Source organism: Ylistrum balloti, unplaced genomic scaffold (assembly GCF_031769215.1).
Source record: "Ylistrum balloti isolate Yb309-2 unplaced genomic scaffold, AGI_CSIRO_Ybal_v1 Utg369800, whole genome shotgun sequence".
NCBI lineage: Eukaryota > Metazoa > Mollusca > Bivalvia > Pectinida > Pectinidae > Ylistrum > Ylistrum balloti.
The window spans coordinates 796,269-913,532 of NW_026781978.1; the positions used below are offsets into that span (position 1 = coordinate 796,269).

A 117,264-nucleotide genomic window follows, 5' to 3' on the forward strand; every position below is an offset into this window, starting at 1 on the left:
CATAACTCAATGTACCATCAATCTTATACCAATAACATACATAGGACACAATGACATCAGTGTCTCCAAGTACATCTTACAACAAAAACTGAAATATTTTCATTTTTAGGGTGAATGTTTCTATAAAGCCTTAAAATCAAGTTGCAACCACTTCAGAAATGCCACCAATATAAGTGAATGTACAACGAATGGACAAAGTCAGTTATGTAGTAATTGATTCTTTCCATTGTTGAAAGTTTGTTGGTTCTATCCCTTGTTGGAAATTATATAATTTGGTCAAAGCATTAGGATATTAACAACTTTAACCTGGATGCAATATCATAAGGATATACACAGAAACTGGAAAAGAAGTCAGATACAAAGTACTGAAGGTGATTCGAGGGCTGGATCATATTATACAAAAGAGGTACTGAGACTGGATTAAATGTAGAAGGTATAAGGGCACACATTTAGGTAACATGTATGTCATGGGTAAGTGGACGTTAACAAAATGAGCTAGACTATAACGATGTAGACACAGTGATCCTGCATAATGAGAGTATATCATGGATGATAAAAAATTTCCAACTCCCTTATCAAAGTGAATCTTTTACATTAAAGCACTGAACCAGATAATTTACTGTAACACTAGGCAAAGACACAGACACATACCAAGTCAGGATCACAATGGCTGCATTGTGTTTTATGTATATCATTGTACCACAAATATTTCAAAGCAAAAGCAGAGGTATTTTCTGAGGATTGTTTTTATGATGTTAGGAACCTTGATGTTATTATGTTTCTCTGGCTTTCCTTTTTTTAAGCAAGTTGCACATGGGTCCTTTGTTGTTTGTCTGGATATTTCAGCTTTCACTTCAGCACATTTTCATTTATACAGTTATAATGTTATATTTTCCGCTTAAGATAAGGAATTTCAAATCTTCAAACTAAATTTAGACACCAAACCTTCATCCATTTTGAAAGAGAGTGATTTAAAACTCTTCTGTCCCCATATTGAATACTGTACATCTACAGAACGTCAATTTACATTAAATTAAGTCCCTACCACCGAAGATAATTGGTCAAAATACTTTCATAGCAACAACAGAAGACGGATCTCACAGATCACATTTTATCAACTCTATTCAGCCATACCCTCAGACAACACACCATGGCATAAGCTCACCTGTTCTGCAGGTGAACTAAACCTTACATAAACTATGAGGAAATTTCTATGCGTGATGGGATTGTGATCAGATAATTGCTAATCTATCTAGTAATTGTTTTATAAATGTGTGGAAATTGACTGTAATTTTTCATTATTAATTTTCTTTAACTTATTGTTTATCTGTGTGTACTTTTGCAAAAATAATTTATATCAATCTATATAAATTGCCAATTAATTCCTTTCTTATGCCAACATGTTTCATCAAAGTATCATGTTGGGCCTCAAAATTAAATTCCATGTAGAGGTTGGACTATTGAAAGCAATGAAATAGTTTTTTGTTAGCCTTATTACTGAACAGTAATAAACATGATGGCCTTATTACCAGACATAGGCTTAATGCCAGAAAGATAAGTAAATGTAGCATTTTGATATATGAATACTACAAATATAAAATGTGACAGCAGTGGGAATTCAATAATATGTATTCCCTACAAAATTTCAACACATGGTCAGCTGTTCTTCTAATCTCCTAACTGCAACAGATATTCTGATTCAATTACACAAAATACATGCATACCAAAACATTATACATTTTGTAACAAAGGCACCCAGGTGGTTTATATGTTTTGACCTGATCTTCAAAGCCACCTCTTAAACTAAGCAATTTTTAATCCATAAATTTGTCAGTATACTGTAACCTGGTATACAAACACACCTGCAAGTAATCAATTAATTTGTCAGTATATTGTAACCTAGTGTACAAAGACACCTCATATGAATCCAATAATTTGTCAGTATACTGTACCCTAGTGTACAAAGACATCTCTGCAGAATCAATTAATTCATCAGTATATTGTAACCTAGTGTACAAAGACACCTCGTATGAATCCAAAAATTTGTCAGTATACTGTACCCTAGTGTACAAAGACACCTCTGATCAATCTAATACATTATATGTAATTTGTCAGTATACAGTAACCTAGTGTACAGACACCTCGTATGAATCTATTATTTTGTCAGTATACTGTAACCTAGTGTACAGACACCTCGTATGAATCTATTATTTTGTCAGTATACTGTAACCTAGTGTACAGACACCTCGTATGAATCTATTATTTTGTCAGTATACTGTAACCTAGTGTACAGACACCTCGTATGAATCTATTATTTTGTCAGTATACTGTAACCTAGTGTACAGACACCTCTAATGAATCTATTATTTTGTCAGTATACTGTAACCTAGTGTACAGACACCTCGTATGAATCTATTATTTTGTCAGTATACAGTAACCTAGTGTACAGACACCTCGTATGAATCTATTAATTTGTCAGTATACTGTAACCTAGTGTACAGACACCTCGTATGAATCTATTAATTTGTCAGTATACTGTAACCTAGTGTACAGACACCTCGTATGAATCTATTATTTTGTCAGTATACAGTAACCTAGTGTACAGACACCTCGTATGAATCTATTAATTTGTCAGTATACTGTAACCTAGTGTACAGACACCTCGTATGAATCTATTATTTTGTCAGTATACAGTAACCTAGTGTACAGACACCTCGTATGAATCTATTAATTTGTCAGTATACTGTAACCTAGTGTACAGACATCTCGTATGAATCTACTAATTTGTCAATATACTGTAACCTAGTGTACAGACACCTCGTATGAATCTATTAATTTGTCAGTATACTGTAACCTAGTGTACAGACACCTTGTATGAATCTGTGACGATTTTATTCAGTTAGAGTTATCTCCCTTCATGTAACGTTTTGTATACGTCCTGTTTTGTATCATTCCCCACCTACCTAATTATTTTAATTATCGATGATTGACTTATGTTTTCATGAAACTAGTGTTTACTAAATGTGTAATCATACCTGTATAAATAAATAAAAACATTTGTCTTGCGTATTTGTGGGTTTTGGTGCTGTATTAATTGAGAAGGAAAATACTGGAGACACCCAGAATAATACATAAGATTTTATGTAAATACTGGTTGAAACCAGTAAACAAAAAAGAAGATTTTGACAGACGGAAGAAGGTCGGCTATATCACAGGTAATAAAGTATTATAGCACACAGTTCAATTATACTGTTACCAGAAGCTCCTGAGTAAGGGGTTGCCTGAATAAGGCAGCTCTGGTAACAGTTATTGTTACGTGTGGTCGGTGCCAGTACGTTGACGTGTCAGGTACGCCAGAATCTCCTGAAAAGGGGTTGCCTGCAAAGGCTACTCTGGTACGCCTGACTACTGATACAGTACTTGGCACAACACTTTGTACTGTGATAATAACAGGACACTGGCAGGCGACGTCGGAGCTGTACGGTGGTCGGCTCAGTAATAAGGGACGTGCTTGCAGTGTTGTAGTGCTGACAGTCTGTTAGTGTTGCGGTGTGTGGTAGCCTTGTTGGGCAACATACGCCTAGGCGACGTGATACGTACCGCGGACACATTGTTGGCTCGTGTATGGTGACATGGTGGACAGAGGTACTGTCCTTCTCTGTTGTAGTGTATAGATATATTGTTTATTAAATTGAGTAATTGTTCAACTGCTCAGCCAGGTAGCTGAGGAATTCCAATCGCTTCCGGAGCAGGTAGCTCTGTCTAAATTGAGAGACCCGGCGTGCACGCGCGCTACCATAGGGTGCACGTTACATTTTAATGGTGGCAGCGGTGGGATCATAGTTGAACATAGCTATTGTTATTTTTTTTGTATTAACTTGCAATGGAGGATATCAACAAGACCATAGAGGAGCTGGAGGCCCGCATCGCATCATATGGTGTAGGACAGAAACCAGGAGATGGTCCAGCCAGGCACTCGACTCCGAGGAGTACTACCACGGTGGTATTAGACGAGAAAAACACAGCTGACTCCGGGATAGTGACTGTGCGCAGTTCAGATGTTGATTCTGGTGGTGGTCTGGGGCAGAGTTCGAAGGATGCTGCTGACCTACATACTAAGCTTGTACAGTTTAGCCCGCAGACACCAGACATGGACAGATACGGAAATAATACTGGCGACGGGTTGTCACAGGAGCGACAAGGTCCCTTGTCCGATCACTACTGGCAAGAATCTGTATCTAGTAAACCACTGAGTCGACCAAAGTATTGGTATGATGACGGGACATACCAACCGCGCAGCAAGTGTTCAGACACAAACGAAGCAAAGACCAGGCGAACACCATCATTTAATATCAAGCCTGCAACCTACGACGGCAGTGGGTCATGGTTGGACTACAAGGCCCATTTTGAATCGTGTGCTGCATTGGCAAATTGGACCGAGGAGGAGAAGGGGTTGTACTTAGCTGTTTCCCTCAGGGGCCAGGCACAAGGAGTACTCGGTAACCTCCCAGGTGGACCATTGAAGAAATATAGGGACCTGGTATATGTTCTCAGTGAACGGTTTGCTCCACCAAACCAGACTGAACTCTATCGTGCGCAGCTACGAGAAAAGCGGCAAAAGGCGACCGAGTCATTACCGGAGCTGGGACAAAGTATACGGAGGCTAGCGAATCAAGCATACCCGACCGCACCATCCGATGTCATTGAGGTACTAGCAAAAGAACAGTTCATTGACGCCTTGATAGACTCGGACATGAGATTGCGGATTAAACAAGCCAGACCAGCTAGTCTCAATGAAGCTATACGCCATGCCGTTGAATTGGAGGCCTTCATCAAGTCAGACCAGAAACACAGGGAGTCGCAAGGGTTCTTAAGGCCCATAGCTCAGAAGGAGGCTAATGACCAAGAAACTGATCAGGGAATGAAAGCATTGACTGCAGTTATGACTGAGATACAAGAATCCCTGGCAGGCCTAAAGACCCAAGTAGCAGACTTGGAGTCTAAACAGCGCAATTGGCGACCAGCACCTAAATTCCGTAACAAAGGTACTGACGGTAAATGTTTCAATTGTGGTGAAAAAGGCCATTTTCAAAGGAATTGCCCGGAGACGAGAAAGGATAACCAGCAAGGTAATAAGAAAGGAAAAGCCAATGGTGCGAAAAAGAAAGAGCAAGCTGGTGTGAATAGACAAGCTGGGGAGCCAGGAATTTATGTTAATGTGGAGATCCATGGAGTAAAAGGAAAATTTCTAGTGGACACGGGGTCGACTTTGTCGCTGGTATCTGAATGTTTGTTCACGGCAATATGCAGTCGAGATAGGTATCAGCATCCCTTGACAAAGGTGCCCCGCGACATTTTGTCTGCGAATGGAGAACCACTGATAGTAAGCGGTCATACAGTGTTACCAGTATTAATTGATAACCACTTGTACAAGAAGGGACTGGTGGTAGCCAGACTATCAGTAGACGGAGTCCTTGGGTTGGACTTCATGAACGAGGAAAAATGCGTTGTCGATGTGGTGAAACGGAAACTCGCAATTGGACAGCAGGAGGTTGAGTTGCTCAGTGAGGGAAGAATAGGTTGTTATCGTGTGGCTGTTGCTGATACTCTTAACATCCCCCCAGAATCTGAGATGGTTACCTATGGACAGGTCATTCTTCCTCCTGGTACCGCTGTGCCCAAGGGTGTTAGCATTATCGAACCTGCACCAAAATTCCTGGATACTGATCGAGCTTTGGTAGGAAAGACTTTGGTCAGCAATAGTGAAACAGTCCCATTGCGAATTATGAATGTATCTCCAGATGTGAAAGTGGTGCATGCAGGGACGGTTGTGGGGTCTCTCACACCGATAGACAGTGTTATGTCTTGTGAAACAACCAGCAAAGAAAAAGAGGCTCTAACTCCGGTACTTCAAGATCTGTTAGACAGGACCAGTGAAGGGCTAACTAGAAATCAAGTGAAGCAGGTACGCGCATTGTTAGTTCGACATTCCAATGCCTTTGCAAAGGATAATCAAGACATTGGAAAAACCGGTGTCGTGAAACATTCAATCAGCGTTGGTGATCATCCACCGGTAAAACAACCCCTTCGGAGGCTTCCGGTTCATGCAAAACAAGCCGTAGACGAGCATATTGATGATATGTTGGACAGGGGGATAATCGAACCTTCAACTAGTCCTTGGTCGTCTGGTGTCGTCCTCGTAAAGAAGAAGGATGGGAGTACCAGATTTTGTGTGGACTACCGGCGCCTTAATGACGCAACCATCAAAGACGCTTACCCTTTACCAAGGATTGATGAATCCCTTGACCAGCTGTCTGGAGCATGCTGGTTCTCTACCCTCGATTTGTGCTCCGGATATTGGCAAGTCGAGCTGGAGGAGGGAGATAAACCAAAAACTGCTTTTTCGACCAAACGTGGCCTTTATCAATTCAAGGTAATGCCGTTCGGGCTGTGCAACGCCCCGGCTACGTTTGAAAGGCTGATGGAAACCGTGTTGCGGGGACTGCAGTGGGACATCTGCCTCATATACCTTGACGATGTGATTGTCACTGGGAGAACTTTTGGAGAAATGTTAAGCAATCTGGAGAAGGTACTTCAGCGTTTGTCAGCTGCCGGTTTAAAACTAAAAGCGAAAAAGTGTACGCTGTGTGCTAGAAATGTTGAGTTCCTTGGACATATTATTTCGCCTGAAGGAGTTTCCACAGACCCTGGCAAGATACAACTAGTGAAGGATTGGCCAGAACCAACAACTGTAACTGAGGTCCGATCATTTCTTGGACTGTGCGGCTATTACAGGCGGTTCGTCAAGGACTTCTCTGCCATCGCCAAACCATTACATCGGCTTACAGAAAAACACAAACGTTTCATATGGACTAAAGAGTGCCAAGAAGCCTTTGATTGCCTCAAAGCAAAGCTGTGCCAGTCCCCGATATTGGCATACCCAGACTTCACTAAACCATTTGTGCTCGACACAGATGCAAGTGACCTTGCTATAGGAGGTGTACTTGCCCAAGTCCAGGATGGACACGAGAGAGTTATTGCATACGCAGGTCGAACACTGTCAAAGTCAGAGAGGAAATACTGTGTTACAAGGAAAGAGTTGCTCGCCGTTGTCTTCTTTGTCAAGTATTTCCGCCATTACTTGTATGGAAAACATTTTCTCCTTCGTACAGATCACAGTTCCCTGCGTTGGCTCCTAAATTTCAAGAACCCAGAGGGCCAACTTGCAAGATGGTTGGAAGTTCTGAGCATGTATGACATGAAAATCGAACATCGACCAGGATCCCAACACTCAAATGCAGACGCACTTAGTAGGCGACCTTGTCGGAAGTGTAAGTTCAATCCTGAATGGGACAAGGTAACAAAACTGTCTGTTGGTGGCTTGACAGAGACTGGGTCTAGCAAACAAGAAGAGTCCGACAGGCAACAAATTGAAACCGGGGGAAAATCCTTGTCAATGCTCCAGAAAGAGGATCCAGATATTATGTTAGTTAAGAAGTGGGTAGAAGACACTACCAAACCAAACACCAAAGACGTGCACATGGGTGGTGTAATGGTGAAGTCCCTTTGGTCACAACGGGATATGTTGATAGTCGCGAATGACATACTGTACCGCAAATGGCAAGACTCTAAAGGCAAAACGTTGCAAGCGGTTGTACCAATGACTGAGCGAAGGAGCATATTGAAGATGTGTCATGATCATCGGACCTCTGGTCATCTGGGAGTAAAGAAGACCTTGAGCAAGGTAAGACAAAGCTTCTTCTGGCCTGGTCTACAGAGAGATGTGAGACAATATATAGCAGGCTGTGAAGTGTGCTCAAGAAAAAAAGGGCCGATGAAAACTCCGAAAGCACCTATGCAAGTAGTTGGTGCCGGTATGCCCATGGAAAGGATAGCAACCGACATACTTGGAGATTTGCCATTGACTAGCAAAGGGAATCGTTATGTATTAGTAGTGTCTGACTATTTTACGAAATGGACTGAGGCATTTCCAATGCCAGACATGACTGCAGGGACCGTGGCTGATATCATTGTTAGAGAGGTTGTCACTAGGTTTGGCGTACCAACGGTGATACACTCGGATCAGGGAAAACAGTTTGAGGGACAACTCTTCTCACAAATGTGCGAGGTATTGCACATCAAAAAGACTCGAACCACTCCCTACCATCCGGAGGGAGATGGTATGGTTGAGCGGTTCAATCGTACGCTGATTTCCATGCTGGCTTCCTACGTCAATGACCACCACACGGACTGGGATGACCATCTGCCTTTTGTTACTATGGCATATAGATCTGCAGTTCACGAAACTACTGGCAGTAGCCCTAACGCCCTTATGCTTGGTAGGGAAGTATCAACGCCACTGGACATTATGTATGAGCTACCCCAAAACGCAAAGAAAATTCCAACAAACCAATGGGCTTGGGACCTAAAGGAAAAAATGGAGACAGCTCATGCTCATGTCAGAAAGCATACAAATGCAGAAATGCTACGACAAAAGATCTGGCACGACCAAAAGCTCAGCTGGCAAACCTTCTCGGCTGGAGACCAGGTCTATGTTTACTTCCCGAGGTATCTACCAGGCCGTTCTTCAAAACTTACAAGTTATTGGAGAGGACCATTTGAGGTAGTAAGCAGATGTTCAGATGTCACCTACAAGGTACTGTGTGGGACTCGCGGTGCACCACAAATAGTTCATGTAGATCGCATGCAACTGAAGAAAAGACAAGAGCTAACAGGCGAGCAAACATCGGACACAGGACCGATGAAAGGTACCTCAGAACCTAAGGAGGGGGAGGTCAAAGACACAGGACAAGGTCCCCAAACTGTTAGGGATGATATCATACCCCGTACCTCTGGGGATGATTGTGAAATCGTCGAGGCGAGTGAGGGCGAATGGGGAAACCCATTCACGTCCCGACGTACGAGACGGCCACCCCGCTGGCTGGCCGAATATGTTACTAATTTTGATTAGTTAGAGTACCAATAGTATTCTTGTATTCCTGATTTTGTAAGTTGTGAACCATTTTCATACATCATCTGAATCCTTTCTTCCCTTTTTTGTATGTTGTAGAGATGGTGAAGACAAAGACCACTCACAGGAAGGAACAGAAATGTCCCATGTGTGCATTCACTAGTGTAGATATTGAAAGGATGAAGGAGCATATTCTCATGTGTGGTCTGAAGGAAATGGAGAAGAAATCCTTCGTATGTGAAGAATGCCCATTTGCTACCACCTCGGCAAGCAATCTTCTCCGGCACACGAAGAGAAGACACAGTGTAGAACAGACGGCACAGCCGGGACCCTCACGTGAAGGAGGTAGCTATTCTACAGTGAGAGAGGAGGAAGACTCGTGGAAAGACAATGACCCTGGTGATCTTGCTAGCATCCTAGGTGATGTGTCGGACTCTGACAATGGGGAAGACCATGATGAGTCTGCTGCTGGCGAGGAACCTGATGTAGAGGCCATCCCTGATCCAACGGTGAGGAAGCATACACGGCCAGATCAAGTGTTCACCCCTAAACGGGCGCCAGAGAAATTGAGTCCCAAGGATCCCAGGAATTGTATCCCACAGAAAGTCCCAAGGGTAGAGAGGCCTCCTACCAATCTCCATCAGGTTCCTAGGGTGTCAAAGGCGATGGCGAGTGTGTCTACTCAGACAAAGCCAGTTATAGAGAGGCATGTGGTCTGGAAAACGACAAGGTACACAGAAGGAGATAGGGAAATCGAGCTGGTTGAGATGCATGAGACGGAGACCTCCTGTGGTGTATGCGGACTGTTAGATGATTGAAGAAATGTGGACGGAAGTGTTTGTGTCCTTCAGACCTACTGAAAGTTGTACTTTTATTACATATTGGAGACTGTTAGTGTGATCATCGGTGTTTTAGATAGTCTTTAAATGTTCTATTTGTCATGCGGGACGCATCGACTTAAGGAGGGGGAAGTGTGACGATTTTATTCAGTTAGAGTTATCTCCCTTCATGTAACGTTTTGTATACGTCCTGTTTTGTATCATTCCCCACCTACCTAATTATTTTAATTATCGATGATTGACTTATGTTTTCATGAAACTAGTGTTTACTAAATGTGTAATCATACCTGTATAAATAAATAAAAACATTTGTCTTGCGTATTTGTGGGTTTTGGTGCTGTATTAATTGAGAAGGAAAATACTGGAGACACCCAGAATAATACATAAGATTTTATGTAAATACTGGTTGAAACCAGTAAACAAAAAAGAAGATTTTGACAGACGGAAGAAGGTCGGCTATATCACAGGTAATAAAGTATTATAGCACACAGTTCAATTATACTGTTACCAGAAGCTCCTGAGTAAGGGGTTGCCTGAATAAGGCAGCTCTGGTAACAGTTATTGTTACGTGTGGTCGGTGCCAGTACGTTGACGTGTCAGGTACGCCAGAATCTCCTGAAAAGGGGTTGCCTGCAAAGGCTACTCTGGTACGCCTGACTACTGATACAGTACTTGGCACAACACTTTGTACTGTGATAATAACAGGACACTGGCAGGCGACGTCGGAGCTGTACGGTGGTCGGCTCAGTAATAAGGGACGTGCTTGCAGTGTTGTAGTGCTGACAGTCTGTTAGTGTTGCGGTGTGTGGTAGCCTTGTTGGGCAACATACGCCTAGGCGACGTGATACGTACCGCGGACACATTGTTGGCTCGTGTATGGTGACATGGTGGACAGAGGTACTGTCCTTCTCTGTTGTAGTGTATAGATATATTGTTTATTAAATTGAGTAATTGTTCAACTGCTCAGCCAGGTAGCTGAGGAATTCCAATCGCTTCCGGAGCAGGTAGCTCTGTCTAAATTGAGAGACCCGGCGTGCACGCGCGCTACCATAGGGTGCACGTTACAAATCTATTATTTTGTCAGTATATTGTACCCAAATGTACAAAGACACCTCTGCAGAATCAATTAATTTGTCAGTATATTGTAACCAAGTGTAATGCAATTATACTTGCCAATCAATGTCAAGTATCAATTTCAAACCTTTCCTTTTCATTAACTTCAATTCCAAAATCTGTTTCATATAGCAGTATGCCCAAACAAACATTTATCATAACCCTCCGTTCCCACATACACACACAACAGCACAATCATTATTGTGTTTGGATGAAAAATTAACTTCAATGTATGCCACTTATTCGTCTTGAGTTTGGCAAGCTGTGAGAGTTAAAACAAGTTAGTACAGAGACATACAAATTTAAGGCATATTAGTTCCACATTCACTTGATTTTGTTAAATCTGACTTCATAAATACCATAATAATTTATTATCACACGTGACAGCTTTCAACTGAAATCCAGGTGAGGATGAACTAGGGCTAGTATTGTACTAAGCTCTGCCAATGTTGACGACTGGATGTTTTGATAGAATTTCTGTCCATTTTATGCCACGTTCCACGTTCCCTACCCTAATCCTTCTATTGTTAGTAAATCATTATGTCCATAAGAAGGAAACTGCGGAGATAGAACCAAACAGGCTGGGAATGTGGAATTGTTACAGTGAGACAAAATATAAAGATTTCGATAATTGGACGGGGTACTTCTAATTCTAATCAATTCCATTATTTCCTTGTTAAACAAAAAATACAATTTCAATTTCACAGAATAGAGAGCAAGACACAAGCAATGCCTATATTTAGAACTATTGAAACGATAGTAAAAGGACAATCATTCAACAATTCAGCTTTTTCAGTCAACCGTGAATAGTGTACATGAGAGTCACTACCGGCAGTTGTCGACATGTAAACATTCCTTTACAAAATAAACTTGTATGTTTGTGTTTGTCCTAAGCCTTTCCACTTACCTTAACATTGCGTGAAATAGATAAATTGATTCAACATCACGTGAAACGTTTTCTGTATTTGAAGATATATTGTTAAAGACCAAGTTGACAGCTGTTTTATCGGGTAGATGACAGGAGCGATGTACCACTCAACCTTCCGTCGGCCATGTTTTGCGCTGTCTGCTATCCCGTTGGAAGAGAGGCTGTCCCTGGAGAATAATTTACATAACAATAAGATCGATCGGTCTGCTGCCTCATCAACAAATATGGCGCAGGAATGGTTCTCACTAGCCCAGGCTTTACTTTCCCGTTAACCTTATCCAGTAGCCTGGTTAATTAGAGATTTGATTTCGAACTGTTAAAACTTGATATTTTACTACGATTCTGCTGATTGTTTTTCAGGAAAAAACGAGAGCTCTGGGAAACACATTCAGCTTCATGTACCCTCATCCCTGTTTACAATTTTTTTTAAATCTAATTGAATCTGCTGTGTAGTTGTTTCCTCTGTAGAATAAATTAACGTCATTAGCATTATGCAACTTAAGTATAGCACTACGTCTATTTACGTTTTGACTTGTAGATCTAAATTGAATTTGTTTAACACTTTATATGGTAACGTGTGAACATGACGTCATCAGTAAGATGGTAAGTCAATAGCGCAAGATAGAAGGTGCATTGCTCTAAGAAGTCTTTCGTGTATGATCGTACACGGTTTAACACTCCTTTTTTGTTATTCCTATATGAACTGACGGGTTTAGACGATCAACGTAACATTACTAAGATACAAATACCCTCGCGGTTCCATAATGACACCTGACTCAATGAAAGAGTAAAAAAGACGGCTAACTGACATTCATTCAAAACCAGTGTTGAATGACCTTGTCCCTGCACTCTTGTTACTCAGATCCGTTGATATGATATTACGTGTATTACCTTTTCTGCTTGTATCTTCGAGGAATGGCGTATGCAATCAGAACGCTGACAAATATTTCATATAAAATAGTGAAGATGACCTTGACCTTGGCACACAAACTTGAAACCCATACTTGTCTGTGATATATTTTATAAATTTGATCAAAATCGACCGAGGAATGAAGCTGCTTGCGCGCTGACAATACTTTTCTACAAATAAGAACAGTGACCTTGACTGTAACTCTGAACACTGATGGAATTCGAACACATCCAAGATAAAATTGTCCTTTATGAACCCGTTAAACTTGATCGATATCACTCAAAGAGTAAAGCCGCTACAGTATCTATAATGTTTTTATCAAAATAGTAACGATGACCTTTTGATCCCAGAACCCTCATATGTGATGTTTGATCGTGGTATGAAATGCTGACAAAGATGAGAGTTTCGCACGTACATACGGGGACATTTTCCCTCAGACATTCGTCTCGATGAGATAATTACATATGTGATGTCAAAATGAATTTCTTAATATGCATTTTGAGTTAAATATCACTGAGTTGCGTGCCTATGCTTTCCGGACACGAGAAGAATAAATAGCATTTCTAAGTACAGCATCGCACATCTAGGCTAAGAGTCTTCTGCTTCATCGAAAGGAAATTTTGAAACAGGAATCTGTCGTTTCCTTGATTTCTAGTTCTGATAGACTTATGCCATTGGCATTGTCAATAAATGTCTTGTTATTTAGAAACATCATCAATATTGCAAGGTCTTTGTGACGTGTCTCGGTAAGCTCTTCGATTAACTGAGCATCGTATGAAAACAAGTCAGCCAACAGAGGGGCACGGCTAATTCCCACAGGTATGTCAATAGTCTGCTGGAAGATCATACCACCAAACTCAACGAGGATATTGTCACTCAGAAACTCTATCATTATAATTTCGTCCTCCGTATATTTCCTGATTTTTTTAAAATTGGAGGTTTTTTTTTTTTTTTTTACCAAAGATGTTTCAGTATAGTTCACAACCATATATTTCTACCATCGTTCGTTTTTTTCTGAAAGAACTCTCATAGCAAAAAACGAATGCGTTCTTTCACTCATTTAAATGTATTTTGATCTTGCCTTTGTACTGCTGTTAATATATGCCTTAAGCTTTCGAAGCCGTATTTCGATGTAAATGTAAAATTTCTCCTATTTAGACCAATGGTCACGTGGATCATACTATATGTAGTAGTCACACAAGTTAATAATGGTCGCATCTTTGGATAAAGTGTTAGAATTAATTAGTTTTGATAACATTTTCAAAGTGATGTTGTAGACAAACTAGAATTAAGATATATCACTGTCTTTAGTAGAAGTTGGATTTTAAAGCGGAACATTTGTCAATAAAGAACATACCGTTTTTAACATAAGGATTAGTGTAATCCATTGTGAAGAGGCTGTCAAACGTTTGGGAGTTACCATATAGATAGATACCTGGTGTACTTGGGTGCCTCGGAATGTATCTTACCTTAGAGGGGTTACACTGACTTTAATCATACCTTCATCCTTATTTCAATTTCTGTCCTTTGGTATGACTTTTTATCCCCGAAACCAAACTCACTGAAGATTGCAAAATTTTAGAGCGTTAAAATTTGTACGTCAAGAATTAACCTTAAGCTAAGAAACACTTCTTGAAGGTTTTTTTTTTTATCCCTCCATATCCATAGATCTATATTAGTAACCAAAGAAACTTTTAAGGTTTTAAATGTAAGCAGTCCATAATTAAATAAGGAACATTTTTGACTAAGCTGCTAGTACTACATGGGGTGCGTTGTCTGACCGTAAATACGGTAGTGTTGACTAAGCTGCTAGTACTACATGGGGTGCGTGGCCTGACTGTAAATACGGTAGTGTTGACTAAGCTGCTAGTACTAATACGGTAGTGTTGACTAAGCTGCTAGTACTACATGGGGTGCGTTGCCTGACTGTAAATACGGTAGTGTTGACTAAGCTGCTAGTACTACATGGGGTGCGTTGTCTGACCGTAAATACGGAACAGTTTTGACTAAGCTGCTAGTACTACATGCGGTGCGTTGTTTGACCGTAAATACGGAACAGTATTGACTAAGCTGCTAGTGCTACATGGGGTGCGCTGCCTGACTGTAAATACGGAACAGTTTTGACTAAGCTGCTAGTACTACATGGGGTGCGTTGTCTGACCGTAAATACGGAACAGTATTGACTAAGCTGCTAGTACTACATGGGGTGCGTTATCTGACCATGGACAGCTACCTCTTTTAATATTAAACAAGAGGCCCAAGGGGCCTTAACGGTCACCTGAGGATTATATGTCAATAATCTGGGGATTTTAAAATGTTGCAAAAATGTAACAAAACTTGTGCAGGACCATGTGTAAAACATCTATACCAAGTTTGAACATGACCCACCCAATGGTTCTTGAGAGGAAGTCCATAATGTCTTAGCCAAACAGAGGCCAGGGTGGCCATCTTGGATTTTGAATCGCCCAAAAAAGTTAAAACACTTGCCAGGACCTTGTGTAGAACATTCGTATCAGGTTTCCCCTTTTCCTCCTCCTGGGGCCCCTATTGGGGCCGCGCCCTTTTTCTTCGCAAACTTGAAGCGGCTTCCCATGGGGATAATTTCATATGTCCTTCACTAAGGGATGCTTTCTACCAAATTTGGTTGAAATCGGCCAAAGTTGAATTTTTGACCCTTTTGAGCGCCCCCTAGTGGGGCCGTTTTGACCCGATTTTTTTTCATTCGCAAACTTTGTAGACCTTGCCATAAGGACCCTAAATATCAAATATGAATTTAATCTGACTGTTGGTTCATGAGAAGAAGATTTTTAAAGATTTACCTATTTTACCCCCTTTTTCCCCCTCCTGGGATCACGCCTTTTTTCATCGCAAACTTGAAGCGGCTTCCCATGGGGTTGCTTTGTGCCAAGTTTGGTCAAAATCCATTCAGTGGTTCTTGAGAAGAAGTCGAATATGTGAAAAGTTAACGACGCACAACGCACGACGACAGACAACTCATGATGGCAATAAGTCACCATGACCCTTCGGCTCAGGCGACCTGAAAACATACTCGTATCATATTGGTAACAAATGTAGATGTTCTATGTGCCAATAGAACATTTGTTTTTGGTCATTACACCTCAAGTTGTTTAATCTGACGTGTATCTTAAGTACTATGGCTTTTCAATTAAATGTAACGACAGGGTCACATCATGGGGCTTCTGTAAATCCGAGATATGATACTGGTGTGATTATTCATCATATCTCTGATGCCATGCTCTGTTATGGTATGCAAATGCTCATTTAATACAGTTTAACCATATGACTGTGATATTATTATAAACTGCATTGTAATTCTGTTAAATAGTTCTGAATTTATTCATTGGATTTAACATACATGTACATTTATTGGTGTGATTCGATTCTGTAAATTGTTTTTACTAATTTCATTTGTTATACAGTCGGTTGTAAAGGCCTTATAAGGATTGTGTTGACATGTTTATAAAATGTACAGACTATAGATGAAAATTACTTTATTTGACTTGACTATTGTAAAATTTCTCCTACTGAATCATCTTGTTAATTAAAAAAAATATTGTGTTTTTCTTTTATTTCTTCGATACGATAAACCATTTAAGTAAATGCAATGCTAAAAAATGTCCACAAAACAGTGAAATGAGTAACATGCTACTTTTTTCTAAATTTTATTTTGCTGCACGTGTCAATTAAAGCAAAGTATCTTTTTGTATTGCGAACGACATCTTTTCGCCTTCTGAATTATCGATTTTAAAACCTGTGTAATTTTTCAATATTGATTTAATTTTACTACCTAACGTGACAAATTGAAAAAATTACACAGGTTTTTAATAATAGTACTTTTAATTTTTTTTTCTTTTTGCATTTTTAACTCGCCCTATCGATTTCCATAGTCAGGCCGCTAGAACCGAGCTAACAAGTCCCAGAGGAAAATACAGCTGCATGATATAGTCTAATTATATATACATATAATGTACGTGTGCGTGTTTGTGTCTAGCACAAAATCTTTTCAGAGACAAAATAAAAAGTGTGTGTGCTCATAAAAACAATGGCACAAGTAACAACTTGCGGAGTAGTCATAGTCCTCTCTCTTAGTCATTAAAAGATGACGGCTCGACATTGCTATATCAAAAATATTTATATAGTGCACAAACCATTCCTAGTATACATCGGATTTCACGGTAAATGACGTTTTTCTACCGTTTCTCTTTACAACCCAATGGACGTTTTCCCGCAAATTACAGAGGCAGGTGTTGAGTAGTTATGACATTGACTAGTGAAAATCTACATTATATATATACAAAATAATTTTCACCTTTAGATAAGACGTGGTTATCACCTTGACAACAGAAAAGCAATATTCAGTAAACCCTTTTCATGAAGTTTTGTCTCATTATTGTTAAAGCATTGTTTAAAGTGCGAAATTTAATTTTCATTTATACCAAGCCTTGCCTTTGCAAATAATTACTTAGAATAAATCTGGTTAAAAAATATTATTTCTTTAGTTTACAAGTCTGGTAAGAAATAAAGAAAAAACTGAAGCCTAAATTGCTAATTTAGCTATTCAGTCATTTAACAAAAGAATTTCAAATTTCCCTGTTTGGTTCCGGCTTTGTTGTCTAACACAAGTCAGATTCAGTATTCATAAAAATTGCTCCAGACTAAACTTGGACACTATCCTTGATTGGAGCAAGGGATTTTTATGAACTTACATTTCCCCAATTGGTTCACTCCTCCAGCCATAAGGGGTCAGGATCCACGGTTCATACAGAATTAATTATGAGTTTAGATTTTAAATAATCTTCATGTCATCTTGGCCAACATACAGCTGTATAAGGGGAGATAATTCAGATCCAAATGTTTCAGGACTGGTCTTTACCACAATGCTTTAAACAGAAAAGTTATTCTGACAATGTTGTTTATCAATGTATGCATGTTTTGACATATTTCACCATATGACCTTGAAAGTGGATCAAGGTTATACCTTTAAGTTTACAGCAATTGACTACAGCCACTAATGGCAAAGTATGAGGTTTCCTAGTTAATAATTGAAGTTTATTAAAAGAAATAAATTTCATATGTTAATTATTGCCCTAACATTTTTTCTCTCTCTCTCTTTCTTCATCATGAAGTCAGTCAGGGGTATAATTACTGTGACTCGTTTTGTATAAATTCTACTTTCAGTCTTTCACCTGATTGCCATCATATGTTTCTGATTAATAATAATCAGGAAATTACACAGGTCAATTCACCATCCTGTCACATGTCAGTAATTTTGTATCTGAAATGAAGTAGAGGTCAAAATGACAGCTAGACCCCTTAAGTAGGAAGTGCTGATGGATTAAAGAAAAACAAAATTTGCTGTTGCTTTATATGTAGTATATTTACTCCAGTAGAATGAAGGGTAATGATACTGGACAACATGTGATGACAAACGTCATGGTAACAAACATACAACAGTCAATGTTATAACCCTCTAAGACTGTAAAAAGCAATATAGTACATCAGGATGATAAGTGTGTACAGTTTGTGTACACATAAAGCCACATTATTAACAGAACACAGCCACCCCAGTGTGTGTGTGGCAACACAGGAGGCCCAAGAACTTGGGTCATAATATATGCGACTAAGGCATTCTGGTTACAACATGTGACCCCAGAAGTCTGTCACAACCCATGTGACCCATGAATTCAGATTCTACATGTAACCCGAAAATTCAACTTGGAAACATGTGACTACATAAATTTAGTTCATAACACATGAATTTTGGTAATACATGTGAACCGATTAAATTTTCATATCTCATGTGACCCCATGATTTCAGTTCACATCTGTCCAGTATTTCAGGCAGTTTACAGCACTGGAATCTTAAGGCTTAAAAATACAATCCAAACCTGTGTGACAAAGGGTTTCAAATAACAACATAGGTCATTTCTGTAAACTTACTACACCTTACATAAGTTGAAAGAACCCATACACCAGTGAAAAATGAAACCCTTTCAAAATTCAATTTATATTCATGGAAATCCAGAAAACACAACACACTTTTTGTTGTAATATACAGAATAACATCATCAGCTTTAAGATCTAATTGTAAAAACTTGACCAAACAACAACAATAAGCATTTAGCACCCTTCTCAAAATTCTAAGAAATGTGCTTAGCCTAGATTTATTAGAAACACATGTTTTAACACAATGGAATGTAACTGTGGGGAGTCATTCTTGCACCAATGTACGATTAGGCTATTTAAATAAAACAAGAAATACTGTTTCTCTCAATTTTAAGTATATCTGACATCTTTCCTATAATCTGTCTTGATAGTGTTGAAAGCTGTAAATTCCAGAGGTAAAATGTAATACTTTACATAAAGATAATTTCAGATCTGTATTAACCAAATACTGGAAATCAAAGTGGTTACATAGATAATACCTCATGTCAACAAAACCACTGGTTCCTGATTAAAAATTTCATTATGAATCAGATGAAAACAAAATCTTCAATAAAATTATTGTTAGTTTTTTTTCTATGCCTCTATGTATTTGATTTATATCTAGTTCTCTTACATATCATACGTAAGACGATGTTCAGAAGCATCATTAGATTAAAACCACTTGTCCGTCTAATCTCCAAATTATTTTACCTGTTTTATACAACATGATTGAATGTTACGTCCGTCTCACTTATACTTAGATATAATGTCTGAAGGATGGAATATATTAATCCTTAATCAACTTAATTAAAACTAACATGAACACATACTGCTTTTATTTTACCGAGTTGTAATACTGTATTCACAAAAGGTCAATTATTATCAATAATTCGTTTAGAAAATAGGATACCCTCAGTGACATTTGTGAAACAAGGGTCTGATCAATAAAACTCACAACAAACATTTAAGGACCGTTAGTATCTTACAAATCTATGCATCAAGCCTAGAACTGAGATAGTGATCACATAAACCTGAAGGGTGATTAACATCCAAGTAGTATTGAGGTTACCTTCATAACCCTGAAGGGAAAGTAACGCAATAATAATCAATTAAACCTGGTTGACAACCCCATGACCTTCATCCAGACCAGAAGGGGAACACAATGGTACTTAAAGCCACAGGTATTATACGATATGATCCAATGGCAACACATAGCTCATGGGTCACACCACGACACTGAAGTGTTGATTAAAAAGGCAACACCATGGCAACTTTTTGACTAAAGGGTCACACTACAACATATAAAAAGCAATACTAGGGTAATCTTTAACCAAAGGGCAACACCATGGCAACTTTACAACCAAAAGGGCAACACCATGGCAACTTCGATCAAGAGTCACACCATAACATTGTGATCCCAAGCTTACAATGTGGTAACCTTTTGGCCAAAGAGTAACACTATGGCAACCTTGTTGCCCCTAAAAAGTCATAATAACCTTGAAATTTGAGGATAACTGCGTGAAATTTGATTTCATCAGCTGAAAGGAAGCCATACAAACTTACAATACAAAGGTAGAATTGTGTAAAAACCTGTACCATGTGTTCATTTAACCTTGAGGGTTTTCCATAAAAGTACTGTCGTTAGAGAGTAAACGGGTCATTACCTTATATGACAAGCTAAGACCACATTAAGGATGTACACAGTGGCAAATACGCTGTTTATCAGTAAACACCCACAATTACTACAGCTACCATGCATACACAGGTTGACATTCTCTAACCATGTAAACATGTCAACACATTACCTGGAGTGTAATTACTGATCCTTAACAATTAAGAATAACATAATGATATAAAATCTGCTAGATCATATCTTATACAAACACACTTTGTTCATCCTTGAAAATACTGCAATATGTAGGAATAAAATCTCTTATGCAAAAATATCTATAACAAAAATGATGCAGTACAGATACAATGTGTAAACATGAAGCACAATCCAGATTGATACATTAAAGAAATTGTTCAATCTCCTGTTTGGCAATACCTTTACCACAAATAGGTTTACCTTAAGCACTTCAGTATTTAGCATTAAAAAGTGCTAACCCATTCTAGCACCAGAGACATCACCTGTGATTGAACACCTGCATCACTGTGACCATGACAACAAACCCACATCCTAACAGTGAGCTACCCAGATATCACCATGACAATACGTCCACATCCTTCCAGAGGGAACTACCAACATTCCACCAGAGGGAGCTACCCATGTATCACTGTGATATGGAGCACAAAACCTGCCAGAGTGAACTATCCATATATCACTGTGACAATAAGTGCACTTCCTGCCAGAGTGAACTACCCACATACCATGTGACAACAGGCCCCCACATCCTATCAGAAGGAGCTACCCATGTATCACTGTGACAATAAGCACACTTCCTGCCAGAGTGAACTATCCACATACCATGTGACAACAGGCCCCCACATCCTACCAGAAGGAGCTACCCATGTATCACTGTGACAATAAGCCCACATCCTGCCAGAGAGAACTACCCACATACCACTAAGACAACAGGTCCACAACCTGTCAAAGGGAGCTAACCACATATCTCTGTGACAATAAGCCCATATCCTGTTAAAGGGAAATTCTAATATATCACCGAGACAACAATGCCACATCCTGCTGGAGTAATCTACCTATATCTGCTGGTACAAATCTCTAGAGTGTGGCTCTTCATCATCAACAATTAAGGCAAATTGGAATCAAGTATATTAGTAAATGGTTACAGACCTACATTCCATTTATACAGAAATACTGATAAAATGAAAATACTTTGTATAGGCCACTCTGATCAGCATACTATTAAAAGAAGTAACAATAACACTCAGCAGGAAACATGCTGGTTGGGGAGGACAACCTGTGCTCCCTCCAACTATTTACATAAACATCTACTTACTGAGAGAACGCATTAAAATTCTTTTGTGAGCTAATCCTAATAGAAGTGCAAATGAAATATCTAAAAATTTTCTCTATGATATTTACACGCACCAAGGACTCGAGCAGAGTATTGGGCATGTACAAACTGGTGGCTGTGTTCATTTCTGTCCAGCTGACTAAACTGACTACTCAGGATTGAGATAGGTAATGGGATGAAACCATACAGAATACTGATGACATGCCAGTAATGAGGAGACATTGATGGATTATCAGAAATGAAGACATATCAAAATCAAGCACACAATTTGACATATATGAACAATATTTTTATGAATGCAAAAAATCAATGATATTGAAGACCGGGTACTTCTGTACGTACGAGTACTAAATGTCACTTCTTATAAGTACCCCCTAGTTACAACTTGTCAATCAACGACATTCTCTCTCACTCTCTATTCATACACCGATACATACGCTCAACTCTCTTTTTATAAAGTTTTTTGAAAGTTTTTATAAACAGTACAGGGTTATTTTATGACTAGACCATTGAATTTGTCAAAATGCCACTTACGGTCATTTGTAGATGATGTATTGACTACACAGGCAAAAAACATTGATAAGAAGTGGTTTAAAATATGAACATAGCTGCATCACAGCATTTAATGATGACACCAACAAACGTTTCTCTCTTTCCACCCAATAATAGCAAACTATACATATAAATAAATTCTGCAACAAATAATAAAGATAGATATTTTAAGGTTTGAAATGAGTAACAATAGCTCTTCACACATTGTATCACCATAGTCTCCTCTTAGGGATTATGGCCTCACTATCGTACTGAGTAGTAAACATGGAGTTTGCATCCTTTTGAATAGGATCATTTTTATTAGGTAAAACACAACCCTTTCACCTAGCAAGCAATGCAGATGAAAAGGCATGTTTTCCCTCACTGGAGTCTCCACAAAACTCCAGTTCATGCTGTTTGAGGACATTAGGTTTATTCTACTGATTGTCAAACCTAAAGGAGGACACATCAAAGTTACTGTAGATAATTTATATATCACTAGGTATTGATTTTAACATTTCTGGAAGTATTCATTACCAAATCAGTATCGCTTGAACACAAAAGTCCTTTATAATGCAGGAAATGCACCAAAATTGATTTACAATCACAGATAGAGATAAGGTCATTGACCAAACGTGTGATCGGAAAAGTTTGAATATTGGCGAAATGTAAATGATCTACAGTATACTAAACATTTAAAATCACAGACAATATAAATTTAAAATCTTCATATAAATCTTCAAAATATCAACTGTAAATTTGCTGCCAAACTAAAGTTCCAGTTGAGTAGCAGTAGACTATGGCTTCATCATTGTAGAGTTACTATTGCACCACAAAACCAATGCTCAACTTTTAACTTCAAACATTGGTTTGCTTGCAGATAACCAATAAAACATTTAAAATATTTTTCATGGGGAATTATACAGGTAATAAAATATACACGCTTGTTTACCTTACTCATTAGAAGAAAAAAAATACATCTCATGCCTTGAAGGGTATGTACTGTAAATTGGTATATTTCAAAGTTCATTATGTTTTGGTTTATATAGTGTCTAATTTGAAAGTAATGAAATTAAACACAACTTCTAACGAATCAGAGTGAAACCAATGAATATGCTGTACAGATTGTTTTTTCAACTAAAAATTGACATAAGTATGATTGAAAACCAAGATGTCCATGACTAAATAAAAAAGGTCAAATTATGCCAACACTGAAATATCCTTATTTAAAAGTTTGAATCAACTGAAAATTCTGTTTAAAAACCAAAAGGACCTGTGATTACATCAATAAACAATTGAACCTTAAAAATTGCATCTAATTAAAGTACAGGGGATCAAATGTTTCAATACGATTCTTGGGTACCTACTATTATTAAATTTAATTATATAATAATTGACAATATATTAATAATTGACAATTTTTCATAAGTGATCTATAAGTATATTTTGATTAGATCTCAAAAGTAAATCTATAACACTTTAATGTGGAGCAGTGGACAGAGCAGTGTGATTATATATAAATTCTCTCAGTAACAGTAAACAAACATTTTCTGTGATGAAAAATAAATAACAAGCACTTTTTTAATAACAATAGTCCCCGCATCTATCATTGACTTTTGATTACCCATTTGATGACCTGAACTCATCACTATGATGACAGATAATGCTATTTTGTTCTAGAAAGCAAACCTTTAAGCATTTTATATCTTCCAGTTAATCTACGAGCTTTGCTCTCAATATATCTATCATCTATGCATCTCATGAACACCTTGAAGTCTTGCAAAAAGTCTTTTGCTTATTCCAACATTTCAATAATGATCCTATCGTCTTTCAGGGTATTTAAACCAGTTTTTCCCCCTGGGTTTCTTGAGCCTAAATCAAATTTATTAAACAATTTCCTTCAACAGAGATTATTGTCAATTTTACAGAAATTTACATTGATATTGAAAACAAAACTCTGACTCCCTGTGAAACACATTGCAGCAGAAAACTTTAAACTCTCTTTAAATTACTTTTGTAGGATCTGTGAGTTCCTTTTTATGCATGCTACAGACTTGTGTCAGGACATTGAAACTTTGACATCAAAGGGAAAATAGGAGTAACTGTGCACAGCAAAACTTACTTCGCCTTAGTTTGATTTTTGTCCCTTTTGCTAATTTGCAATTAGGACAAACAAAATTGAAATAAACTTTTTATTATGTATTTTTTAGTAAATTTAACTATGGGAAAAAATTCTAATGTGAAGGTTGAAATAATCACTGGCAAATTTTTTCCTATATGCAGTAACCAGTATTGAATGTGTCAGCATACTGTAAACACAAAAAGTTAACTGCTCTGCAAGTGTCGGGGATAGTTCTTTTTTCTACAGGTATGTTTAAACAGCACACACAGAAATCACTGAGACAGTAACGGTACTACAAATTCTGATAGACTTCTCCTTATTTATGTCAAACATCTTTTTGTATGGCAGGAACAACACTAGTTTTAATACCAGTTAAATGTAGAAGGGGAATATCAAATAAATAGCAAAATTCTGGCATAGGAATAAAACAATATGTATATCTTTGTGTAAACCAACAGAAATGTGTGTAAAATAGGCTCTACAACAGCTATAGCAGACTTCTCGAAAATATAATTTCTACATATCACATTCTTGTGAGCGAACTCAATATTTTCCTCTCTCTCAATGACACATGTTCTTTATATTAAGTAATCAATTAAGGAATGCCAATGAATGCAAGGGGAACAGTTACATGATGTCACCAGTACAAAAATACTGTGTTTAAGAAGCAAAGTCACTACAAAATTCTTTTGAATGTTATACACTTAGTGAATCATTCTAAATCTTAGTTCCAGCTAAGTATTTAATACTATCATTTGGTTGCTTTATAGCAAGTAGGCATGGCCGCAAACATGACGGACAAGGGAAGGGGGTATTACACAAGTCCTGGGTAAGTGTAAATATGTTGATAGACATAACCAATACATTTTTTTTTTAAAGATTTGTAAGATGTTAAAAACAGAATAGACACAAATGTTAAGTGCAGGTAGAAGTGCTGGAGTGAGTCCTATAATCTGTCAAGTTTAAAGCTTTCCTCCGTGGCTGGGTCCGTCAACATGCTGGGGTCAGTCAACATCTGTAATCCATCCAAGTCCAAAGGATCAAGGCCTACTTTGAGAGCCTCGTCTGAAGTAAAGAATTCTGTATCAAAGCCATCTGGCATACCAGTGATGGCATTACCAAGCTCCTTAGCAAAGTCCTGTTTCGCCATCAAATTATCGTCAACACCTGCAGCAAAATCAAGCCTCATTAGAAACATACATTTTAATAAGCACTTGCATGTGGACAAATTCATTAAATGATTACTCAAAGCATGCAGGTAAAGAGGCAATATTTTCATTAACTCTATAAACATCTTTATTCCTTGCCGAAATGTTTTATAAGTAACTGCTACAGCTAATGTATTTAAAAAGTTATCACTAGCCATAACCATCTACGAAAACCTTAAAGTAGTATTCCTTTTTTTCCAATTTTATAAAAATCTTAATGTCAAAGGGATGTAATTTTTTCTGTTTATCAGGAAATTTTTTTTTTTTTGTAAATCAGAATTATATGCTTGGTGAGAAGGTATTCATTGTTGTGTCATTAATTTGTTTTCTCATGTTACTCTCATAAATAAATGATATCACTTTCAATACAAGCTCACAAGAGCAGATAACTATGCATTAGAAAGAAGATGGCATATGTTACTGGCTCTTGAGCAGAGTTACATCATACCAATACCATATTATAGTGTTCTTATTCAATCCTTGAAAATACCACAAAATATGTCAGTTCCAAAGTAAAGGCAAAGATTCATCAACGGGAAATACTGGATACCAGTAACATTTCACTGAATTCACTTCTTATGATACAAGTTAAGTTGATGTTTCAGGCTATAGCTAAATTAGGTACTGTATTTTCTAATTCAAATACCAAACAGTTGGTAATATTCACAGGGGACTTCATTTCATCTTTTACACCATCATTTAAATAGTGCAAACTTTTAAAACCTTTTGCATATTCATAGTGTGAAAAATAATATTTGTGTATTGATATAGTCAAAACATATAATGTGAAGGTCTACTACTATGCTTTTAATTGTTTAATATATTAAGGACAGTAACAACACAGTTACAAGTGCATTTACATATTTAGGATATCTGATCTGAGAAAAACTATCGACAATGTCAACAAACTGTGATTTTGAGACACAAGACAACAACCAAGCAATAATTCTTTTCCTAACTAGCCAATATTCCCTGTAGGTCCCTCATACTGTAAACAGACATTGAAATTATTGCTCTGAGATAGCACTGCATAAACCTCAGTTTCACCATGCTGTTTATATGGTATTTATTGCAGATGTGTTAATATATCAAAGTCGCTAATTTGCCAAAATGGAATAATGCTAAGATTTAATCTCATCAAATAAAGTTTATTTATAGCATTCTGTTAATGCCACCAGGTGACCACCAAAATTGGAAAAATAATCACTTATGGTTTTGACTCTTCGACTTAAAAGATAGGTGAGTAAGCAAGTTTAGTAAATAGAGAAATGTAATGGTAGGGAAACTTTAAGAATTTTAACTATGATGTCCCCAGAAACACTCGTAAAATTTCAAAATTATAATTGGAAGTCTAGAGCTTTTTTTGCCATCAATCTGGGCCTTTTTTAATATTTTGGGAAGAAATTGACAAATTAAGATGCAAATTATCAGGTATGAACTACAAACTTCAGGTTACTATGAATAATTGTATGCTAGCGGTAAGACGAGACCTTCATTTCTAATCATAATACATATTTATCTGATGATATGCGTGTCTGGTAATAAGCCTACCCACGTCTTTTGTAATTTTAAAGACATGATAGTAAATCTGATATTTTGTGATATCCCCCATGGCAGATCCATAGTTGGGGCTAGGCCTTCATTTTGAATTTAAATTGAACTTTCTCATCATTTTAATTTTTTCTCTTCTTTTTGATTGGGAATGGGAAAATCATTTGCAATCCCCGCCCTCCTAAATACTGCAACCACTACACTGGTATTAACCTTAAAATTTGATAATTGTATTAATTAAACTTTAATCAATTAAAAGGGAAATAATTACCATGCATGAAACTGACACCATCAAGGAAATAAAAAGAAAGAAGATTTATAATGAAATGTTGGTACCTGGAAACAAGTAAGAGTTGATACCTGTGAATATTATATCTGGTATTTTACCACTTGATGACACATGTTGCTGCTGCTGCTGTTGTGGTTGCTGTTGTAAAATATTTTGTTGTTGCTGTGCAGTCTGCTGCTGCTGAAGATTCTGGTATTGCACAGCAGGATTTACTGGATTAACTACACTTTTTTGAGAAATTCGTTCTGAGTCCAATTGGTGTGGAAAGTACTGTTGATGAAGATCCTGATTGCTGCCAGTCAAGCCATGGGTCATAGCCTGTGAAAAGTTTATTGAAGTGTTCTGAGGAGAAGTGTAGATAGCACTGCTCGTTGCTCCGTTGGTCAACAATGAGGAATCAGATGACGATGATATGAAGTGGTTGTCTTGTGACTGAAAATGAAAGAAACAAAATCAGTTAATACACACAATTTTACTAGTTTCTTGATTTTGTTTAAATGTTTTTCATAAAGAACAGTTTAAATCTAAACTATTTCATCTCTCAAATCAACCTGAGTATACCCTGAACAACCAGGTAGACCACTATATAGAAAGAAGGACAATCTACAGCACCAACAGAAATAGGACAATCCACACCACCAACAGAAGTAGGACAATCCACACCACCAACAGATGTAGGACAATCCATACCACCAACAGATGTAGGACAATCCACACCACCAACAGAAGTAGGACAATCCACACCACCAACAGATGTAGGACAATTCACACCACCAACAGAAGTAGGACAATCCACACCACCAACAGATGTATGACAATCCACACCACCAACAGAAGTAGGACAATCCACACCACCAACAGAAGTAGGACAATCCACACCACCAACAGATGTAGGACAATCCACACCACCAACAGATGTAGGACAATCCACACCACCAACAGAAAGACAAATTTATAGTAAGTAGGACAAACTCAAAATTTTCCGACGTGAACGTTGTCTCTCAATAGTAATATTACTTCAGATAGTATTGAGAATTGATATTGAATTGCTTGTACACACCGAATATCATAAATTCCATGCAAGATATCAGCTGCTATTGGACAAACTCACAATAATAACATTACTGGGATTAAGACTAGAAAAAGAAAACCACACACAAGTTTCATGGTTGCTATCAATCTTCATAACGGCAGATATATATTTCTAAATGTTTGTTGCTTCTATTCTACCAAAATTTCTTTCAGTCACTGTCAACATAAATGAAACATACAAAACAAAATGAGTTTTCTAAACCTATCACATTCAATTATCACATTTTACTTCACATTTGACACCATGTATCCACTTTCTTCCATCATAATATTCACATTTATATTCACCTCTCTTTATTCTATTTTACAGAATCATACTCATGTAAATGAGTTTTCAGCTTCCAACTAAGTATGCATTTTCAATATCATCTTTTAATTCTAACTTTCACCTTCACACACCATGACAAAATTTTGAAATCATCTATGAAATGACTTATTATTGGTTTCCGTCACAACTTCTAGAATTCAATATTTTCATAATTTTCCATTTTACTACTATATTAATGTCACCAACCATATACAATTTCTACACTAGTTTACAATTCAAAATAATTTTATTGTATTAATATTTCCCATTCGTAGAGGATATTGAAATTTCTTACCCTATCAATTTTTCTTCTGACCTACAATACTTGCATGTCTTAACATATAATTTTTCTTTTATTTACATTCTAGATCATCTTTAAACATTTCGTAAAATACTCAATTTTTTTCAAAGCTGAAATTATAGTTATACAGCATATTCCGATTTACCTGTGACAATGTGAAAGAAAAGTTAAATTTGATAAATATGTGATAAACTTTCCCTTCCACTTACCATATTGAATTGTTCAAACTGGTGCTGTAGTGCATTGGTCTGCTGCTGCTGTTGTTGATGCTGGTAGTTCTCTGCAAATGGTGAGTTGTTCCAGGAGGTGGGGGGCAGGCCAGGTGACTGTGCCGGAGAGTGAGATGTTTGCGACAAAGGAGATGTGGGTGACTGACAATTAGACTCCGATACATTATTCCTGTACTGTGTTAATGATGGCTGTAATAACAACAAGTACAATTTTATCATTTAAGAGAAGTTAATTTCTAAATGATGTAAATATAATTGTCAGGTATTCAAAACTGAAAGTATCACCCATAACCTTTCTTCCATAAGCACAAAAATCTTAAGCACACTGACCATAAAAAAGTTAAATAGGGCTTAAATAAATTGTTTGGCACATACACTATTAATCTTAGTGTGCAACATTCAGATGAAATACTCAAATGCAATATTTTGGCAATAATAGTTATTGCAAAAAGGAAATCTTTTGCAATGGCGGCAATCTTAGATATATCATTGGGTCAACTTTGTAGACAATGTGGCAGCATATAAAGATCTCAACATTAAGTTTTCATCACTTGTATCAGATCTAAGCAGGAAAAGATTCTGTATATGGAGATTTAAACCAGAAATCCCTGATTCAATGATTAAGTCATTTGCCCTCAACATTTAACAGCATATTGACGAGATTTTTTTTGTCTTTGGCACCGAAGATTCAATGAAGTTCATAAAATATGCCTTGGACAATATGCAACACTTTGAAACAATGTGAAGATATTATAATCTGCTTCTGTAAACAATATAAGTGTCCCGCTTACACATGCTAGGTAAAAGAGAGCTTTCTATTCATTTACAGAAAATAAAGACATCATACATTCAGCTTTTTAAAGAATTTGAAATGATGGGGCAGACAAGGGTAACACTCCCAAATGCTTGAAGGATATATTACAGAAAAGAAATGAATTAACATGGGAAAGAATTCATGATTAACATGACCATTTATGATTGTTCCCGAAGTTATCTGAATAGATAACATTTATAAACGCCTATATACTTTCAAGACAAATGAGATTCCAAACAACAATTATAATACAAGATGCCATTAAGGTTGACACCTAACTCATATATATAAACAAGCATACTGAGTATATCTAGAGCAATACTGGCCCCCACAAGCTAATACACTGTAATGATTTACACAGATAGTGCTGTCTGGTGTTAATTTTGAGAGAAAAAAAAAAGAAAAAGCATACAACTAGTTTGTAATGAAGTGTTGATAATGTTTTTCTTAAAATAGTAATGTTGACCTCGACTTTAAAAATCTGACACTCAAACTGGTTCCAGACATTTTAAAAGTGTATGAAGTTTTAGTGCTAGAGCACTGACAATGATTTTCTAAGAATAATAAGTGACCTTCCCCTTGTCCAAATAGCCCTGAAACTCGACCTTGTCCGACATATATATTTTGATGCTTTATAAGTGTGATAAGTTTTGAAAATTCTTCATGGAATGAAGCCACTAGAGTGATGACAAACTTTGGTGTTATGTACAGATGTACATATACAGACAGATGGACGTATGGATGGAAAAAAAATCTAGTAGTCAGCCTGGTTTCACAAGGAAACTCACAATTATGTATCTATAGTTTTGAAGTCTGAACTTCCAAGACATCTATACGTGTACCTCTTCCTTGTTTTATCAATATACATATTTAAGTAAATACATGGGACACAAGGAAAGAAATCAAACCAAAATTGCTACAGCTCTACACTCACAGGTAGAAAACGTTTACTACAAACAATACATAAATCACTACATTAAGAGAAAAACAAAGAGCATGCATGTTAGAAAAAATTTGTAAGAGAAGTAATCAAACAAGAAACTATTAGTACATTTTCTCAAAGACCCTGGAGATCGAGGATCATGTGTAATGTAATTCTGAAATTATTAGTCTCTTGCCATGAACTGTTCCTTTAAATTTTAATTACAACTGGTATAGGTGTTTCTAGAGAGTTGAAAATAACATTTGTTTACAGTGCATGATAAATGGAGGACGAAAACACAATGACATTCAAAACGCCATTCCAATAGGCCATCACATTCTTTGTCAGGTGGCTTCTCATGAAATCTAAGGGCCCTCATAATATTTGTCTTTGACTTTGGCATGGGAGGACATGACCTTTAACAAGTGTTAAAACATTTATCAATGCCAGGGTTTACTGAAAACCCCTGTTTTAAATATATAATCTATTCAACATCTTTGAAACTGAGCTGATCTCTCTTAATTGAGGCTAGTTAAAGAGTCTTATAATTTGAAGTTTTATTTCATGTAGAAACATTTCAGCCATGTGTAACATTGAAACTTGTTAAGGTCATTTACAAGAGTGAATTAGTAATACAGCCTTTCACCAATGCAAACTACAGAAAAATAAGAGAAATCTCAGGATTAATGCCTTACTACTTCATATTTGATATAGAGGTCAAGTCTAACTGGTTGTATATATGATTTGTCTAACTTCTGCAGGGATGTGGAATGATATGTCTTACCACTGTAGGGATGTGGAATGATATGTCTTACCACTGTAAGGATGTGGAATGATTTGTCTTACTTCTGTGAGGATGTGAAATGATATGTCTTACTTCTGTAATAATGTGGAACATTTGTCTTACTTCTGTAAGGATGTGGAATGATATGTCTTACCACTGTAAGGATGTGGAATGATATGTCCTTCTTCTGTAAGGATGTGGAATGATATGTCTTACTTCTGTAATGATGTGGAACATTTGTCTTACTTCTGTAAGGATGTGGAATGATATGTCTTACTTCTGTGAGGATGTGGAATGATATTTCTTACTTCTGTAAGGATGTGGAATGATATGTCTTACTTCTGTAGGGATGTGGAACATTTGTCTTACTTCTGTGAGGATGTGGAATGATATGTCTTACTTCTGTGAGGATGTGGAATGATATGTCTTACTTCTGTAGGGATGTGGAACATTTGTCTTACTTCTGTGAGGATGTGGAATGATATGTCTTACTTCTGTGAGGATGTGGAATGATATGTCTTACTTCTGTAAGGATGTGGAATGATATGTCTTACCACTGTAAGGATGTGGAATGATATGTCTTACCACTGTAAGGATGTGGAACGATTTGTCTTACTCTTGGAAGGATGTGGAATGATATGTCTTACTTCTGTAAGGATGTGGAACGATTTGTCTTACCACTGTAAGGATGTGGAACGTTTGTCTTACTCTTGGAAGGATAAAGAATGATTTGTCTTTTCCTTGGAAGGACATGGAATAATTTGTTTCATTCTTGTTAAAGTATCAACTGTTTAAGGTACATTGATACTTTGTTTTTAGTTCAGAATCAAATACTTCCATAGTAATGTCTATATACCTGTTCAAGCATCATAAAGGCTTAAACATTAGTTTTCTACATCCACATATCACTAACTAGTTGATACCTGAACCCAATTTCATTTTATCCACATGCACAGGTAAGTAAATGTAAGTGTACACCTTTGAATACCTTTATAGATCTTGTTAGTAGTTACCTGTACCTGAGAATTATTTTGGTCACATGCGGAAGTTATATGGACCTGAGGCACTTGTCGCAGGTTATTGTTGGAGGGGGCAGGGGGGCGGGTGTGCCCTCCTCGTTGCCGCTGCTGCTGCTGCTGGTGTAAGTATAACAGATACTGTTGTTTTAACCGAGGGTCCAAAGAGAGCTTACTTGGGTCGAGATTTGGAACCTAAACATCGTAAAAACAAAAAATAATACACACAACTATGCACAGAACAACAGAAAAGATGCTATGAACAACAATTATAAAGGAATTCATCTTTGCTACTCAACCAAAAATGACACACAGGCTACTGCAACAACACCTCTGCACACAGTCCACATTAGTGGTAATAAAACAGTTCTGTAGAGGAAAGTTGTAGTGGTTTTGGCAGCAGTAAAATTTGGCAGTCTTTAACTAAGATGTGTTACAGATTTACATGACTTGCGATATAACTGTGATTAATATTTCAGTTGTCTTTAAGAATTAAACAAGAGGCCCAAGGGCCTTAACGGTCACCTGAGTCACAATGCTTCTTGTAACATGTCATAGAAATAATTTCATTAAAAAAGTAAGATAACTTTCACTACATTTTACATATAACGCAGATGTAAATTGTGCAAAACAATAACTGCTGTTCCATGCTAAGGCTTCTAACCAAGTTTGAATTAGAAGAAATTACATTCAAAAATTTTCTTATATAAAATTCCTCATCCAGGAACAGTAAAGCATCTTTGAAATTTCAGTCAATTTGACTCATTTTTGGCATTGCCTATCAGTCCCTCAGGGTCAGCTGTGGTCAGTATGTGGTCAGCAAATCAAACTGTCAGTCTAAACTAATAATTCTAACAAAGTCTGAACTATAATAAAAAATAAACAAATTATGCTCAAAAATGTAATTTTCCTATCTAAACTATGGTAAACTTTACCCTTCCCTAGGGGAAAAATGTGAGACCCTGGGGTTATGAAATTTATAATTTTGGAAAAGCCCCATAAGACATTTCAATCCATGAAGAGTATTTGGTTCTACATTATCTGGGAATTGAGAAGACAATCTTTTAAATTTCTGTAAATTTGACTTATTTTTGGCCCCCATTTTTCTGTATAAACTATAGTTAACTTTTTACCCCCTCCCTAGGGGATAATGCAAGACTCACTGGTACATCATCTGAAGGCCTTTCCATTCATGAAGAGTAATTGATTCTACCCTACCAGGAATTTGAGAGGAAGATTTTTGAAGTTTAATCAATTTGATCATTTTGGCCCCATCCTTAGGCCACTTGGGGCCAGGGACTACATAATTTACAATTTTGGTTTGCCTTTAGCCATAGAAGGTTTTAGTAAAATTTCATTGAAGTCAGTTCAGGAGTTTTCTAGAAGTCAAAATGTTTAAAGTTTACTATGAACAAAGCCAGAAAAAAACGGGATCACAATAGGTCAAACAGGTGATCTAATAGCCTGATCAAACAATGCTGAAGAACCCCATTTCATACTGGAAAATCTTCATAAAATACCACATAAAAAGTGTGTTCATATAATTTTCACAACCTAGATAATATTATGGGAAACAATACTAGATATTAAGATTTATATCGCATATTATAACAGGAATATTTAAACTTTAGCATGTGCGTAGTTTTACAAGAAAGACCACCTGGTCCTGATCTTTCTCATTCTCTTCATTGACCTTGACCTGACTTTCCGTTTCAGTGAATTCACACCTTCCCTACTCTTTGTATTCTATGAATTTATAAAGCTGCCATTCCAATCACAATTCTCACCCATTCATGATGTAGTAACAAAAGTCAAGTAAAACTGGAACAAAATAGTACCTACACATAATAACAGCATAGCTGTGTAATACAGCCAAGTCATTCGGAATTAGTATCATACAAAATTTTTATTTCATAAATCTCTTATCACATGTATGTCTGCACAGAGTTCCTTTGACAAATGACCTTTAACAAGTAAAAATTTAAAAACTAGAAACTTTAAAGAAAAATGAAAATTTTAATATGAAATTAATACTGTGATTGATGTATCTGAATAATGCAGCTTGTAGTTTTTGATTGAGTATAAAGGACCAGCACTTCTGTACCAGGAGTTTGTACATCAGACAACATATAGAGCTATCAGTGGTAATTTCTGCAAACCAATCCTTCAAAAGTAACATATGTATCTTAAGGCTTGTTGTTTACAGCTACATGTCCTTGAGAAATGAGTATCTGATGACTGGATCCTTCAATTTGTATTATATTTCTACTCTTCCAATCAACCTTTAAAACTTCTAAAACAATTCAATCATCACACTGTACACTACCACTTATAGCCTCACAAAGGGTACAATAAAACTTAACAAGGGATGGGACATGCAGGGTTAAAAACAGCTTGACATCACTCTACATACAATTTTTTAAAATTTAGAAATATTATTACCATTACAGATAAAATCAAACATAAAGAAATTTCAATTCAATATATTCAAAATTTCTTAAAATTGAAATAATGTATTTAATTTTAAAATACTTTGAATTTTTCATATAATTTTCATTTTTCAAATTTAGTAAAAGCTTTCGTTCTTTGCTTCATCGAGCTGTTACTTAACAGTACAAAAAGCCATGCATTATAAAACAATAAAGGATTTATCACCTACTGATCAACATCTCAAGAACCAAAGCATCATTTCCTGTGAACTGTACTAGCATGTCTTTTCTGATACACAGAAAAAAGAGACTATTTAAATCAGATTATAATCCTCAATTTAACTGAACATATCAGACTCTTTAAATCTAAAGATTATAATCAATTCTAAACGAAAAACAAATTTACAGGAGGAGAGTCAAATTGATAATTTTTCAAACAAATATCATGGATGAAGAATCAAGGGAGGTTACTCTTGATTTTACAGAGATACTATACATGTCACCTGTTCCAGATCAATATTCAAACACACAGGATGTGATGCTTAAGTTTCCATGACAACAGAGATTTGGTTACCAGGGCAAAGTGTAGCCGAGGTGACTTACACTATCGGGCGTAGAATGAGACATCCTCATCTGCTGTGTTGGGGAACCACTGAGTACGAGGGGACTTGGGCCACCATGTTGTAGCCTGCGTCGCTGTACTGGACTCTGAGCCTGGGTACTGGGAGGGCCCATGCCCCCTAGCCTGTGAGCACTAGTGGGGGATAGATTTGCAGGGGCAGAACCTGGGGGTGGCTGCCCCCCAGGATATGACTGGTCCTCTGCATCTAGGGGTGTAGCCAGAGGGGGTGGAAAGTGAAGTACTGTCAGATCAGGCAGTGAGCCAGTGTTGTTGGTGATAGGAACGTGAATGCCAGCCCCTTGGTTTTCCTGCTCCGTTGATGGATATATGCTAGATCCGAAAATACATTTAAACTAAATTCAGAATATTCCTTAACATTAACAATCAATTTATAACAACAGAGGAAGAAAGATACAATTTTTTTAACTACAGTGAAACCTCACCTAACGACCACCTCAAAATTACGACCACCCCGCTATTACGGGCACTTTTTTTCAGTCCCGTTGTTTTTCCACTATATATCTTTGTATTGGTCACTTCAGTATTACGACCACCCCGCTATTCCGTATTACGACCACTTCCTACAGTCCCAAAGACCACTTATTAACGATAATTGACCTCACAATTACGACCACGGTCTGACCAGTGATTTAAGTTTACCTGTTGGGCAGTGAACCGCGAACATGTGTGTCATTCACGACCATTGTTTTCGTCACGGGTTACCGACCCTGTCACCAGGTGGCGTTAAACGAAGTAAACATTATCTGATTAACTTGGCCTACCCGTCCGAAACCGCGTGCTAGACACGTTTTAATAGCGATCTGTTGTTTGTTAATTATATATTGATAGATCGGTAGGTATGCTGTTAAACACCTTAGAAGCCCTGCATACCCAAAAGTGAATTATGAAATCGTTTCGGCCGATATCCCTTGGCTTGCACGCGCACATGTTGTCAAGGGTTTTTAACTGTTTTTGTAGCAATGTTGCAGTCTCGATATCGTTTGAACAATAAAAAAAAGCGTATTTATTCCATTTTTTTTACGACACATTTTCTCTGTCACAAAACTCCTATGAACTTTATCAAGCAAAGACGAAACCACAGAAACGAAACGAGGTATCACTATAAAAGGACGTATGAAAGAGGAGGCTGTCCAGATCCATAGCTCTTCGCAATATTGTGCACTGGACTTTTTTTTAAGTAAAAAGAAAAATGTGTTGTACTGAGTGATACACTGATAAAGATAATGTGTTTGCAAATTTAAGTGAAAAATGAAGCGTTGAAAGACTTTATAGTGACTTCATTAAAGTTGTTACAAATACTGAGTAAATGTGTTCGTAAATTTATGTGAAATAGTTGCAAAATTAACGTTAAATTCCAATTGAACTTAAAATGGATTGTTTGTTTCCTTTTATTCAATGTTTACAATAGTAAATATACATGTATATTATGATATAAACTAAGGAATATATACATCATTATTCTTCTGTCAATTCAGCAATTTTGTCTTTTTACATGCATTTCATAAAATTCAACATTTTAGTTTATTATTATTAGTTATTATTGTTGAATAATATACATGTACATTACTTAATGATATATATACTCTTTATTTTAAACAGAGTTACGGTTCTTTGTGGTCAATCTGATCCACCTCACTATTAAGACCACCTCGCTATTAAGACCACTTTTGTCCAGTCCCCAAAGTGGTCTTAATAGCGAGGTTTCACTGTAATTTCAATTTTATAAAATCAATTTTTTATCAAAATTTATAAATTTTCATTTAAAAACTGATGAACTTAAAAAGATCTTCCCACAAGACAACAGATTAATGGATATAAATACCAACAAGAAATAGATAAATTAATTCACAAACTGATTAATCACTCACTTGATATTTGGCACCTCGCAAGACTTAGGACGTGACTGTGCCACCAACTGTAAAAGTGTATACAGACAAATAACATTTGTTACAGAATCAGCAATAATGGTTCTTACTGAAATATTTAGTAAGATAACAGATGTATTGAATTCCACTATCCCTAAATTAACACACCAGTAGATTTATATGAAAAATTGTAATCAACTTGTTTGATGGCTCAGAAATCTTGTATATGGGACAATAGCTTGTGTCTGACATTGGACAATTTGCTTGTTTATTTCTGACATATCTAGAGCAAAGACTTCCTTAATATAACATTACATGTTTTTTATATTGATTAAGTGACATTGGACAACTTGCTTGTTTATTTCTGAGATATCTAATGCAAAGACTTTAATAGAAAATTACACGTGTTTTATATAAATTAAGAAACTATCAAAAACATAATCAGACTCTTAACTCTTTTTAACGCTTCATTCTGGTGTCTATAGATTACAAACCTTTTTTGGGTCCCAAAATTCTTTCATAAGTGCTCCCCCCTGCATTGCATTTTCTCCAGCTACTTCCATGACTAGACAGAAGAAATGAAAAATATACATCAGAACATTAGAACAATTTAGTCAGTTGTTGGTTAATGGGTGTTTAGTCATCACAGGTGTTGATTGACAGGATGTTTGAGGTCATGATAGCTGTTGGTTGACAGAGGATTTCAATAGTGGAAGTTGTTGGTTGTAATACGATATATGGGGGTGATGATAGTTGTTGTTTGGCAGGATTTAGGGGGTGGTGAGCTGATGATTGACTGGATGGTTGAGGTTATGACAACTGTTGGTTGAGAGAGTGTTATGGGTAGTGAGAGCTGTTGGTTGACATGGTGTTTGGGGTGGTCACAGTTGTTAGTTTACAAGGTGTTTTGGGTAATGAGAGTTGTTGGTTGAAAAGGTATTTGAGGTCTGTTGAGTTGTGATAGGTTCTACAGGTGTTTGTTGACACATCAAGCAATTACTTACGTCGTCTGTTTACAGGGGGCGTGGTGGCACCATGCATGTGATCACCCAAGTCACTTATTGGAGCCATGGCACTGGTATGGAGGGCAGAATCAGAGTTTGTTCTACAACAGCAAATTATCCAGTAAACCATCAATATCAACGGTTAAGTTACCAGTGAAAATAAAACTTGTACATTTTAGAACCTGAAACAGTAAGAAAATTGTAAACATGTTGATGTAATTATTAACAATTTATAAGAATAACTCTCATCTTAACCTTAGATTTTTTCATACTTTAGTTAGTACAGATAAAAATTTTCATACGTATGATCATTAGTCGATTAAGATGTCATTTGTAAGTTTAATTTTGATTACATTGACATATTTATAGTGATTTTTTTCATATAAAATTTTGAGTACTTTTTTGCCTACTTTACACAAACATTTTTATCATAGACAGTGAAGTATAGAGAAAGATCTAAGCAGTATTCCAGCACAAAGGATTTAATATTTTACAGAAAGAAGTATGTACATTTTTTTGTTCATGTATTTAGGTATTTGCTAGTTATAAGGACAACTGAAATGAATCGTTTCATTCAGGCATTCTCCAATAGAAATACAACTACCAAGTATTCATATAAAGGGTCTTCCCATTCACAACTCTATCAGGTCTACCTGCAAACTAGAATATATGAATAATATGGCTATTACCCAGGTCTATAGCAACTGTTATTACCAAGGACTACATAGGGGGTAGAGAAACCCTTATTATCCAGGTCAACATATGGGATAAGGCAACTGTTATTACCCAGGTCTACACATGACATAAGGCAACTGTTATTACCAAGGTCTACACATGACATAAGGCAACTGTTATTACCAAGGTCTACACATGACATAAGGCAACTGTTATTACCCAGGTCTACACATGACATAAGGCAACTGTTATTACCAAGGTCTACACATGACATAAGGCAACTGTTATTACCAAGGTCTACACATGACATAAGGCAACTGTTATTACCCAGGTCTACACATGACATAAGGCAACTGTTATTACCAAGGTCTACACATGACATAAGGCAACTGTTATTACCAAGGTCTACACATGACATAAGGCAACTGTTATTACCAAGGTCTACACATGACATAAGGCAACTGTTAATACCAAGGTCTACACATGACATAAGGCAACTGTTATTACCCAGGTCTACACATGACATAAGGCAACTGTTATTACCAAGGTCTACACATGACATAAGGCAACTGTTATTACCAAGGTCTACACATGACATAAGGCAACTGTTATAATCCAGGTCTACACATGACATAAGACAACTGTTATTACCAAGGTCTACACATGACATAAGTCAACTGTTATTACCAAGGTCTACACATGACATAAGGCAACTGTTATTACCCAGGTCTACACATGACATAAGGCAACTGTTATTACCCAGGTCTACACATGACATAAGGAAACTGTTATTACCAAGGTCTACACATGACATAAGGCAACTGTTATTACCCAGGTCTACACATGACATAAGGCAACTGTTATTACCCAGGTCTACACATGACATAAGGCAACTTATTATCCAGGTCTACACATGACATAAGGGAACTGTTATTACCCAGGTTTACACATGACATAAGGCAAGTGTTATTACCCAGGTCTACACATGACATAAGGCAACTGTTATAATCCAGGTCTATACATTACATAAGACAACTGTTATTACCAAGGTCTACACATGACATAAGGCAACTGTTATTACCAAGGTCTACACATGACATAAGGCAACTGTTATTACCCAGGTCTACACATGACATAAGGCAACTGTTATAATCCAGGTCTATACATGACATAAGGCAACTGTTATAATCCAGGTCTACACATGACATAAGGCAACTGTTATTACCAAGGTCTACACATGACATAAGGCAACTGTTATTACCAAGGTCTACACATGACATAGGGCAACTGTTATTACCAAGGTCTACATATGACATAAGGCAACTGTTATTACCAAGGTCTACACATGACATAAGGCAACTGTTATTACCAAGGTCTACACATGACATAAGGCAACTGTTATTACCAAGGTCTACACATGACATAAGGCAACTGTTATAATCCAGGTCTATACATGACATAAGGCAACTGTTATTACCAAGGTCTATACATGACATAAGACAACTGTTATAATCCAGGTCTACACATGACATAAGGCAACTGTTATTACCAAGGTCTACACATGACATAAGGCAACTGTTATAATCCAGGTCTATACATGACATAAGACAACTGTTATAATCCAGGTCTGCACATGACATAAGGCAACTTTTATTACCCAGGTCTACACATGACATAAGGCAACTGTTATTATCAAGGTCTTCACATGACATAAGGCAACTGTTATAACCCAGGTCTACACATGACATAAGGCAACTGTTATTACCAAGGTCTACACATGACATAAGGCAACTGTTATTACCAAGGTCTACACATGACATAAGGCAACTGTTATAATCCAGGTCTATACATGACATAAGGCAACTGTTATTACCAAGGTCTACACATGACATAAGGCAACTGTTATTACCAAGGTCTACACATGACATAAGGCAAGTGTTATAATCCAGGTCTATACATGACATAAGGCAACTGTTGTAATCCAGGTCTACACATGACATAAGGCAACTGTTATTAACAAGGTCTACACATGACATTAGGCAACTGTTATTACCAAGGTCTACACATGACATAAGGCAACTGTTATTACCAAGGTCTACACATGACATAAGGCAACTGTTATTACCAAGGTCTACACATGACATAAGGCAACTGTTATTACCAAGGTCTACACATGACATAAGGCAAGTGTTATTACCCAGGTCTACATATGACATAAGGCAACTGTTATAATCCAGGTCTATACATTACATAAGACAACTGTTATTACCAAGGTCTACACATGACATAAGGCAAGTGTTATTACCCAGGTCTACACATGACATAAGGCAACTGTTATAATCCAGGTCTATACATGACATAAGGCAACTGTTATAATCCAGGTCTACACATGACATAAGGCAACTGTTATTACCAAGGTCTACACATGACATAAGGCAACTGTTATTACCAAGGTCTACACATGACATAAGGCAACTGTTATTACCAAGGTCTACATATGACATAAGGCAACTGTTATTACCAAGGTCTACACATGACATAAGGCAACTGTTATTACCAAGATCTACACATGACATAAGGCAACTGTTATTACCAAGGTCAACACATGACATAAGGCAACTGTTATAATCCAGGTCTATACATGACATAAGGCAACTGTTATTACCAAGGTCTATACATGACATAAGACAACTGTTATAATCCAGGTCTACACATGACATAAGGCAACTGTTATTACCAAGGTCTACACATGACATAAGGCAACTGTTATAATCCAGGTCTATACATGACATAAGACAACTGTTATAATCCAGGTCTGCACATGACATAAGGCAACTGTTATTACCCAGGTCTACACATGACATAAGGCAACTGTTATTATCAAGGTCTTCACATGACATAAGGCAACTGTTATCACCCAGGTCTACACATGACATAAGGCAACTGTTATTACCCAGGTCTACACATGACATAAGGCAACTGTTATTATCAAGGTCTTCACATGACATAAGGCAACTGTTATCACCCAGGTCTACACATGACATAAGGCAACTGTTATTACCAAGGTCTACACATGACATAAGGCAACTGTTATTACCAAGGTCTACACATGACATAAGTCAACTGTTATTATCAAGGTCTTCACATGACATAAGTCAACTGTTATTACCCAGGTCTACACATGACATAAGACAACTGTTATTATCAAGGTCTTCACATGGCATAAGGCAACTGTTATAATCCAGGTCTATACATGACATAGGCAACTGTTATTACCAAGGTCTACACATGACATAAGACAACTGTTATTACCCAGGTCTATACATGACATAAGGCAACTGTTATAATCCAGGTCTACACATGACATAAGACAACTGTTATTACCAAGGTCTACACATGACATAAGGCAACTGTTATAATCCAGGTCTATACATTACATAAGGCAACTGTTATAATCCAGGTCTATACATGACATAGGCAACTGTTATTACCAAGGTCTACACATGACATAAGGCAACTGTTATTACCCAGGTCTATACATGACATAAGGCAACTGTTATAATCCAGGTCTATACATGACATAAGGCAACTGTTATAATCCAGGTCTACACATGACATAAGACAACTGTTATTACCAAGGTCTACACATGACATAAGGCAACTGTTACAATCCAGGTCTATACATGACATAAGGCAACTGTTATTACCAAGGTCTACACATAGGGGACTAAGTAAATATTATTAAGGTCCACACAAAGGCTAGTGTAAATATTATTATTTCTGTCTACAAAAGGGTAACAGTAAAGGTGATCTAGGTATACACAGTATGTTGAGTAAATATTATTTTGGTCTACAAAAGGGAAAGAGGTAATGCTGTCATCTAGATTAACATGAAGGTCATCTGACATTATTGGCAGTTTTTACAGCCAGAGCATCATAATTTCTATCCTATTAGACATAAGGATCATTTATATTGTTCTAAACATGATGACATTCACATTTTAGATATTGATCACGTTGTTAAAAAATGATGACACTGACATTTTATATATTTATCAGTTTGTTCTAGACACGATGACATTGACATTTAAGACATTTTTTTCAGAAATTATGAAAATAACATTTTAAATATTGATTGCTTTAAATTTGTGTAATTATGATATTGACATTTCTGATATTAGCAAATGATCTTAATGTACCTGGTAAAATTGTAAATTAACAATTTAACACAGCATAATTTATAACGTCTCATGGGCAAGTTGAGAAAACAATTGAAAAAGGAATTGTTAAAACTGTCTGTACTGTGCACACCATAATAGAGACACAATATTACACCGAACCCTCGCCTTTTATTCCTGCAGGCTCTATATAGATTAGCTTTGATGTTTTCGGCACCATCTTCTAACACTCACGTATTGATGTTTCTTTATATAGACATGGCTGCTGAGTGAATCAAATTACCTCCCACCCCTCAATAATCAATCTGGCTTTTGTGATTGCCTCCCTCCATTGCTGCCTCCAGCACCATCAGTGATGTAACATAACCATTGGATTTTATTTAGAACATAAGCAGGAAAAGTCGTCAATTATTAACAGCATGCCTGTTCTGAGGAAGGACACACAGACAAAACTGCACAGCACTGAACCTAGCAACTAACATCACAAACTAGATGAGACATTACCGATTGGCTTGGTCTTCCAGACTTTGCTATCTCTTCAATTCTAAGACCTCTTTTTTTATCAATATCAGTAGCTACATATAGTAACCCTTCAGCATACACAACACAGGTTCTTTTACAGCTAAGACTGTCTTGGTTTTGGAACCATAATCATTACAAATAAATTTCTTTGAAAATAGACAAGAGGCCTATCAGCCATGGCAGTCAAATGAGATAACCAACATTGAATATAAAGGTTAAAGGACAGTTATCAAGTGTAATGAAACAGAAATTGTGGCACTAAATATAGTAAGCACGTATCATTACATGCATACCATCAAAACTGTCATCCTATACTGATCATTCTTATAACTCTATGCTCAAAAATGCAATTTTTCTATGATAATTAAAGTAAAAAAAAACAAACCTCCCCAGGAAGAAATATGACTCATTTTGGTATTTAAAGCACCTTCCATTCATGAAAGGTGTTTGTATCTGCATCTTGAGAAGAAGATTTTTGAAATCAGTCAATTTGACCCCTATTGGACCCGTCCCTCAGGCCTCTGTAGGATGAAGATGTATAATTCATAACTTTCATTCATCTTACACCAGGGAAGGTTTATGCAAAATTTCATTGAAATTGGATAAGGGTTTTTTGAGAAGAAGTCGAAAGTTTAAATTGTTTACAGACACATAACACCAGATGAAGGGTATTAGCATAGGTCATCATGAGACTTTGGTGACCTAAGGTAACCTAAAAATACCCAGAAGTCATGAATGCCTTGTTAATATGCATATTATACTATCATTGTTATATGAATTTGTAGGAGGGTTAAAAGTGTGACCTTTGATCATTTTACATTGAGCAATAACCACCTTCTTAGATAGATGTAGAACTTAATGCTATAATATGGGATATATATGAATCAAATCTATTGAGAGGTTCTCAAGATATGATATTGATAAGGAAATTGATGGGAGGACAGACAAGGGTAATCATATATGCCCCCTCCCCATCCTCATAAAATGGTTAAAGCATGAAAAAGTAACAACTCCTGAGTGTCAATAAAAACATGAGGACTGATCTATTGCAAAAATCTAGAGCCCTTTTTATTTCTGTTTCAATTAATTGTGAATCTTTTTCAGAACAGGTAACAATGTTACAGTTTTAAAAAAAAGTATGGCTGTACTGTAACTGTACTACCACATAAATGTTGTTGAATCTGTATTAGTTAAAAGATTTATGCAAGGCAATAGTTACTGTTAAGATCATCATTTTCATGTAAGCATTTTTTTCAAGATTTTCAAGAATTTAGTAAAATTTTTAAAAACAGATATCTTGAGACTAGAATCAAGTGTACATAGACCATACACAGTTTCATAACTTGTGTGATGTTTTCTTTTTGCCTTCAGCTTTTGATAATCATAAAATGATTGTACATGGGACATACAAGTGAAAAACACATTTCAAGAAATAAGAAATAAGATACAGTACAGCCAAACAATAAATGATAACAGCACATACAGCTGTTTCATCCTTAGAGGAATTGTCCATGATGCTAAGGGTCTAAATTTTGAAGCCTAGGAGGTGAGTGAGGAAACCGAAATTGATTGAAAGAGATGTCTAAATCTCTATCGGGAGGTACATCAGACCCATAATTAAATACATTCAATACTTTCCATATATCATTTCAAAAGAACTTCAAATACATGTGTATATTCTGAAGTGTGCCACTAATTGAATGAAGCATTAGAGTTGTTGCACTACAAAAAGCCATTCCCTTACAGCAATAGAAAAATTTCTCATCCTCCTTCTATTCATACTATTAAATAGGTATATTTTCAGGAGTACAGTATATAGTCATTCAAAGTACAGAGTGAAAAATGATGTTTTCTGTACCATTCTGCATTATAAACAAGTTAAATCTGAGAAAATAAGAATGAACAGCTGTGCCGGAACTGAAAACAATGCACACATATAATAATGTATTTTAAAGCAGAATACAATATACTTGATAGTTAGTCACTTCACCGTGCAATCATGTTGAAACCTTCAATAGAAAACACTGTAATATGAATACATTTGGTATAGGATCCCCATCACATCTGTTTAACATGCAGTTTAGTCAAGAGCAAATGTCCATGCCTTTGTAATCATGAATGAGCTGCAAATCATGAATAGATCCATCTTCACCGCTTTCATGTATAATCTCAAAAGCAATAGCTAATTGGCCATTTTCCCTCCACAACAAATGCTGACACCTTGAACCTAACTTCATGCTCACTGACATTATCCTAGTGTTTTGTGGGACTCCACACCTGGTTTTACTATGGTCCTCTTAATTGTTATACCTATAACCATGTTATACTACAGCTAGTATCAATCTCATTCTAGGTAAACCAAAAACCAGCTTACTGACATGCTGTCTTCATTCACACACCTGCAGATGTGTCACAACTGTTCATCAAATATTTCAATAGGACCTGTTTATATTTATTACACACCTGTAGATATGTATATCTCACTTGTCACCTGCATATATATAGCTGTACATAAAATAGGTCAAACTTTCATGTACATGCCATATATAGATACAAGTCTTACTAAATTGCTTTTAGACATTTTACAATATACCTATTCAGCTATTTTAGATGTAATACATGTAATTCAATATCTTATGTAAGCCATACCTGTGTGTATAGCCAGTTATATGTAGAAGTCTACTATAACATACCTGTATATAATTAAACATACCTGTATATACATAGACATACCTATATATAACTAAACCTAACTGTATATAACTAAACATACCTGTATATAACTAGACATACCTGTATATAATTAAACATACCTGTATATAATTAAACATACCTGTATATACATAGACATACCTATATATAACTAAACATACCTGTATATAACTAAACATACCGGTATAAATAGACAGACCTGTATATAACTAAACATACCTGTATATAAATAGACATACCTGTATATTACTGAAAATTCCTGTGTGAGTGGGTTTCATACATGCTGATCACACTGTTGGTATATCTAATACATCTTATCAATGAAGCTACAATTTTATGCATAATTTGTAGCTAATATCATTTGAAACTTGCATATGTCACACCTGCATAAATAGCGATATCATACCTCTGTGGGTCACTCTTAGTACGTAATTAATAATACACACAGTACACATCATATCCTATATGTAGCTACACATCTGTACAGCTACATGTCTAAAGATAAAATTTCAAATATTCAACAACACACTGCCATTGACATATGATTATCAATAAGACACACCACACCCTTCCAATGCATCAAATCTCCCAGGAAGGATTCTGCCAATATAAGTTAAAAGCCTACGGAAATTCTGACCAGGAAGATTAGGACAAATATACTTTGTAACTGTCAAAACAATTCCCTCTTTCCTTACCAATATATGGATATCATTAATGTCAAAAACAAAGTACACTTTATAAATTAGAAGTAAACTTGAAAGCTTAATACTCCAAACCGACAATGGATGGGACATGAATATTTGGTCGGTTTAGGGAGGCTTTGGTTTGTAGAAGTGAAGCAAGTTGACCGATCTAGACTTGGATAGAGGTGATAACTTTTGATAAGGATCACTTTGGGGAATTTGCACTGTATTTATCCCTGAATACAGGCAAAATACAATTTCCAAGATTTTAATTCACTGTAAAAAAGTCTGCCAGTTATATAATTTTATAGCATATCACATGAATATAGCAAAATCAAATCACCCACGACCATTAACCTAACTGTAGAGTATGTTTAAAAGCAGACAATTGGAATAACTGATAATATTAATTATTTCTAAATAAACAGGCAGGTGAAAAGTTGTGTACTAAGTGAAAGCTAATAACTTATGTTGGCAGTATCCTATTGTCCACTACAGTTAGTATCCAGTACACGGTCGGACTACAAACACACCATTTCAATCAATCATGCTTTCAGACACAAGTACTGGTCAGCCAGCTTACAGACAGGACACTGATATCCATATCTAGTCAATATATATAATAAATACTGTTTGCATATCTCTGAATCAGTTCAAGCATACATTTTAGCAATGACATCTTCCTTCTATTTTGAAAAATTTTTAAAAAACAAAAGGCACAAGGGACCTGATTTGTTCATCTGTATTTCATTGTTCCTTTGTCAAAACAAAGGTTGAATACTCACTCTAATGTATACTTTCATTTCTTTTTTAGTTTGATAAGTCAATGACATGTCCCAATATCAGACTATACATCCTTTTACTGATTATGTGAACACGATATGAGAGTGCCAAATGATCAAATTTGATGCAGTACAATCATAAATGCCACACTACTGACATTACGAAGAAGATTCCACAGACGGACAGATTAATATCTAATTATATACTTATACACATATATACCTTATCCTAACACTAATCTGGACTCTGTATCACTGGTCAGAATATCACAGCATGTTAAATACTAGCTTTTGACAACACTTACAGCTATAAGGCTTTACAGTTAACATAATGTAATACTAACCTCTCACATCACCATATTAACAATTACCAGGCCTAGGTAGAGGTGATAATCTAAGCAGATATAGCAGATCTAAAGGTCACTATGCTGGGATGTTGCAGCATGTTCAAACATATATGCTGGTAGAAGGTTGACACAGAATATTGATATCAAGCTCAAGATCATAAAATTTCCAACATTTCTGCAAAATTTCTTATAAAGCTACTTAAAATGTGCCTTTTCAGTACTGAGAAGCTACACATGTTCATTTATAAGATTTGAAAATAAATGTCCAACCAATTTATCTTAAAACTGTGTTTTACATGATTCTTTCTGAGTGTATGCACAAATCAGACAAGGAACCAAACTGAACCTTCTGATTAAGACATTAATACTGTCTCAGATGAACAGGATTTGAATTTCATGGTGTTTTCATTATTTCTGAGGTTGGAAAAAATTGAAAAAAAAATGACAATTTTTCAAATTAAATTCAGTTTTCATTATAAGCCTGAATACTAATTAACTTTTTTTCTAAAAAAAATTCAGCCATCTACTTGCATTTAGTATTTCCATGTTCTGTAAACTTTTGGCAGGCTTCTCTTCAAATATAGGGAATGTTGCTGTAAGGGCCAGAAATTTTGGTCTTCAGCAGATTTCTCAACACAATGTGCACATCCTAATCTTTAAGCTTAGACTGAAACTGTTTTCTGCAGCAGATCTTGGTTAAATTTTGTTGGCACCTGATTGAGATTTCATGTATAAATCCTGCTCATGAAATCCACTTGTATATATTTAATCCATACCAATTATTAAATGTTTATCTTTCATCTGTAAATTTGTAGTTAAAGAGTAACCAACAACTTTGCAAAAATAAGACCCCTGAAAAATCATGTTTTTACAGTAAATGTTTTCATGGACTATATTAAAAAGTGATTATTGAACAGAAGATCTAAACACAATTATCAGCAAAGAAGTGTTAAGAATAACATGATATAACAGTAGTCGAGAATCCATACACATGTGTAGCTACTTCAGCTTGATGAAATGTGATATTTCAACTGCTGTATTTTTCCTGTAATAATCCTCCTTGCCGACATTTTTATTTATCATACTAGTTATGTGGTTGGCTTATTAACGAACAAAATATCAATGGTTATTAGTGAATGTGTTATTAAAGAGCAAGATATATTTGAGTAGAACGGTTCTATTATCTGATGGGCCCCAATAACTCATTCAGTTAAAGTGTTGGTCTCAGTAACTCAGGTGAACATCCAAGGTGCATAATTCCATGCTCCCTAACTGTAGCAGTTTCTGTTTCTGACAAAACTAAGAAATGGACCGGTCCATGCATCCATGATTGGCCTTCAAACAAGACAATTAACGCTAATTGCTATGGATGGCATGTGACAGGCTTCTCGTATGTTGCTCAGTGAGAAAGCCACCAACTGCTACAAGGAGACTACATCCCAAAATGACCCTGTCTGTTTACGGAGCAATAAAATCAGCAAAACCAATCATTACCAGACAAGGGATAGTTGTTGAATCATTATGGTATTACAATTATTCAACCTGATCTTCAAACTAATGACATCCTAGTACAAACTCTGTAAATTAACAGATGTTCTACATCTCAAAGTCATATTTATCCTCATCACTGCTCTTGGAAACAGTAACTACTTCTTTACGAAAAACACCTGCTTTATATAATGAAAGAAATTCAATAACATTTCTTTTACAAAATATTTATTGATTACTGTAGGCCATGATCGGAAATAAGTTTACAGATATTACTCAGTGCTGACATTTCTTTTAGACGGATTTCTGAAAAATCTATCAGAATTGCTATATATTTGTTACTTAAAAATCTGATTAAATTTCATCATATATCATAATCTCAAAGAACACATAGGGAAGTAACTGAAACAGGTCTATATTCTTACCATTGTCTTTTTGAATGTCCTGACAAGGAGAAGCTATTGCAAGGGTTACTATTTTTGAACAGACAAATCTATTTGCCAGAGGATTGACAATATACATAGAATGCTATCAGATGGACAGAAGACTGACAATGTGTCATGCATGCCTGCTGCATTCAAAGAGATATGCAAACAATATTTCCAGACAGTGGCTCAGACACCCCGAGCGTACTTTGGCTGATACAAGCAATACATAGGATTTTGGACGGGATTTTCACAGCGGCAGAAAATGCAGTAATGGAGAAAGAAAAACTCACCGAGATAGGTTAGGACCGTTAAGATGACGAAATAACCTGAAATGGGTACACTCCATAAAATGGATACCAAGTGATGAAAAACGTGCAAGGGCTCACACTGTTAACATGGAGGCAATGTGTGTACACAAACACATTTACAGACATTCATCATAAACATAAAAAGCTCAATGATTTTACTTTCATCTTCATCTTAACAGGACAATGGGATAGAGATTGAATTGCAAATCGCTTATTCTCTCTGAACTTGTTTTGTTCAATCAGAGATTTTCCCTAAAATCAGGATAATTATCGTTTTTCATCATTGCGAAGATTATATGTAATCACAGTCAGGAAAGTAAAATTGACCAATGGTCTTAGAACAGAGTATTGTAAAATCAGTGATGCTTTTTGTTCAGGGCATTTTTACTGTTCATAAAACGGATGATGAATCTTCACAACACAAACACTAACCAATCCAAGACACTCTACAAACCAAAAACTATATTCACTGCTCACTCCAGACACAATCCACAATACTCATTCTGACACAAGACACTCCCTCTCCACATCAATACTCAAAGCTAACACCAGACATTCTCTGTCTACAATACTCACTCTTACAAAAGACATTCCCTGTCTACATCAACACTCACTGCTCAAACAAAAAATTCACAATCTAGAAGTCTCTCTGCTCAAATGAAGCACTCTTCATCTTAAACACTGACTTTAATCACACAAAAAACTCCCCATCTCCAATGCTCATTATTCACACAAGAGACTCCCCATCTTCAACGCTCATTATTGACACAAGATACTCCCTATCGTCAACGCTCATTATTCACAAAAAGGAACTCCCCATCTTCAACATTCATTATTCACACCAAAAACTCCCCATCTTCAATGCACATTATTCACACAAAAAACTCCCCATCTTCAATGTTCATTATTCCCACAAGATACTCCCCATCTTCAATGCTCATTATTCACACAAAAAACTCCCCATCTTCAATGTTCATTATTCACACAAGGAATTCCCCATCTTCAATGCACACTATTCACACAAGAAACTCCCTGTCTACATTACTTGTCAACACTCGCTTCTCACACAAGACACATTTTCTGCAATCTCAAAAGTTTTCTAGGGACATTTTGCATTTGCCTTAATTCACAATGCTAATAAAAGATGCTCAATATTTAGACCAATGCTGTTTGTGTAGGTTATGCATTTACCGTATATCACAATGAATATATTTCACAATCTCATACATGATTGTCACTTCTTCTTACAGACAACACAAGCACAGACATTACACAACAAAACTGTAAACCAACAATTCTTACAGGAAATCAACTATATTTTTTGTTAGTTCTTGTAAGAAATATATTAAAAAGTATCTGTAGTAAGAAATAGTAAAATCCCTGATATCTTCGTATCTATAACTTCAATTTGTATTTTGCATTCATCCTCTATTATGTGTTCCCTCTATGATACATCCCCTCATAATAGTATCCACTTCTACAATATACCCACCCTTATAATATAACCCCATCCCCACCCATATAATATAACTTCATCCCCATCCCTATAATATAACCCCATCCCCACCCTTATAATAAAACCCCATCCCCACCCCTATAATATAACTTCATCCCCATCCCTTTAAAATAACCCCATCCCCACCCCTATAATATAACTTCATCCCCATCCCTATAATATAACCCCATCCCCACCCCTTTAATATAACCCCATCCCCACCCCTATAATATAACTTCATCCCCATCCCTTTAAAAAAACCCCATCCCACCCCTATAATATAACTTCATCCCCACCCCTATAATATAACCCCATCCCCACCCCTATAATATAACCCCATCCCCACCCCTATAATATAACCCCATCCCCACCCCTATAATATAACCCCATCCCCACCCCTCTATGATATACTCTCTCATATCATGTAACCCACTCCTACACTGTACCCACTCATTTCATGTACCCTGCTATGAGCTACTCTCTATACCATTCTCCCTCCAATAATTTCCCTTCTCCTATATTATCATCCCACCCCTATTAAAATGTACCCTCTATCTTTAAACCCTCTCCTTTATAATGATTTCCTGTATCATGAACCCTTACCTTCAAAGCACAATATACACCTTTCTCACATATGTACCAAACTATTATGTAACCCTCCATAATGTACCCATTGCCTACATCTATATCTAAACCTATATCTGTCTATAATGTACCCTTGCTTACATCTATATCTAACCTATATCTGCCTCTAATGTACCCTTGCTTACATCTATATCTAAACCTATATCTGCCTATAATATACCCTTGCTTACATCTATATCTAACATATATATGTCTCTAATGTACCCTTGCTTACATCTATATCTAAACCTATATCTGTCTATAATGTACCCTTGCTTACATCTATATCTAAACCTATATCTGCCTCTAATGTACCCTTGCTTACATCTATATCTAAACCTATATCTGCCTATAATATACCCTTGCTTACATCTATATCTAACATATATATGTCTCTAATGTACCCTTGCTTACATCTACATCTAAACCTATATCTGCCTCTAATGTACCCTTGCTTACATCTATATCTAAACCTATATCTGCCTATAATGTACCCTTGCTTACATCTATATCTAACATATATATGTCTCTAATGTACCCTTGCTTACATCTACATCTAAACCTATATCTGTCTATAATGTACCCTTGCTTACATCTATATCCAAACCTATATCTGCCTATAATGTACCCTTGCTTACATCTATATCTAAACCTATATCTGCCTCTAATGTACCCTTGCTTACATCTATATCTAACATATATATGTCTCTAATGTACCCTTGCTTACATCTATATCTAAACCTATATCTGCCTATAATGTACCCTTGCTTACATCTATATCTAACCTATATCTGCCTCTAATGTACCCTTGCTTACATCTATATCTAAACCTATATCTGCCTATAATGTACCCTTGCTTACATCTATATCTAAACCTATATCTGCCTCTAATGTACCCTTGCTTACATCTATATCTAAACTGTATCTGCCTATAATGTACATCTTTATAATGCTGTATATAATGCATATCTGTTTATGTTTCCTTTCTTTACTAAATGTTTACTTCCTGTTCATAACAGACATATGTATCAAATATGTGCAGATCTCTAAGCAACTTGTCTATTAATAATCTATTTTTTTGTCTGTCACAAGATGCAACAGCAGACAGGATCTGTCAAGATACTTTAGTATATCAAAAATCAGTGAATAAAAGACACACTCTGTTGCTGTTTTTTTTTTTTTTTTATCTCTTTAAGGATATGTCCTAACTTCTTTCATTAACATTATGTTGAAGATTTCTCAGTCAAATAGTTGGTTTACAGTCACAGGGTTTACAGTGCCCAGCAATTCTCCATGACAGGGTGAGCCCTGAGATCAAATCTCAACAACCAAATAAAATCAAGATAGCTTGAAAAAAAATACAATTGTAAACAACAAAACTTAAATTATAGAAGGAGCAGAGCAAGAATTCAGAGCTGAAAATAAAACAAAATTAATGTAAAACAACATGTGGATCGCCAACACAATCAGCTGATTGCAGATATTCTCAGGGTCAGTGAACTATTCATTACTTGCCACATTTTCAACCTCTTGTGTTTATTAACCTCAAGAATAACTAAACTAGATATCTTTATAACAACTTGACAACAAATTATCTAAAATTATCTCTATATATATACATTGTATATCAAAGATGATCTAATGATTGCTGCTGCAAAATCTTCTGATTAATTCAAATTCATTCACTTAATTTGGATCTTTGTGTCCTTGCATACATGCAGAGGTCATTACTTAATGAACACTTGGTAGCAATCAATACCAGCAATCAAGTCTTAACTTCTCATAATTTTCTGCTCTTCAGTTGATGATCTGAATATGAGATCTTATAAATTAAATCTAAGTTTAGTTTTGTTTGAAGAGGTATAAACTAAATCTATACACATGACAAACACTTTACTTCCAATATTCAGGCCAAGCCACAATAGAGCTAATTATGAATGCTAACAGAAATTTCATTTCAGACAATTCAGCTAATTTTTTTCCATCTATAAAATTTTCCAAATTAAGAATTCTTCCTACATCACTGGCGCTGATTCCCAACTGCAATTTTCATTCATGAAAAAAAAATCAAAATCTTACTGGTCTCAAGAAACCTGCAAAAATATTGAAAGCAGACAAAAGAAATTCACAACAATACAAAATAAAATGAACATGGGTAACACGAAGGCTGAGGCAACTTTAAAGGGGAACGTCTTCATGGAGAAATGATCATGATAGCACTGAGAATTATTAGATACACTACATGTCAGTCCAATTTCATTTCCTGAAAAGGACAGAAACTTACAACATACTAAAGTACAAATCATAAATAAAAAAAAAAAATTTTAAATCCCAATCTGACCAGATAAATTTAAAACACAAAAAAAGTATAAATGTTTCCTTTTTTACTTGTATACACAATTATGTATATTGACATTTTCCCACATTAAAGAATTTCACAATTCCACATGACCCTGGTCATGAGATGAAAAATCCTTCCAAATGTAAATATCCAAAATTTTCAATTTAAATATTTTGAACAGTGACAATGTCCCTATGATATTTTCTATTTCATTTGATTACCTAATACCTGAACTGAAATATTGCCAACTTAGTGACAAAAGTTGTTCGCCAATTGTAAATGGCCAAAAACAAATACTAAATTGATTCTGGAAATTAAATAGAGTCAGATTTACAATTATTTTACCTCAGTAGACGAGATCACAACAAAGCAATAGTAGCAATTTCCTTGGCAAAGTTGTCACCTAAAGCAACCATGTACATATGATGTTTTTACATGATTTTTTTTCTCATTTACTATGGTACATTTGAATTGATACTAGGACAAAAACAATTCAACTGATTCATGTGCAACTCATGTTCTCTCTCCTTTGAATGTGTTTTCTTAATTCTCAGGAAAAAACATGAATGATTGGTCCTGCCTTTTTCAAATATAATGTAAAAAAATCAAAATCAAATACAATTAGAAATTATGATAAAGAATAAAATCAGTCTTTAGCATAGGGAGTGAGGTCCACAATCTGTCCATTGCATGTTACTCTGAAAGGAATTTATAGGAGTCAAAATCCAGCCCAAAATGAATTTGATTCCAAACAAGTATCATATATAACATTTCCTAATGCAGAATAATCTAGAGTTATTTTATACCAGTAGTTTGATTACAATATAACATCTTTAATTTGAAATGAAGTAAGAAATTTTGGTAATTTGGATCAGCAACCGAAATGACTGCAGTCTCACCAAAGAAAGAGTAAATTCCATTTTGCAACAATATGTGTAAGACAGAAATTAAAAGCTACAATACATATGTAGATCTGGCCAACAAATGGAACTGAGGAACAAGAAACTGTCTATCCACTTGTCCTTATATGGAAACATGACTTGATTAATTGTTCACCTGCTCATGTAGTAGCTAGCAATGCAGCATCAGATGGAACAGTCTTACAATAATAAATATGGCTGACGGTCAAACAGGTTTAAAAGTTTTAAGTAATCTACTGGGGGAGTTGGCTTTCATTCTGCGATTTCTTGATTTCAGTTAGAGCAGCACCATAATTCCATTTCAATGTGACCAATTCATCTTTAAAGTTGTTGAAAAGAAATCTTACCTACTCTTTATAATATTCCATTTGACGATTCGGGATTTAAAGGACAATTTTGATGATTTATGACCATTCCATCCACCCATGCTATTGGTGTTCAACAGAACACAAAAAAGCTCTGTCTATATATATGTGCATTCCTTCACAACAGACACGAAAATAGTACCACTTTTTATCAATGATCACATACAATGACTCAAAAAAGGTAGTAGAAAACACTTAATTGTTTCAATTATAACCTACCTGGGTGACATGGTCATTTGATAAAACCTTTTTATTCTTTAATGTTTGGTGATAAGACTTTCAGTCAGTGATTTCAAAAGATTTTTTGTTCTAAACCATTTACTTTCAAGATTACAATTAACATGTAGAAATATTAGGGCTAACTGATTGAATATTTAATATTTCAATAAGCAGGTTGAGTAAAACATTTTAATCAATGGGTTCCCAATAATACAAATGGTATATCAAATATATTTTGATTGACATGAATTCATAAATTTATTCGTTTATAGAAGACATTCTTTGCTTAATAACTGTATGTATATACAGTTGAAGAATTCTGCACTGAACATGATGTAATGGTAACAGGCATCAATACTCAAGTCCCCACATGTATCCAACAAGCCTGTTATCAAACCTTAATTCATTGCAAGTGACCTCAAAGAAAATAAAAACACATGAGGAATGCTTGCAGATTCTGTAATACATTGCAATATTTTACTAGCAAAATGTCTGATAGGCCTGTTTACATAGAAAGTGTGAATTTTCAATCTTTAATTGGTATGATATTTAGATAAAGCTAACCTTTATATTAAGGCATTCATTTGTTCAAAGAGAAAATAGTAGGCTATAGTTGACTATTGACTATTAAAATATGTGTAAAACAGATACCACAAGACAAATTTTACATTCAAATATCAATCCTTAAAACGATGATCAGTCACACCTGAAATTAACATTTCATAGAGCCCAGCTATTATTTTTACCTGCGCCAGCTTGTATCCGGAGGAGGAGTGAGGAATGCTGAACCATATGGGGAACAGTCAGTCTGAAAGTACAAAGAAAACCAATATATCTATATAAAGCTTTAAAATTATTATGAATTGAAAATATATAGTTTTTCATTATGTTATGACTTACCTAAGCCCATATCATCCTTGTAAACCCTACAGATAAATTACTTATATAATTATCATCCTTGGAACAGAGAAGATATTTTTGACATAGCCTCTTTGAAGAAGCTTGTGGCTACCTAACTGAACAACTTGCATGACTGCGGAGGACTATCATATGCTTTGTTAAGTAATTATAACTTAGGTAAAGTGCTTCCTCAAAGAACACAGCCATGACAGTTAAAGATGACCTGGACAAGTTCCCTACAGAGTACTCTACGAACAATAGACTACTTGCAATTTACTGCAAAGCACAGAGAAGGAAAGAAAAGTAAAATAGATCATTAAAATATTTCAAATCAGCTTAAGATTAATGTTTGGATTACCATTCAAATTTTCATGTATTGTAACATTTAATCAAAAGTTAATTTGGAACAGATTTGGTTACATTTACTAGATATTTAATAGCTTAAAATGTCACCCCTTGTTAATGTATCCATAGAATAAGCATGCGAGATTGCCGCCATCATTTAAGTGGAACGACAAAGCTCCTTATATGTACTTGTCATTTCAGTCAGAGCTTATACTGACAACTACTTTTATTTGAATTTTAAAGAGGTCTGAATATGGAAAGGGCTATAAAACTGAACTATACCGATGTCAATGAAATTAGTGATTAAAAGTTGATGCATCAACAAGGATACCCATTAATCAAGTGAATAGTCATGCCGTCTCCGACTCATTACAAGAAACGTTCCTGTAAGAAATTTTGTGTTTAGTGTTTCCTTGTCACTTTTGTCCAATATCGAAGTTCTTACCTAAGCATGTTTTACAGGACAACATGACAGCAGAAATAAATTCAATGCTTAAATTGTTAAAACGCTTGTATCTATCTTGCAATAAACCTAAATAGCCAATCAAATACTTTCTACAATTAAAGTTTAGATGATAAGCCTATTATCTATTTATTTAGTAAGTTCCTAAACAGCTATATTTGTGGGCTTATTACCAAGAATAAGCTCATTTCTAGATAGAAATGCAGAAGTATCTGGGAACCAATAAGAAACCCTTGACTCTGACTAAAACATGATGAAAGAACATATTTCTAGTTAGTGTCTTAACGATAGGTCAACTTATTGATGTATTGGGATATCTTTCCTCTTGATAGCAACAGGTTGATAGTATATTTTCAAGTTGATAATTATTGCAATAGTTTGTTCAACTATTGATTGTTAAAGATAGTTTTACAACTAAACAAAAATGCTAATTGAAACCAAGACTTTTCATAGAGTTATTGCCAAACGACTGTAAACCTCTGTTTATTTATGACAGTGTCATTTGGCCCTCGATTGGGGAAGTGCTAAATACAAGAACAGCACAATCACCCACTTAGAACCAAAACAAAATTTAAGTAAGCATAAGCTGAGACAGTTTATAACTTGAATAAATGTTAAATCGTTATTGTTTCCAATATGATCTAATTAAATCTACACACCATAGGAGAGGAGGTGGTTACTTTGAACTCCTAGTCAATGTTTTAGACCTATCCTTGAAATTACCCATTTTGATAAACAACATGGAAGAGAGTAGTTGCATTTTCCAAATTATTCCCAATAAAAAGGCAAAAAACAGGTGTAGGGCAGCATTTTGATTTAATACATGAGAAATAATGACAGTGTCTCAAAACTGATCACAATTAAACTCTTCTTTGTGAAATGACAGGTACCTTCATTTGGTAAGTAGCTAAATAATCCTACCTTTACTATACCTATACTATATTTTATCGACACAACTCTGTCAATAATTTATGAAGTGTGTCAAAACCAAAACATCAAATCATTGTTGAATTAATTTATCACTTTAAAACATCAAACAAGTCGAAAATAATTGTACTAAATTTACTGTAAAGAGAGACTTATATCAAAATAATAGTTTTGAGTCCAGCTGTGTAAAAGATTCACAACAATATCACAGTAAATGCATGTTTGTGTTTGTGTTTGTGTATGAAATGAATAATCTGAAAATATAATTTAGTGTTAAAAATATTGTGCAACATACTTGATTGTATGTAAATTGTAAGTAACCTTTCCACTTTAGCATTTGCTAAATTGAGCATTCTGATTACTTAAATGGTAAATGACACTTTATTTCTAGATTAGAAAAAATATTTAAAAGGTAAAAATGTATCATGTTAGTATTGTAATAGTCACTTGACTATTGCAATAGTAGTTTCACAATCACGATACTATCATGATAGCGTTTTTAGCCTCAATAGTCACCCCTATTTTCTTGCAAACAACAATAGATGAAAGCCGAGGCTTTTGCCAGATAAGTGAGTAATTTGCATTATGACTGCATTATTAAACTTTCCAGTCAAGTTACACAGGAAAACTATATTTCAAAAGACAAATTCCATCACATGATCATGGCATCCTCAATTTGGGATGGAAGATAATTTTTCATTAATAAAGTATATCTGTTTTCGATAAGTTCAAATTTCTTTAATCAGAAGAAACCAAGTTCTAAATAATATTTTATGCGCCATTATGCAGGACTTTTTTATTCCTCAAATCTTCTTATTAGACTGCACTACTCTTGTTGAATTAATGTATCATCATGACGGCATCGTAAAGTGTTGGATGTTTTTAAGCCAAAATAAATAGCTTTCTGTTGAATCATTAAAATCATGTTAATGACCCTTCATAAAAGGGGTTTCTGACAAAACAGACATATTTCTTTCTTTCATTTAGAAACCTAATTCACCTCACTTTTTTCACAACTACATAACCTTTTCCCTATTCATAATCATTCTTTTGATAAGTACGAGCACCTCTCTGTTGAGACCATCCATGGTTCCTATATGGGGATATAAACATCTTTTATTAACATCCCTCAATACCAATGAACAGTTACCTTTATAATCAAGATGACTGCCCAGTGCTACCCTACTTTATAGGTATATCGGCAACATATTTTCCAATTTACATAGAAGTAGGTCAACAGGTCTACCAAGTACAGCAGCTGTGAACATGACCCAAATTTTGCCCGTGAGTATTTGTGAAATGTATTGGGAAAAGAGCATTTCTTGTCGACGGCATAAGATCCAGGTTTATAAAATTGCATTCAGTATGCAAATTATGGCATCTAGTGCTACTAACTTGAAAATGTATACCATACCCTTTGCTTGTCCATAGGGAAAGCACGTCTGTGTGGTCCGAGTTGTCTCCCCCTGTCCCGGTTGTGTAGTCTGTCAATTCCACGGTTGTGTATTAGCCCGCCTCGTATATCATCGAAGTGCTGAAGTGTCGTCTAAAAGAAGAGAACACATTTTCTCATCGATGGTTTTTCAAGCATTCAAAAATAGTTATATCTTGACAAAATGTCAATCAAAACAAGTCGAAATTGATGATGCACGACGCCATGTTATATTTCAGAGCGAGTCTACGTCGTAGCAGTCGACTTACCTGCAGGTCTACAGCCGAATTACCGGCCATCTGGTTAACGTTTGGCAGTGACCCTGCCCTGTATTGACCCATGATATTCTGCTGGGGCTGCAGGTGTTGATTTGGGGTAGCATAGCCGGGCGAACCCTGAAAGAGACGATATGTATGTCACCGTTTTGTACAAATTATCCCCAAACCTCGGTCTGCTATCCGCTAATTTCGACGGTTTACGATCAATCTTACAACAAAACTTACCCTAGTTGCAGCCGAGACATCCCTTATAATTGCCTCGAAAGCGGCGGTTTCCTCTGCTTGTTTTTGATTATGTAATGCTATCTTTTCACTGAACTTCCTTGGGTTAGCCATAATGGCAGAAAACGACAAGCTTGTTATGATTTTGGCATCGCAGGGGGTCCATCCCTCTCCTGACCAATCAAAATCGCCGCTCAAACACATGTGATCTGTTAATAGATGGCAGCACAAACAAGCACCTGCTCCAGGTTCACATCATATGAAATCGATAAATATGAATGTATCATTGTAAACGAACATTATGTTGAGGTACTGACATAATTGGAAATCTTGAAAAATAAGAAATAGAAACGAAAGCATCAGGATGTAAATATTCGACAACTTTAAGCAAACATTTCGCGGCTGTAGATCGGGTAATAAAATTAAAATGAGAGCTAACGACTTTTAAATGGCCCTTTTTACATGTTCTTCATGGTAACAGTCAGGGACGTATATGTAACACGCCCAAATGTCAATGAAGAAGTTATGGTACTCCTGTTTATATAGCATATTCAGCGACACACAACTGATACCGTCCAGTCGATTTTCTTACATATATCGAGTTTCCACGGGGATGTAACATTATATGAATGCGTATTATTTCCCCAGTTCCCCTGTAAGGGCAGCTTTGGCGAGCTCGTGGACATATGTTATTATTTTACGCCTCTGGGTAAGGTGCACTGAAAAAACAAGTTATGACTGATTTTTAAAAGTCTCTGAACATGAATTATCATGATAGATCTTTAAATTAAATTTCAACAGCTTGGATTTTGATATCTTAGACTATTTAAATTGCACAACGTTTTTAACACTTAAAAAATCTCGATTTCGATATTCGAAGTCCAATTCGACGATTAATTAGACTGACTGCGAGGACTTTGTTCATCAAGTTGTAGAAGATAAACTAGCACCGATTTTGGAGAGAAAACGGAAACATCAGAATGTAACTTGATCAATTATTGTAGAGACAATCGGTAAAATAATTTTGCAGGAGCCGAAAGGGAACAACAAAAGATAGCGGATATAGCAGAAAATGAACGACTTATCGGGTCATGAACCGTTCAATACTTATCGAGCATGAAGGCGGTGTTTAGAAACATTTGATTAGAACAGAGACGTATATATCATTATATCACGGACTTATATACAAGTCCGTGATTATATACGTCTCTAATTAGAAGTCGAATTTCCCTAAGTTTTCACCAGGAATGATTTAACAAAACATCAAAGGGCGAGCGAAAAGAAATTAAAAGATCGAGTATATATATGAATGAACCAGGAACGGTAAAACAGTTGACGGTTGCCTAGAATGTCCGCGGACCATCAAAGGAAAAACATTATCTGTGTAAAAACCAAATTACATCCCAGAATATCACTGTTGTCCGCTTATGGTCAAAATGGTCTTAGACGGAATTTTCCACAAAGCATTTGTCTACCAGAAATAATAATTACACAATGGACACTCGTAATGCATATCGGATATATTGCACTCGTCCGCACACGGATCCGTAAGGACGTGTTTGAAATGAGTATCAATCATCCTCCGCACAGGTTGCTTGATTACAAAGATTTAGAGGACGAGATGTACGACCGTTTTGATGCCTCTGTCACGGCAAGATTTGAAAAAGATACTTGATGGTTTTTTTTGAGGAGTGAATAATATTGGGATACATTTTCCCAATTGTCAGTATTGGAATAAGTTTATTTTGTTGCAATAATGAGGATTCATTTTCCCCGTTATACGTCTCCTCCGTTGTCAGTATTGTTACACATTTCCCCGTTGTCAGTATTGTTACACATTTCCTCTGTTGTCAGTATTGTTGCACATTTCCCCCGTTGTCAGTATTGTTACACATTTCCCCCGTTGTCAGTATTGTTACACATTTCCCCTGTTGTCAGTATTGTTACACATTTCCCCTGTTGTCAGTATTGTTACACATTTCATTCGTTGTCAGTATTGTTACACATTTCCCCTGTTGTCAGTATTGTTACACATTTCCCCTGTTGTCAGTATTGTTACACATTTCCCCTGTTGTCAGTATTGTTACACATTTCATTCGTTGTCAGTATTGTTACACATTTCCCCTGTTGTCAGTATTGTTACACATTTCATTCGTTGTCAGTATTGTTACACATTTCCCCTGTTGTCAGTATTGTTACACATTTCATTCGTTGTCAGTATTGTTACACATTTCCCCTGTTGTCAGTATTGTTACACATTTCATTCGTTGTCAGTATTGTTACACATTTCCCCTGTTGTCAGTATTGTTATACATTTCATTCGTTGTCAGTATTGTTACACATTTCCCCTGTTGTCAGTATTGTTACACATTTCATTCGTTGTCAGTATTGTTACACATTTCCCCTGTTGTCAGTATTGTTACACATTTCCCCTGTTGTCAGTATTGTTACACATTTCATTCGTTGTCAGTATTGTTACACATTTCCCCTGTTGTCAGTATTGTTACACATTTCATTCGTTGTCAGTATTGTTACACATTTCCCCTGTTGTCAGTATTGTTACACATTTCCCCCGTTGTCAGTATTGTTACACATTTCCCCTGTTGTCAGTATTGTTACACATTTCCCCCGTTGTCAGTATTGTTACACATTTTCCCCGTTGTCAGTATTGTTACACATTTCCCCCGTTGTCAGTATTGTTACACATTTCCTCCGTTGTCAGTATTGTTACACATTTCCCCTGTTGTCAGTATTGTTACACATTTCCCCCGTTGTCAGTATTGTTACACATTTCCCCTGTTGTCAGTATTGTTACACATTTCCCCTGTTGTCAGTATTGTTACACATTTCCCCCGTTGTCAGTATTGTTACACATTTCCCCCGTTGTCAGTATTGTTACACATTTTCCCCGTTGTCAGTATTGTTACACATTTCCCCTGTTGTCAGTACTGTTACACATTTCCACTGTTGTCAGTATTGTTACACATTTCCCCTGTTGTCAGTATTGTTACACATTCTCCCTATTGTCAGTGTTGTAACACATTTCCACTGTTGTCAATATTGTTTCAAATTCCCCTTGTTGTCAGTATTGTTACAAATTTCCCCTGTTGTCAGTATTGTTACACATTCTACTGTTGTCAGTATTGTTACACATTTCCCCTGTTGTCAGTATTGTTACACATTTCCCCTGTTGTCAGTATTGTTACACATTTCTCCTGTTGTCAGTATTGTTACACATTTCCCCTGTTGTCAGTATTGTTACACATTTCCCCCGTTGTCAGTATTTTTATACATTTCGCTTGTTGCAAGTATTATAAACGGAAAAGCATAAAGGCCTCGCAGAGAAAAAAAGGCTCTTTTTTCTCATGTCAATAACTCGAAATTTCGAGTAAGTATGTCGAACTATCGAGGGAGCAAGTTGAAAATTTCGAATTAGCATGTTGAAATTTCGAGTTGGTAAGTCGAAATGTCGAGTTATTTATTTTGTCTATTGTTTTCTCTCCTTGGCCCTAATGTTCTTTCGTAGCGAAGATTGGAAGACCTGTTAACTACATGAGTACAGTGGAAGAAGGACGAAACAGCCGTATGATGAAGTCAAATTCAGTATTTGACTATCTTATTCGAAATTTTGATAAAAGGTGTTATTCACCTGTGTGTCCTTTGTGCAGTTTTCGAGATTGTTGGTGATAGACACTGCTGATGGTTTGGAATACTCAAAGTTTGCCGTAACGGGTATGCCACTTTTTAATTCCTCAAACACTAAGTAGTGGTAATGTCCAGAATATATATATATAATTAACGTCCTTTAAAAATAATTCAATATTTAGATTTATGAAATTAATTGAATTTCGAGGTCAGTGCATCTGGTTTTGACATTTTTTTTGTCCAATTTGGATCCTGTTATAAGCCTCCCAAGTTTCAAAAATTAAGACCTTTAACATTGCTGGTGAGGTCTAGACTGACGACATGACAGCTGTATGATGAGGTTTAATCCATAACTTGGGTCCACTGTATCTAATTCCGATTTTGGAATTGGAATGTCCTATTCACTGGTTTGTCTGTTGTTTATTTCATCTCAAACTTCGCGGAATAACGATAGACAAACTGATAAGTTTCATTGCGAAATCTCAACCAAGTAACATTACATATAGTGACATCCTGGAACATTTTCTTCGGGTTGGTTATGTTTATAGGTTTTTATAACGCAAACAGTAGAAGAATGTGACGTTTTGATAACTACACGGTCACCTTCATCAGACAAATGACCAGTGTGGGTCGATTCCTACCGAACACCAGTACGCTCCACACTGGTCATTTGTCTAATGAAGGTGGTCGTGTAGTCATCGAAACGTCACTCTTACCTTCTACTGAATGTGTTATACAAAAACTTCTACTCTGTAGCGATATCTTGTATAGTTTTATGTAGAGCACCATTAAATAACAACTCGACTCGTCAGAAAAATGTTAAGAAAAGGTTTACACTAGAATTAGTGGTAAATAACGACAAAATTAACACGTGATTATATGTCTTACTGTATCATCACAATTAATTACATATGAACATAGAGAGAAATAAGACTTATCGTAGAGCTAAACATTTCACAATTAATATATAAAGTCCAATTAATAGTAAACTGTAAATTCAGAATCTGAAATGAGGGTTGGAATGGCCATACTTAGATATAAGTATGCTCCAGGTCTGAATATTACAACTTATGCATTTGGAAAGAAACAAATCTCATCACAAAGGTCAAACAGAAACCTCAATGGCCCAATTAACCGTAAACTTAAGGTGAGAATTAGAATACGAAATGTGCGTTGCAATGGTCGTTCATCTCCGTGAACGACTCAGAACTGCTTTTTTGACGACTAGAAGTATTCCTGGCCTCAGAAGAATTAGTCCCCGAACGGTACGCCATCGATAGCTTGAACGTGGCATACGTCCACGACGTCCAGCCATACGTTCTGTTCTCCAGCAACGTCATCGTGTAGCAACGACGTCCATTCGGCGGAGGTAGTGTCATGGTGGGGGTGGCATCTCACTCCATGGCGGAGCAGCTCTTGTGGTTTGTGCAGCAACGTAACACCACGCTGCAACAGGATAACGCTCGCCCGCACATTGCAAGGACCGTCACTGACATCTTGATCCAGAACAATGTGAATGTGCTGCCCTGGTCTGCAATGTCACTGGATAGTCGCCCATAGAATACGTGTGGGATAAGATGCAGCGTCGCATACGTCGCCTCCAAAATTAGCCGTTGACGTTACCTGGCCTGTCACGTGCGCTTGTGAGAATATGAAATGGCATGATATATAAAGAGGATAACTTGCTCTCTGAAGTAGAGAATAAATTAAAACTAAACACTGATCTCATTTATGAAGCAAACAAATGATGGATAGTAACAGAATCAGACTGCTGTTAATCTTTATACAAGGATTTAGATATGCCTATGTCTAGGTCCACATTGACTTAGGTATTGTATACTGTCAGTGGCCCATGTGACTTGAATAAAACTTGAAACCTGAAGGTTATATTTTGTATGATTCAGTGGAATACTATAAATTATGCAAACTTGATGACATTTTCTAAAGCTAATGGACAAAACAGGACAATAGTGTTTGGGAGAGCGAGCGCGTCTCTCATTTTGAAGATTTTGTTTTTATTGAATATGATTGTATAATCTATGATATTTTAATAGCTCTCCAGGCATGTGTAACATGTTATTGCTAAATGAAACAAGAGTATCGCAAAGCGGAACAAAATACGCCCGTGAATATCCAAAACAAAGAAGAAAATTCAAGAATTACAGTCCTCCACCTGGTGTACTTTGATGGAAGTCAAAAGTCGAAAAAAGTAGGAATCTATGAAACGATCCTAAGACGTTTTTATTTTACAGAGCCTTTGGCGAGGTAAAATGAAAAGTTTGACGCGAGTTTCATAAATCTCACATCAAATGGAAACGAATATAAGATCGTTTTCATCACATGATCAAATATTCACTCAAATTTATCGTAAAAATATTGAGTGATTGAATCCTTTTGGAATGGTTCTGTATATATCACCTAATTAACCTCCATTCAGAAAAATAAAACCTACAAAAGTGCATTAACATCGGTTAGAAGAAATATTCAGACAAGATTTTGATATTTCATATCATGGTGATTAAGCATACAAACTTTCATAAAGATCGGCTGAAAAATGTAGGAGATCTCCGGACAAGATTTCTATAGTGAAATAAACAAAGGGGCATAACTCTTATTCAAATCGTTTAATCCAAACCCCGTTCAGGAAAACACAATTTCATATCATGGTGATTAAGCCTACCAAGTTTCATAAAGATCGGCTGAAAAATGTGGGAGGAGATCTCCGGACAAGATTTCTATAGTGAAATAAACAAAGGGCCATAACTCTTGTTCAAATCACCAAATAAAAACCCCGTTCAGGAAAACACAACTTCATACCATGGTGATTAAGCCTACCAAGTTTCATAAAGATCGGCTGAAAAATGTAGGAGGAGATCTCCAGACAAATGAAAGTTTACGACGGACGCCGGACCATAATACCTCCGTCTTTCAATGGGCGTATAAAAAGTTGTAACACAACACAAAGTATTTGCTTAGCATTTCACACAATAAAATACAATCAAAATTGCATATAGAGAGGTGGGAGGCGAGGACTCCCGGCTACTTTACTAATCTTGTAACAGCGTAGATACAACAGAGTTCAACCATGTCCTGACCACACTTGGTGTTGCTTAACTTTGGTACATGGACACCTAACCACAAAAACTAGCAACTGACATGAACTTGTATTCACCACAGATTTGGACACAGACTTAGATATATTTCACACTATTGGTATTCATAGTTTTTTCCTGGATGCAACACAATTGACAGAATACATAAGTATATTTGGATCATTATTAATAAAATGCAAAGAAAACATAGTTATAATACTTGTATCTATCAACTGCACAAAAATCAGGAAAATACAGAATTGAAATCCTGTAATACTGGATGCATCTTCGCAAGCCAATGGTGTTCATTTCGATACTCTTCTGACAAATTACTGAGAGAGCATAAATGACCGTAGCCCCAGGTAGTTTCATGATGTTCTGGAACAGCGAGAGGTCTCCCCTACATTTTCATACACTTTCGGACAAACATTAGTATATTTTCATAGAAGAGGATGACAGGAAAGATGTAGTGCCGCATTATTTTTGAAAATTGAGACACACCAAAAAACAATTCCAGATAAGAAATAATAAAACTGTGACAGATAGCTATCGTAACCCTTTCCATTCACAACTTAATTACCTTAAATTCACGTAGGCCTACACTACAATTCTGTCGATTTCTTACTACGAGTTGTAATTTATTCATTTAGGACAGTTATTATGATTTCAGTGAAGGGGCTTTGCTCGCCACGCCCCTGTGAAAACAAATATAATTCATACATTGATTTTCATTTTAAAATTTTGGGACAACGAAAAGCCAGAAAAATATTGCACATCAGTGCACTTTTGGCATAAATAACAGCTCAGTTGAACCAAACAAACACATTTATGTTTGTAGTATATATATATATACAGATTTATAAACAGCAGCCATATTTCTACTTCCTTAATTATGATTACTGCCAAAATCTTGTTAAGGTCATGGATGACAAGGATCCTTCCACCAAGTGAATTCTTGTGTCATATATATAGAGTAATAATTATTTGAGTAAAAGAAAACGGTTATCTATCTAAACATGCTTGACTTAGTCTCACGGTCAACTACTACTCCACAGTATCAACAGTTATGGGATAAATGATCAACCTAACAAGTATAAAACAAGTCAAACTTTTAAGTCTTCACAGAAATCAGTCACTAGTAGAGGGTGGCAAGACAATGTTCAAGGACCTGCCTTGTTCTAAATCTTCATCAACAGTCTAATATGCAGTACTTTATGATATAAAATGTCAACAAAAAACTCAGTCTTTGAAAATTCTGTTACTTTTTATTTTGTATCAAGTTGATTAATTTTTCATTTCTGACAAACGATGGGAAACTATAATATACAAAAGAGTGTATTAAGACTATACTCGCATAGCAATTACAACTTACAGAATGTCAAAAAGGCCAAACTGCACTCCAAGGACATGAGCACTATTGTAACAATTCTGGATTATGAATATGGACAATTACATGTAAGTTTTAATGTAGTATGTAAAATAAGAGAAAACCCTGTAAAAGAGAGAAATAGCACTTAAAGTATATAATGTCTATATAATACTGGGATATATCTATGGTCTTTTCTCTTATCTTATACACTAAACATCAGATTCCTACAATTTCACTGACCAATGGCATCCTAACTCTCAAGAGTTGCCTTTTTGTTCAACTGTTTGCGATACATTATACAATCTATATGCACTATCATTGTAAACAGAAATTTGTCAAATGTAGTTGTAACCAGTACATTTAATCATGATAAAAACTGATACTAGTAACACAGAAAAAAAGACAAAAACATTACATTCCATATACAGAAATGATTCTCCTTGGAAAAAAACATGAATATCATCTTGAGTGAGTGAATGTGAACAACTTTATTGTGAATGACCACAGACCTATATAGATATATCTATGTCCGCTGATAAACTTATTCATCAATTCTATCTGCAGAAATAACACTAATTTATTCCACATTTTGGTGATTGGATAGAGAATGGTGTTACCTACTGCACTGTACAGTGAAGTATCTTTAGGAACTAAACTATATAAGTTATGAACATTGAATCAACTTATCTATGTCTATCGGAATCAACAATACTGAACATGTCCTGTACAACGCTGCTAACAGCAGCCAAGAAAACTGTGACAAATGATTTATTAGTTGTACAATAGATGCCTGTAATCCTAATCTATAACAACCACTATCACAGCTGTCAAAAACAAATCATCAACTTCCTATAATTTCTGGTCCTAGACTTAGAAACAAGAAATACCAAAATGATTATTTAGTAGATATAAACATTAACAAAGTACTTACTTATTTAGTAGTAAATTAGGAATGTTGTTTGGATATTGTGTCTGAACTGATCCACCTGAACATGTAAGTTACAGCACCATCAATTTCTAAAGTACCTTCAATTATGATCTGCTTTTAAAGGTATATTAAAAATAGTTACATCATATATCATGATCTTGTAACACAATGTTGTCATGATCATTATAAAACTCTTCATGATCCTGATGTATCTTACAAACACTTCCGTGATCCTGATATTTCAATATATCATTTCAGTGATAAACCTTTAGATAAACATATCACTTATCCTGTTATTTCATTTAATCACTTCAGTGATCCTGATATTTACCATTCATTTAAACACTTTAGTGATCCTGACATTTCATTTAAACACTTCAGTGATCCTGACATCCCATTTAAACACTTCAGTGATCCTGATATTCCATAATAAACACTTCATTGTTGCTGACATTTTATCATAAACACTTCAGATCAGCAATCATTTTATGTATAAATTTATCAACACCTCAGTGATCAAGATATGCATTGAAACAATATAAAACAGTATTGTTCACACTATCCTGCACAGACAGACACATCAGTTAATCAGTCATAATAGTGATATCTACAAGGCTCAATCAACCAACAACCTATTTGTGCTTATTACAGGGAAGTAAATATTTGTATCCACAAATTTATGAATAAATCATGACATCATGACAACATGAAATTTCTACCATGCCATGAGAAATGCGAGTTTACAACACAATCATGGAAGATCCAGATAGAGAGGGGAATGATGCACAGAGTAGTGGACTCAGAAAATACCACTTAACCGATACAATATAGTGTAATTGCATGTAACAAGTCAATGACAGCACAATCTTCATTTAGATATATAAATATGTACCTTACAGAAACAATTCACAAGTCATTATTAAACAGATAGTTATGACATAAGACATGGAATCCTTGTTTAAGAAACACACACTTTTATATTGCATACATTTATGACAGGAACCCATATCCAATTTGATCAATTATGGAAAAATATGAGTCTAAACCATCGATAGGCCATGGTCTATATTTGTAACTGATTCCTTTCAGGACCAAAACATGCTGACAAAAGTTAATTTCACCATTCATTTATTATTAATGAAGGAAAAAAAGAAAAAAAAAAAAAGAGAGCAACATGGTTTTTGACAGACTATAATCCATCAGTTACAACAAAATAGGGGCTGGGTAATACGTTGAAAATAACCCAGTAAAGAATTGAAGTTTAATTAATTATTAACATGGTAAGATACATAAAAAATTACTTTGCAAGAAGTAAGTATTTCTCCCCGATTTGAGAGGTTTCATAATGATGTATTCCGAGAGCTATAACTGTGGATCTTCATCTTTCTACAGTCTAAACCACTGATCTCACTTATTGTAATTTTATTCCAAAGTTAAAAAATAAGTAAGTAAGTACAATGTACATGAAGTACCAAATATAAGAAAAATTACATCAACAGATCTTGGTAGATATAACAATTATTTTCAAATGAACAAAAAATCTTTACATACATTTACTAGTATTCAATTTGTCTTCATGATCTATAAAATATGCACTCAACTGTCCCCAAAACAACAGAAATGTGACAGAAACCTGTCAAACACGTTTAGAAGATGGGGCATTCTGTCAGAGTATAAATATATCTCAACATTCATCCTCCACGCATTCCAAAAAGAACTATCATCATGTACAATCTGAAAATAAGTTTAACTCTGTAAAGATCCAAACTTTCTTGCGTGTGGCATTTACCAATCTCCTCCTATCTGCTCCTCTAGTAAAGAAAAAAGACCATGTTTGAAATGCCAGAAGTGTGTGTGTGTAAACATACATAAGAAATATGGAGCAAGACTGTCCCCTATATTGTGACAGTGCCCAGCACACTTCCCCCAACCTCTAATACATGCTACACTGTGATAAACAATTGATACAAGTCCAGCAGCTTCTTTCTCAAATCATCAGCAGTCGATCCCTGGGACCAAAAACATCGCAATACCATCTGTGTGCCTCCAGGTGTAATGTAAGAAAAACCACAGCTACTGTCATCTCTGGACACTAGGTCTCTGAGTTTGTCTTCATCACCTTACACACCCAGTGACCGATGTCTACATCTTCTGTCTCTGATCGGGTCACAAAAGGATGATTCTGTTCATAAAGATGAAAAAGCATTTAGAGGAAATACACTTTATGTTGTATTATATTTTTATGTTATCTTAACTAATAGTAGTACCTTTAGCTAGTAAAGGTCACAAACATGGATTTTTGTTGTTTTTTTTTATGTTGAATAGGTAAGGTAATAAGAGAACTAGAGTTAGGACTTCAACAAATTTACATGATTTTTTATTCAAAGTTGGAAGTAATATTTGAAGCAATGAAATATGGTAAAATCAAAATTTTATTTTTATGAGAACACGTTCCATATTGTGGTTTTAAAGACTATCATGTTTCAAAGATTTTTGGTATGGTTTATAGTTGCTTTACATTATATTGGCACCAAGGTTATTGACACCAAGGTCATTTAAAGATGTGTCAGGAAAAATCATCCAGCTGTGACTAGTACCTGGTGACTGTCTTTTGTAAACCTCGGTACACAGGTTGAGAGCTAGTGATAAAGACGGTCAGATGTCTAAATCACTTGAGATTGCGGCTTTCTCAAAGAAAACCTAAAGGGCAATAACTCTTCCCAAATTTGTAAAAATCACGATGCCAATAAGGAAAACAATTCCATGAAATAGCTATGAAGTCTACCAAGTATAAGAGAGATAGGTTTAAACAGACGAAGGAGGTGTAGTATGCCAATTGATTGATATAGTGTGGCAATTTGTAACGACATGATCTCTGTCCATATCTTTTCTCTCCTGTTAACCATTTTGTCTTTGCACAATAGCTTTGTCTAATTAGCAGGAGGCTTTGATAGGCTGAGTTGATCTACTGCACCAAATTTTATTCAAACATAATATGCCTATGTAAAATTACCACACAACTCTCCACTAGATACAACCACTCACTCCAAGCTGGCCGCCTTTGATTGGCGTTGAGAATTTGAGCTGTTGCTTAAATGCTTTTAGGCCAATTTAATTAAAATGTGAAACAATTGCTTCTGACATGTTACTCCACTGATCCAATAACCTATTTCTGTAATGGACTAATCATTATATCACTGTTCCTATAACTGTGTCTCCTGCCATTACAAGTTGTTGAATCTTTTTTCTCTCTCCACCTGTCTGCCCGTCCGTAACAAAATTTTTTGATTTGGTAAATCAAGGGACCACAATTCTTTGAATTTGCTTGATTTGTGTACTGACAAATGTGTCATGCACTCACGTCTCATGCTGTTACGAATTGGGACATACTCAACAGGTCACTACGTCCCAATTTTCACATATAACATTATATTACCTTAAGTAGTGATAAATTAGTAGCATAATGGTAACTTATTATTCATCCAGTATAAATACATGTTCAGGTTTCTTACATATTGAGACATGCTTGGTAGTTCATTACTTATCAATCCTACTTCTACATTGGAACAACATCTTTTACTTCAAGGAAATGTCACAACAACAGGGTATATTCCTCAATGATAGTATTGATTACATTTGGAAAAAACAAGTTATACAATCATATATTGTACTATAAATAACTAACACATCAACCAAATAATTGGATATGGTAAGATGGGCATATTATGTATCTGTTTCTTACAACAGCCTTACATTTCTACCCACCAACTCTATAAATGGAATTTTTCTGATAGATTTTATATGAGGATTGCACGTGTGTTGTAATTGTAGTTTCTCCCATACCAGCATTACTTCGGGAGAGTACTATAGGTTTAGCATGCAGAATCAGTCAGTCCGTTCGTCAGGCATTAGCGGACTGTGTGCTTTTTTTTTTTTTTTTTTTTTGCGCAATAAATCAAGATCTTCAGATGAAAACTTTTATGTACATATTTCCTACAACATGCTACAAAACGAGATTGAGCCTGGTTTACACATTCACATTTTTGATGGAGTTATGACCCTTTAAAATTATTTTCTAGAATTTTGATTTTTTTTTCTTCTCTTTTTTAAATCAAGAATTCTAAATAAATATTGATAGGGTTTCTTTCTTATAAAGAGCAAAAAAACAAAGCTGAATGTTGCTTTCACATTCTCACTTTTGATGGAGTTGTGGCCATTTAATGTTACACATATTCAAATTTCGAGAATTTCAGAATCAAAACTTACATATATGTTGCCAGTAACTTTGCTGTAAAACCCTGTTGACTTTTTAAATAACTTTTTGAAACAAGTCAGGCCAACAGAACCAATGGTCATCTGACCAAAATATATACACAGAGAATGGAGGTGCTCTTCACAGAATATAAAATGAAAATTTGGAAATGATAGTTATGGACAAAGACTACCAGAGTTATGGACAAAGACTACCCAGTCACAGGACATAACATTAGTTGTAACAAATTGGCAAACAATACCCTGTCAAATTTGTCCCAATCTAGTCCAACAACAGTTGCAGCACATTGACTCGCAATCTCTCGTCATTTGAGTACCAAGTTATTTCAAAATAAGTTATCCAAATGGGCAAGTAATATCTTGCAAAGTACTTCAAAATTTATTTAAACAAGAGATCCCAAAGGGAGACGGCACCCACTATTGTTTGATATTTCTTTGTTCTTTGAAAGTTGGATCTTTTCCCTTCTTTTCAATTTCCTTCTGTTTAATGATAAGAAATTTGAACATTCCTGAGCAGAAATAGCAAAAAATAATCTTAAACTGCCAAATTTGAGATGGTTGCCTGCGAGCAATTTTGTTTCTCTGAAAATCAACCCGACACAACTAGGGACCAAGAGGAACCTACACATAAAATTTGAGATAGATCTACGAAGTCATTCTCAAGAAATAGTGATAACAAACTTCACTAGGTGAAAGATAAGATGGCCACCTGTCAGCCATTCTGTTATTCAAATCAGTCCCGAAATCAACGACCACAACAAGGGACAAAAGGGAACCTACACATGAAATTTGAGATAGATCTATGTAGTATTTCTCAACAAATAGTGAAACTTTCAAAGTCAAAAACCAAGAGGGTTGCCTGTTGGCCATTTTGTTTATATATTGGTCCCCAAAACCAACAGGCACAACTAGGGACCAAGGGGTGTCTACATATGAAATTTGAGATCCATCCAGTACTTCTCAAGAAAGTGATAACAAATTAACTCTAAGACAATGGAACACTTGACACAAAGACAATAAGATAGTAGACTCTAACACAACAGAACACTAGACACTAAGACAATGGAATAGTAGACTCTAACACAACAGAACACTAGACACTAAGACAATAAGATAGTAGACTCTAACACAACAGAACACTAGACACTAAGACAATGGGATAGTAGACTCTAACACAACAGAACACTAGACACTAAGACAATAAGATAGTAGACTCTAACACAACAGAACACTAGACACTAAGACAATAAGATAGTAGACTCTAACACAACAGAACACTAGACACTAAGACAATGGGATAGTAGACTCTAACACAACAGAACACTAGACACTAAGACAATGGGATAGTAGACTCTAACACAACAGAACACTAGACACTAAGACAATGGGATAGTAGACTCTAACACAACAGAACACTAGACACTAAGACAATGGGATAGTAGACTCTAACACAACAGAACACTAGACACTAAGACAATGGAACACTTGACAGACAATAAAACACTTGACATTAAGACCATGGAACACTTGACAGACAATGGAACACTTGACATTAAGACCATGGAACACTTGACAGACAATGGAACACTTGACACTAAGACAATGGGACACTTGACAGACAATGGAACACTTGACACTAAGAGAATGGAACACTTGACAGACAATGGAACACTTGACACTAAGACAATGGGACATGCAACAACCAATTTTTCCATGAATAAATGAAGAAAAAAGTGACATCCATACCATCAATGAGGAAAGATCTGCTCTGTCTGATGGGTTTTTCTTCAAACTGAAAACACACAATGCTCTGTGATTAGTGCTTTATTCTCCAATAAAAGAATAACAGTTGTAGTTAAAAAACATATTATAGTAACAGATACTACACATAAGTTATCACCTGTCATCATTCTGTGATCTATACTCGTTATCTTTGATCATAATGGAACAAGCTCAAAAAAAAAAATGGTGTAAACTCACCATTTGTCAACAAAATCAATGAATTCTTCAGAAAATTTTCCTTTTGGAAGCATAGGTGGAGGCTGAAATGAAACAGAATAGATTAGGCTCAAGTAGGACTGACAACTACAAAGTACATAAAGAGATGCTCACCCAACAAAATACAACTATTACTGTAGGTAAAATATAGGTCCTATAAAGAATTTCAAAACAGTGTCAGGTAAGTTGTTAATACATGGGGTAAATGCCACTATGATCCAACATTTATTGGTAAATAAAAACTTACATTTCATAGAAAAGACATCTTTTGCTATTGATGAAACAAACCTGACCCATGATGACTGTTTTTTTTTCACTTTTAAATATCTTTACAAGAGTTTTATACAAAAGGATTTATTCATTTGTGATACATTTACATAAAACCATATAGAAATTAACTAAATCTAAATTTCAATGATAACAAACAAAATCAATGGATCAACATCAAAATCAATAATATTAAAAGCTCAAACTCAGGAAAATTGAAAATAAACATGCATGACAGTCTGTACAAAAACTGGAAACTGGGAATAAATAACCATATGTAGCAAGCCAGTATAGCTACCCTGTCTTCTCAATCCGTCTTTATACTGTTTAACATCCTATCTATAGATATTGTTATATACAGAGGGCTCAATCTATTTAACCTATTAGTTTTGTGATAAAATTATCTCTTTATTTTATATGTTTCTTAAAATTAACACTGATTACTGTTTTTAAACACAACTCATTATATATTACTAAATATGAGTCAGTAGACTGTAAATTGTGAGAGTTTTATATTTCAAATGAAGTCACAAAGCTTCACTATACATATAATGGTATCATATACAGAGAAACAGTCTCTAGGTACTTGAACAGCATAAACGGAAAAAGTATATATCTGTATAATATACATGGAGACAGCATATATCTGTACAGTATACATGGAGACAGTCAGTATATATCTGTACAGTATACATGGAGACAGTATATATCTGTACAGTACACATGGTGACACATAGTATATATCTGCACAGTATACATGGAGACAGTCAGTATATACTTGTACAGTATACATGGAGACAACATATATCTGTACAATATACATGGAGACAGTATATATCTGTACAGTATAGAGACAGTATATATCTGTACAGTATACATGAAGACAGTCAGTATATATCTACAGTATACATGGAGACAGTCAGTATATATCTGAACAGTATACATGGAGACAGTCAGTATATACCTGTACAGTATACATGGAGACAACATATATCTGTACAGTATACATGGAGACAGTCAGTATATATCTGTTCAGTATACTTGGTGACAGTATATATCTGTACAGTATACATGGAGACAGTATATATCTGTACAGTATACATGAAGACAGTCAGTATATATCTGTACAGTATACATGGTGATAGTATATATCTGAACAGTGTACATGGAGACAGTCAGTATATATCTGAACAGTATACATGGTGACAGACAGTATATATCTGTACAGTATACATGGAGACAGTATATATCTGTACAGTATACATGGTGATAGTATATATCTGAACAGTATACATGGAGACAGTCAGTATATATCTGAACAGTATACATGGTGAGAGACAGTATATATCTGTACAGTATACATGGAGACAGCATATATCTGAACAGTATACATGGTGACAGACAGTATATATCTGTAAAGAATACTTGGTGACAGTCAGTATATACTACTACAGTATACATGGAGACAGTCAGTATATATCTGTACAGTATAAATGGAGACAGTATATATCTGTACAGTATACATGGAGACAGTCAATATATCTGAACAGTATACTAAGTGATAGTCAGTATATATCTGTACAGTATACATGGAAACAGTCAGTATATATCTGTACAGTATACATTGAGACAGTCAGTATATATCTGTACAGTATACATGGAGACAGTATATATCTGTACAGTATACATGGTGACACATAGTATATATCTGCACAGTATACATGGAGACAGTCAGTATATACCTGTACAGTATACATGGAGACAACATATATCTGTACAATATACATGGAGACAGTATATATCTGTACAGTATAGAGACAGTATATATCTGTACAGTATACATGAAGACAGTCAGTATATATCTACAGTATACATGGAGACAGTCAGTATATATCTGAACAGTATACATGGAGACAGTCAGTATATATCTGAACAGTATACATGGAGACAGTCAGTATATATCTGAACAGTATACATGGAGACAGTCAGTATATACTTGTACAGTATACGTGGAGACAACATATATCTGTACAGTATAGAGACAGTATATATCTGTACAGTATACATGGTGACAGTCAGTATATATCTGTACAGTAGACATGTCTGTATATATTTGTACAGTAAACATGTAGACAGTCAGTATATATCTGTACAGTATACATGGAGACAGTCAGTATATATCTGTACAGTATACATGGAAACAGTATATACTACTACAGTATGCATGGAGACAGTCAGTATATATCTGTACAGTATACATGGAGACAGTCAGTATATATCTGCACAGTATACATGGAGACAGTATATATCTGTACAGTATACATGGTGACACATAGTATATATCTGCACAGTATACATGGAGACAGTCAGTATATACTTGTACAGTATACATGGAGACAGTCAGTATATATCTGAACAGTATACATGGAGACAGTCAGTATATACCTGTACAGTATACATGGTGATAGTATATATCTGAACAGTATACATGGAGACAGTCAGTATATATCTGAACAGTATACATGGTGACAGACAGTATATATCTGTACAGTATACATGGAGACAGCATATATCTGAACAGTATACATGGTGACAGACAGTATATATCTGTAAAGAATACATGGTGACAGTCAGTATATACTACTACAGTATACATGGAGACAGTCAGTATATATCTGTACAGTATAAATGGAGACAGTCAGTATATATCTGTACATTATACATGGAGACAGTCAGTATATATCTGAACAGTATACATGGAGACAGTCAGTATATACCTGTACAGTATACATGGAGACAGTATATAGCTGTACAGTACACATGGAGACAGTATATATCTGTACAGTATGGAGACAGTCAGTATATATCTGTACAGTATAGATGGAGACATTCAGTATATATCTGTACAGTATACTTGGAGACAGTATATATCTAAACAGTATACATTGAGACAATAATTATATATCTGTACAGTATAGAGACAGTATATATCTGTACAGTATACATGGTGACAGTCAGTATATATCTGTACAGTATACATGTCTGTACATATTTGTACAGTAAACATGGAGACAGTCAGTATATATCTGTACAGTATACATGGAGACAGTCAATATATATCTGTACAGTATACATGGTGACAGTCAGTATATATCTGTACAGTATAGAGACAGTATATATCTGTACAGTATACATGGTGACAGTCAGTATATATCTGTACAGTATACATGGAAACAGTCAGTATATACTACTACAGTATACATGGAGACAGTCAGTATATATCTGTACATTATACATGGAGACAGTCAGTATATATCTGTACAGTATACATGGAGACAGTCAGTATATACCTGTACAGTATACATGGTGACACATAGTATATATCTGCACAGTATATATGGAGACAGTCAGTATATACCTGTACAGTATACATGGAGACAGTCAGTATATATCTGTACAGTATACATGGAGACAGTCAGTATATATCTGAACAGTATACATGGAGACAGTCAGTATATTACTGTACAGTATACATGGAGACAGTATATAGCTATACAGTATACATGGAGACAGTATATATCTGTACAGTATGGAGACAGTCAGTATATATCTGTACAGTATAGATGGAGACAGTCAGTATATATCTGTACAGTATACTTGGAGACAGTATATATCTGAACAGTATACATTGAGACAATAATTATATATCTGTACAGTATAGAGACAGTATATATCTGTACAGTATACATGGTGACAGTCAGTATATATCTGTACAGTATACATGGAAACAGTCAGTATATACTACTACAGTATACATGGAGAGTGCCAGTATATATCTGCACAGTATACATGGAGACAGTCAGTATATATCTGTACAGTATACATGGAGACAGTCAGTATATATCTGAACAGTATACATGGTGACAGACATTATATATCTGTACAGTATACATGGAGACAGTCAGTATATATCTGTTCAGTATACTTGGAGACATTATATATCTGTACAGTATACATGGAGACAGTCAGTATATATCTGTACAGTATACATGGAGACAGTATACATCTGTACAGTATGCATGGAGAAGGTATATATCTGTACATTATATATGGAGACAGTCAGTATATATCTGTACAGTATACATGGAGACAGTCAGTATATATCTGTACAGTATACATGGAGACAGTATATACCTGTACAGTATACATGGAGACAGTCAGTATATATCTGTACAGTATACATGGAGACAGTCAGTATATATCTGAACAGTATACATGGTGACAGACATTATATATCTGTACAGTATACATGGAGACAGTCAGTATATATCTGTTCAGTATACTTGGAGACATTATATATCTGTACAGTATACATGAAGACAGTCAGTATATATCTGTACAGTATACATGGAGACAGTATACATCTGTATAGTATGCATGGAGAAGGTATATATCTGTACATTATATATGGAGACAGTCAGTATATATCTGTACAGTATACATGGAGACAGTCAGTATATATCTGTACAGTATACATGGAGACAGTCAGTATATACCTGTACAGTATACATGGAGACAGTCAGTATATATCTGTACAGTATACATGGAGACAGTCAGTATATATCTGAACAGTATACATGGTGACAGACATTATATATCTGTACAGTATACATGGAGACAGTCAGTATATATCTGTTCAGTATACTTGGAGACATTATATATCTGTACAGTATACATGGAGACAGTCAGTATATATCTGTACAGTATACATGGAGACAGTATACATCTGTACAGTATGCATGGAGAAGGTATATATCTGTACATTATATATGGAGACAGTCAGTATATATCTGTACAGTATACATGGAGACAGTCAGTATATATCTGTACAGTATACATGGAGACAGTCAGTATATACCTGTACAGTATACATGGAGACAGTCAGTATATATCTGTACAATAAACATTAATACCATCAGTATATTACTGTACAATATATATGGAGACAGAACCTATACATCTGTACAGTATACATTGAAAGTCAAACTCTACCTTGTACAAAGTTTTTATTTTCATGTTTTCATTCAATGCTACCAGAAGTAAATTGTTAGCTTAATTGTTTATATCACTGAAATATTGGGTATCATCTAAAATGAATGTTTCATTGAAAGTATTGTTCCTTTCTGATTTCAATCAATGTATCACAAGATATCAGTTTCATCTTGACTTTGTAATTATTTAACTTAGTATTGCAATTAAGTGTTAATGTTTATGAGTAATCTAAATCATCTACCATACTTCAGTTGTCATAACAAATTGTGTTTTGCATAAATTAAACAAATTTCAATTGTACACATTGTCTTTTACACATGCAAATATCATAAAGAGAAAATACAATATAATGTCATGCAATGTCACAATATTTAACACAACTCTTGCTCATGTTAGTTGAGTAAAAATAAAGTACAAATGAAATAAGTGAAATCAACATTTAAAAAAAAATGAAAAAAAAAATAAAAAAAAACAAAAACAAAACAATTAAAAACCCCAAATAAAATCCCAAATTAATCAAACTAAAATAAGATGAACTGAACAAAAAAAAAATCAAATTATATTCAAAAGCAAATAATATCTTCATAGTTTTTGTTGATGGCTAAGTTAAGGTACTAGCAATGCTGGTCATGGGACAGCTGGTAAAGACTGTGTCTATATTAAGTAATGAGACAGATGGTTAAGTTATGAGACAGATGGTTAAGACAGTGTCTAGGTTAAGTAATGGGACAGTTGGCTAAGACAATGTCTAAGTTAAGTTATGAGACAGATGGTTAAGACAGTGTCTATGTTAAGTTATGAGACAGATGGTTAAAACAATGTCTAGGTTAATTAATGGGACAGTTGGCTAAGACAATGTCTAGGTTAAGTCAGGAGACAGCTGATTAAGACAGTGTCTATGTTAAGTAATGAGACAGATGGTTAAGACAGTGTCTAGGTTAAGTTATGGGACAACTGATTGAGACAGTGTCAAGGTTATGTCTAGGTTAAGTAAGAAGGCAGCTGATAAAGACAGTGTCTAGGATCAGTAATGAGATAGCTTATTAAGACAATGTCTAGGTTTAGTAATAAGAATGCTGATTAAGGATATTTTTTCTAGCTTAAGAAACAAGACAGCCAATTAAGACAATTTGTCTAGCTTTACAATGAGACAGTTGATTAAGACAATGTGTCTACCTATAGAAATGAGACAACTAATTAAGAAATTGTCTTGGTTTATTTATGAAATCACTTATTATGACAGTGTCTAGTTTGAGTAATAAGACAGCTGATTGAGACAGTATCTGGGTTAAGAAATGAGACAGCTGATTAAGGCAATGTTTAGTTTCAGTAATAAGACAGCTGATTAAAACACTGTTTCGGTTTTGTAATGAGACATGATTAAGATGGTGTGAAGTTGAGTCATCTAAAACCTAATTTAGAAAGTTTCTAGGTCAAGCATTGAGAGACAATGTCTAGTGTAGTAATTAAATAGCTAAAGAGATAATTGTTTTAGTGAACAAAAACAGGGCTTTCTTTGCCAAGAACATATTTCCTATTAATTACAAAATATTTCCCACTAAGTAGCCTGTGAAATTGAGATAAAAGAGACAGTGACTTAATTTTGGAGTGATGCACACTGCTGGCTGGTTGTTTATACATGTTTCAAGTGTTATCAGGATGTATCTAATATTGCAATAGTTATGGCCGACAGAAGATTGTATTAGAAAACAAAGACAAAGACCAAGATGAAGATCATTTACAAAATTACAACTCTCTTTACTCCAAAAACAGAATGATATTGTGTCTCGTTAAGTGATGGGACTAATTAAGTGGACATGATAACTTAGCATGTATAGCATGTGTAGACTGTTACACCAACTGAGAATTAACATGTGTGTACCAACAGATATTAAAGATCTGTAGACTATTTCACCAACTAAGAGTTAACATGTGTGTACCAACAGATATTAAAGATCTGCAGACTGTTACACCAACTGAGAATTAACATGTGTGTACCAACAGATATTAAAGATCTGTAGACTATTTCACCAACTAAGAGTTAACATGTGTGTACCAAAAGATATTAAAGATCTGTAGACTGTCACACTGACAGATAGATAACAGATGTAGACTTTTTCACTGACAGATAATTAACATATGTAGACTGTTACACTGACAGATAGTTAACAGATGTAGACTGTTACACTGACAGATAGTTAACAGATGTAGACTGTTACACTGACAGATAGTTAACAGATGTAGACCGTTACACTGACAGATAGTTAATAGATGTAGACTGTTACACTGACAGATAGTTAACAGATGTAGTCTGTTACACTGACAGATAATTAACAGATGTAGACTGTTACACTGACAGATAGTTAACCTATGTAGACTGTTACACTGACAGATAATTAACATATGTAGACTGTTACACTGACAGATAGTTAACAGATGTAGACTGTTACACTGACAGATAGTTAACAGATGTAGACTGTTACACTGACAGATAGTTAACAGATGTAGACTGTTACACTGACAGATAGTTAACAGATGTAGACCATTACACTGACAGATAGTTAACAGATGTAGACTGTTACACTGACAGATAGTTAACAGATGTAGACCGTTACACTGACAGATAATTAACATATGTAGACTGTTACACTGACAGATAGTTAACAGATGTAGACTGTTACACTGACAGATAATTAACATATGTAGACTGTTACACTGACAGATAGTTAACAGATGTAGACTGTTACACTGACAGATAGTTAACAGATGTAGACTGTTACACTGACAGATAATGAACATATGTAGACTGTTACACTGACAGATAATTAACAGATGTAGACTGTTACACTGACAGATAGTTAACAGATGTAGACTGTTACACTGACAGATAATTAACAGATGTAGACTGTTACACTGACAGATAGTTAACAGATGTAGACCGTTACACTGACAGATAGTTAACAGATGTAGACCGTTACACTGACAGATAGTTAACAGATGTAGACTGTTACACTGACAGATAATGAACATATGTAGACTGTTACACTGACAGATAATTAACAGATGTAGACTGTTACACTGACAGATAGTTAACAGATGTAGACTGTTACACTGACAGATAATTAACATATGTAGACTGTTACACTGACAGATAATTAACAGATGTAGACTGTTACACTGACAGATAGTTAACAGATGTAGACCGTTACACTGACAGATAGTTAACAGATGTAGACCGTTACACTGACAGATAATTAACATATGTAGACTGTTACACTGACAGATAGTTAACAGATGTAGACTGTTACACTGACAGATAGTTAACAGATGTAGACTGTTACACTGACAGATAGTTAACAGATGTAGACTGTTACACTGACAGATAGTTAACCTATGTAGAATATTACACTGACAGATAGTTAACAGATGTAGACTGTTACACTGACAGATAGTTAACAGATGTAGACTGTTACACTGACAGATAATTAACATATGTAGACTGTTACACTGACAGATAATTAACAGATGTAGACCGTTACACTGACAGATAGTTAACAGATGTAGACCGTTACACTGACAGATAGTTAACATATGTAGACTGTTACACTGACAGATAATTAACAGATGTAGACTGTTACACTGACAGATAGTTAACAGATGTAGACTGTTACACTGACAGATAATTAACAGATGTAGACTGTTACACTGACAGATAATTAACAGATGTAGACTGTTACACTGACAGATAGTTAACAGATGTAGACCGTTACACTGACAGATAGTTAACAGATGTAGACTGTTACACTGACAGATAGTTAACAGATGTAGACTGTTACACTGACAGATAATGAACATATGTAGACTGTTACACTGACAGATAATCAATATATGTAGACTGTTTCATTGACAGATACTTCACATTTGTAGATTGTTACATTAGATAGTTAACATGTATATTACCTTATCATGTAGAAATGTTAGTTCACGCAATTAGACAATCACTTTATAGTTTATGCAAGATGGCCATTTAAGAGAAAGGATAAGACCAAGAAGTGTTATTAGTCAGAAACTTCAATGCCATTTGATATATTGGTTGATAAAAGCAATTAAGTATGATCGCTACTTCATACTAATGATAAATAAAAACAAGATTTTTTTTCAGATATTCTTCTGTGATATGATGTCCTGCCTTGTAAGATCGAATTGTACAGTCTTTTATTTCTATCAAAGAAACAAATGATGAACAAATCAAAGAATTACAGTGAAAAACATAATTCAATAAAAAGAAGCAAACACTATAAAACAATGAACTGTTGCTGACTTATAAATTCATCACTGTACAACAATAGCTGAAAGCAAGTCTTTGTTAAAATTCTGTATTAGTGGTCAGAATCTCTCAGCAGGACGGACATGTCAGAAGGGATAGTACATAGCCTGATCTAGTAGGATATGTAACATACTTGGCAGAAGTGAGATGAATGGTTATTTCAGGATCCACACATATGTGTGAATCGTGAAATGAGGCGGGTTGGAGGTAAAGGTGGGGTGGGAATACTTGTCTAGAACAGAATTGTAAAATATAAGGGAAAACTGATAATTTGTATGATGTGATGAAGGTGCTGATGATTCAATGCTTCAAACAATACATAAAAGTGACAGGAGTTTGACATTTCACTTCCTAAGTTAGAACTAGATCTGATGATTATGTGATGGGACAGCTAATGGTGAACTGACTGGATATCAGATAACGGAAAATGACAGCAGTTCACTAATTGGAACCTGAAAGTTAAGGTTTCCCTATGTTGAGCAAGAAATCAATATAATACGTGATAAGGAAGTCAACCGTTCAAAGCTTAGAATTACATGAGACAGGAAGACTAGGAGTTTGCCACCTAGAACCACAGGTAAATGTTACATGAGACAGGAAGACTAGGAGTTTGCCACCTAGAACCACAGGTAAATGTTACATGAGACAGGAAGACTAGGAGTTTGCCACCTAGAACCACAGGTAAATGTTACATGAGACAGGAAGACTAGGAGTTTGCCACCTAGAACCACTGGTAAATGTTACATGAGACAGGAAGACTAGGAGTTTGCCACCTAGAACCACAGGTAAATGTTTAATGAGACAGGAAGACTAGGAGTTTATCATCTAGAACCACTGGTAAATGTTTAATGAGACAGGAAGACTTGACAGTTTGCCACCTAGAACCACAGGTAACTGTTACATGAGACAGAGAGACTAGGAGTTTGCCACCTAGAACCACAGGTAAATGTTACATGAGACAGGAAGACTAGGAGTTTGCCACCTAGAACCACTGGTAAATGTTACATGAGACAGGAAGACTAGGAGTTTGCCACCTAGAACCACAGGTAAATGTTACATGAGACAGGAAGACTAGGAGTTTGCCACCTAGAACCACAGGTAAATGTTACATGAGACAAAGAAACTAGGAGTTTGCCACCTAGAACCACAGGTAACTGTTACATGAGACAAAGAGACTAGGAGTTTGCCACCTAGAACCACAGGTAAATGTTACATGAGACAGGAAGACTAGGAGTTTGCCACCTAGAACCACAGGTAAATGTTACATGAGACAGGAAGACTAGGAGTTTGCCACCTAAAACCACAGGTAAATGTTACATGAGACAGGAAGACTAGGAGTTTGCCACCTAGAACCACAGGTAAATGTTACATGAGGCAGGAAGACTAGGAGTTTGCCACCTAAAACCACAGGTAAATGTTAAATCAGACAGGAAGACTTGACAGTTTGCCACCTAAAACCACAGGTAAATGTTACATGAGACAGGAAGACTAGGAGTTTGCCACCTAAAACCACAGGTAAATGTTACATGAGACAGGAAGACTTGACAGTTTGCCACCTAAAACCACAGGTAAATGTTAAATCAGACAGGAAGACTTGACAGTTTGCCACCTAAAACCACAGGTAAATGTTACATGAGACAGGAAGACTAGGAGTTTGCCACCTAAAACCACAGGTAAATGTTACATGAGACAGGAAGACTTGACAGTTTGCCACCTAAAACCACAGGTAAATGTTACATGAGGCAGGAAGACTAGGAGTTTGCCACCTAAAACCACAGGTAAATGTTACATGAGACAGGAAGACTTGACAGTTTGCCACCTAAAACCACAGGTAAATGTTACATGAGACAGGAAGACTAGGAGTTTGCCACCTAAAACCACAGGTAAATGTTACATGAGACAGGAAGACTTGACAGTTTGCCACCTAAAACCACTGGTAAATGTTACATGAGACAGGAAGACTAGGAGTTTGCCACCTAAAACCACAGGTAAATGTTACATGAGACAGGAAGACTTGACAGTTTGCCACCTAAAACCACAGGTAAATGTTAAATCAGACATGAAGACTTGACAGTTTGCCACCTAAAACAACAGGTAAATGTTACATGAGACAGGAAGACTAGGAGTTTGCCACCTAGAACCACAGGTAAATGTTAAATCAGACAGGAAGACTTGACAGTTTGCCACCTAGAACCACAGGTAACTGTTACATGAGACAAAGAGACTAGGAGTTTGCCACCTAGAACCACAGGTAAATGTTACATGAGACAGAGAGACTAGGAGTTTGCCACCTAGAACCACAGGTAACTGTTACATGAGACAAAGAGACTAGGAGTTTGCCACCTAAAACAACAGGTAAATGTTACATGAGACAGGAAGACTAGGAGTTTGCCACCTAGAACCACAGGTAAATGTTAAATCAGACAGGAAGACTTGACAGTTTGCCACCTAAAACCACAGGTAATTGTTACATGAGACAGGAAGACTAGGAGTTTCCCACCTAGAACCACAGGTAAATGTTAAATCAGACAGGAAGACTTGACAGTTTGCCACCTAAAACCACAGGTAAATATTACATGAGACAGAGAGACTAGGAGTTTGCCACCTAGAACCACAGGTAAATGTTACATGAGACAGAGAGACTAGGAGTTTGCCACCTAGAACCACAGGTAAATATTACATGAGACAGAGAGACAAGGAGTTTGCCACCTAGAACCACAGGTAAATGTTACATGAGACAGAGAGACTAGGAGTTTATCACCTAGAACCACTGGTAAATGTTTAATGAGACAGGAAGACTTGACAGTTTGCCACCTAGAACCACAGGTAACTGTTACATGAGACAGAGAGACTAGGAGTTTGCCACCTAGAACCACAGGTAAATGTTACATGAGACAGAGAGACTAGGAGTTTGCCACCTAGAACCAGAGGGAAATGTTAAATGAGACAGGAAGACTTGACAAGTTTTCTACCTAGAACCACAGGTAAATGTTACATGAGACGAAAAAAGAGACTAGGAGTTTGCCACCTACAACCACAGGTAAATGTTTAATGAGACAGGAAGACTTGACAGTTTGCCACCTAAAACCACAGGTAAATGTTTAATGAGATGGGAAATATGAGAGTTTGCAACCTAGAACCACAGGTAAATGTTACATGAAACAGAGAGACTAGGAGTTTGCCACCTAGAACCACAGGTAAATGTTACATGAGACAGGAAGACTAGGAGTTTGCCACCTAGAACCACTGGTAAATGTTACATGAGACAGAGAGACTAGGAGTTTGCCACCTAGAACCACAGGTAAGTGTTCCATGAGAAGGGAAATATGAGAGTTTGCAATGGCAATTAATAGCTGTAGATACACTGCATTGAACAACTCAGCTAGTGTAATACGGTTTTGAATAGAGGCAGTGGGGTTTGGAAGTAGATGTGCACGATGGTTGGAGAGAAGCAGGATTCCAAACAAAACAGACAATAAATGTGCTCCAGAAGGTTAAGTAAACCTGAGTGTAATAGAATAACTTGGAAAAAGTCAGCCTATCTGTAACAATGCTTTACAAAGAAGCTTTAGATTGGTTGAAATTACAAGCTAAATGACCCTTACAAGATGACATAAAAGCAGTGTGAAATCCTCCCAATTTGTATATATAGCCTGATGCTCCATGTGTCAGCATGGAGTCAATTTAAAAGATAATCATCTGTAACCAATGGGAAAAGCTGGTGTCTAGAGCTAATGAAAAAAGCCTGTTTTTGAAGCCTATTAAAAAGAACTAAACCAAAATGTGCAGACAGGTATCATAACTCCTTAAAGTTTGGTCGACCAAAGGTCAGTATTGTTAATTTTCAGGTTATGTTTGGACGGAGGAGTCAAACACCATACAGAGATTGTTAGGTTCTAGATTCATACATGATGGCCTAAATTAGCGTCCATGTTAAATATGCCTTAACATACCTCATTGACAATAAAATCTAAAAGCTCAAAAATGGCCATGGGGCGTGGTCCATCACTGCCGGGCGGCGTGGGGAAGCTAAAGCTATTTCTGTTTGATCCTAAAATGCACAAAATAAAATCAAACAGCAACATAAAATGTAGAACAACATACCAGTAAGCATAGAGTATTCAGAGAACAATCAAAGCTCCAGGCCAAGTCCAACATTTACACCAACAATGGGACCAATGGGACACAACCAGTGCTCAATATTCAATATTTACTTAATTGTTTGCAAATCACTAATTTGATTCTTCACTTTGATGACATGAACTACACATCCTTAATATAAATTTACATACAATGTGAATTTGTTGGTGGATTGGTTCAAGTCTTGGCCTGGATATAATCAAGTCATACAGTTACAAACCAAAAACAGATAAGGCAGATGTTGACACTATATGTATATATATATGTATGGACACAGTCTCGGCAGTTACCCACAGACACCCCATCCTGCTTCAGACACACCCTACATTTAGTCCTACACATCCAACACTTAGTTCTACTACTGACAAACACACACTTAGTTCTACTACAAAAACACACTCACACTTAATTCTATTACAACACACCTCACACTTAATTCTACTTCTGACGTACATACATACCTTTAATACAGACACACCCAACACATGGTCCTAATACAGACAAAACCTCATACATAGTCCTACTACAGAGACACACCCAACACATAGTCCTAATACAGACAAACCCCACACATAGTCCTACAACAGAGACACACCCCACACAGTCCTAATACAGACAAACCTCCTCCATAGTCCTACAACAGAGACACACCCCACACATAGTCCTAATACAGACAAACCTCCTCCATAGTCCTACAACAGAGACACACCCCACATATAGTCCTAATACAGAAAAACCTCCTCCATAGTCCTACAACAGAGACACACCCCACACATAGTTCTAATACAGACAAACCTCCTCCATAGTCCTACAACAGAGACACACCCCACACATAGTTCTAATACAGACAAACCTCCTCCATAGTCCTACAGCAGAGACACCCCACACATAGTCCTAATACAGAGACACACTCTACACGTAGTCCTACTTCAGACAAACTCCACATAGTCCTACTACAGACACATCCCACATATAGTCCTACTACAGACACAACCCACATTTAGTCCTACTACAGACACATCCCACATATAGTCCTACTACAGACACACCCCACATATAGTCCTACTACAGACACAACCCACATTTAGTCCTACTACAGACACATCCCACATATAGTCCTACTACAGACACAACCCACATTTAGTCCTACTACAGACACATCCCACATATAGTCCTACTACAGAGACACACCCCACACATAGTCCTACTAAAAATACATTCCATACATATTCCTACTACAGACAAACTCTGCACAGTCCTACTACAGAGACACACCCCACTCATAGTCCTGCTGCAGAGACACACCCCACACATAGTCCTACTTTAGACAAACTCCACATAGTCCTACTCCAGAGACACACCCCACATATAGTCCTACTACAGAAACACACCCCACACATAGTCTTACTTCAGACAAATTTCACACAGTCCTACTTCAGACAAACCCCACATATAGTCCTACTACAGTGACACACCCCACACACAGTCCTATTTTAGACAAACTCCACATAGTCCTACTCCAGAGACACACCCCACATATAGTCCTACTACAGAAACACACCCCACACATAGTCTTACTTCAGACAAACTTCACACAGTCCTACTACAGACACACCCCACATATAGTCCTACTACAGAAACACACCCCACACATAGTCTTACTTCAGACAAACTTCACAGTCCTACTACAGACACACCCCACATATAGTCCTACTACAGAGACACACCCCACACATAGTTCTACTACAGACAAACTCCACACATTCCTATTACAGAACCACACCCCACACATAGTCCTACTACAGAGACACACCCCACACATAGTCTTACTACAGAGACACACCACACAAATAGTCCTACTTCAGACAAACTCCACATCTCGTTCTTAGCCCTAGTACAGAAACACTTCAAACTTTCCTACTACAGATATCATCCACACTTAGTCCTACTAAAACACATCCCACACTTAGTCCTACAAAGACACATCCTACACCTTGTACATAATCCTACACTGGTTCAGAATCAAAAACATGTATTTTTCATTAAAACTTCAGTTATTATAATCTTCAGCATGGAATCCAGAGTCATCCATATATTAATCATCATTAAAGCAGGATATTTAACCTATTTGCAAAATGTTTTCTGAAATGTCTCAGATGAAAGTAAAATGCAAACATGCATGAATAAATTCAAAAACATAGAATTTCTTCATTAGATAGAAATTAATTAATTATAGGACATCATCAATAACCCTTGAAAAAACAAAAATACTAAATTAACCTAAAAATCATTAACACTGAGGATTGATAACCCTACCTAAGCATCATTTACAGTGAGGAATGATAACCCTACCTTAGCATCAATAACACTGAGGATTGATAACCCTACCTTAGCATCAATAACACTGAGGATTGATAACCCTACCTAAGCATCAATAACACTGAGGATTGATAACCCTACCTTAGTATCAATAACACTGAGGATTGATAACCCTACCTTAGCATCAATAACACTGAGGATTGATAACCCTACCTTAGTATCAATAACACTGAGGATTGATAACCCTCTGAAGCATCAATAACACTGAGGATTGATAACCCTCTGAAACATCAATAACACTGAGGATTGATAACCCTACCTAAGCATCAATAACACTGAGGATTGATAACCCTCGTAAGCATCAATAACACTGAGGATTGATAACCCTCTGAAGCATCAATAACACTGAGGATTGATAACCCTACCTTAGCATCAATAACACTGAGGATTGATAACCCTACCTTAGCATCAATAACACTGAGGATTGATAACCCTACCTTAGCATCAATAACACTGAGGATTGATAACCCTACCTTAGTATCAATAACACTGAGGATTGATAACCCTACCGAAGCATCAATAACACTGAGGATTGATAACCCTACCGAAGCATCAATAACACTGAGGATTGATAACCCTACCTTAGCATCATTTACAGTGAGGAATGATAACCTCGTAAGCAGCAATAACACTGAGGATTGATAACCCTACCTTAGCATCAATAACACTGAGGATTGATAACCCTACCTTAGCATCAATAACACTGAGGATTGATAACCCTACCTTAGCATCATTTACAGTGAGGAATGATAATCTCGTAAGCATCAATAACACTGAGGATTGATAACCCTACCTTAGCATCAATAACACTGAGGATTGATAACCCTACCTTAGCATCAATAACACTGAGGATTGATAACCCTACCTTAGCATCATTTACAGTGAGGAATGATAATCTCGTAAGCAGCAATAACACTGAGGATTGATAACCCTACCTTAGCATCAATAACACTGAGGATTGATAACCCTACCTTAGCATCATTGACAGTGAGGAATGATAACCTCGTAAGCATCAATAACACTGAGGATTGATAACCCTACCTAAGCATCAATAACACTGAGGATTGATAACCCTACCTTAGCATCAATAACACTGAGGACTGATAACCCTACCTTAGCATCAATAACACTGAGGATTGATAACCCTACCTAAGCATCAATAACACTGAGGATTGATAACCCTCGTAAGCATTAATAACACTGAGGATTGATAACCCTCTGAAGCATCAATAACACTGAGGATTGATAACCCTACCTTAGCATCAATAACACTGAGGATTGATAACCCTACCTTAGCATCAATAACACTGAGGATTGATAACCCTACCTTAGCATCAATAACACTGAGGATTGATAACCCTACCTTAGTATCAATAACACTGAGGATTGATAACCCTACCGAAGCATCAATAACACTGAGGATTGATAACCCTACCGAAGCATCAATAACACTGAGGATTGATAACCCTACCTTAGCATCATTTACAGTGAGGAATGATAACCTCGTAAGCAGCAATAACACTGAGGATTGATAACCCTACCTTAGCATCAATAACACTGAGGATTGATAACCCTACCGAAGCATCAATAACACTGAGGATTGATAACCCTACCTTAGCATCATTTACAGTGAGGAATGATAACCTCGTAAGCAGCAATAACACTGAAGATTGATAACCCTACCTTAGCATCAATAACACTGAGGATTGATAACCCTACCTTAGCATCAATAACACTGAGGATTGATAACCCTACCTTAGCATCATTTACAGTGAGGAATGATAATCTCGTAAGCATCAATAACACTGAGGATTGATAACCCTACCTTAGCATCAATAACACTGAGGATTGATAACCCTACCTTAGCATCAATAACACTGAGGATTGATAACCCTACCTTAGCATCATTTACAGTGAGGAATGATAATCTCGTAAGCAGCAATAACACTGAGGATTGATAACCCTACCTTAGCATCAATAACACTGAGGATTGATAACCCTACCTTAGCATCATTTACAGTGAGGAATGATAAACTCGTAAGCATCAATAACACTGAGCAGTGATAACACTACCTTAGCATCAATAACACTGAGGATTGATAACCCTACCTTAGCATCAATAACACTGAGGATTGATAACCCTACCTTAGCATCAATAACACTGAGGATTGATAACCCTACCTTAGCATCAATAACACTGAGGATTGATAACCCTACCTTAGCATCAATAACACTGAGGATTGATAACCCTACCTTAGCATCATATACAGTGAGGAATGATAAACACGTAAGCAGCAATAACACTGAGGATTGATAACCCTACCTTAGCATCTGAGGATTGATAATTTACATCATTGACAGTGAGGAATGATAACCTCGTAAGCATCAATAACACTGAGGATTGATAACCCTACCTAAGCATCAATAACACTGAGGATTGATAACCCTACCTTAGTATCAATAACACTGAGGATTGATAACCCTACCTAAGCATCAATAACACTGAGGATTGATAACCCTACCTTATCATCAATAACACTGAGGATTGATAACCCTTCCTTAGTATCAATAACACTGAGGATTGATAACCCTACCTTAGCATCAATGACACTGAGGATTGATAACCCTACCTTAGCATCAATGACACTGAGGATTGATAACCCTACCTTAGCATCAATAACACTAAGGATTGATAACCCTACCTAAGCATCAATAACACTGAGGATTGATAACCCTACCTTAGTATCAATAACACTGAGAATTGATAACCCTACCTTAGCATCAATAACACTGAGGATTGATAACCCTACCTTAGTATCAATAACACTGAGGATTGATAACCCTCTTAAGCATCAATAACACTGAGGATTGATAACCCTCTGAAGCATCAATAACACTGAGGATTGATAACCCTCTGAAGCATCAATAACACTGAGGATTGATAACCTACAAAAGCATCAATAACACTGAGGATTGATAACCCTACCTTAGTATCAATAACACTGAGGATTGATAACCCTAACTTAGCATCAATAGCACTGAGGATTGATAACCTTACCTTAGTATCAATAACACTGAGGATTGATAACCCTCTGAAGTATCAATAACACTGAGGATTGATAACCCTCTGAAGCATCAATAACACTGAGGATTGATAACCCTACCTTAGCATCAATGGCACTGGGGATTGATTACCCTACCTAAGCTTCATCAACACTGAAGTTTGGTAACCCTACATAAGCTTCATCAAAACTGAAGTTTGATAACCCTACATAAGTTTCATCAACACTGAAGTTTGGTAACCCTACATAAGCTTCGTCAACACTGAAGTTTGATAACCTACCTAAGCTTCATTGACACTGAAGTTTGATAACCCTACATAAGTTTCATCAACACTGAAGTTTGATAACCTACCTAAGCTTCATCGACACTGAAGTTTGATAACCTACCTAAGCTTCATCAACACTGAAGTTTGATAACCTACCTAAGTTTCATCAACACTGAAGTTTGATAACCTACCTAAGCTTCATCAACACTGAAGTTTGATAACCATACATAAGCTTCATCAACACTGAAGTTTGATAACCCTACATATGTTTCATCAACACTGAAGTTTGATAACCTACCTAAGCTTCATCAACACTGAAGTTTGATAACCTACCTAAGCTTCATCAACACTGAAGTTTGATAACCCTACATAAGCTTCATCAACACTGAAGTTTGATAACCCTACATATGTTTCATCAACACTGAAGTTTGATAACCTACCTAAGCTTCATCAACACTGAAGTTTGATAACCCTACATAAGTTTCATCAACACTGAAGTTTGATAACCCTACATAAGCTTCATCAACACTGAAGTTTGATAACCTACCTAAGCTTCATCAACACTGAAGTTTGATAACCCTACATAAGCTTCATCAACACTGAAGTTTGATAACCTACCTAAGTTTCATCAACACTGAAGTTTGATAACCCTACATAAGTTTCATCAACACTGAAGTTTGATAACCCTACATATGTTTCATCAACACTGAAGTTTGATAACCTACCTAAGCTTCATCAACACTGAAGTTTGATAACCTACCTAAGCTTCATCAACACTGAAGTTTGATAACCCTACATAAACTTCATCAACACTGAAGTTTGATAACCCTACATATGTTTCATCAACACTGAAGTTTGATAACCTACCTAAGCTTCATCAACACTGAAGTTTGATAACCCTACATAAGTTTCATCAACACTGAAGTTTGATAACCCTACATAAGCTTCATCAACACTGAAGTTTGATAACCTACCTAAGCTTCATCAACACTGAAGTTTGATAACCTACCTAAGCTTCATCAACACTGAAGTTTGATAACCCTACATAAGCTTCATCAACACTGAAGTTTGATGACCCTACATAAGCATAATTAACATTAGAAAGCAACACTAAGTCATTCCAATGCCATAACCACAAGTATCACAGATACTGTGTTAGTAACATTCTCCCAGTAGAACTTCAACACTAAAAAACCAGTGGAGCAAGTGATGTTTGTCAAACTACGGATATCTTAGACAAGTTTCCATGGTAACTAGGTCTGAAGCAGGTGGTGCAACTGTGGTGAGATGCCCTCAGACAGGTTGTGCTTTACCTCATTAACTATGTATTCTAGTAGCTCAAATATGGCCATAGGTAAGGGGCCGTCTCCTGTTATCACCTGAAAGTCGCCAGGGCAGCCTGAAATGGGCAGTAGATCTCTCTTACACTACACGATACATGCACAAAATATCTTGGGCCATCCACAGGTGAAGCATGCTCAAATTGTGTAATCCGTCTTCCTGTGTGCTGCTAATTTATAAATCATACTCATCTGTATGGTATATTTCCAGACATTTTTGGTAATGTCACATAACTAAAGGTATGTTCCTTTCTATTATAAAAGTAACTTGAATACCCAATTTTTCTCAAGGTATGTGTACATATACCATGTATCAAATTTCCTCAATTTGTAAGATAATATCCAATAGCTGAGGCTATGCTGAAGGTCACTGTAAATTAATGTATCCCTCTACTGGTGATTTGTCAAATCAAACCTCCTTGAAAAGTCCAAGTGAAAATTCACAAATAATAGCATTAGAGTACACAACCTATGTATATGTTTTTAATGCTGAACTAATTCAATAAGAAAGATTGTTAGTACAATCTCCATTGGCATCTCCCAACCTACCGAAATATTGTCCTTTTTGCCATCTATCAGAAAGCAATTAGGCGGCACATACTTACCAACACTACCTATATAATTTTGACTCATTGTTAATATTTGTTTCTAATCAAACAACAAAAAATACAAAGTGAAATGGATGTTATTTTCTGTTTATCACAATGCATACATGATGATGTGCACAGCCTTGGTATGGAGTATGGACCCAGTACACCAATACAGTCAAACTTTGGGGGAAACTGTTACTGTACAGGTAAATGTTTTATTGTTTTAAGTTTGATTTATAAAACTTTGATTCCTAATGGGAATAAAATGCAGGACCAGACAAAAAACTTTGATACACCGAGAAATTTGAATTATTGAAGTTTGATTCATAGAAGTTTGACTGTATACATATGGTATAGCTGGTTATTTTGGCAAGGATGATATTTTCACCATTTTGCAGTACATTAATGTGATCATGTAAATTTGATCCATGAAATAATGAGACAGGTGTGTATAAGATGTCATTTTACATCCAAGCCTCGGTTGCTGAAAGGTTAGTAAGAGGTAATCTGCAGTTAGTGAAAAAATTAATTTGTTGCCACTAAAAATATGAGAGCTTTGAAGACCAAATTAACGTTCAAAATATATCAATCTAAGCGGCCTCCTAAAATTAACAGCTGTAAAACAGTAAAGAATGTTCTCAATTTTGTTTACTTCATGTATGAAAATTTTCACTAACCACTGGTTATCTTTAACCAGCCTTTAAACAGCCAGGGCCTGATTGTGAAATTTTAACTTGTTAAATATAATTCATTCTTTTCAAAAGAAAATCACGAAAATTTTGACCCATGAAAATTAACAGCTATTCGGTACATGTAGAATAGGTGTTCGACCTTCATACTGAAATAAATAATGAAGTTTTTTTCATCCTCTAAACACGAACCATTTTATCAAAAATAACTGTTTGATCTTTGAAAACCTGAAATATAAAAAAGTATCATTTCTTTGAATTAAAATGTCATATTTGCTTTCAAATATGAACATTTACTGATGACAATGTAAATAAATGCACAATTGAATTCATTAACTTCAGCAGAGACTGCAGTTAAAAAAACATTTCTTATTTCTGCTGTTGTAATAATTAAAGATATTGTGGTTCATCAATGCTAGCCCTTCATAAGAAGTACATTTGTATTTTCTCTTTAAACAAAAAGCCACTTTTGTTTATCTATAGGAAACAGCTGAAATGGTTGAACATGAAGAACCATAGACTCATACCATGATCAACATTAACCTCATAGAGCACTTAGCTGGAGGGCTCCAGTGAAAATTTCAATAAACCTTGTTTAAGTCCTGGTTTCAAATTCATTTTATTCCCTAGCCACTGTTCAACTCCAACCAAGCTTTTATCTGGAGTTACACTACCTTGCTAATGAATAGTCCCATTCCTGGACTATCTTAACCATGACTAGATCTGTAGTTAGACTATTTTACCCTTGACTCGTCTAATTGTTTAACTATCTTTCCCTTGAATGGTCCCACAGTTAGACTAGCTTACCCTTGAATAGTCCTACTATTAATACTTCCCTACCCTTGCCTGGTCCCATTGTGAAAATTATCTTACTGTTGAATAGTCCTACCTTGGACTATCTTACCCTTGAACAGTCCCACCTTTGGACTATCTTACCCTTGAATAGTCTCACTTTTGGACTACCTTACCCTTGAATAGTCCCACTTTTGGACTCTCTTACCCTTAAGTGGTTTGCCGGTCTTTGATGCTTCTTTATGTTCCTCTAATACATCATCCCCAAAAATGCTGGCAAGGTCTTTTGGGTCTGGGGGAGGAATAGGGTAGCGACCGATGGCCATTTCCACCAGGGACAGCCCCATACTCCAAATATCAGACTGTACTGAATAGTGTGTTCCCTGGAGACGCTCAGGCTGAAACAGAGAGAAAACAGCTGACTTTACATTCAAGCACATATCACAGCTCAGATATCTCTGAACATAGATACCATATTACATTTAAATATTGTGGTCTTTACCACTCCCTTTACAAAACATTTATTTAATAATCAAATACAATACCAAAAAAAACTGAACTGCTAAAAAATTCAGAAAATACTTTAAACAACTGGTTTGAACAATAAAGAAGAAGGCATTGAAGTAATTCATTAGATATTGTTTGATGCAATTTTTTAGCATTCATGTACAGGTTCCTACTATGTAGTCCTGTAAGTGTAAAAAGCTGTTAAGACTTTGACTGATAACCTATACCAAAAGGTCTACAGGCTTGGTTACTTAACTAACAGCTAAGATAATATAACTTAAGTTCCTAACCATGGTTAAGAGGTGGGAGCAATACATTTGTAAGTTAAGAGTACAGCTCACGTGAGCTTATTAAGAAAGAAACTAAAAACATCTCATGGAACAAGGATGATTGAGACCCAATATTGATTGCTTCTTCATTGGATTTATCCTCTTGTGAATAGCAAGAGTCATTTTTGGCAGTCTCCCTGTAGTAGTTGGTTGCTAACTCAGTTAACATCAGGTGGGAGGCCCACTACATGCTATCCAGAGCAATAGGGATGAGTGTCTTGTCAAAGGACACAACTATGATAGCTACTGTTGGTCTATGAACTCTGGAAAAATAACTCACTACAGAGACTGTATAATACACCTAGGATCTTCTCATAAAATTGTTAAGTCTCATGCTCTACCAACTTAACTATCACAGCCTCTTTCTATTACAGACTTTTTTATCACCACTTCAACATACTTACCGACATATAAGATTGTGCTCCTACAAACATACTTACCGACATATAAGATTGTGCTCCTACAAACATACTTACTGACATGTAAGATCGTGCTCCTACAAACATACTTACCGACATATAAGATCGTGTTCCTACAAAGGAGTTGGCCATGGAATCTATGAGCTGGCCACTCACTCCAAAATCACAGATCTTTATTTCTCCACGTGAGTTCACTAATATATTTGAGGGTTTTACATCTGAAACACAAGGAATAATTTTTCTTTATCATCAGCAACTACTAAAGTCATAAATTAAAAACACTTGTGTATTAGAGATACAACATACAAACTTTCACTTGTATATATCTTGTCCACCCAAAACATACTATGTGTCTGATATTTTTACATTTGTATATAATATTACCATTGATTAAAGAACAAGTACATTGAACAAGAGTAAAATGATATACCTACCTCTATGCATTATCTGATGTTTTTCCCTTAAGTAGGAGAGTCCTTTTAAAACCTTAAAATACAGAAATACTTTGTGTTTCAAATGATCAAACTCAAATACATACAGACCTAGTACAAACTCAATAGAACTCACTCAAAACATACATCGTACGAAATCACACTTCATTCTATACAACTCTAATAAGTGTTAAATTGAAAATTATTTTAACATCCTACTGAGATTTCTGTATTTACCACTGAACCACTATAGAATATTAACCTCTCTAAGAAAATAACTTCTGTATGTTCTCTATGAGGTAAACTAGTCTCCTGAGTGAAAATTTAACTGGTTTACGATATCAATGTAAGTTTTAAGAGCAAGATTAACATTTGGACAAGATCAAAAGAAGATGAAGAAATCACTCTTTTATGTGTGTGATCAACAGCTTTAAAATATAAATGTGACTTCACCAGGTGTGTTATACATTGTACAGAAACAGTTTATTTCCTGTAGATTTTTATTTTTGTCCTTACAGCCACTGTAACTTTGCCAAGTATTTGTTCCGGTATCCGTCCAGCTTTCTTCAAAATCAAATCCAAGGACCCACCATCCTGAAAAAAATGAAACAGTATTTAATACTTAATCATTACCTTATGCTTTTTATACATCTCTTTAATATCCTTTTTTTACATGACAATCTAGTAATGAGACATCTAATGATGCTACAGACTGAATTCCCTAAATACATCATTTACCATGTATTCCATACAAATGCTGATTTCACCATCACTGTAGAATGCACCGTAGAAACCCACAATGAAAGGAGAGTTACACTCATGGAGGACTTTGAGTTCCCTGATGATTTGATTGCGGACAGCCGGTTTTATTTCAAGGTGTATAAGCTGTAACAAAAAAAAAATCAAATCTTATTCATAAGAGGAACAAACACTCATTTTACACCTCAAACCTGTATGAAATACTTTATCAAAATATATGAAATTATTTGTGTCACACTGATGGTGCAAAACATCCAGTTACATTTTGTATCAGCAGGTATACCACATTACAAAACACTTGTTAAGAAATCAAAATGACAATTGTACCTAGTTTTAAAGCATATTGATATCATATACCTTTCTGGCCATAACCAGGCCAAGTTTGCTGTGGCGAACTTTCAAAACAACTCCACCATTCCCTGCTCCAAGTTCTCCAAGCTTTTCAAAATCCTCAGCACATAATTCTCCCACTTGTTGTTTCTGTGTGAGGAAGGATTCAAGTCTTTCTCTTTGCTGGTCATTCAGGTCCAGTTCTTTCAGCTTCTGCTGCAATGCCTCAAGGCTTGCAGTTCCTGTGTTAGACTTGCTATAAAAAACAAACATACATCAAGTGATGTGATCAAGTTGGTAGCATCGTAGAAATTGATCTGAAATTAATGTCTATATGATGAAAGATCCGTGATGGATCATGGTGCCAATCACAGTATGACCTATATTGGTATTTATTCAGTTAAACCTTTCTATTCTTTTCTCTTTATGTGAAACTGATGAACAATACATCACTAAATAAGGGAAACATACCTATAGAATTTAAAAATTTCCATACATAAAGCACAACTACAAGGACTATGAAGAACATGAGAAATTTAAGAATAATCTATTGACATGTACTGATGTACTTTGTGAAAAAGTGATACTTGTGTAACTGTCTCTTATCTAAATGACCTCTTGTGGGGCATTTATTATTTCAACTTTCAATCAATTTGAGAAATTAAACATGCGCAACTTAGAACCAAGGTGAGTCTTCAAACGACAGTTGAGAAAGATCTATCTAATACTTCTCAAGAAAGGGTGATAATTTTCACAGTCATAATCTAAAATAGCCGACATTTTTCCCCCTGATCAGTCTCAAAATAAAAAAGGAAACCACTAGGGACCAAGAGGAACCTACCAATGAAATTTGAAAAAGATCTATCTATGCATTACTTCTCAAGAAAGAGGGATAACAAGAATCATTTACAACATCACAGATCATGGACATGAGGCAACTTGAATAACCCACCATTTGATCATAATTAGGTAAAACAAAATCAATATGCATCATTTAGGTACAAAAATATAAGTGAAGCTAATATCAGATTAACAGAGACCACTACTTTTTGGCTGAAAATGGACTTTTTCTTATGATAAATACTATGGCCAGTTTGTAAAAATGTCTGTTTATCAATAATACAAAAGAGAAATCAAATCAAACAAAATAATCAAAAGTTAAAATGGACTTTTTCTAAACCATCATCTTTTAATGAATTCAAAACACATGATTATTATACCAAACAAACTTTGCACCAAAAACATTTGCACCAATTAAAGCCATAATCTTTAACTTTCCATTTCATGACCTGTCATGATTTTAATATCCTCTTATTTACCGTTAGTGCCACAGAACCTGTGAAATGAGACTGTGAAAAACTAACAAACTGATTGTGCAAAGAAGACATACATGTGAACAACGGTACCATGACCTAAATATACATGTATAAGAATTATTCTGATATTAAACCTTTTTTTGTAAACAGATATCAATCTGGAGTTGATGAACTCACTTAACTCCAGACCTATATAAACAATGGGCCTGCATCACTTTTCTGGTATTCAATTTTCATCAAAAATAGAATCCTTTTTTTATCACAAATAAATAAGCACATATACAATTGGCACATCCAATCAATTTTAGTTTTCAGATTCTAATGTTCAACTATAAACAGTGACAGTTATGGAGTTTAGTTAAATGTCAATTCTAATTTTCACTATATGTGTCAGGTTTTTACCTTAAAACACTATTCTACCAAATAATCTGCTTTTCAGACTTTTCTTTTAGCAGAAGTACTTAACAGGTTTTGACAATTTGATCCCTGTAAGTTCAAGGTCATTTTTTCACAAATATGGTCAGGCTTCATTCTAGGAACTGATTAACCAAATATCATGCTTCCAAGTCTTTTAGTTAGTCCGAAGTATTTGTTCAAATTTCTATCCAAATTTGACTCCTGTGCCCTTGAATAAGGGTCAAGGTTGTTTCTTTTCACAAGCTTTGTCATGCTTTAACCCAGCAACCAACAAGCCAAATACCATGGCATTTTGTTTTCTAGCTATTGAAAAGAAGTTATTAAAATGGAAATGTTGACACTGGACAGACAGAGGACCATGTGAGTTACAAGGTTGACAAAATGCAAGATTAATTCTGACTAGTATATGAATTTAGTAAGGTACCGTACGTAACATATTAGAATGGAATGAATCAGTTCATATAGCTGTTTTGTCATTCTAAAACCCTTCAGGCCAAATATGCAGAAATTATCAATATCTCAACAATATATGTGATGCTAATTAACAGTCCATCAGCATTACCCTGTACCTTTTGATTATATCATTCAAAAGAAGATGTTTGAAAATATCAAAACATTTAATCTAAGTAACCTTGAAACAAGGTCAATGCTACATAAATATATTTGAAGAAAACGAATAACCTCTTATCCTTGCAGTAGTTACACATTAAACCCCTGTATTACCCTGCTGAAATTAAAACCCTTATAAATGGTTTCACTTAGTAAAAATATATGTGTAACTATATTATGCATCAAAAATAATACTTATGGTTCACTAATTTCCATAGTCAAATACCACTCAAAAGTTTATGTTTTTGTGCTAAGGAAAACACAAGTGCAAGCTGCACATCAATTTTGACGCATCGTAGCAATAGCCATTCAACATTGTGACAATGAGAACAATATTGAATGCACACATTGCAAATCACAGAGCCTGGATGTCGATCCGGTCTCTACAATGTTAGGAAATCAAAGCTCCTAGAATCTAAGGAATAATTTATGCTCGCCCGACTTCCTAACTCTGACGCCCATACAGCGTGGGCGTCTTTCCGTCTCTAAGATATTGATTGTATACTAAATTCTCCTCTAAGAATGCATTAAAACATGATACTGCTTATTTTTTTCTCAAAATGCATCTTTTTCAAATGTGCAACGAAATGCTTAAAGGTAAAAGCCTTACTCTCCATCCAGTCCAGCTGCTGAGCCGAGTTGCTCAGATCCAGAGGTGGACGGCAGGCGCAGATCCGGTCGCTTTCTTGGTTTACTCATCACAATTTTATCGTCAAACTGAGTCAGCTGCCTATAAATACAGCATTTGTTATTAAGTTTCCAACTTTGTCGATAAAGTAACGACAGTTACAGAGTTTACATCTAGAAATCTCCTGTCAAACGCCGGGATTTTAAGTCCTTAATCGAAAACAAGATCGATAATTTAGATACGGAAGTGACGTTCAGCTGAAAAATGACATATTTTACTTAACACAGGTTTTGGATCTTTAATCGAACCTTGTGGTATCCGACGTAGTTAATGTAACCAGGGACGTATTTTACGTCTCTGATGTAATCAATAAGTTTATGTTTTATATTGCACCAAACAAGAGATATTATGTCAATCGACTTTTGGACTTTTAAATGTTGAAACTGAATTGAAAAGACTATAGTAAAGAAAAAACCTGAAAAGAACCGGGTATCATTTAGTTAGTGAAAGCCTCATAGGAATTTACATATCGCTATATTCAACTAAGTAACCATTAGATTTACCAGAGACGTATATTATCTTGCGGACTGCGATATACATAATCATAGCATTTGATTTCGCAGATATTCAACTACAACACCAGATTTTCATGACTCATTCATGTGGAAAATACAATCTACCAACCCCCTCCCCAAAGACAAAAAAAGGGAAAAAAAGAAAAAGACAAAGTTCACGTTCAGTCTGAAATAATGGCACCAAGGAATCTACCGATAAAGTAACGACGGTGCATTATTGACGAAAGACGTATTTTATGTTCTATATCTGAGCCGAGAATAATGCCCGAGTGTTCTAGGTGTTAGATTATTGCAGAGACGTATATAACACATATATACACATATATACGTCTCTGATTATTGATATACATTTCTGTTTCCTTGCTGCCCTCGTTTAAACCAGAGAAGTACATATACGTCTCTGTTTAAACCATTTAGTCATTTGGTGAGAACAAAACTCGCTGAAACTTAAAATCAATATAATCAATAAGATTAATAAACATGGAAAGTACATTGAGCTTTTATTTGAAGGTTTATTCTACAATTGAATTTTACACCTTCGTTCTGAACTCTTCTATACCCCGTTTCAAACTGAAGGATCATTCTCTGGGTATTCGGAGAGCTTGTATCCAACGGTGCGTGAAACTGTAAATCTCCGGTATGGCAAAAACCGACCCTGCCACAATGAACTTAGCTGAAATCGTGAAAATGATAGAATTTCCTCTCGTAGAGTTTGTAATTAGTTAGTTGGAAATTGACTGATTTGTTTTTGTTTTCATGCAATGTTGAAAAAGGCCGTTTGAAACATTAAAAACCATATTGCACAATAAGGAAAGGGTTGACTGAGCATGTTAGGTTCGCCAAAACACTCCCGACTGTCGACGGTAAGAGGATCTCGTTGAACTAATATCAGCTTCTGGCTTGTTTACCAACCATATTTTATATTATATCAAATATGTTTCATAATGAAACATTCCTAATTTTTAATGTATTCGTGAATGTTTTAAATGTTGCAATGTTTTTAGGGGGAGAAAAATTCACAGTTATAAACTGCTGTCTATGTATATTGATAAATTTTGATGCAATAATAATAACGATAATCAAACAGTACGAACAAAAATAGACCCGATTTATTTATCTAGTTATTCAAAACTTTATGCTTTCGATATTTCATTTAGGTTGAGACAGAATATTTAACATTCATGCGAAAAATAACAAGACTAGGTTCCAACCAATATCTAAGACTCATATAGGCAATGCGTGTGCGAAGTAATATCGCTACAAAATGCCAATTTCCTCTTCCGGCTCAATCTAGGGTGAGAATGTGTAGTTATTTATCATGCCTATGAAATCCAACTGAATCTCCTCCATCTGAATACATGATACACACATATCATGATTATATGAAAGAATAAACTTTAATCTACATGTCTCACATACCATCATAATTTACAACGACCAATTTCCTTTACAAACTTAAATTTTCTTCACGATATGAATCCTATGGTTTTCGGAAAAACGAACATCGGTCATTTGGGGAAGGAATAGTAGCTCCTTGAAATCATTCGTTGTGGTTACACATACGAGGTTGAGTTTATCCGATGCAATCTTTGTCTTGCGTTTTTGTCATTTGTAACGGTGCAATGATTCCACAATTACACTTGTCAACAATACATCTCCATTTTCAGGATATGGCAAAGCATTTGGTTGATAAGATCATGGATGTTTGAAAGAATGATACTACCTGTCTTTTTACTCGTCTATCTACACTCATCGTATAATTTTGTGTGAAAATAACTATGCAGGAAATTTGCGTTGACCACAGTTGAGGCACTCGGCAGTAGTTTTAGAAGAGTGCTTTCAGTCGACTTATTATTAAGGTGCTCAACCCTGTTTGAAAATATGTCTGATAGTTTCGTTGTACTCCGTCACTTACACATGTTTAGAGGCTGCAATAAAGGAAAGGCAATAGGGAGATGAGGCAAATCAATTTTGTTGGTTATATTTTATTGAATTTCCTTAGGTATGTGTTGGTGCTGTCGCTAAAAGATTATCTTTGGTTAACCATATCCATCCTTTAAACAAGTTAGAGTTTCAAATTGAATTAAGATTTTAACACTTAATTATACTGATCATTGTCATTTTCTACATAAATTTTGAATACTATTTTATAGTTACCATTGTCCTTTAAATCATTCCATTCAGACAATATGATGGGCATGATCACTTTTCTGACATCCTTCACATTCATGCTGATTTTATGTAGTAATTAGGATGGAATTTTCTCGCATCAATCAGTGATCAATTTCAGTGTATTTTCATGAGTCTTTTCCAACTTTGGTTCTAAAAATAATGGATCCTGCTTTGTAAAGTTTCAGTATTTCCAGAAATCTGAGGAGTCCAAAAATTCTACGAGTACAGGACTTGGGGTCTGCATGTAGATCTATCACTGATCAATTTGTACTTTATAATTTCAGAACCAGCCAACATAATGACACGATATTCGTCGGAGCCCGAGAACCCCACAAAGTGTGAGTATTGTTATATCCAAGGAAAATCCTGGGAGCTGAGAACATTGGGCCATTTTTAGCAATTTTATTCATTTTCAAAAATATAGTAGATCATCAAAAAAAAAAAAAGGAAAAATAGGGCTCAGTATCAGCTTTAAGGGGTTGTGGACCCAAGGGTCCCTTCCTGGATCAGCCCAGATATATTGTTAAAAGGTTTTTGGAAGTAACAAAAAAGAGGCAAAGTAATCTGTAGACACTCAAATTGATAAATTGGTTTTCTTATAAAACAAAATGATTTGTTTGGATATTTATTTGACATTTTCCACCTTTCAGTTGATTTTGAAGAATAATGCCCGAAATTTCCTCCTATCAAGATGACCTCTTTAGTTAGCATCAGTAAAAATGGAAATGTTGATGTCTAATTTGACAAAAACAAAGCAATGAAATGCAGTTGTGAAAAACAATAACAACAATTGTGTGAACATATTTTTGTATTAATGATTCAACCTAGGAGATGCATTTGCTTATAAACTTCAGTCCAGATTGAAACACAGTGACATGCTATTTCAACTCATTTGGTTGTTTTTATCATTGTAGCTGCAAAGGCTAGGGGTTCATACCTTAGGGTTCACTTCAAGGTAAGAACTTTGTTTTTCTCATTTTTATGTCAAACAATTAGTGACACAATTAGCAGTGTTGCTAACTGCTTCCAGTAAGCCAAATAAAAAAATTAATGAATTTTGAAGCAATATAAAATATAAATGTAACCAATTTGCTCAAGTTGCTATCTTTTGATGTCTATGCGTCAAATCTTGGTCAACCAGAAGGTTTGATTAATCATGGTATAAATTAAGACTATCAACAAAAATTTGAACAGTTTCTCTCCATATATCACCAGCCAGTCATTAGTATTGCAATACCTGAAATTAGTCAATTATACACCATTTGGATTGCCCAAAATGGACCTTGGCTATAGGTCGTTCTATACTACTCTTATGGTGGAGAATTTTTAAATATGATCCATCAATATTGCTATACTACAATTAACTTCTATGTCTTCAACAATTTACTATAACCTATATGTATTCTAGAATATGTGTGATAGAATGAAGAGTCCAGTTTGAGCAGAGGTGGTAAATGTTAAATTTTGTTAGGAATATGTACCCAATATATATCCTACATTAGACTTGGTTGTTTCACCAGATATGTGTGACCTGTAGGACCCATGTAATATTTATCAATATGTTTTGTTCCAGAACACCAGGGAGACGGCTCAGGCTATCAAACGTATGCATATCTCACGAGCCACAAAGTACCTAAAGAATGTGGTGGATAAGAAGGAGGTTGTTCCCTTCCGCAGATTCAATGGTGGTGTTGGTAGGAATGCACAGGTAATAGGCTATTTTCTGTCTACACATATTTTTAGCTCCTCATCATCAGATGGTGGGCTATTCAAATCACTCTGCATCCGTGGTCCATCCGTCTGTCTGTTAACAATTTCTGTTAATCGCTATTTCTTGAGAAGTACCAGATGGATCTTTCTCAAATTGCATATGTAGGTTCCCCTTTTTCCCTAGTTGTGTCCGTTTGATTTTGGGACTGATCAGAAGAAACAAAATGGCTTCCAGGTGGCCATTTTGGATTTGGCAGGTAAAGATTATCATCGCTATTTCTGCAAAGGAATGTTCAAATGTCATGTCATTAAGAGCAAAAATAGAGAAAAGAAGGGGAAAGATCCAACTTTCAAAGAGTATATAAAGATCCCTCTGGGATCTCTTGTAAGGCATGTGCTTCATTTATGTTTTTCAGGTCTGATCAGTATCTTGGTCTGTCAATTTCTCCCATCTAAACACCAATATCATAATAGTTGCTAAAAACATTTTCACTGTATTCATGTGTACAGAGCATTTCATTTGAATCGAAAGTCACAAGACTTCATTGCTACCAAACACAACAAAGTTAATTTTGGATTGTCATATTATTGTGAAATGACAGCATTTTTTATCAATCAACCGAAAAATAGTGTATGATGATTTAAAAAATTTGACAGAATCCATAATTTATCTCCATGATATGTATCTGATTATTTTTCAGACCAAGGCATTCAAAGCATCTCAAGGTAGATGGCCAAAGAAAAGTGCAGAGTTCTTACTCCAGCTATTGAAGAATGCTGAGAGCAATGCTGAATACAAGGTAAGAGTGCTGTGCTACCATTTTAGGTTGTTAATCATCATCCTATTTCATTGATTAGGGGATGCATTGCAGTAAAAAAAAATAAGATTCATTTAAATATATCCTTAGATTATAACATTAAACAACTTACAAACCAAGCTGTTTATAATTTCTCATTTCTCTGCAGGTTATTAGAAATATGTGTTCTTTATACATATTCAGTCTTGTTACTTTCTTCTTTAATTTTTGTGCCCCTGCCATTTCATGAATTGGGGATGATATAGTGTTACTTTTGTATGTCATATTGTCATAATTTTGTTTAAGCTACACTTTAACAGATACTGATATTAGTATAAATCTGTAATTCGGTCTGTAAATTATTAATAATGATCTGCAGGTTAAGCTTATGGTCAAGCAATTTTTTCCAGAGTTATGGCCATTTAACTGAATGAATTTTGATTAAAATTTTCTCAAAAATGGCAAGACCAATATTTTAGAGCCTTTAATAACTCTAGTAGGAATTTTGAAAAGAAAATCTGTAGGCAGAATTTGAATTTTATCTCTTAGAGTACTCCTTTCACCAAGCCAATAACACTGAAGTGTTCTATTTTGTGAGGACATTCATGTCACTCTGACATATCTAGTTGCAAAGAAAAACAAAAGTGGTAGCAACAGATTAAAGTAATAATATTGCTTTATAACCTATCTAAATGATTAATTACCAGGGTTACATATTCATTACTCTATGGTATGCTTCATTTTTCGAATGCTTTATAAAATCTAGAAGATTTAGGTGAAAAGTTGATGAAATTCCAGTGTGACTTGCTGTTATCTGATGTTCATAATTATTACTAATGTTCATAGACATTAGAAAATTTTTAGGACAATTGAAAGTGTTCGAATATTTCTTCAGTGAATATAAACTAAAAGGAGCAAATGTAATGAAAGTATTCTAGCAATTTGTATAAATAAATCTGGATACATTATTAGTATGTAACCCGAACAAACATACTCACCGGCTAATCTGTTGACAATTCAATGGAACTATAACATGTTTTACAGGGTCTTGACACTGATCATCTTGTCATTGAACACATCATGGTCAACCAGGCTCCCAAAATGAGGAGACGAACCTACAGGGCTCATGGACGTATCAATCGTAAGTATTAGCAGCCCTTTTCTGTCCTACTGACATTTCGGTTAACAAATGGGATACAGATTCATTGAGAGAATGGAGGATATTATTATAACAACTAGTATATTAATCCTTTAAATAGATGAAAGTGTATTACAGGGGATTAATCATCCACAAAATTTCACTTTTCAAGTTTTGCATTTAGATCTGGCCTTTTGAAAAGTGCTATTCCATCTTTAAACAAACTTAGTATATAATCACGTTGTGGACACCTCAACACATCCAACTGAAATATAGTTATGAGTTCATCTGACCTGTAGGGTTAGGATGATCTATAGCCATTGTGTCATCCTTCATCATGGGCTGTGCATAACCTTTTAACATTTCGAACTTATTTTCAAGTTCCATGAGTGGTATTCAGCTGACATGATTCTGACGTGGTCCTAACCAAGTAATGTTATTTTCCATGGCTGTTCCAAATACAATATAGCAGCCATGGTCACTTTCTTGAATAGCACAAAGCAAAGAGAAATTATTGTGTCTATGAAGCAATACACAAAAATACAGTATCTACCCAACACTTTGTTTTAGAGTCTTTCCTGTCATGTCAATTTTCTAGTGTTTTTGGTGTATTTTTGGGAACATAGAAATGTGTTATTTTTCCCATTTGAGAATTTGGTGCTCTTCTTTTCACTTTGTTCGTTTCTTTTTGAAAGCGATACATCATTTACATCAGACGTTGCTATAGACATTGAATTTCTGGTATGACCTTATATTAATACCACTCTTTAACATAGTACACTTACAATATATCTTGGTCAAAATATACCAAAACCACCACTTTTAAGTGAGACTAAGTTTTTGAAATATCAAAGGTACATAGTTGGAAATTATGCAGTAAATAAAATGAGATATTGTTTGGAATTGAGCCTACCACAGTTAGAGGAGTATAGAAATATTAGTAAATATATCAGAATTAATCTGCTAAGCACATTTGTAAAATATTTCAATCTCTACAACATATTGTGAAACGTTAATTTCTATTCTACAAGTGGAGATAACAATTGCTTTTGTTCTGTTGACAGCTTACATGAGCAGCCCATGTCACATTGAGGTGATTCTTGCGGAGAGGGAGCAGGCTGTGCCCCGCCCCGGCCCTGGTGGTGATGATGAACCAGTCAAAAAGAAGGTCTCACAGAAGAAACTTAAGAGGCAAAAGATGATGATGAGGGACTAAATCAATTTACTAAATTAAACGTGTCTGGTTCACATCAAGACTGTTTGTTTTTATTTCTTATAAAATACCATAGACATGATCTTTATGTATTTAATCTCATTTAAATATGGGATAATATAGCAAGGTAAATCATACTGGTTTCACTGTGACTGATATATTATTTTCTTGAAATTGTGTCAATGAAGGCGAAGAAGGAAAGCGATAAAAAAATCCTCTGACCTGCTAATCTCTAGAAAGTGTTGAACACCTTTCTTTGTTTCTGAGATTGTTTTCTTTATACCAACAAACCTGATAATATACTAGAATTTAGAGAGAACTTTACAAAGTGTTTCACCCTTGGCATGTATAATGTCAGTGCTTAATAGAAATCTTGTCTCATCAGATAGGCGTTTCAATAGTGATCTTCCATCTGCCCTATATTTGGTTCTTGTCATCACTATTTCATATTCAGAAACAATTGAGGGGTCTTAAAACATCGCATTGACATTTTTTCAACAACTATTAAATATAAAGGGTCTTGTTTGAAACTTCGGTGTGTTAAGTATAGACCCTACTTGTGTTGTGCTGTTTATAGGTTGATGAATATGGCTTCTGGCATGAGATCTGTATAAAGGAATGATGTTCAAACTTTGATAAGTACAGTGTAAGCTCTATTGTGCACGCCACCAGATTTGGATTGATCGACATTTCCTGATTGCCTTAGCAACCATATTGGATTAAGATGTAAAGTTTGACACCAAGGATCTTAAACTTGTATATGACTTGTGTAGAGCCCAGTTGTGCTTCCACATATTTCGGTTGATCAGCTCTACAAGATAGTCGACAACGGTCGTTTAGGATGATAGCTCTCAATTGTAACTTTTTTTAATGTGCCTGGCACAGACGGGTGGGATTGAAAATCCTCTTTCTGTTGGGTTGAGTTGAGCTAGAGCATCCGTTGGCGATTCATTAAACAGGACTTTGTCTAAACGATGGGATTGGAAAGGGTAAATTTAGCAGGTTTTTTTTTATTTTTATTTATCTTCTAAAGGAATGAAAATATTTTGTTCAATTTTCATCTGAAGCATCCTTTGGTGCAAGCCCCAAATTTTTATATGCAGCCAGTCTAACCACAAATCTGGACGGAAGAGCTATAGGTAATGTTTTATAGTCCCTCTGTCGGATTGAAAGTGTTTTAACCAAATGTGTAAGGGGATCATTGGATGGAAGAAATTCCAAACTGTACATCAATGGTCGGACAATAGGCGAGCGACAGTCTCTATAGGCCTCTGGTTTTCAGTATTCTGGAAGGGTTGAGTATAGGTCCTGCGTGCGTGTACTACACTTCGATGTCTCATAAAATCACGGTGGTTAGATACGGACCATCGTCACTGTATGATTGTCAAGTAGCTATTTAATCCTCTCGACTGTGCCTTCTGTCTATATATCTCTTGTAGTCGTAGGAGGAAGCATAGCTAAGAGGTTCAATAGTCACATGGCAATAGTTTATATTGACGCTGCTCCTTGTCAAGCCCCTGTGCGTCAAAGTATGCAAGATTGGCACCAGTCACATGCTTGGAATTTGGTATTTGTAGTTGTTGAAGCTGGTTTTGACACACTAGTACTAGTTAATGCATTGGCATTTCACTTGGAAAGGACCGTTTCAAATTAAATAAGGAGGAATCTTCAAACTCGTTTTAGTTTGATTCATTCACTGCTGGACAAAATTGAAGAGGAAAGAACAATTTCTCCTAGACTTGAAGATCTTCGGGTATGAGTGTCCAGATCCTTCATGGATCTCTTGTAAATTTTCATCAGTTTGACGAGAGACGGCCCATTACATTTTCATCTCATTACGCTATGTGCATACACTGAGAATACAAAACAACATATGTGAAAGTTATTTACATCTGTACTTAATAATTGTCGGTCATTCGAGGTATATCCTTTAGAGCACAGAAATATACAAATACAAGGTGGTACTAAACAGAATAGCCCACGCGGGTCTTGGCGCCATGCTTGTTTTACAGCTTGATAGTACCCCTTTTCTCTGTTGTCCTCTGGATTGTATATACATTTGAGAGTTACTCGTCCAATAAAGCAATAATATACCATATTTTCAAAATCCAAGATGGATGCCTCTCGGTCATTTTGCTTTCCCGACCAGTTCCAAAATCAAACAATTAAGGTGAACCTACCCAGGAAATTTGAATTAAATAAAAACCTCTTACACTTCTCAAGAAATATTAATAACAAAATATCACTGTTAAAAATCCACAATTACTTCATTTCGACCATTGCTCTTTGATTACTTCCCCAAACTGACAATGCCTCTCCGAGGGACACAGTAACTTTAGCAGTTATTTATATACAATACCACGGACTGTAAGTCTGTGGCAATACAGTACATTTATATATCAGATATCCAAATCAAACGAAAAACAATTACAGAAAGAAAAATATATGACACCTATTAGGTTTCTACACTAAATCGTCTTTGTCCGCACTCCCATTGAAAAAAAAACATGAGTGTTTGCAATGCATGCTAAAAACCATATATCGGACGATACTGTTCTTTCTTTTCAGAACTCTATCGATAGAGAAACACAAATTGAACGTTATCCTAGCATGAAATGTTTAAATACTGAATCTATAACGGGGTTCGCCGCTCGCTAAGCACCAATTTTGCTTTGTATTTTCTAATGTTATCTCTTTTTTTGTATTATGACTTTTCATGAAATCTCAAGAAACAGTCAATTAAAAGACCGCTACCGATCATTTAAAAATGAATACCGACTGCTCAAAATCTTCCGAACAGTAGTTCTACAAATGTATTAACACACGTGTAAGTAAATGGTATTTCGAGGCGTATTTTAACATTTGTGTAAATGACGTTGACTGGATAATATGATGACCTTTATCAACAATGATGGACGTTGCATTGAAATGTTGCGTAAATCAGTCACAAAAATGTTGTTTCAAGGCAAACACTTGGGAAATGGTAGGTAGAAAAAAAACTGATATCCATCTTCATCGTGGCACCGGAGACGTTAAGTTTGACATTTAGACATCGTAGCTTGTGTCGCCTATGTCAGGAAAATCAACCTATATCACCTCTAAAACGTTCCTATTGCTAAAAGAGGTTACACGCATGCTATCTTGTACACCCTATAACATTGCTTGGAAGGACTTGGTGTTATGTGGCAAAACCAATATACTGTAACAGTCGTGAGTCGAGAGACTGTCCGCACGTCAATCTCCCCATGTCTGGTACTCTGAGTTTGTTCATTTACTCGTTTTCATCACATTGTTCCCCAAATAAAAAAAACTGTATTCCGCATTTTAGATCATTCTTATTGTAATTTAATGACACAGTAACATTTACTGGTGGGGATATTCTATCGAATTATGTATATGGCTGATATTGGATCTTGATTTTATATCAATAACTTTTAAGAAACATTTAAAGAAAAATGTGAAGTAACTTTAACAGACAGAAGCACATTATGACGTTACTATGGAGACAATGAAAATACACTGTGTTAGTCTAAGGAAATTACGCTAAGGAGAAAATATCGGGTTTTTTCATCACACCAGCAAGAAACTTGTGAAACTCCTCTTCGTGCCAGAGGCTCGCCAAAATGAAACATCTTTAAAACCACTCATGCATAACTCTGTCGACATAGAAATTGCTTCAAAATCCTACATCTATATCTTACGGAAAAATAAAGTATTTTGTAAAAATAATTCCTGTTTATCGCAGCACGAATTAGATATCTATAAATATTTCAAAACATATTCATGTTATTGCTAGAGAATCAGTCAATTAGAATATCGACGGTAAAATGTGACTTGGTGCATAATATTCTTAATTCAAATAATTTGGACATAACACTATAATGTGAGTTTCATCTTCAATTGTACCATTGAACAACCGATTACCTGAAAAATTTGCACCTGAAGTAATGTACATTTGGGTCCATTAGCAATCGCAATAAATCGTGGTCATTAACACCTGTTCACCGTGACCAAGGACTACCCGTATTGTTTCTAATGTAAGGTTCCTATCGCGATGGGTTTAGAACAATTTACCTGGCAAGTGAGTAGATATCATACCCTAAGAACTCATCATGGACAGGGGTCAGTCGACTGCTCGGTACCGGTCAGTTTGACCATTGATACTGGTGGAGATGGATTCGTCCTTGGGATGTACCCACGGTGGGCAAACTAAGAATCTGAGTCGAACCCTAAATGGATCGTACCTGATGGCATGTGGT

At 35.8% G+C, this 117,264-nt stretch overlaps 5 protein-coding genes across 11 annotated transcripts in view; 3 read left to right on the top strand and 2 right to left on the bottom strand.

Annotated features, from left to right (window-relative positions):
- The first annotated feature begins 9,072 nt into the window (after positions 1 to 9,072).
- LOC132544498 (uncharacterized) lies at positions 9,073 to 9,789 on the top strand. Its single transcript, XM_060208102.1, has one exon. It carries the CDS (start codon positions 9,073 to 9,075, stop codon positions 9,787 to 9,789), a length of 717 nt encoding a protein of 238 aa, XP_060064085.1.
- Positions 9,790 to 18,133: 8,344 nt separating this feature from the next.
- Positions 18,134 to 61,561, bottom strand: LOC132544484 (CREB-regulated transcription coactivator 1-like). 6 transcript variants are annotated; one of them, XM_060208088.1, is made up of 13 exons: positions 61,451 to 61,561; positions 61,217 to 61,342; positions 60,930 to 61,061; positions 57,627 to 57,688; positions 50,899 to 50,934; positions 38,794 to 38,894; positions 38,284 to 38,354; positions 37,793 to 37,839; positions 35,885 to 36,233; positions 32,895 to 33,047; positions 29,296 to 29,505; positions 27,434 to 27,818; positions 18,134 to 25,505 (listed from the first exon to the last, which is right to left on the bottom strand). In XM_060208088.1, exons 1-13 carry the CDS (start codon positions 61,559 to 61,561, stop codon positions 25,285 to 25,287), a joined length of 2,004 nt encoding a protein of 667 aa, XP_060064071.1. In that variant the 3' UTR covers positions 18,134 to 25,284. The 6 variants fall into 6 exon arrangements, with proteins under 6 accessions (XP_060064071.1, XP_060064068.1, XP_060064069.1 ...); XM_060208085.1 differs by having other exon boundaries at positions 32,856 to 33,047; XM_060208086.1 differs by having other exon boundaries at positions 27,458 to 27,818; positions 32,850 to 33,047.
- A 7,874-nt stretch (positions 61,562 to 69,435) lies between these two features.
- Positions 69,436 to 105,631, bottom strand: LOC132544471 (dual specificity mitogen-activated protein kinase kinase 1-like). 2 transcript variants are annotated; one of them, XM_060208065.1, is made up of 11 exons: positions 105,383 to 105,631; positions 102,458 to 102,686; positions 102,080 to 102,226; positions 101,858 to 101,935; positions 101,345 to 101,396; positions 101,004 to 101,128; positions 99,864 to 100,053; positions 90,351 to 90,448; positions 76,734 to 76,795; positions 76,500 to 76,545; positions 69,436 to 72,663 (listed from the first exon to the last, which is right to left on the bottom strand). In XM_060208065.1, the coding sequence occupies exons 1-11, from the start codon at positions 105,469 to 105,471 to the stop codon at positions 72,574 to 72,576; spliced, it is 1,206 nt and encodes a 401-aa protein (XP_060064048.1). In that variant the 5' UTR covers positions 105,472 to 105,631; the 3' UTR covers positions 69,436 to 72,573. The 2 variants fall into 2 exon arrangements, with proteins under 2 accessions (XP_060064048.1, XP_060064049.1); XM_060208066.1 differs by lacking the exon at positions 90,351 to 90,448 and adding an exon at positions 97,558 to 97,643.
- A 2,798-nt stretch (positions 105,632 to 108,429) lies between these two features.
- LOC132544492 (large ribosomal subunit protein uL22-like) lies at positions 108,430 to 113,042 on the top strand. The gene is made up of 6 exons (XM_060208097.1): positions 108,430 to 108,485; positions 109,062 to 109,102; positions 109,721 to 109,855; positions 110,559 to 110,657; positions 111,699 to 111,795; positions 112,857 to 113,042. Exons 1-6 carry the CDS (start codon positions 108,446 to 108,448, stop codon positions 113,006 to 113,008), a joined length of 564 nt encoding a protein of 187 aa, XP_060064080.1. The 5' UTR covers positions 108,430 to 108,445; the 3' UTR covers positions 113,009 to 113,042.
- A 4,135-nt stretch (positions 113,043 to 117,177) lies between these two features.
- LOC132544499 (E3 ubiquitin-protein ligase MARCHF4-like) overlaps positions 117,178 to 117,264 on the top strand; it is a 10,555-nt gene continuing 10,468 nt past the window's right edge. Inside the window, exon 1 of the mRNA XM_060208103.1 lies at positions 117,178 to 117,264. This exon is cut by the window's right edge and continues 46 nt beyond it. Coding sequence (XP_060064086.1) covers positions 117,178 to 117,264 — 87 coding nt within the window.

Coding starts and splice junctions, on each gene's coding strand:
- LOC132544492 (XM_060208097.1), top strand. CDS start 108,446: ATGACACGATATTCGTCGGAGCCCGAGAACCCCACAAAGT. Junction 110,658..111,698: donor AGAGCAATGCTGAATACAAG/GTAAGAGTGCTG, acceptor CATGTTTTACAG/GGTCTTGACACTGATCATCT. Junction 111,796..112,856: donor GGCTCATGGACGTATCAATC/GTAAGTATTAGC, acceptor TTCTGTTGACAG/CTTACATGAGCAGCCCATGT.
- LOC132544471 (XM_060208065.1), bottom strand. CDS start 105,471: ATGAGTAAACCAAGAAAGCGACCGGATCTGCGCCTGCCGTCCACCTCT. Junction 102,687..105,382: donor GCAGCTGGACTGGATGGAGA/GTAAGGCTTTTA, acceptor TGTTTTTTATAG/CAAGTCTAACACAGGAACTG. Junction 101,397..101,857: donor TTGGCAAAGTTACAGTGGCT/GTAAGGACAAAA, acceptor CTGTATTTTAAG/GTTTTAAAAGGACTCTCCTA.
- LOC132544484 (XM_060208084.1), bottom strand. CDS start 61,561: ATGGCTAACCCAAGGAAGTTCAGTGAAAAGATAGCATTACATAATCAA. Junction 38,895..50,898: donor AACGGTCCTAACCTATCTCG/GTGAGTTTTTCT, acceptor TTGCTGTTGTAG/AACAAACTCTGATTCTGCCC. Junction 29,506..32,849: donor AAAATAATTCTCAGGTACAG/GTAACTACTAAC, acceptor TTGTTATTACAG/CCATCATTAACACAGTACAG.
- LOC132544498 (XM_060208102.1), top strand. CDS start 9,073: ATGGTGAAGACAAAGACCACTCACAGGAAGGAACAGAAATGTCCCATG.